Raw genomic sequence first — 144,179 nt, forward strand, 5'->3', positions numbered from 1 at the left:
CCAGGATCGTCACAACCCTGGTCACCTGCTTGTGGATACGGTCGACTTATTAGTGTCTCCCCTAAAATACGGTAGCCATACTTGAATGTAACCCTCCATCCAGGCATGCACAGGCCAGTGCATCATGCACGGTTAATGACCTACCACTACAGATGGAAGGAATTAGCCTTGAGAATAGCTGTGGATCTATCCCTGGTTCAAGACTGACCTCGGCAAGAAAACAGTTCTATATGGACTGCTATTAATATCAAATCTCCCTAGTTCTCATCAAAACACACACACACACACACACACACACCCCTCTATACTGAAAGGGTTGCATTTGAAAAACTCAAAATACAGGTCTTCTCATGTGGACCTATGTAGCTTGTCCTTTTCGTTCCAATCTAATGCTTAGAGAGTTAAACACATGGTTCAAAGCACTGCCATGATTTCTAATGCCTAAGTCAGTACATAGATCACTAGATAGAGCTGAAAAAAAAAAAAAAAAAAAAAAAAAAAAGCTTGAATCAGTTAGTCCCAAACTGCAGGCATTTTCTACTTATTTCCATATATTCCCCAAGTCTGATAAAATATGCATTCTGTCCCCTCACTTTTTTCTTCAGGAGAGCAATCAACAGAGTACAAATAAGCAGGGGTGGGGGAGCAGGGGGCAGGGTGGGAAACGTAAGGAAAGGCCTGAGTCTGGGAATCAGGAATTCATGGTCATGACACTGGGAGACCGGCTTTCCCCAGCCCTACGCTGGAGCCTTCTGCCTTTTTTAGTTTGTTTTTGTTTTTCCCAGATAGGGTTTCTCTCTGCAGCCCTGGCTGTCCTGGAACTCATCCTGCAGACCAGGCTGACCTTGAACTCAGGAATCCATTTGCCTCTGCCTTCCAAATGCTGGGATTAAAGGTATGCGCCACCACCCTTTTGAGCTTTCACAATAGTGTAACTAACCAACCTTGGAATTCGGGGTAAAGCTCATCCAAACTCAGCTTTTACAATGATCTTTTTAGCTTGAGTTTCCTCTGAATGTTGAGGGAAGAGATGTGTAACAGTCATTGTGTATGAGGTATGAAAAGAACTTCCAAGTGTCTCTTTTACACACACGGAATTACAGTCATGCTGTGTTTCAGGAATTAAAAGTGACCAGTGAGAATCTGGCATATTTTATGATCGAAGCTGTCTTCCGAACTAAATATAAGCTTACATTTAATGCCCCTTTTAGGTAAGAAAAATAAGTTCTGTTTTTTTTTTTTTTTTTTTTTTTTTTTAAACAGACTGTGAAGCCAACTTAGTCCATTTGTAGAATTAAGCTCCAAACCTAAATTTGAAAATATCAGATGGAGCCTTTCCCATCATGCACCATGATTTAGGACAGCAAATGGAGAAGAAGTTGAAAGAGTGTTTTGATCTTGAGCAATCCAGAACCAGAAGGGAAACATTTGGGAAACCTCTGTTGCAGAACGCCAATGTTTAAAAACATGGAGATATCTAGAAAAGCAGGCCCAAAGAAATGGCTTTGGAACTTCTTGGAATCTTGTACAGAGGGAGCAATAGAGATGGATTCTTAATAAACTTTCAGGGCTATTTTCTCCAGAATTTTACAAGTGACATGTGAGTACTGGGGCAAATTGTGCAACACTGATGCTGGCGGGTCTTTCTGGGTTTCTAATGGTCACCACAAACCACATACCAGTGCCATGATACAAGCAGAAAAGAGACAAGGAGGCTCAATAGCCAGGTGTGCCACATACTTCAGGCATGCTCAGTGTCAAGGGGCCTACTGAAGGCAGCCCCCCTCAGGATTTCCTGTGACCCACAGGTAGGTGCACACAGGAAACGGAGGTAGGCAGCCCCCAACATGGAGCAGCCGCAGCAGGTGTCGACTTAAACTTGAGTTATTCGGGGAAGACACCCGGTTGCGAGTCAGCGGTCCTCAGTTCCTTGAGGTGGGTCACTGTCACTGTACCCCACATTCCTTTGGGTTTTCCAAGTCCTCTCCCTCAAAGTCTGGCTTCAAACTCTTTTTTTGTTCAATTTCCACCTGCCAAAAGAAAAGACGAAGAAACTGTCAGGACTAAGGGGAAGCGAGAGGAGAAGCACCCCGGAGGTCCCTTGGGATTGCCCGGAATTTCGTGAATGTTCTGGGCATCTGCCACAGAGGAGCACCCACTCCTGAGTATCCCAGGATCCCCATGGAGGTGTGGCATTCCCCTTCTTCATGGTCCATCTGGAAAATTCTCATCCATCCTTTGTCTCACAGATTTGCTCAGATATTACCTTTGCTGCCCACTCAGGAGGGAGACCGAGTTTCCTCTGAGTATATCCGCTGTCCCTGTCTCCACTATTTCATAGGTTCACGGGATAAGGGCAAGATCTAGCTGACTTTATCCAATGGTGTGGGATTCTAGTAGGCAACTGACAATGGTTTAGAGAACCATTTGTAGTTGACCACTTAAGCACCTCCAGTTACTTCATTTTTTTAAAAAATGTCTCTAAACTAATATGTATTGGAACATTTATTGTTCTACTCTATCTCCTGCAAAATACTGTCCAGAAGTTGCTCTTTTGGCTGGAGAGATGGCTCAGTGGTTAAGAGCACTGACTGCTCTTCCTGAGGTCCTGAGTTCAGTCCCCAGCAACCACATGGTGGCTCACAACCATCTGTAATGGGATCCGACGCCCTCTTCTGCTGTGTCTGAAGTCAGCTACAGTGTTCTCACATAAATAAAATAAATAAATCTTCAAAAAGAAAAAAAAAAAAAGAAGTTGCTCTTTGGTTTTTTTTTTTTTTTTTTTTTTCCGGAGCTGGGAACCGAACCCAGGGCCTTGCGCTTCCTAGGTAAGCGCTCTACCACTGAGCTAAATCCCCAACCCCAGAAGTTGCTCTTTGAAAGTAACATGCTTTGGGCTGGAGAGATGGCTCAGTGGTTAAGTGCACTCACTGGATGCTCCTCTGGAGGGCCTGAGTTCAATTCCCAGCACCCACATGGTGGCACGCCACTGTTTGTGCATGCATGTGAGAGAATATCCACACACATTCAATACATAAATAAAATCCTTTTAAAGAGTAACACACCCTGACTACAGCCTCTGGTAAGTTGGGAAGGGACTCACTCCTTTGCACTTAGGGGTTCCATAAGTGCTTCTCATCACTGCACGGAATGTTAAGCCTCTCCCTTTAGAGGCAACAACTGAAGGTAGCTTACAGCCCATGGTTGTGGGGAACTGCTAGTTTTCCCCTGGCCACAAGATGGGGCATTCGTTCTTCTTGGTAGTTAAATAAATAGTTTTCCATGATACAACTAAGAAAATATTTAAAGGAATAATAAATTACATAAATCCGTGGGAATCATTATATGTAGGAAATTATCAAATGACTTTGCGAAACCTTTCGCCAGTGCCTTTCTCTTCCCTCTTCGGAGCTTGATCTACCAAACGTCTACCTCTGCGGGGAATTATCATTTTGGTGTGTTGTTAGCCCTTGCTTTATGGAGATCTGCCTATAATCTTCACAGGCAGGAAAACAGAACTCGAAGTTGGGTTGAGCTACAGGGAGGGATCCTGTCTTCAGACACCCCCGTTTCCCCCCAATAAAAGCAGCTCTCCAGCTTTGACTGCAGACACCTCCCACGTTCCCCATCCCATTGTCACTGTGAAAGGGCTTGGCTTTTAAGTTTGCCCTCTTACTGCCCAGCGCCTCACACCAAAACATTCATGATGTCAGGTATTACATTCTCATCAGCCCCTTAATTTTTTTTTTTTTTTTTTTTTTTTGCCTCTCTTCTTACTCACGAGAGATCATTTCATTAAAGTCAGAGCAGATTCATCCACAGCTGTGAATGTGAAGTGCCTTGATATAAGTTTTTTTTTTTTTTTTCCAGAGCTGGGGACTGAACCCAGGGCCAAGAGCTCTACCACTGAGCTAAATCCCCAACCCGTGCCTTGATATAAGAAACATTTGCTGGAAGGCACGAGGGGAAAGTGTGGGGCTAACAAACGGATGTGGAAACATGGGCCCAAAGCCCTCCTGAGGCTACCTTGTAGCTGTAGTGTGCGGAATAATTGACCCACTTCCTGACATCGGGCTTGTCTTCCACAGAGATGGATCTCACAGCTGCTTTGGAGGCAGACGTCGTGGGCATGCTGAACTCGACGTTTACATGATTGGCAAATCTGGAAGGCACTTCCCGGTCAGAGCCAAGTTCAAGGTGGCAAAAGAAACAGTGTGGGTGGCCAGAAGCTGTAATAGAAAGAAAGCATCCAGAGGTTGAGTTCTCTGAGGAAAAAATTAAAAAGGAAAGGAGGCTAAAGGGCCCCGCTGGTAATAATGGAGGGCTGCCGGCGCTGCACCTGCTCGCTGAGGGTCTAGTGATAAACTTCCCTGGGCGGACATCAGGCTCCGTGTGCCCCGGACCCTTTCATCCAGTGCCTCCTGGTAACCACAGCCTGGAATACCAGCATATTCTAACGGTCTGTGGAGGCTGGACAGATGGCTCAATGGTTAAGAACAATGGCTGGTCTTCCCAGGGGACCTAGTTTCGGTTCTCAGCACCCACAAGGCAGCTCTCAACGAAAAGTGAAAGCAAACAAAAAACAAATGGAAAACAAAACCCACAGTGTTTTTCTGACTGTTTAGGTCCCAGAGCTGTGCAGACAGCAGGAACACTGAGAGAGAGGCTTGACAGTGGAAGAAGGAGCAGCTGAGATTAGATTAGCACTTGGCACCTAATAAAACATCGGTGACAGCCGCCTGGAGCAAACTGCTTTCCTGTAAAAGATGAATTCCCCTAATAGCATTTTATATTTTCCGAGGTGCCTCGGGCATGTTTCTGTGGGTGGGTGACATATGAAAGTGACGGATTTATAGACAGCACACATGAAACCCGGGGACACAGTGCACTGGACCAATGCTCTCATCTGGCTGAGGGTTCTGTGCATAAAGCAAGCCGCCACGGGTCACAGCAAAAAGTCTTACAGCTGGGACTGTGGACCCCTTTGTCTGAGTCATAATTTCATGGTCCCCAAACATGGAGACCAGGTTGCAGGATGGCAGTGCGGAGATGAGACATGCGCGATGACTACAGATAAACCGTGATGTGGCTCTGACCGACGGTGTAACTCTTTCCTGCTCTCCGAGTCAACAATTTCAATTTCCTTTATTGCTCTGGGCAGGGTTTTCCCATCTCGGAGAATCAGGAGACACACACCCTCTCTCCGAGGAAATCACTCCAGAGTGAGGCATTTGTTTTTCACAGATGTAGCACAATTTAATGGTTATTTCTAAAGAATAAGGCTAGGATATTTAACTGAAAAATTTGCACTGACTTTTAGGAAAGGAACCAAAATCTCTCTCTCTCTCTCTCTCTCTCTCTCTCTCTCTCTCTCTCTCTCTCTCTCTCACACACACACACACACACACACTCTCTCTCTCTCACACAAACACACATAATCTCTCATTCACACACACACATCTCTCTCTCTCTCTCTCTCTCTCACACACACATGTCTCTCTGTCTCTGTCTCTGTCTCTCTCTCTCTCTCTCTCTCACACACACACACACACACACAAACTTGATGATATCTCAAAACACGTCTGTTCAATCTATTGTTTTGGGTGCCACGGACTAATCGCAGAGCTCTCGTTTGTCACTGATACTACGACTGTGCTTCACACTTAACAGTATTACCCAGTTTTGTTCTGAATGAGCTAGGTACTAATAACTCTATCTCATAAGTGAGAAAAATTAGGTTTCTCCAACATAGTTAAGTCGATTGCATGGGGTCACACCACCATTAAGCAGCAGCGCCAAGAATAAAATTCAGATCTCACTGACTCCAAACCAGGTCCTACATACATGTGAGCTGCTATGGAATGTGGTCACTACACTGTGGAAGGCCTCTTAACTCAGATAGGGACTTGAACATTTGTTTTTGTTTTTTCTAATTAGCTTTCTCTGACATTTCTGTCTGGAATACTGAGAAGTGGTTTCTCTGTTTAAAAGGCGACTTCCTTCTCTGACTGTATCAGAGCGAACTCACGGGAACTCTGAAAGCCAAATCTTGACCTGAATTCCTAGCCTCAGCTATTTAATGTGTAAGTGTGGTGGACAGGTGGGGCAAAGCCATTTTAAAATTTGAATAATTCAATTCATGGTTATAATAATAAGTACATCTTTAGGTTATTGGGTCTTTCTTGATGAAATTTAGCATTAAAAATCAGATTGATGTTACTACACAGTGGTGTCTCACTCCTTTAATCAAAGCAAGAAATTAACAGCTGGTACATCTTTAATTCCAGCACTTGGGAGGCAGAGACAGGGGCATTTCTGAGTTCGAGACCGGCCTGGTCTATAGAGTTCCAGGATAACCAGGGCTGCACAGAGAAACCCCGTCCCGACCTCCCTGAGGAAATCCTAATAAACTAATAACGAGTGTAATACACAAGCAGCCGTCACTTGGCTTCAGCCACTGAGCACTGTCTGCTGGGAAGCATTAGAGAACTGTTTGCTGTCTCTCTGCCCTCTGCCCATGGTCCGTTTCTTCTGGTGGCAATCCTTTATTCTCTCACCTCTCCAGCACTATCTGCCATCTTGATTGCTCTGGTCACTTGTCAACTTGAGCCAAGTTGCCCACGGACCAAAAATGACTGACACAAAAGTTGTCTCCATGGCTGTACCGAGGAGATGACCATTAGTTTCTGTGACTAGGGCTGTTTCAGAGCTTTCTTTTCTGATGTCTGATGTTTAACCTTTCCTCATTTCAATGACCCACTCATACCGAAGGCCTCTACTCCTACCCATTTAAGGTCAGCCTTGACTAAAATCCTCCTCGCAGTACTTTTGAGTATTTTAAGTCACTTTGATATCATTTGCATACATTGAGAAACTACACATCTGTGTTTCCAGGGTGCACATTATTTGAGGCGTGTACGTATTCCGCTCATGCATAAAGAGGAGCTGTGGTATGAAGAAGAGACCCTTGTGTGTGTTTTTGTGGTGTCAGGTGAGTAATGTCACCTGTCAGATCTTAGCCTCTCCTGAGGTCCCAAGCTTGAAAGCCCAGTCCTATCACACACAGTTCTCTCTTCCCCGTGGCTTTTGTGCCACAGGAGAACTCGGGGCTTCTCGTTTCCACTGTCAAGCGCGATGGGCCCCAGTGACTGAGGCAGCCAGCACATAAGCCCCGGGAGAAGAACCCAGTGCTGAGCAGGGGAGAGAGGAGACAGCCAGCACAGGGCCGAAGACTGTTTTAAAACCCAGCGTAGGAGCGGAGGGTGGCCGCCCCAGCCTCCAGCACAGAGGTCTGATTGTCTCCTCAGCTTGCATTGCCGCACCCAGTGTCTGACACAGAAGGCCGGGTGTTTGCCTTCTCCCCGGCAGCCGCAGTCCCTCTGTCTATCTCACTGAATTCCATTTGAGATATGATAATGCAACCAAATCCACACTTGTAGCATCTTACCCCGAACGCACTATAATAGGTTAGCAGAAGTACCGTAAGAAAGCAGCGGCGGGATTTGCCTCTGACTAGCTAATCCACTTTCCTTAACAGATGGGCACGCTTTATTGCAGACAAGAGAAGTGGTTTAAGGGCTTGTGGGATCACAGGCTCTTTGCGGGCCACTGAGGTCACATCGACGTACTCCAGAAATAAAGCCGTTAGCACGGTCTTGCTTTCTCAGTCAAGAAGTTTTGCTAGTAACTGCCTCCTGGGCTCTCCCAGACACGGTAGGGAAGCCGCTGGCTGTGAGCAGGACAGCTAGGCTGGGAAGTTTGTTTGTTCAAATCAAACACTCTTTATTTTTCTGTCTGCTGGAACTTCAGCCCTTTGGACCCTGGTATCCTGGCTACTTAATCTCTTTTCCATCACGAGTCCCAAAACCAAACTCTGGGTCTAATACACCATGACCAACAGGGGCTCGTTGCGGAAGGCTCAGCTCTCACACAGACTGTGCCTATGCCTGGATGTACACTGACTCTTTCACCTTCATCCAGGGGATTGTCGTTGGAAGGATTCCGCTTCAGAACCCACATGTTCTGGGACCTGGGAGTGAACTGCTTCTGGCACTAATACTAATACTTGCTCCTAGTGCTAATACTTCAATGAGTTCCAGAAGGAAAAACACTTCAACAGAACTTGTTGATGGTTGAACAAGTAAAATGTGAACACAGGGACCTGGATTTGGTGTCAGGTAAAAGAGGCAGGTGTGGGGGGTCTGCAGATAGTCCCGTGGCTGAGGTGGGCTGGAGACAAGGCCCAGAGGCCGAGTGCACTGGCTGCTCCTGCAGGGAACCTGGGTTTTATTCTTACCAACCTCTGTAATTTCAGTTCCGTGGGATCTGAAACCTTCTTCTGGCCTCTAAGGGCAATGCATGCACAGGGTGCACAGACATATATGTGTCCCAAAAGGCCATACATAAAATAGTAAAATAATTAAAACAACAGAATGCACGAACCATTGGTAGGGAAACAAAGACCGGCAGATCACTCAGCAGCCAAGCAAGCTGAACTTGGCAAATGGAGTTCCAGGCCAGTGAGAGAATCTTTCTCCCAAATGGGGTGGCCAGCGCCCTACCAATGGCATCTGATGACAGTCTCCGGCCTCTACACATATGTGCTTACACACACACACTCACACACACACACTCTCACACACACACACACACACACACACACTCACACACACACAGACACACAGACACACACACAGACACACACACACACAGACACACACACACACTCACACACACACACACACACACACACACTCACACACTCACACACACACTCTCACACACACACAGACACACACATTTGCAGACACACACACTCTCTCACACACACACTTACACACTCACACACTCACACACATTTGCACACACACACTCCTCACAGGGCCATAAACACACGCACGTAATACAGAAGCTGCCCTGGACAGCTATTTGGCCACAGAGCTGAGTAGTATAATAAATACTCCTTATGGGAGATGAGAATGGTAAGGCCGGGAAGAGATGACGTATACTAGGTCATCTTGGCTATTACTACACACGGACTTCTCTAGTCCCTTTTCCCCCCTCCCTATCACCACCACTTCTACCATACGACATAACCAAATGCTACACACTGGCCTAGTAGGCGGTGGAAGGTTGACCCCCACCTCAGTCTCAGTGGTTGTTTCCAGAGACGAGGATCCCTACCTACCTGAGTTCTTGTCTGGCAGCCGGTTTATCCTCCACACGATGGAGTTGAAGGCGTGCTCGTACTTGGCTGTTCCCAGAGTTACTCTCATGACCGGCTCCGAGCCAGAGGCGCCAGCGGAGCCAAAACTTGCCCCCCGGTTCACTTTGGCTTTCAAAGACTTTTCCCCTAGAACACTTTCCCTGCGGAAGTTTTTCACCCACTCACTGGGCACTGGGTAGCGGACCATTACGTTCTCACAGGGAACCTGAGTGAGAGGGTCACGGTTAGAAGAGAAGCCGGGAGACATCCTCAGCCAGCTCTGCACCTCCACTTCCGCCCGTTAATGCTCGCTGCTGTCCTGAGGGTGAAGGGCAAGGTCTTCTCGGCAAACACGGTCCTGAACCTCATTAGCTCGAACCGGCAGGCATCCAGAGGGTTGAACAGAATGACCCGGGAACTGTTAAACACGTCCTCATCCACGCACCCGTGGAAACGGCACTGGTGGAGCTTGATCCACTTGGTGGTGGTGGTGGGCATGATGTCCTGCCGGGAGACGATTTCGTTCCCTTTGATGAGGATGTCGTTGAGGCCCAAGCGGCACTCGGCGAGCCCAGAGAGGAAACTCAGTATGTGGATCCGTGTCAAGACGTGGTGCTGTAGGATCTGGTTGTCTCCTTTGCTTACTGTGCCGGAGAACTCATCTCGGATGTCCACTGTAATCTCCTCTTCGAGGTAGTTTAAGCCAACTGTGCTCAAGTCCATCGACTGTACTGGTAAATCCATGAGGCGGTCCTGAACCGCGTGGATGAAGCTCAGGAAGTCGTCGTAGTTGGTGGTGCCCAGTTTAATCACCTGTTCCCTTTCGGCTGCATGTGCCACAGCAGGTTTGGGCTGGTATTTCTTCTTCTCCTTGTAAGTGACCCGGTCTATCCTCAAGCTGTGGATCCTCCCATTCTCATCATAGTTTTGGAGCCGGGGTTCCGACACCTCGTGGCAGATCTCCAGCTTGAATTCCCGGAATGGTTTTTCTAGGCCTTGCTCGTAATACAGCTGCAAGTAACCACTGTCAGTCAGTTTGATGTAGATTGGTCCCCAGTGCCTAGAGGACATGATGTTTTTCTTCTCGGGGATTCTCAGCATCATTGGCCATCCATCCCTGGGCTGAGATAGCGCTGAGGTGGGTGAGGGTGCATCGGGTTCAACCGAGGCTGTGGGGTCGTCATCGGGCAGGGCTGCACTGCCAACGGGATCGGGATCATCAATTTGGAGTTGCTTGAGCTTTTCAATAGCGTCGGGGTGGGACTGGCTTTTGCCTGAATCATCAAAGCTGATGGCATCCTGGTAGATGACAATCAGAGAATCTCTTTGGCTTTTGCCCGCGGTACTGGAAATGGAACTGTTTTGGGAGCGCCGTTCCTGCTCTTCGAAGAAAGCACTGAACGGGTTGATGGGGGAGGGCTGTATGTCCTGGAGCGTCTCATTCAGGAAAGGATTGGTGGCCCTCCAGGGTGGGGCCTCCATGACAGAAGGTGGACGGTTTAAGGAGGAAATGTCCAGCTTCTGAACTTTGGATAAGTTCATCAGTGTGCTCTTGGGACGGTCTCTCTTAAATGACCCAGTTGAGTTGAAAGGTACGTCTGGGCCGGCAGTTGCAGCAGATGGAGCATTTGGCTTCTTTGGAGAGGGGACTGTTGGCGAAGGGCAGCCGACTTCATTGTCTTCAAAGGTGACCCAGCTAGGGAAACGAGCAGTGGTCACCGGTGGGACGGCAGGATGCCCATTCATGGCTGGACTGCCTGCCCACCAACTGATGGTCTCCATTTCTACTTCTTCATCTTCCTGGAGGGAGGAGGAATTGTCTGAAAGGGAAAGGAAAAGACATGAGGAGCTGCCCTGGGGAACCTCGGGGTTACGGGAAATTGAAATGGGGGAGGCAAAGGTTTATCTAGAACCCAGTGAGTTCCCAAGCAGCGTACCGTGTGTCTTGAGTGCATAGAGTTCCTTGTTTGCACACAAGTCTCGTGATTTTGCATGTGGCATGCTGGAGGTGCCACCACATTAAAGGCAGTAAGAGCATGATGGCTTTGTCAAAGCAGACGCACTACCATGTGAACAGATGGTTTCTGCACGTAGCTCTAAGGTGTGTGTTCTCAGTTTACAAACACTGAATGACTCTCCTGTGTGAAATGACTAAACTGATTCTTTAAAGAATAACTATATTCTTAAAAAACAAACCCTATAGTCTATCAGTCATAATACCCTGAGTATTTATCCTTAAAATAATTATGGCCTGTGATCCGTAAGTATGGATGACGACGTGTTGAGCACCCTTAATGTGCGTGTAATAAATTCATTCACATTAACAATTCGGTGACTGTCAGAACATGGCACAAGAATGGAGTCATGCGAGGGAAATTCTGAGTGCTTGGTAAGCAAACTCCAAGAAAACAAGACTCTTCTGACCTCAGTCCCCCAAAACGTGGAAATGTGTATTTGTCCTCCTCTCAGGTGTAGCGGATAGGAGGGAGTTTACTTCAGCTGTTGGTATTCATCGGCGTCTATGGAAAAACACATTTCTGCCATATGCATCTTGTCCTTATGATTATATACTCAGGAGAACTTTACTCATGTGACCTTTCTTAACCCTTGGAGTACATATACACTTGTGAGACTTTAGTCTGCCTCAATTTTAGGCACCATTTTCCCAGGCCCCTCTGCCTTTAGCGCAGTAAACTGGTGATGTCAGTTTACTTAAGCACACAGGGGAATATACCTAGCCGTGACAATGTTTACAAGTTTGTAGTAATATGAGGAAGAGCTCATGATATAATATCTATTTTTTTTCTAAAATTTCCACCTCTGGTTATATATACTTTATAATTTAAGAGGTTATTATAAATAAAATTCTACCCTGACGGGGCCCTAAAGGAAGGAAATAAAGGATTTGGGTTTTAATAAGAGAATGATCCAAACTCGTGTAGCCTTTAAGTCCCTAAGTATATGAAGAGGTGGTGGGAAGGAAGGCGGGCCACAGGCTTTTAGCAAATACTCCTCACTTTACCATCTGGATGAGGAAAGAAGCTTTGATATGGTGTAGCTCTATTTTTCTAGGCGAGTGCGTGTGTGTATGTGTATGTTTGTGTTTGTGTATGTGTGTGTGTGTATGTGTGTGTGCGCACGTGTGATGCCAGTCATTTGGGATCAACTTGAAACAGACACTTGGGTTTTATGACTGTCATGCACATCACATCCAACCGCACTGAACCAGCAAAGCTGCACACGACTGCACACATGATTGCACGTGGAAGGCATGGTTGGTGTGTTATCCATTCTTCCAAGGAATTTGTTCAAACTGATGGCAATTTCCTTAATTGAAAGGGTCATTTTGAAGGCCAGGCATGGTGGCATTTACCTGTAACTCTAGTACAAGGAGGCCAAGGAAGGAGGAGTGCCATACACTTGAAGGAGGACATAAACATCTCCTTCAGATGTGCTTTTGTAGACACAGAATTGGTTTATTTCCTGGGGGAAAGGGAGTCGGGAGGAACAGCTAAGCTTACCCTATGCATTTATGAATCGTTATTGTTTCTAAGGAAGGACAAGGGGAACATAGTGGCTTCCTGTACGATACACTTACTTCTTTGAAGCAGTCTCCCTCGGAGGAGTCGCAATGTGGCTGCTCCCTGTGAGACAGCATCCCCACCCATACAGTCCCTTGCTGGCTCTTGCTGTGGACATCCCTTCTGCCTTGAGCTCGTCCCTACCCACTGGCTAAAGACAAGCTGAGTCCTGTCCCTTTGGAGGGTGGCTTTCTGCCAAAATTGTTTATGTTCTTGCCAGGAGATTCCCTTCTGTTGGAAATCTTGTCCCCAAAATAGTCCTCTTCATCTCCTGAGACAAAAGTTAAAGACGGGGGTGGGGGATGGGGGTGGGGGTGGGTGGGGGGTGTTTGTCTCTATTGAAGATTATTTTCTTATAATAAATTCCTCTTCAAAACCAAGTTATTTAAAGTGCTAGATGTTAGGAACTGAAGCATTAGACTCGGTGTGTAATTTATTTTGGTGCTGAGAACTGAACTCAGGTTCATTCATGCTAGACGCTTTACCACTGGGCTACATCCCCAGTCCCCAGCACGCACGCACACACACACACACACACACACACACACACACACACACACACACACACACAAAATGTTTTTTTTTAAAGTAACTCAAGAATGCTTACATGAATTCACCTGAGAGAATAACAAGACAAGTTTGTCACAATGCAGAGGGGATGTTTAACATGCCAATGTTTAGATAACCGAAAAACTATAAACAATAAACATTTCAACAACAGAAAAACATTCTGTAAACTGCTAGACCCTTAAAATGGAACACCACGTCACCCTTGGAACAATGTTCAATGCAAGTTTATTCACAGGGAAGAAACTATGATGGGCTGTTGAGGGAATAAAGGCCCTATAATCTGAATTAGAACTGCTCATTTTTTTTTTTTTCTCTTTTTCTTTTTTTTGGAGCTGGGGACTGAACCCAGGGCCTTGCGTTTGCTAGGCAAGCGCTCTACCACTGAGCTAAATCCCCAACCCCGAACTGCTCATGTTTTAATTATGTCTTACTAAGCTATTAAACTTCAGGTACATCTTTAATGTGTGTGTGTCTCTCAGTTTTCCATCCATGGATTTAAGAAAATATTAATTCCTACCTGATAGGCCAAGATCGTAACAGTTGGTGGTTGCTCTCCCATTATTAACAGAAGAATATTTTCCCTTAAAAAGTAACTATGTGTCTAAAAACATTAGCTAAGCATTAGCAAGGGTATGGTATTTCATAACACTTTAAAGGCAAACGTGGAGCTCATGGAATAAAAGCAAGGTTAAAAAGAAACAAAAGCCCTCAAAAATAGTGTGATGATGCTTTCACAGAAACTTGGCTGGGGAGATGGCTCACTGAGCAGTGTGTCTGCCACACGAGTGTAGGGACCTGAGTTCAAATTCGGAGAGCCCGAAGTTCAGTAGCATGTGCCTGTAATGCCAGAGGGGGTTGGCAGTAGACTGTGGACCTTTCAGAGGAGACAGTTTTGCTATAGTGTGTGTTGAACAAGCCACAGTTAGTTTTTTCCCAGTCTAAAACAGGCAAAAGCTAGTATATTCTTGGATATGAATTTAACTATCACCCACAATTCCATTTATTAAAAAAAAAAAGTCAGCATTTGGTTTACTTACTCTCCCACTTGCTAGCTCAAACCTGCTTTTGGTATGATATGATTTGAGTGACTGCTAAAGCAGGGCCGCATTTGAAGAGTGATTCCCAATCCGTATAAACTGCAGGAGGATCGCTAAGGTCCAAGAGGTTTCTAATATCTTTACTGACACCATCTGAAGGGAAGCAGTGGATTCTTTCAAGGTTAAGAGTCCACAAGATTAAGTGACCCACTAGTGACCAAGCTGATGGCCTGTGGAGAGGGCAGGGAATTAACGGTCTCTATATTTAGAACTCAGTGGGCATCTTGCTACCCCCAGTTGTTAACCTAACTCATTAGTGTAATTTCTGCCATCATGCAGAAAACCTATTTGCAAGATGTCCACTGGCTTTGCTGGGAGAGATACGAGCCAAGAGTCTCTGCTGCAGGTTTTATTTAATATAACCCTCCTTAAGCTGTGTCTGATAAACACTCAGCACTAAAGTAGCCATATAGCAATCTGAGGTATGGAAAGAGGAGTGGAGGATTTCCTAGAGACAGCAAAACATAACCCTTTCATTTTGCTGAGAAGACCGTGTTTTGGTGGTTTGGTGGTTTGGAGAAAACTGCCCAGGGACTAAAGAGATGGCTCAGAGGTTAAAAGTTCAGTTCCTGCCGGTCACATGGCAACTCACAACCATATTCAACTTCAGTTCCCAGGGTTCTAACACCTCTCCTAGCTGCAGGTCCTGTGGTGCATATACATCTGTGCAGGCAAAATATGTATACACATAAAAATAGATATATCTTTTTTATCTTTATTAACTTGGGTATTTCTTATTTACATTTTGATTGTTATTCCCCTTCCCGGTTTCCGGGCCAACATCCCCCTAACTCCTCTTCCTTCCTTTCTATAAGGGCTTCTCCTCCCCATCCTCCCCCCATTACCACCCTCCCCCCCAAAATAGATATATCTTAAAGAGACAACTGCCTTACCAGTGAGATTAGAAGTCATTTTGCTTTCCATTTTCATCTGTCATTACTCCTTTACTGTTTGGTCTGAAAAATCTGATTAACGTTCTCCATTTGACAATGGCAAGAGTTATGCTTCCATAAACTTAGGGGCTTTGTCCAGTTTGGGAGAAAGACGGTAATTAAACAAAGGCTGACATCTCTTCATACAGAAGTCCCTGGGCAGAAGGTCACCCCAAATGCGTGAGGGTGTAAGGGCAAAAGTTACTCAAATGAACTTCCCAAAGGAGCTTCTAGCTTTATGAAGTACAGGGAGATATTCAACTCCGCGATTCGAATCTTTCTGCCTGTCCTAAGTTCTGTCCAGGACTGAGGATGCTGTCATGCTGGTAAGGATACCTGGACAGACATTTCCTGAAGCAGGAAGCAAATGTATTGATCTGCCACCCAGCGCTTAGTTAGCAGACCATGCATCAACACAAACCTTGGTGTTTACCAGGGACCTTCTTCGAATGGTGGGCACGGCTTTTCTGTCAGTTTCCTTCTCTGCTTATTAAGAGGGCGTCGGCATTTGAAGTCTGCTCAGGAATATTCCCCTTTCTAGCAAGCTGTTAATGTGTATCCTTACATATGGCCAGGGATTGATCTTTTCTCTGGAGTTCCAAACTTTGGCCTCTGTTTGATCATGGAGCACTTTTCCACAATGAGACAATTCAATGAGAAATTTCTGTAGTATTTCGTCTTGTCCTCTAACAAGTAAACTTCAGTCAATCTGGGCATACTAGTTCCCTGCCTTAATATCCATTTTCTTTTCTAAGTTTCTCCCACTGTCTTAGATAAAAGCTCCATTTTCTAGTTCACAGAGCCGTGCCATAACATCTTGCTGTAGCCAGTAGGACCAACTTTAGTTACCCAGTAGGGCGTCACCACCCGGAGTTAGGGATTCTGTAAAAGTGGACCGTGTTTCGTGGCTTGAGAACTTCAGAGAAGTCACTGTAAGAGGCAATGCAGAGTACAGGAGGGAAAGAGGCTCTCCATCTTGACAGACCGAAGACAGTTCTTTGCCTAGAAGCTACCAGGACTGGGGCTCAGGCACACTGTTTCCCGGAAGAGCACTGGTGAATCCCTGGAAGCAGCCAGACTATAGTGCCCGTGCTCTGAATGGAGCAGGTGAATCATTAAAGCTGAATGCTCCCTCCAAACAAGTCTCACTCATGCGCTCACACATCCTCAGACCCTCTCCTCTTTACCGTGTGATGATGAACGTATGCCAGTAACAATGCAGGGCATCTATAGGTGCCAAGTAATGCCTAGATACCCAAGGTAAGTTCCAGGAAGTTAGTAAAGATTAGGGTCGATCAGTATACACTAAGGGAACTGAATCCCGATCTTACATTGTTCAGTGGTATCAGTTTCTAATAGTATCCTCTCTCTCCCATGAGCAGGTAAAATTAAGTTTAGTGTAATCATAAGACAATTATAAATCCTGGGATTGCTCAGCAACTAAAGACACACCACACTATCACCTTTACGACCCGTGAATTACGGTAGTTACATTATAAAAAAGAACGGATGTACAGAGGACTGGGACAACCAAAGCGCTTCGTTCATTACCTCCCTGGTTATGTGAGCAAGTAATAAAAGCCAAGCTACTCCTCAGGGATGATGCCATAGTGACCACATGTCACAGGACCAAGAGCTTGAAGACTGTTATGAGGTCAGAGCCTGTTCCCCAAACCTGAGTGAAATGGAGATTTCAAGTCTCATCAGGGCCTCTGCCCATAACACGGTACTGTCTCATGTACCTCTTAGCCCGCTAATGTCCTATCATCAGTATAAACCCCTAAGAGCTGGTACTTAACCATCCTTTTCATACCTAGTACTTCTTACGTGTGCATGAAAGAGTGCATGCATGTGGAAGATGGGGTCAACCTCAGCTATCACCCATTACCTGTGATCCTCATTATCTTAAAATAGTCTTTCACTGGCCGGGAACTTAACCAAGTAGGCAAGGCTGACTGGAGAGCAAATCCCAGGATCTGACTGTCTCCAGCTCCCTAGCACTGGGGTTACAAGTGTGTACCACCATGCTGGTATCCATCCATCCATCCATCCATCCATCCATCCATCCATCCATCCATCCATCCATCCATCCATCCATCCATCCATCCATCCATCCATCCATCCATCCATCCATCCATCCATCCATCCATCCACCTGTCCATCCGTCCATCCAACCGCCCACCCACCTACTATCGAATGTGAGTTTTGGCAACCATCAGGTCCTCGTGCTTGCCTGGTAAGCACTCCATCACTTGACTTCCTACCCCAGCCTTCACACGTGGTACTTCTATGTATATTTCCATTGTGTAAGCTTTGGTGATGGGGATTTCTGATGCATCAAAGTTAATTCTGTCAATTTGTTTGGGATGTGGTGGAAAGGAGAGTTAATTGCAGCGCTGGGAGCTGCACACATTATCACACATGCTTGTGCACATATGTGTGGGGATGAGAGAACAGACATTCTGAGTCTGGGTAACTTCTACTTACTGACCTTGGAAGCTATAATATAGTTTCCCAAAGGAATTCCAGAAGTCTTGACTGGGGCCCAACATCCTCCATAAGAAGGTTGGCTGTAAGTCCTATATGCTGGAAGGATCTCTACAGATTCAGTCTCCTGTGTTACCCCAAACTCACTTCTCATGTTGGTTTTCGAACAACAATATTGGCAACAACAAAATAACCAAACATCTCTCATGTATGCAGCAGGCCATTTCTTTTCAACTGGATTTGGATGGCATAATTTGTTCATTTGTCTAGCCCTCTTTTACCAAGATCAGAAGAGACAATAATCTTATAGAAAGTGATTGAAAAGAATAATAGGGGCTAGACCAACGGATTCAGTGGTTAAAGAGTACTTTCTGCTCCTGCGGAGAACCTGGCTTTATTTCTTAGCACACACGTGGCATTTCACAACTGCCGTGACTCATCTTAGGGGGTCTGCTGTCTACTTTTGACCTCTGAGAGCATCGGACACACATGTGGTCCACAAACATACACACAGGCAAAACACTCACATAAAATAATAAATTAACCTTAAAAAAAAATTAAACCTGTGAACATATCAAGACCTTAGACAGGGAACAAACCAACCTCTAACAATTCAATGGATTTATTCAGCAGGGGAGGCTTAGGTGTATTTCTAAATCTCTCAAAATTTCTGACCAACTGCATTAAGAAGATCTGAGAAAACAGTGCTAAACTCTTTCCAGATGGTGCACTTGTGTAACACTCTTCCTGACCTGCTACCACACTCACACTTTGTAGCAGATATATACAAGTGTTTCCTGGGTGAGAACAGGTCAAGAGGGAGAGGCTGCCTTAAAGGGGATTTGTATTAATGTCTGACCGAGTTCTTGAGCCCATGCTGGGCTCTACTAACAACTTTGAGCCATCCTAGGAATATTCCTCAGTCCCCCGTAAACATCCGCATCCTCAGTCCCCCGTCCGCATCCTCAGTCCCCCGTAAACTTCCGCATCAACCATTAATGTGGCTAGTTTAAAGAGTTTTACTAAGGACAGTGAAATGAAGAATGGCTGGCCTGGCATGGCCTGGCAGTATGTGCCTTTAATTCCAGCACTCGGGAGGACAGAGGCAGGTGGCTATCTATGAGTTCAAGGCCAGCCTGGTCTACATAGTGAGTTCCAGGACAGTCATGGCCATGTAGACAGAGACTCTGTCTCAAGATACAAAAACAAAGAAATGAAAAAAAAAAAAAAAAAAATGTCTGGCCCGTGGGGCTGGGAAAATGGCATAGTTGGTAAAATACCTGCCAGGCGAGCATGAGGCTCTGAGTTTTCTCTATTAGTCAAACAGAAGGGAGAGGAGAGGGGAGGTTGCTTCTGTTGTTGTCGTTGTAGCTGTGTGTTTTATTTTTGGAGGGAGGCTGCAAGGTGGGGGTGTATGGTGCTAATTCACAAAGAATCAATAAAAAGTTAAAAAAAAACAAAAACAAAAACAAAACACAACAAAACTGAGAAGTTTCTCAGCCGTCCCTGGGACACTGAGGAGAAGTTTCTCAGCCGCCCTGGGACACTGAGGAGAAGTTTCTCAGCCGCCCTGGGACATGGAGGCTGAACTTGGGCTACTTCAGGGTTCTTTTTCCTTCCATCCTTCTCCACCCTTTCCCCATCCCTTCAACTCCACAACACTGTATAGAAGAGGGGAAAGGATAGAAAGGAAAGGGGCAAAATTATCAGTATACTACTTCCTGTTGATCACAGCCATTGAGTTCCCTGGGCAAGTTTGATCTTCACTGTCAGGATATCTAATTTCTTTTTCTTACTACTTCTTCACATGTGACTACTTAACAAACCATGACCAACAGCAACCAACCAACGACCCACCGTGCCTTTCAGGGCCCTAGCATTAATATACTAATGTATACTCTGAAAAGTCCCCAGAGTTCTAAATGTCACACAACACATAAACCGTATGCCACTGGCAAAATCACAGTCCTGCATGAGGGGAGTCCCAGTCAGCTGCATGGACAATCTGAGGCAGCCCCATATCCCGCACCCGGGATTAAAATGAAAGCCCAGTCCTACTTCTGTGGTTTTGTTTTTTTAAAGAAACCAAAGTTCTCACTGCAGACACCAAAAGAGGCCAGGGATTCTTTCTATGTCTACCCATGGTCTGGGTCCATCTGACCATGAGCGCAGTCCTGTGATACTCTCATTAATAACTGACATTATGTACTACAAGTGGAAATTTGAAAAAGTTTGTCCGTATGGGTTCATGTATGTTTGGGGGGCACATTTAATGTTTTCCCAGCACTTGAGACCCTGAGACCTATTGTGTGAGTGACCTTCCAGGGCATGGAAGAGAACGGACAGAACAGCCAGTCAACTGGCAGGCTCCATGAGCAAGTCCTCAGTGGGACCAGCTGAACCTCTCGCACAGTGGGATGCCCAAGCCCTGTCTAGAATGCTGATTTACAGCAGTGTGAGGTGAACAAGTGACCACTTCGGGCCCCTAGATTTGGGGGTATTCTGTGACAAAGCATAAGTGACATTTTCTAAAACCTGAGTGTCCCGCTTTCCTTCTTGTTTTACACATTACTATGTCCTTAGAACAAATTATTATTATTTTTGGTTTAGTTGAGTGGGCTTCTATTCCTTGTCACCCAAGCTCCTCAGCAGCAAAGTCACAGGTAGATGACAAGATGGGGTCTGTGGGGTCTGTGGGGTGTGTGGGTAGATAGGCATTGGTAGATAGAACCCTTCAGACCTGTCTGGCTGCTGGCAAAACCATTTCAGCTCCATTATTCTTCTTAACTGATGCTCACACTGTCCACAAGGTGATGGAACAGTTCTACAACACAGAGACAAGCCTCTAACTCTAAGTAATGAGCTGTCATTGTACCAGAGAGTCTTTCTGGGACAAGAAATTCAACGCCTTTGGCCTGGGTGAACCTAAGCTGAAGTGTGTGTGTGTGTGCGTGTGTGCGTGTGTGTGTGATGTGAAAATACCATATATGTGGTAAACATTAGGTAAGCATTTGGTATTATTTGTTGTTTTGACTGTGAACTTTTGGGAGAAGTCTTGGTGAGAGATCTTTCAGATTAGAGATTTGGCACTGTAGGGCCTTTGGTAAAGCCATAGAACAGAAGATTTGTGTTTAGTCTCAGCTCTGCTAAGAGCTCTTCTGCTAAGTGTAGAATAATTGGAAGGCACACACAGATACAGACATACATACAGACAATGAAGAACACCCAAATCATGCCACTGCTTGTGATGACTGATGTCGCACTGCAGGCGGTGTGTTATAGTAAAGCTGTATATTCCATATACAAACATCCAGAAACACACATGTGGGACATATTCTGCAAGTGGAGTTTTAGTCTGCTTGCTAGGCATGGTGGTGATGTTTCTATAAGCCCACCATTTAGGAAATAGAAGTACCATTATAAGGTCAGCTTCAGCTACAGGCCAAGTTCAAGGCCAGCCTGTGTACTACATGAGATCCTGTCTCAAAAATCAAAATGAAATAAATACTGGATGGAATTTTTTGCGGGACAACATTTAAAAGAACAAGCCATGCAAAGACAGAATAGAAAGGAGCTGCTGGTGGTGTCTAGCAGACACATTGGGTCTACTGAAGAGAGTGGAGGCTAGACCACTCAAATATCAATTCTGGTACATATGTGCAGTATTTGGCCTCCTCAGTGGGATCACGCAGGATATAGAAAAGTAGGATCCTGGGTAAAGGATAAATGATGTGGACGGGCTGGTTTAATGAAGGATATTTGAATCCTGCTGACATTGAAAGGCAGGAGCTTACGTACGCAGAGGTGAGGACATGCAGTCAGGCCGCTGTTTTCCAATCTAAAGCGTCTCGCCCAGCTGTGACGCACTGTGAAATGCTGACTGACTATTGCCTTCTACTCTTTAAAACAGTAGCCGTGTGCTCTACACTGGGGCATTGCTAGGGACCATCTTGACTCTCCTTTGCAGCTAAACGTGCAGTAGCGCACTAGGTGGTATCTGTTGCCTCACCTTTGCACATGTGACAGAGTCAAGCTGAGCCTAACAGCACCTGCAGCTAGGTATTCTGTGAGACCCGGGGCATGGCCTATTATAACCGTGTTCTAGGAATGGGGACACTAAGGCCTCCATGGAGGTTCAGTGATCAGCTAAAGTCACACAAGGAGAGAGGCTAAGATCTGAGACAAGAAGGAATGACATTGCATGTGGCCTCTGTAACCTCGTATACACGGTGTTGGGGCTACAATTTAGTGTCACCAGGACTGGCCAACCTCAAGCCACTTTCTTGCTTTCTTTCATGGGGGAGGATGAAGGGAGATGCTGAGTGCTGGGACGGCAGCTGTGCACCCCCACTTCTGCATCTCTCTTGATTTCCGAGGTCTCAGTCTTCTACTTTAATAGAGAATCTAACTTTTGCACTGCAAAAACTGATACAAGGCCCAAGTGGGACATATGGAAATTCCATTGAAAACCAAAACAGGTTGTTTTGCTCTTTCTTTTAATTAAAGATTTATTTTATATACAGTAGTGTTTTGGTTGCCCATGTGGATGTGCACCACATGCATGCCTTGTACCCACAGAAGCCAGAAGAGGGTATCTGATCTCCTGGAACTAGACCTATAGGCAATTGCGAGCAGAGTCAGTGTTCTTAACCACTGAGCCATCTTTCCAGTGCCTTCTGCCCCCTTGAAACAAGGTGTCATTATGTAGCCCAGGCTAGATTTAAATTGGAGAGTCTCCTTCCTTAGCCCCCTAGTGCTAAAAGAACAGATGTGCATCCATACAGGAAGCTGGACAATCTTTTAGCTTAAGAATATTTCTAGCTGGGCTGGAGAGATGCTCAGTGGTTAAGAGCACTGACTGCTCTTCCAGGGGTCCTGAGTTCAATTCCCAGCAACCACATGGTGGCTCACAACCATCTGTAATAAGATCTGATGCCTTCTTCTGGTATGTCTGAAGATAGCTACAGTGTACTCATATATAATAAATAAATAAATAAATCTTTTAAAAAAAAGAATGTTTGTAGCCTTAATAATCAATACAAGATGATAAGCCAGGAACTGGTGGTGCATGTTTTCAATCCCAGAACTGGGAAGGCAGACGCAAGTGGATCTCTAAGTTTGAGTCTGGCCTGGTCTACAGAGCGAGTCCCAGAATAGCCAGGGCTACACAGAGAACCCTTGTCTTGAAAAACAAAAAACAAAAAACCTAAATGACAAAAAAAAAAAAAAGTTCATTGCAATATATACTAAATATTGAGACCATCTCAATAAATGCAGAAAATGATCTATCTATCCAGGATATTTCATTAAAAAGGAAAAAGTAGTAATGTTATTTGGACAGGACTGTGACTTTGGCCCAATGGTGGGGACATTAGAGCCATGGACAAAACCCCCTGGAACTGCTATCAAGGAAGAGACACTTCCCTTTGGGAAGGAAATGAGCGATAAAGGATTGATGGCTCTCTAGAGAATGAGTTCCTAGTCTACAAAGGCAAAGAGCAGCAGCTGTAAGTAAGAGCTTAATGCCTGTCTCCTGTCTCCATTCTCCATACCACCCAAAGTCCAGTGTGAGAGAGGTGTCCACCTCAGATTCCGAAAGCCTCGACGGCTAAAACCCCATAATCTCAAAGGCAGACTTAGAAAGTCACCACCGGGAAAGTCACTGTGAACTCGGGCAAGCGGAGTTAAGTCCTGATCTACACCTGGTCACAGCACACATCGGCATGCTCGGCCAAGGAGAAGTTAGAGAAAAGCCCACTGCCCTTCGCTGTTGTGAGAGTGTCATCCAGGAAATCAACAGTGACTGCCAGCTTTGAGATTCCCTGCCCAAGCTACAGACTGACAACACTGTGGACTGAGCAGAGGCTGTCGGAACTGAGTGGTTTATGAGAGAGTTGGAGTAGAGAGAACAGCAGACGCCCCCTTAAGTAGCCACTCAGAAGCGTTTGCCTCCCAGCTCACAGCAAGGCTCATCTTAACCAGCGTGTGGTACCCATCTTAAGCCATTCAGAGGGAGCCAGCCTAGTAAGGTAGGAACAAAATAGCACAGCTTTCTCCGTACAGGAGGACTCTTCCTGCGGAGACTCAGGTGCACCTAAGATTTTAATATAGATTGCAGCAGCATTGGTGTGGTGCACCTATGATGGCACAGCAGGCTACCACTGCTGAATACTTAAGTGTTTCTAAGATACGAGCTCAGAATCTGTAAATGAGGTCTACCTGGCTCTTTACTGACCTTGTCAAACAAGAACCAGGAACATGCCCACGATGCCAACACCCATGGTGCCAGCCTCTACCAGGCACATAGTTCTGCATATGTGCGGCTGACAAACTGATGGCAGATGGGCGTTTCCGTGATTGAATCAGCAGAGCAAATACCTCACATGGCTCTGTGAGGTACAGGAGACACAGAAGAGAATGGGACCTTGTACTGTGCCATGAACAGGCCGTGCGTGAGGGCTGGTGCCATTTAGCCAAAGGGCTCCCACTTATAGAAGGGACATCGTTCGGCAATTATAATTAAAATCAGGCACGGCCAGCAATGTCTCTGAGTGAGTGGGAACAAGGAGACATAGGTTATGAGCTGACGGCTTCCGTTGGAGACCTGCTGAGTCAAATGGCTTTTAGCCTGCTTATATGGAATGCTATTCTGAGAGGAGACTTAAATGAGGTGCGAGTGTGAGGTGATATGTACCAAGCAGAGACTGTAGAGAGAAAAAGAAGAAAAGGAAAATGGCAGCTTGCAGAAGAAACACATGCACTTCATTTCCAGACTACAAACAAGTTGAAGGTAAAGGCTGTAGCATTTCATTTTTATGCTGTTTTTATTCATTATTATTAGGATCTAAGATATTGCCTAGCACCCGGCAAATAGGCGCTGGGTCAGGGTCTGGGTTCCTTTGCAGGTGCGTCTGTGAGTAAACGCAGGAAAAGGAAGTCAGTGTGGCGTGCTGGTGTGGGGACAAGCCTCACACCACGGTACAGATAAGCAGAAGTGCCCTTTGCCCCAGTGCTTGAGTCATTGCGCCACCAAAACCAACATACTGTGACAGGTCCATTCACAATGACACGAGGTCATTCCACGGGAAGCCCCAGGAGAGGCTTCAAATCTCAACACGGGGAAGATCTGTCCCAGTTTGTCACTGTTCCCAGTGAGTGGATGAGGTAGCAAGAACTGCTATGGCGCTCGGACTTAACTCATCCTCAGGACCATGAGGAGGGGGTTCGTGGTCTACAGGCAAAGAAAAAAAAAAAGCTTAGGTAACTTGTCTTTGGGCAAAACATTTCTAATCAGTTTCCAAACCATCCTCTTCAGTGACTTGAAGTAGAACATACAGAGAAAGGTGCACAGGGACGCACAGGGACACTAGGACTGTAAGCATTCATATCCCCTGCACTCTGTGAGAAGCAGGAGCTCTTACGCTTCCTTCAGTTAGTGTCCTGATGGGTGAATGCTAACCTACTGACCTACTTCATCAGCTTTATTCAGCGCAGTTAACCTGTAGCAATTGCTCCTTGTGTTAAATTTGCATTTTTCTATTTTTTTTTTTAAAGATTCATTTAGTCTCTGCCTGCCTGCCTGCCTGTCTGTGCGTGTGTGTGTGCGTGCGTGCGTGCGTGCGTGTGTGTGTGTGTGTGAGAGAGAGAGTTTCTGCGCACCACGTGAGTGCAGGTGCCCTTGGAGGAGGTGCATTTTAATTCCCTGGAGTTGGAGTTAGAGGTGGTTGTGAGCCTCCAAACTCGGGTGCTGGGAACCAAACTCAAGTCGTCTTCAAGAGCAGCAAATGGTCTTAGCTGCTGGACAATCTCTCAAGCTCCAAATTCATATTTTTCTTGCTAATGATCTGGAACTTCCCAGTGCTTTCTTATAGAGGCCACTGCTCGTTACTTGACTCATCTCTACTGACGATGATTCGAACCTCACCTTAAGCCCAGCCTGGTTTACAGAGCTCATCCTGTTTTACCTCCCGAGTGCTGGCATCAAGGACCTAGAGCACTGTGCCTGGCTTTTCTGTTTGGAAACATTTTATTAAAACACCAAGCACACGGAAAAGAACAGAAATCCTGTCTATGTTTAAAGCTTGATGCATTTTTGCAAAGACATTAACAGATCCAAGGCCAGAGCATAGCCAGCACCCAGGGCGATTTCACTTTGTCGCCCACCCCCACCCCCGTCCCCATTCCTCCTACCAACTCCCCCTTCTCATAATCACTACGACGACTACTACAGTAGCTCACAAACTCATTTGAGTTCACGAGAGTCATTCAGGCTGTTGCGTGCACTATATGAACGTTTCTATATCGTATTCAAATGCATCAATGTGACAGTTTATCCTCTGGAATGTTTGCAGATATTTGGGCAATTATAGCTGGTGCCCCACTGCACATTCTTGTACATACTTCGGTACCCATGAGGATGCATTATTTGAGTTACTAGACAGGACCGTCCCGTCATCCAGTAAGCAAGGTCACTGCCTCTTAGGCTTCCACCCACAGTGTCTAAGCGCTCTGCTGGTCTTTATCTCTGCTCACACTCGGTACTGCCTGGGGTTCTCACTCTAACTGTGATGGCGCCCGTGCAGTCTGTTCTATAGTAGACTGACTTGCCTTTCGTTGATAGCTGAGGAGGGTTGCATGGCACCTTGGTGCATGTTTACTGGTTATCTGGCTGTCCTCTTTTATGATACACTTCTTAAAATAATATTTATTATGGTGAGAGGGTAGGCTTGTGGGGCAGGCACCCCATGGTATGCATGTGGAGGTCTCTGGGGAGTTGGGTCTCTCCTTTCTTTTCGCAGGATCTGGGGATTGAACTCAGGTCACCAGGCATCCGCGACAAGCCCCTTTTCCTGGTGAGCCGTCTTGCCAGCCCACGGACGTTATCTCTATACGGCTCTTGTTTGTGGTTGGCTAACTTCTTGCAGAAGGTTGTTTATGTTGTGCACGTGAGCAGTTTGTTAGACATGCTTATCGGCAACAGTCCTTCCTACGCGGTGGTTTGCTTTTAATTTTCTTAAAGGCAAATCTTTAAGATTCGTTTGAAGAGACTTTGTTAGAAAGCCTGACTTGCGGCCATTGTCTACATAAGTCACGGCAACGCTCTTTTCCTGAGAACTGGCTCACGACAGTGAAAGTGCATGCTGTTCATTCGTCGAGAGGGTGGCGCTCAGAAGGAACTACCCGAAAGCTGCCAGGGGAACAGAGCTGCTCCGGCTCTTGCCCCTCTCTGAGACTGGCTGTTCCTCAACTCCCCCTTTAACATTTCTCATTGGCCAATGTTTATTTTTGTTGCTTGTAACCAAAGGCGTCAACTGGTTCCTTAACTCACAGTTTCTTCCCTTGATGCTCTCCATGCTCACCCATCACTGTATTTGGCCATATTCCTAAGTGTTGGGATCTGACAGGCAGCAATTTAAGGAAGAAGGGTTTGGCTCACAATCTATGAAGGGCTATGGGTCCTCGACCTTCCTAATGCTGCGACTCGTTAGTACAGCTCCTCATGTTGCCAGGCCTCCAACCAGAACGTTATTTCCGTTGCTACTTCATAACTGTGATTTCACTACCGTTATGAGTTACAATGTATCTGACATGCAGGGCATCTGATATGCAACTCCTGTGAAAGGGTCATTCAAGCCCCAAAGGGGTCATGACCCATAGTTTGAGAACCAGTGATATAGATGACCATGGTGGTTGAGTGTGGTAATCAGGAAGCAGAAAGCTGACAGGAAGTAGTACAGAGTTATAAAACCTGAAAGCTTCTGCCTCGCCATCAGTGACCCATCTCCTTCAGCATGGCTCCTCCCACTTAATGGTTCCACAACCTTCTCAAACAGGTGACGACAGGCTCCGATACACCAACCTGTAGGGGGGCATTCTACATTCAAACCACAATGGTACCCAGCACAGCATGAACAATGACATTGTATGAACAGAAAATTCACCTTCAAGGAATTCAGTCCTCATCCGTCCACGATTATGGCAGGATGAGTTTTAAAAACAGGCTTCTGATATGTCTAGGAGAAATAATAACATGTTCCCCTCGGTAGCCTTTAGGGCACAGAAGAAAGGGGAAATGTAGCTAACACTGATCATCTCCAATACAGTGCGAGCATAACAGAACACTCAGTCCTTAGTGAGCACCAGCAGGGACAGCCCGAAGCTGTGCCCAAGGACCAAGTAAGTCTCCTGTCCTAGGGTGGTTATCATCATAAGCGCTGATTTATTGAAATGGAAGGGCAAACAGTAACTAGGTAGCTCAGAGGAGTTCTAAATATCATCTAGCAGGTGGGGAGGCACACGGCTAAGAAACACTGCTGTAACTGGGGACTCATCTCAGTGAGCGTTCTCTCCGGTCCTCTGGGGCCAGCGCTAAGCAGGGAGACTGACAAAACAGCCCAGTCATGCGTGCCTCTGAAGGCGCCTAAGCTGGTGGACTGGGGAAACACTGGCAGAGGGAGGGGAATAGGAGGCATCTCTTGACTGCATCTCTCTGGAAGTGCTTTCGGAACGCTAGTGTTGTCGTCTTCAGCCCACCCAAGTAGTGGCAAAGCTTCATCTCGGGCATTGAGTGAGTGTGATTTTTTTTTTTTTCAGAACAGTCAGAATTAATGCTGATGAGCGAACATCTGATTTTAAAGGGGCATCACAGTATAGAGTGGAAGTCTGGATCCGACTGTCTTTTGGCTGGCGTCTGACGGCGAAGCTTGGCTTAAATTTCCTAACGTGTCACGAAGGATTAATACTGCATGCCACGGTGAGGTTGATAGATAGGATAACATAGCTCGAGCCATTATGTTTTTGATTTTATTATTGTAAGGAAGAACGATGGCTTCTGTCTACTGAATATAAATTGGTTCAGAAAAGACTTCCGAAATTTATAAGATTTAGCCATGGTTATGATCATTAGTCACCGTCGGGACTGATATTTTCTCTGGATTATGTGCAATCCAGATCAGACCAGAAATTATTTTTAGGCCTGTGAGGCGACAAAGCACAACCACAGCACCCGTGTGAGGACAGGAGGGTGCTTGGTCACAGGGAACCTCTTGGTGTCTGACCGCCTCGGAGCCCAGTATCTCGTGTCCCGTGGAGGGAGCCAGAGAAGCCAGGCAGTTTTTCAGACCAGGAAAAAGAGTAGATGGAGGAAGAAGGCACTCCCAAGGAACGCATGGGCCCAGAAAACTCGATTCTATTTGCATACACAGAGGGGTTGCTGGGAGAGTTGGAACGGGTACCTTTCTCTTCCTGGTAAGCTTTAGTGGGCTGTGTCTTCAAAACTCCAGTCAGCTGTCTGCTGCGCAGTACTGGCCGGGCAGAACAGGCTGACCCGACAGGAGAACCGCTGTGCATGAGCTCCCTGGCGTTTGCTTGCCCTGCTTCGTGGCCCTGGAAATAGACTGTCAAGTGCCCCCTAGACTAAGTAACTGGGTCTCAGTGTCTTTATCGTTAAAACGAGAGGACTCGTATTTACTTCCCAGTACCAGGAAAATCAAATGATCTCAGGAGAAATAGTTATACTGTCTGGTGCATGCCCCTGCTTGAGTGAGATGTTCTTACGGTCATTATTATTGGTTTTAAACAAAGGAGGAAATACCAAATATTAGATCTAAATTATAGTTTGAGAGTTTGCTGAATCTTGATCAATTACTGTATTTTTGAAGGATGTTTCTTTGAATAGTTCTTTAGGCTTTCTTTTCATTTATTTTTATATTATTATGTGTATGGATGTCTTATTTACATGAATATCTGTGTACCAGGTACATATGGTGCCTGTGGAGGCCAGAAGGAGTTGGATCCCCTGGGATTAGAGTTACAGACACTTGTGAGCTATCTTGTAGGTACTGGGACTTGAACCCAGGTCTTCTGGAAGAGTAACCGGTGCTTTTAACTGCTGCTCTGTCTCTAGCTCCACCCCCTTTCTTAAATCTATATAAATTTGGAGCATCACTGAGTTAAGATAATTTTTTGAAAGTTGCGTAGTGGACTATCTAGGCTGTGTGCTCTCAGAGCTGACAGTTCCTCAGACCGGTGCCGTGAAGGATGAAGTTCTACTAAGTAGTAGTGTTACAAGGTCAATCTCTGGGCCATAAAGGAGATCAAGAGTAATTTCGTTTTAATCATGGCTGCATATTCAGAAGGACAACGACTATGGGACTTCCTCAGTGGGAAAAACAGGAACTATTAATTTTCTCATTTACTGACTCTTTTGAAAATAGACAGGAGTTTTCCCATGGACAGTCAGACATAAGTGCCAAAGACAGAGAGTCTAAGCCAAAGGTGGTGTCACCCGAGTATGTTCCACACAGGCCATCATCCTCACAGTTCAGAACAGTGGCTCTGTTAATGATGGGGAAGGTGTAGGGCAGGAGAATGTGTACCTAGGTGCCTAAAACCCTGCTCTTTGGCTACAGAATTCATTTAATATCGTAAACCTTTTACATTTCAAAGTAAGGGAGATGCTTCAGATGATCCTGGAGTGTAGACAGGATGAATTCATATCCATATTTCTAAGACCCATATTCATTTTTTTACTATGAAATGCAACCATGCAAGCCACCAGACAGATTGTTTTAAGAAAGCTTTTTAAAAAATTCGCACAGCTTTGACGAGGCACGAATGATGAACGAGTAATGATAAAAATGAATACATGCTAGCATGTATATACGGTGCTATCCTGCAGTGACTACAAAGCCAGCTGCTTACCCATCATACCTGCTGACTGTCACGGTTTGTCTTTCGCCATCTGTGGCCATGACAGACACACTATCCGTGGACCCTCATGATGACTCATTTAATTCTAACCCATGAACACCTAAGGCTCTGTGGAGTTGCAGATAGACAGGCCAGCACGAATGGCTTCTACCAGCTCACTGTGGCCAACACATAAGAGGTGGCAGCGTCAGCAACGGTGGGGGAGTTTAAGTGACACAGATCCAAGGAGTCTCATTGGCGTCTGGGAGTTTTAAGTTAATTACACTATCATTTACCGTATGCCAGGCTCTCGGGCCACGGGCTTTAGATCCAGCATTGTCAAACCCTCCATTAGTGCTCCTCGTTTGTGGGTTGGAGGACTAGGGTTGGAGAGGGTTCCTGACCATCTGTGCTGTCCGCTCTTTCATGGCAGAGGTGACAGGAAAGCTCCTGCTTCCTTTCCTGTGTCCTCTTTGCAGGTCTGTGATTCACATCCCTTTTTGACAAGCCTGGAAGTCCTCTGAGGTTGGATGCCTGTGAAAGGTCAACCCTGGATCTGCTCTTTCCTCTGAGGTCGGATGCCTGTGAAAGGTCAACCCTGGCTCTGCTCTTTGCCTTTCTAAAGACCAATTCTTCTGAGTGTCAAGTGTCTCTGTGACTGCCAATCATGAAGTCCTCTGGCAACTCTCATCGGCCGTCCTTCCTCATCTGTGCCTGCGTTTGTTTAATGCTTGATCTGAGCTAAAGGGCAAGCACATGAGGACTGGGAGAAGGGAAGAAATTAGCCTAGAACCTAGATTCACTTCCTGGAAGATGGAGTAGAATTCGTATTCTTTTTAACACACTGTATTTCAAACTACAAAAGCAGGATGGCATAATGCAAGAGCAATGTGGCAGAAGAATCTGGGGCCCAGGCTTCCAACACTACATTCCTGCCTCTCCACCTCTGCTCTACTCAGCTCTCCCTGTCTCATTGCTATTTTCCAATACAACCCCGATACCAAAAAATGTCAAACATGAAGAAATATTGGGAATGGCCGAAAGAGAAAAGGTTGTCCTTCAGAAATATGTTAAAAATAAAACAAAACAAACGAACAAAAAAATTAGCTGGTACACCTTTACTCCCAGCACTCTGGAGTGCATTGGAGACCAGGCTGGTCTATAGCGTGAGTTCCAGGGACATACAGGGGAACCCTGTCTCTAAAAACCAAAAAATGAAACCCAAACCAAACAAATCCGACCAACCAACAACCACAAAAACCATTACAGCGTGCCAGTCACCATGCACACCTGCACACACGCACGGGCTGTTAGATATTTGCATCTCCTGACAATTCTATAAGAGACGCTGTTATGAGTTTGAAATATGATGGGCAGGATGGGTGTGGTGGTTAAATGACACAGCTGCTGGCTGTACAGTTAGGAAGTGGTTCAGCTGAGCTGTGAAAGCATTTCCCATGAGAAGAAATGGATCTGCTTCACTACATGCTCTGAATAAGCCCACTAACAGGCCAAAGGCTAGGAAGGCCGGAGAGTGTTTACAGCTGACCGTCTCTGGAACTAGCCAAGGGGCATCAGCTAGGAAAGCACCATGACCTAGCTTAATAACTTTGCTTGCGTGAAGGAAGGAACAGCCAGCCACACTGCTTGGGAAGATATGGGCCTTATGACTTGGCTGCTTGTCAACTCAATTACTTCTTGGTCTTTGGCCAACATGACACCGTACTGCCTCTACCTAAATGAATAAGCTACATGGATGTCTGTAGTGGCTGTGCAGCTAGGTGTAAAGCCACCAGGCACACCTTCCATTCTTGGCTGAAATCCCTTCCTGTCTATAAGGAAGGGAGATCATGTGTTTTGTCTTAGTCACTCTGCTCATCCTGAAGTAGTTCAGAACGTGACTAGAACTTAATCTGTTTAGTGTGGGTGTATGACCAAGCTCATGGACATTTCTGTACCAGTGGGTGTTGGTGAGAAAACGACACCAGCAACAGCCAGCCAGACAACTAACTCTGTCTTTAGACCTCTTTATAGAGAGAGGACTACAAGGGAAACAACCAGTTTTACCTGCCCTAACACTTACCTGGGTTTGATCTTAAAATAAATGGGAATGGCCTGGGCTTCAAGAGCCTAGAGATGTCAGGCTTTTGACTGAACTCTAAAGCTTAGGCAACGCCCCTCGGGTGTTTCCTCTGAACTGGAAGACTCAGGGAGACCAAAGGAGTTGCACCTTCTGAGGTGAGTGAGTCCCTCTAAGCTTCTCTTCCTGAAGGATAATAGTCCATCACTGCTCCAAAGTAAGGGCTCTCCCCCTTCCTTCCAGGTATCCAGGCAAACCTTGGGGCTTAGAATCAAAATGATCCCTTCGGTTTTTTGGTGTTGTTTTGTTTGTTTTCAGGTACAGTGGGTAGGATTAGCTATGATTTCACGAGTCATTCTTCTGTATTTACTGTAGCTGCACAGAGTTACAGAGACTTGCCAACCAAGCCTTTTGAGAACAGAAATACTTTTCTGCTTGTTTCTACCTTTTGGGTTGTCTGATTTTAGATGTGAGCATCCTTCCCTTCAATACTTCCCTTAAGAAGTCTGCTTAGTTGAGGACCCTGCTGAACACAATTACCAAGGCTCAGTCCTGTCTTTCTCCATCTCCCTCCCTCCCTCCGTCCCCTCACCCTCTCCCTACCTTTTCTCTTCTGACACTCTTGTTTGATCGTCCAAGGCCCTGCTTCATAATTTCTGACCCAAAAGCCTTTCGGTCCAGCCAAGGAAAATGAAAACCTGCCTAACGGCCAGATCAGTGATGGGAATCCGCAGGCTGTAGGTCTGAGGTCAAGGAGGAAAAAGACAAAGGAAGCAAAGCCTCACACCCTTGAGTGTGTGGCTAAAGATCCTTGTGGATCTTCCTTCCACACAGCTCGGTGCGCACAGCGATTCACCTCATTTCCGAGTGGCTCTACACAGATAAATGACGGTGAGCACATCCGATGGGGACACTCCTCAGAGTCCCCAGTCACATGAAATTTAAAGACGATCACTACCATCTGCTGTTCTGGAACTCTTTCTAGACCAGGCTGTTCTGGAACTTGAGATCCACCTGCCTCTGCCTCCCAAGTGCTTGGATTAAAGGCATGTGCTACCACCACCTCTGAGGTAGAAATTGCTTCAAGTTTCTCATTATTTATATGATGGAATTAAAATCCCCACATCAACTGTCAACGTCACTACTGGCTAGGACAAGCCAGGGGTTTCCGGCCTGGGGCACATTGCAGAGCCAAGGACAGCAGTTTAAGGGAGACCAGGGGACTCAAGGCTGCCATAATGAGACATGACAACTTACAAAAGATACAAATGTGGACTGCTTTGAAATGGCTTTAGTATAAAAAAACCAATTCAATTACAATTTTTGGTGGGAAGAGGTATTAGACTTAACCCAAGGCCTTGCTTGCTCGTGCTTTGCAATTACCACTAAGCCTCTCCCCTCCCCAACAAGTGCATTTTTAGCAATAATACCCCCTAAACCCAGTACTCTTTCTAAAAAAGGCTCAAGGTGCTGGGTTTTGTTTTGTTTAAAGATTTATTTATCTATTATGTATACAGCATTCTGATTGTATATATGTCTGCAGGCCAGAAGAGGGTACCATATTTCATTACAGATGTTTGTGAGCCACCATGTGGTTGATGGGAATTGAACTCAGGACCTCTGGAAGAGCAGTCAGTGCTCCTAACCCCTGAGCCATCTTTCCAGGCTTTGAAGTGAAAAACTGGGCTGTAAGAATGATAATAATCACACAGTGTAATAAAACCAATTAAGCCAAAACGATTGTTAAAGTCCATACTTTGCCGTTCTTCCAGAAGACCCAGGTTCTATTTCCAGCTCATAACCATCTGTAACTCCAGTCTAAGGGAATCTGATGCCTACTTTAGGCCTCCATGGTACCAGGCCCACATGTAGTATATGGACATATGTAAAAGCAAATCGCAAATATACATAGTAATATTTTGATTAAGGTTTACTAATTTTATTCATTATCCCAGAAAGAACTAAAATTAGCTCCAAAATCCAGAGTGTTCCTTGTCCCCAACAGAGACACCAAGCTGCAGCCCTGAGTAATAAATGGGGTGTTTGGGAAACCAGCCCTGAAGTCTACACCACTCACTGACTGACCTTTCTCCCCAGTGTTCCCATCACAACACCCCCAGCCCATCCAAAAAACCAAAACGAACCTCTCCATTCCTCAATCTTTGTTAGCTCTTTTCAGTAAACAACACAGGCATCGGATTAGTCAGAAAAACAACCCTGGCCCGTTCTGGCTTCTCCAAACTCAACGGCCATCCAGAAGCTTTCCCTATTTCTCTCTGTTAGCAAAAAGAATTAAAGGAAGTTCCCAAATGTGGCCATGGATAGATAGCTGTCAAAAGAAATGCCTCACTTAAGAAAATGGAGGGAAATGTTCCGGTGTGCTATTTATTGATTATAGATTAAGCCTCCGCTCCTTCCCTGCCTTACACCTCTTTAAGGGACAAAGGATTTGAGATGTCCCTCCAATCAGATTAAGATTTCTCCCAACCTGCCCAGGATTCTTGCGAAGAAGTTGCTTCATTGAATTGTCACAGAAAGAAAGCAGCTGTCTCCCAGACAATGAAGTTACTGGCGCTCAAGCATTTGCAGTAGGCAGGGACAAAGCTGGCAGAATTCAACCTGTTGCTATAGTAGCAGGAAGAATGTGATTCAGGCAGCTCTGTGAGATCCAGATCCAAATCCCTCCAGCTCCCAGAGAGAACATTAACCCTTCCCTGCCCCTGTTCAGGGGCAGAAATACTTGGGAAGAACCCTGCTTACCTCAGTGCTGGATGCAGTCCTCTTGGCATCCAATCAAGCCATCCACCCAATGCCCATTGATCTACATGCCCTTATGCAGGTCCTGTGCTTCCATGGAAAACAAGGCAGGCATGGCCTTCGGCATTAAGCATGAAGGAGGAGGTGGATATTAAGTGATTGCTAAAACCACAACACATTATGCAGTGTCAGTAAAGGCATTACCAGAAGACAATCTATGTAAGATAGTCAGAGTATTCATTAGTTAACAGTAGACTGTATGTTCTGGGTGAGGGAAATGACTTGATAACTTGCCAGTGTTAATTTGAAAAAACAACAACACTAGAAATTTCTGCCCCAGTGCTCTCATGCCTCCCACAAATTAGTTTAAATAAGCCATTTAATTAAATCAAGCTTTTGATTTATAAGAGTAGCAAAATTACAGTTAGGAAGTAACAACAAAAAATAATTTTATGGTTGGGAGTCACCACAACACGAACTGTAATAAAGTATCATAGCATTAGGAAAGTTGGGAACCACTGTGTTAGAGAATGATGTCACACAAGTGCTGAACATGAGGCCATGGTCCCTCGTGTATAGTTCCCGGCAGGCAACAGAAATGCCAGATAGTACTTAGAAAATACACAAAGAAGCAGTGACCAGGCTCTTTAAAACAGTTCCCGCACCCCAGTTCATTTCTGTGGTCAAGGTACCAATGAAAAACCTCTGGAAAATACACCTTAGAAATGATCTAAGTCTAATCCAGACTTCTTTCCTTACACAGAGAGTGGAAATCTCAGGTTGTCGGACACGCCTCCTTGATCAACTTCCTCATTTCCCACGGAGCACAGACACAGGAAATTGGAGTTTTCTCAGGAGGCTAAAAGCAAGTAGGTAGTGTTTATCCCATAAGCTATCAGTGAAACAAGACAGCAGCAATCAGACTGCTAAGCAAAAGAGCTGAGAAGAGAGGGGGTTGGGGGACTGCTTGCTGGGCGAGCAAAAGAAGAGGTTTAGTGGAACAAGCCAGCCCTTGGGAGGCTGAGGCAGATCTCTGTGAGTTCAATGTCCTTGGCATCTTAGTTGTGCTGGGCTGCAAGGTAAATCTGACCAGAACACACTGAAGCAAAACCACAGAATGTCACAGGCAAAGCTTATCAACTAGTGGCCTCAACTAAAATCCTCGGGCCAAGGATATGATCTAATAGCCAGCTCAGGGAAGGTCACGATGTAGCTTCAGCTGGCATTGAAACACTGATTTCCTACCTCAACAGGAGGCTCAGGCTACCGTTAGAGAAGGGAAGACGAACTCCCAGGATAGGACACTCATCCACAACACCTGAGTTAGGATCTGGGAGAAGAGCCCAAGAACCAGACTTGATAGAAACTGGTCACTTTTTACCCAGACGTAATAAATGACAAGGAATGTCATAGGACCTGGAGTAATGATGTCACCTGTTGCTACTCTCCTGGAGTTGGAGAAGAGACAGCCAACAGAGTGACCTGCACGCTTATGACATAGAGGACAAGGTGGGTGGAAATGGAGACATTGCGGAGAGATTCCAGCTAATTCTCAGCAGCACTCTTTAGGAAACCTCATCAGGTAGATCCCAATGGAGTCTGATGCTACTTCTGCATGACCAGGCGTAAAAAGATTCGCTCCGAAGGCAGACCTTGTCTGTCTCTTGGCTGCAAAGGGATTCAACAATGGCTCCTTGATCCTTTCCAAAGAAGGAAATGGTGTGGTTTCTATACATGCCCTTTCCCCATAGAAGGTTGAGGAACTAGGCACTATTATCCGCCTCAGGCATACCTTCTATTGATTTTATTTTATTTCTTGAGACAGGGTTTCTCTACGTAGCCCTGGAACTTGTTATGTAGATAAGATTGGCCTCGAACTCACAGGTAGCTGCCTGCCCCAGTACTGGGGTTAAAGGTATGTCTAGCCTGTGGTTATCTGTGGCAACAATTGACATATCCAACCCAGGAGCTCACCTGTAGGGTAAGAGTTAAAATAGTGTTTGCTTTTCCTTAACATGTAATAGAAATAAGAGAGCTCTGAGAATTTACCTCACTATACCATAGATCTAGGGTCCTATTTCCTTCTTAATGCCTAGGACTCATGAGTGCATTCCCATGTTCTCAGCTCCAGCTCCAGGAAATACAAGGGTAAATATTATACAATTCTAGTTATCAATCCGGACCTGTGAGTCCCCCCTCCCCCCAAGTTGGAAACACCAAGTGTTCCTGGCTTAAGTACTGGACAAACTAGAATCATTGCATTTGCAGTAATGACAATCCAGTGGATTGGCAAGACCACACAGTTACTGGCTTTTAACCTTGGCCAATCCAGACTTTTGTGATCTACAGATTCTAAGCCCCATAGACAAATAACTGATGAAACACCCTAACACAAGATACAGGGCATGTTGTTAAAACCATCGCGGTAGTGGTGACACTCAAATTGAGGACACCTCACCCAACACCAACGTAACAGAATGCCATGTGCTGACCAAATCAATTCTATGATGACATATTAGTTGACACAAAATTGTGTGCAGGAACTAGGGCCGGGTAGATAAAATATGTAAGTTAGCTGTGTTACATTACATTAAAAAAAAAAAAATCTAAATTCTAGCTTAAAACAAGAAGCCCTGGGGGCTGGAGAGATGGCTCAGCGGTTAAGAGCACCTGACTGCTCTTCCAGAGGTCATGAGTTCAATTCCCAGCAACCACATGGTGGCTCACAACCATCTATAAAGAGATCTGATGCCCTCTTCTGGTGTATCTGAAGACAGCTACAGTGTACTTATATATAATAAATAAATAAATCTAAAAAAAAAATTAAAAAAAACAAAAAACAAAAAAAACAAGAAGCCCTTGTTATTGGTCATGGGTCTATGCGGGGGATAGGTTTGTCTGCTCTGTCCTGGGTCATTCAAGTGTCTGGACAGCTGGCTAGTACATCACCTGGCAGAAGTGTATCACTGTAAGCCATTCATGGAACATCTATTCCAAGAGAGCAAGCACAAGTGTATGAAGTCTCCCAGGATCTGGACTAAGAAACATGCTTTACTTCCACATTTCAACTGGCCAAATCAAGTAATGAAGCCAAGTCTAGATTGGAAGTCTGGGAAAAACAAACAGCGCCACTTGGCAAAAAGGAGTCACAAAACCATGTTGCAGTGGAATAGATTCAAAGACAATGACTGGATCTATTTTTTTTTTAAATTGCAATCAATTTATTACACGGTATAGGAGAAAAATGTCACTCCAGCCATGTGTGATTCCTAAGCAAGGGTCATCATTTTGACTTTCCTCTAGAAAAGACACAAGGTTCTCAGATTAAAGCTTCATCCTGGGGTGGAGATGGCTCAGTGGTTAAGACCACTTGTTGCTCCTGCAGAGGACCCAGGTTCAGTTCTCAGCACCCACTGTCTGCAACTCTAGCTCTAGGGATCCAACACCTTTTGGCCTCTGAAGTCACTGCATACATATGTTATACATTGATTCAGGCAAAATAGTCATCCGTATAGAATATTCTTTGCTGGGCAGTGGTGGTGCATGCCTTTAATCCTAGCACTCAGGAGGCAGAGGCAGACTGGGTTCTCTGTGAGTTCAAGGCCAGCCTGGTCTAAAAAGTGAGTTCTGGGACAGTCAAGACTATACAGATCTGTCTTGAAAAGAAAAGCCAAGCCCTCCCCCAGACTCCCAGAAGCTTCACTTCTTTCTCTTCTGCCTATGCTTTGCATATGCATGCCCACACCTTAAAGTCTTTAGGACCTCAGCCTTGCAGCAAGCAAGAGCCATCTGGTTGCACCTGAAGATGTACAGGACCTGTATCTGGTCAGGGCAAACCTGCTTCTCCTCGGCGTCTCTTCTTAGCTTGGGATGGAAATATAGATGAAAGACGGCATTGTGGATGAGAGCTACATCCTTGGAGAAGCTTGGCATGAACTTGGAGCCCCAGGGCTTAGGAGGGAATGCTACCTGAAGCAGATGACAGGTAGGAGCTGCAGGCAGCCCGGGGAAGAAGGAAGCTGGAGCTTGCTGTAGACCACAGGCTGATAGTTACTCTACTTTAGCGGAGGGCTGCTACCGCCACTAGCTACCTCCTCACGCTTTCTCTTTGCCCCACGGTCACCACTTAGGCAAAAGCTACCTGGTTACATCTGCAAACTGTTTTTCTTGATCTAGGTCCCGACGTGTATACAGCTGGTAGTTATTACATAGCATCCCCACAAACTAAGGTATGACTTCTGTTTTGTTTTGTTTTGTTTTGCTTTGGAATAATCACCATGACCTTTTGGAGACTGTCACTCGCCATGGCCACTGGAATGCTTTAATACCTACTTGTGAGGTCTGGACAGCATGGGGTGGAAGAAGAAAGAATTCCAGAAACCAGAACATGGCATAATAGAGGAGACAGCTCTACTGGGAAATGCCTGAAGGCTCCTTGGAGGGAATTCTTCAAGTGAGAAGGAGACTACACAACTTTTTCAGAAACAAAGCTGCCTTAGTTGATCGCCCAACTCTGACTTACTAACGTAAGTCTAGTTTTCAACCTGCCGAGTAGGGTCAACCCTTATAAGACAAAGCACCGGGAGTGTAAAACACAAGAGATGGGAAATTCACGTTGAAGAAGCCTCAGAAGAGCCAAATTGAGCAAACACGGCATCCAATTTGTTTCAATACAAAAACCTGGGTCATTAAAACACCAATGAGAAGAGTCCACTACACTCTTCCAAAATGCATTCTGTCCCAGAGTTCCAGTTCTGGAGAAAGACAGGTTTGACAGGGAGTGATATAATTTTACCATAAGGTGAAGTACTCAGTGTGTGAATGCTTACAGAGCCAGAAAGGCTCTCAGTGCCAAGCACTGTCTGGGTTGGCTCGGTAATCATCCATTTGCTCTCTGTCATAATTGGACAGTCACAGATTTAAACTTGTAATTTCCAGGTAAAACCACTCTGCCACTGGGTTTCTCACTTCCGCTTCTCAACCACTTGGCGTCAAAACAAGTGCCGTTCTTGGATCAGAAGATGAAGAGCTGGCTGACTGGGAGGCAGTCAGTCACTCTCAGCTTCTAATTAGCTGAGGGGAAGCCACGCGGATAAGGAAGCAAACATCTGGCATTACCAGTCCAGGAACACCGATAATGACAATGAAGGCAGGCTACCAACTCCTCAGCCGAAGGCACACGGGGCTTCCTACAGACAGGAGGAGGAGCATTTCACCGGGATCCCCTCCCCCTCAACTCTCACAAACCAGCGGGAGACTCAAGTGCTCTCCTGGCCTCATTTGTTTCCTTGTTTTGTTTTTAGCTGTTCATTGCTGCTCAAAAGCCCAGGTATGTACGGCAGAGGCAGCTCCTTGTACAGAATCCCAGGGCCGCCTCCACCGAGATGCCAAAGAATGATGCATTCGAGCGGCACCTGAGCCTGTGCCAGACGTCCACATGTATCACGCAGGGCGCCTCAGCTTAGGGCCATTTCAATCGTGGTTTCTGTTCTGCTTGCCTCTCAGCTCAGCGTCTTCCCACTCTAATGCAATCACGAGATAATTCCTCAGGGCTGGTGAGAGCATATCGTGTCTCAAATGTGCGATGCGATCGAGTTAACTTCACCGGTTGCCTTATTTCGCCTTTAACACACTGTTCTTTTATTTCCCTCTCCCAGGTATTAGCTGAGGCTGGACCAGGAACCGGAGGCAGCAGCTTTATTCCTTCGAATGCCAGGGCATTCTACGGCTCATAACTGCAGCACAGCTAACAATGCACTATTTGATTGCTCTGAATGACTCTCACCCACAGCACTGGGCGAGAGGAGCCCTTGGCCAGAGCTGCACACCAGAAACCTGTTTCCCAGCCTCTTCCATTAGCCCGCCGACCCTTTCCTCAGAGCCCTCAGCATACTGTACAAAGATCTCCCTTCTCTCCCTTAAATATCACGGGAAGCTCACATCAAAACACCAGACCCTTTTCTTCCTGGAATGCTGCCAATTTAATACTTTCAGGCTCACATAAATTTAATTAAACTCACTTATCTTTTAAGCTCCCCCATCCCCCAAACCACCTCTTGTCACCTCTCCACAGTAAAACCTTTCAAAATAGGACTTTCTCTTTGCTTTTCAGCCAAAAATGTCATGCAGGTTTTACTTTAAGGCTATAGCAATCAGATGTGCGCTACAATAAATCAGTCAGTAGGACCCATGCATTAAAATGACCACAAGCCCTTGACACTGTTTTATTTGGTTATTTGGTGAGCAATTGGGGGGGGGGCGTGTGAAGTGAAGGGAAGTGGGCTGGTGGAGGTGAAGTTTGGCATGGAGGTTCTCCCCAAGGCCCAAAGGGTAAGTTATACCAATCAGAAGTCATGAGTGACTTAAGTTTTGCTTTAAGTCAGGCTATCAGGTTACAAGTTCTAATGAATTGCTCCAGAGAAAGACATTTCTTTGTCTCAGGACCACTGAGAACTAGCCAAACAGAACACCTCTCAGAAACTCTCCCACCTCAACACAACCGAACAGGAAAGCCAACACACAGCAAACAGGGTCCACGAAGAGATTCGGTTGCAAGTAGCTCTTACCACAGCGAGCAGAGTGCCCCTGGGAACCCTGGCGCGGGCTCTGGATCCTCCCGTTTGAAGGAGGTGGCGGTGGTGGTGAGGGGTCCTGGTGGTGGGTGCGGGTAGAGGTGTGCTCCGTGCATGCTTCAACAGGACTCCCCGCAGTCTGCCTGCCTGTCTGCCACTCAGTGCTCTTGTCTGGGTGGGAAGGGCCAAGATGAAGGGGGGGAAAGTGCAGGTTACTCACTGGCCTCCCAGGCAGACACACCCAGGAGGAGGGAGAGGCAAGGCGGACTGGGAGATTCTTCTGAGCCACTGCCTGAGAGCGCATTCCGATTCCTTTGTTATTACTTCCTGAACTCTGAGGTAAATCGTCTTGAGACTAGGTGCATAACTGAGGCAAATAACTCCTGGCGATTAGATGGCAAGAACGTAATGCAAAGGTTACATACAAAAGACAGAGGCTTTAGACTGAACCCCCCACGTCGGTTTCTGCTGCTTCTGTTATCAACACTGAATCATCCAGAAAGTGAATGGTTACCCTGGGGCAGAGGCTGGAAGAGTCCGGAGCTAGAGAATCAGATGTACTTCTCAAATAACCTGTAGGCTGGATTTTAAAGAAATGGCTTGCTCAGCTGCCTGTGGACTGTATTTTGTATAAGATGCACATTATGGAGACAGGAGTCTATAAGGGGAGATGCGGGAAATGGATCCACACGGTAACTGTTACTTAGTAGCCTGGTGGAGGGTGCATCCTGAAAGGAAGCCTTTCTCAGATAGATACCCAGAGATACTCCAGGGAAAAGGCCTCTACACTGGCCAGACCCTTCTCTCCTTTAACCCTAAGATGCTCTGAGGATGGAGGTAAGCTGCTTCCTTCCCAGATTGGTACACTGAGATCCTGCTCAGCCAGCCACTGAGTAGAAAGCCCAGATTTTGGACCCAGGTTTGTCAGAATTCAAGACCTCGTAGTGTTCCGGAACACCGCCAGGCACGTCTGTGCTCCATTAAACAAAACCCTCTTTCGCGTTACCTAAGACCAAGACACCTTTCCTCAAATGGTACATAGCTTTTCCGTGACTGATGTCTCATGACATAAAGTCTGTGGGCAAAAGTGAAAGAAGGTTTCTTCATTGTATCTTCTCAAAGCTTTTAATAAGCCAGGGGAGGTGACTCACAGCACTCTGGAAGGCAGGGGATGGCCACCAATGGATGCTTGCTTAGTAAGACCCTATCTCAGGACGTAAACTGGATGGGTGTGGTAATACGAGCAGAGGCAGATATATCTCAAGACCAGCCTGTTCTACATATCGAGGCGGGGCTACAAAGTGAGACCCCGTCTCAAAAACTAAACTAAACTAACTAAACTAAACTAAACTAGTTAAACTAAACTAGAGTAAACTAAAACAAAAACCAAAGATCAGTGAGAAGGGAAGACAGGACAGATGACTCAGTAGTTAAGAGTTCAGGGGTGGGGAAGGGAAGGGGAAGGAAGAGGGGTGGGGGAGGGGGATTTATTTCTGCTGCTCTTGCAGAGAACCCCAATTCAGCTAAAGGGGACCCAACAATCCCTTCAGGACAGCAAGGGCACCTTGCCCACACATGGTATATATTCACACTGACACACACAACTGAACGTAAATCTTGAAAAAAAAAATTGTAAAAAGCAGCCAGGTGAAGCTTTGTCTTTTCCTAGTTTCTGCTTTCATGGTTTTTTCGTCATGCTGGATGACTGCATTAAACTGTAATTGGTAGTCAAATTATTAAATGTGACGTGTGCCAGGTGGTGGCGGCACATGCTTTTAATACCAGCACTTGGGGGCAGAGGCAGCTGGATTTCTGTGAGTTCAAGGCCAGCCTGATCTACAAAGTGCATTCCAGGACAGCTAGGACTAGAAAGAGAAACCTGGCCATGAAAATCCATCCCTCCACCCCTCTCCAAAAGAAATGTTTAAAAAGCTAAAACGCATTGTGAATCTGCAAGCCTGGAGTCCGTGTGTTTAATCCTTTCTCAAGGGACTTTGGCTTTTGCTTTTCTTGATGAGAGGGGATGGTTTGGCGTCAGTAGACACTAATATGGAAGCAGGTTACTGTATTTTTCTCTTCATCTTCAAAATTTATTTTTAAATTTATAAAAAAAAATCCATTGTGGCAACTTTCAAGTGATGTTTAAGAGTATAAGATAAAAAGTGACCTCCCATTCCTCCCCAAACCAGTCCCCGTTCCTCAGAGGAAAGCACCACTAGCAATTTCTTAGGTTTCTGGCCACAATGAATACATTTTTTAAAATAACACACCCCGGCTAAAGTATACCCCTGATGTGCTATTCGGCACATTTCTTTAACTTAATGGTATAGAAGAGTATTGTCCATATCAGCATATTGAACTGTTATTAGCACATCACAGTCAAGAAAACTCAGGGTAGGGAAGGGCTGGGGAGGATGCTCAACGGAAGAGCATCTGCCTGGCATATGCACAGGCCCAGAGTTCGATCCCCAGCAATGGAAGGAGGGAAGTAAAGTAAGGGGAGTCTAAAACGTGGGGTTACTGCCATTAACAGTTCCCTGTGCTCACCTGTCGATCACAACTCCGTAATTCGGGTTCCGGGAGATCGGACACATTTAAAAGTCCGGCCATGTTGGCTTCCCACACCGGTGCTGGTTTAACCTTTACTTGAAGCGTATGTGTAGAACTGGGGAGTCGGGGAGTGGGGGAGAGAACAGGATGAGATGGAACAGGACAGGGATGGACGCTGGTACAGCAGTTCTCAACCTGTGGGTCATTACCCCTTGGGATGATTGAACCACTCATTCACAGGGGTCGCCTAAGACCGTCAGAAAACACAGATATTTACACCACCATTCCTAACAGCAAAATCACAGTTACAAAGTAGCAACAAAAATAACCTTATGGTTGTGGGGTCACCACAACATGAGGAACTGTGTTAAAGGGTTGCAGGATTAGGAAAGGTGAGGACCGGTGCTCTCAGACCTACCTCACATCAAATACAGATGTGCCAGTGGTACGACAATAGTGCAGACCAACACTCCCTGAGCGCTCACCATCTGTCTTTAAAGTTCTTGTTACGTAATGACTCAGCCCTTTTCTGTGAAGCAGAGGCTGGTGTCAGCCCATTTTACAGAAAGCACCCATGGGGTGGGTGTGCCGCTAGCAAGTGGGGAGGGTGCTGGAAATGCTTAAAGTTGCTGTATTAACAAAGAAAACAGTCTCGAAGCTCCTGATCTTGACATGAGTTGTTCTTCAAGTAGAATTGTGAACTTATTTACGAGGACGAACACTATTAAAAGAGTTCTGGTTGAAGATCTTAGCTTGCCTTTCTATAAATTCCAGACTTCATCAACAAAATCTGCTTTGATTTTATTATGATTTTGTTTTATTATTATTATTATTATTATTATTATTATTATTATTATTATTATTATTATTATTACATTTAGAGGTTGGAGAGATGGCTCATTTGTTAAGAGTGAATCTTGGCTGGGTGGTGATAGCATACACCTTTAATCCCAGCATTGGGAGGTAGAGACAGGCAGGTCTCTGTGAATTTGAGGCCAGCCTGGTCTACAGAGTGAGTTCCAGGACGCACAGGGTTTCTCTGTGTCTCAAAAACCAAAAAGAGTGAATCCTACTCTTCCAGGCAACCGTTGTTATTCAGTTCCCAGTATCCGTATCAGGTAGCTCATGACCCGTAACCACCTCCAGGGCAATGTGACACCTCTTCAGGCACCTGCATTCATGTTATATACTCTGCACCAGCCCATAGACACACAGTTAAAAATAAAATAAATAGGGCTGGAGAGATGGCTCAGCGGTTAAGAGCACTGACTGCTCTTCCAGAGGTCCTGAGTTCGATTCCCAGCAACCACATGGTGGCTCACAACCATCTATAATGAGATCTGATGTCCTCTTCTGGTGTGTCTGAAGACAGCTACGGTGTACTCACATACATAAAGTAAGTAAATAAATCTTAAAAAAAAATAAATATTTCTAAATTACATTTTTTTTACTCTGTGTGTATGTGTGTGTGTGGGGGGGGGGAGGAATAATACACATGCATGTCATGGCTCATGTGGAGAAGCCAAAGGACAATTTGTGGGAATCAGTTCCCTCCTTCTACCATGCAGATCCCAGGAATGTAAGTCACATAAAGCCGGGGGGCCGGGGGGGGTGGGGAGTTAGCTCAGTGGTAGAGCGCTTGCCTGGGAAGCGCAAGGCCCTGGGGTTCGGTCCCCAGCTCCGGGAAAAAAAAAAAAAAAAAAAAAGACTGGCGGCCAGGACCTTTACCTGCTGAGCCAACCTGATAAATGATATCTTACAACAAGATTGAGAGTGCCTCAAATAGTCTCTTATTCTTAAAAAATAATTTTCAATGGTTTTCTTTTATAATTTCACACACACACACACACACACACACACACACACACAATGTACTAATGTACTTTGTTATAGTTATTTGTGTATCCTCCATTATCTCCCTCCTACCAAACCTTTCTTATTCCCAACAAGTCCTCTCTTACTTTCATGCTTTGGTGTGTGTGTGTGTGTGTGTGCGTGTGTGTGCATAAACATGCACACATTACACTGAATATAATTAGAGTCACTCAGTACAAGCAAGTAGGGGGTTATTTACTTGGCAAGGGTGACTTACTTGGGGCTACATCACTGTGAATGGTGACTCCCCAGCAACCATTAACTCTGTAGCAGCTCAGGGAGGCGTAGGGCCTCTTGACCCTTCCATCCACCCTGGAATGTTGGCCCAGTCTTGTGCAAGTAACCACTGTTGCTGGGAGCCTGCGGGTGCCTGGGGGTGGGGGTGCACCACTCTTGTCATAGCCAGAAAAACCACATCTCACGGCACTCCTTGCCAATCTCTGGCTCTTACAATCTTTCTGACCTCTCTTCTGGAGTCTCTCCAGAGACTTGGAGCAGCTGATACAGATGTCATGTTTAGACAGCCCCTCTTTACTACTGAAAGAAATGACATAGGTTGCACGCGTCTTTTCTAAGCATACATAGTCTTTTATGCTATCTGAGCAACGAAGCCATTCTAAACTGAGTGTGCATCTGAACCCTTTATCACACAGGAGACTCTAACACACAGTGTGCATCCAAACATAATGTGTCATAAGTGTGGTGCTAGTAGGCAATCAATACAGCTAACTAGTATTGATAATCTTTACTGTCCCCCTCTTACTTTTCTTTTCTTTTTAAATCTTAGACAAGCTTTCTCTATACGTCCTTGCTATCCTGGAGCTCACTCTGTAGCCTAGGAGGGTCTTGAACTCACAGAGATCTCCTTGTCTCTGCTTCCCGAGTGCTGGTATTAAAGAAGCGCGGCACCACGCCCTGCTTACCTATCACAGTTTCAAAGTCAGTTGAGGAACTGACCTTTTTTTTTTTTGACTCATTCTTCCTGACTCATTCTTAGAAACACTGTCCAGGAATAATATGAATCAACACCTTCTTATATTCTCAACGGATACTCTTGTTCCCAATAAAACAAAACAGAGACCTTCAAAGTCAGCTCACTGGGTCTTGTTCCTCCCAGTGCAACCTTCGGAAGTATCTCACGGCTTAAGCCTTAAGCTGTTTGTTGCCTTGCTGTTTCTCTGCACGCCTTGCCAAGCAAGGGAAGCCTGGTAGACAAAGTGACAAATGTCGGACTGAGAGAGGAAGAGCAGTGACTCACGATCCTGTAAGGTGGTCACAGTTGAGTGAACGCTGTATGTTTCACTCGAAGACTGAAGACAGAGAAATTGACCTCTTCTCAATGTCACTTTGAGTCCCATCTTGATAGGAGACTGTGACTTTCAGCGGGGCTGGAGCACACAGGAGCTTCGTTCCCTCTTCCCATGTCCTCTCATGTGAGTTAGAGGAGTCCTCGTGTCTGGGGTTGGGGGGTCATGGCTAATGAGTGTATGTTGTTTCTTTGTCTCAATTATACTGAACCATCACTGATCATTGGAAAAGAGCCCAACCTCAGGAATAGTAACTCAGTTAGTTGTTCACTGAAATAGGTAGCATTAAAAAGATAGAAACAGGGTTGGGGATTTAGCTCAGTGGTAGAGCACTTGAAAGGCCCTGGGTTCGGGTCCTCAGCTCTGAAAAAAAAAAAAAAGAAAAAAAAAAAAAAGATAGAAACGAATCTTTCAGCTGCTCTAGACTCAATGGGAAGGAAGAAACACCGAGAGTCCACTGGTATCAAGAGTATTTGAACCCTGTTACCTATGCCCCAATGAGTCATCATTGGGAGACAGAGATCTGTCTGTCTGATCTGACGCTAAAGGCCTGTGCTGCCACGTCGGCTTCAAATTAGTCTCCAAGAGATTATTTGCAAAATGAATCTTCCTCATTAGATTGTGGAAAATCTCAAACATGTATGAAAGTGGAAGAAAAAGGTAAAACAAACTTCCACATATATCTGCTTAACAATTCAGAAATTGAGGTGTGTTAGGACCCGGCTGGTGCCACGGTTCAGCAGTGTTCCTATGGAAGCCTCGGTCCAGCGGGAACTGGGAGGTCCAGCGGGAACTGGGAGGTGTGGAGTCTTCAGTGGGTGGGGCTTAGTAAAAGGTCTTAAGTTCACTTGAAGAAGACAGTGGGACTCTTACCCTTCTCTTTTTCTTTTTACTTGGTAGCCATGAGGTCTGCAGTTTTACTCTGTCATGGCCTCGGACTAGGATGAACAATTTGGTCATGGAGAATATGGAGGTTTCGAGAAATGTCTTCAAGAGGTTCATGCATTTGAAGACTTGGTCCCCACTGATGCTGGTTTTGGAGGTTAGAGAGCTTTTAGGATGTGGATTCTTTCTGGAGGAAGGACACGATCGGAGGGCGTGCTTTTAGTTTATGGCCTCCCTGTTTTATCTCTCTCTCTCTCTCTCTCTCTCTCTCTCTCTCTCTCTCTCTCTCTCCTCTCTCTCTCCTTCCTTCCTTCCTTCCTTCCTTCCTTCCTTCCTTCCTTCCTTCCTTCCTTCCTTCCTTCCTTGGTGTGGCTGAGATGTGACTTCTCAGCTTCGTGTTTCTGCCTGTTGAATGTAATGTCCCTGGCAGGGATTCTCCCTCTTGAAACGTAAGCCAGCACAAACGTCTTCTTCCTTGAGTTTGCTGTTGGTTGTGATGGTTTTAGCACAGCAACGAAAAGTAAGTAATACAAACAAGAACTTTGGAAAGTGAGCCGAGGTAAATATTTTCTCTTCATACGTGGATAATCTCGGGTATTTTCACTATAGTAACAGAAAACTGACTAGCTCTACAGGAGATTGAACTATATCCTTTAAACAACAAGCTATAATGCCCTAGCCCTCCAGAATGTTAATTGGAAATTGGGACTTTACAGAGATGAGTCATGATGGATTAGAATGGGTCCCCAGAATCTAATCACTGTTTTCCTTGTAAGAAATGCAATGGAGAGATGGGTCAGTGGTTAAGAGCACTGACTGCTCTTCCAGAGGTCCTGAGTTCAAATCCCAGCAACCACATGGTGACTCACAACCATCTGTAATGGGATCTGATGCCCTCTTCTGGTGTGTCTGAAGACAGCTACTTACATATAATTAATAAATAAATAAATAAAATAAATAAATAAGAGAAACGCAATGCAGTATAGGCTAGAAGGCAATATAAAGTGGAGAAAGAGACTGGCGTTATGTTACTACAAGCCGAAGAGTGCTGAGGATGGCCAGAAGTCACTTGATACCCTAAAACCATGTCGGGTTTGGATTTCTGGTCTCTGGAACTGTAAAAGAATAAATCTGTACTGTGTTAAGGCATCTAGTTTGTGTTCATTTGTCCCAGCAGCTCTGGGAAACAAGAGAGCCAGAGACCTCAGATCCAAAGTATAGGATGGGGTGAGGAGTGTGGGTGGAGACCTGAGATGGGAGGACATGAATCAGCTCGAATCTGCCTTACATCAGCAAGGTCCAGGTCTGGCTCTTCAAAGCTGCACAAGTACAAACAAGTCAGGCTGCTTTACCTGAAAGGCAGGTGGGCAGAAGCTGCACAGCCTGTTGGCACAGACGCATCCTGATGAGAACGCTCTCTGTGCAGTCAGGCAGCTTGCCTCTTAGCAGGTGGGGAGGGGGAAGTGTGAGCAGGACTCAGGCATGGTGGGAGGGCGGTCCTGAGGAAACATCGGCCGCTGTTACTGTAGTTGGGGGAGCATCTGTAGCCTAATGAACACAGAGCTGCACTGAACCAAGCTGCTAGGCTACCTAACTGTGGAAAAGGTCAGCAAGTGCTGGCCACTCCTCGGCACTGAGAATTCATTGTCATAATGAAGAGGAGAAGGTGGGTGCCGCCATGACACCTGTTACAGAGCCACTGCCTGTGTATTTAAAACACTAAATAGTGATGGTGGTTGTCTGTGTTCCCTGAACACTCTGCATGGAGCAGACAAGATGACCTCGGCTCTGATCTGTGAAGTGTGTCAGGGCTTGCAAGATTACAAAGCTGTCTGTCTGCTTATCTGTCTGTCTGTCTGTCTCATTCTCTGTCTCTGTTTCTCTCAGTTTTTTAAGACAGGGTTTCTCTGTGTAGCCCTGGATGTCCTGGAACTCAGAGACCCACCTGCCTCTGCCTCTGCTGGTTTTAAAGGCATTCGTAGCCACTCCCCCTCCTCCCAAAGGCTTTTTTTCCTAGCACTGGCTGTTTTGTAGCTCAAGGAGACCCATCTTCATCCTCACACACAGTGAATTCTAACCAGGGGTCAGTAGAAGCGCATTGTTTAGTCAGCATTTGACTGATGGGGTACGGGGTCTACTTCCCAGCACAGCTCCTTCAGAGCAAGGGTTCCTTCCTTTCTCATCACTGTTAGCACTGGCTCCGGGCTCACCAGTACCCCGCGATCAGGTGCCTTTCACGCAGATTTTCATCCTGCCCCTCTGAAAAGTGAGCCATAATGAGCTGTCTAATGATTCCTTGAGGCAGGGAGGGAAGTAGAAAAGGCTGAAAGAGACTTCTCCTCACACTTGGGTACTAATCATTTCCCATTGGTTTCCCTAAATCTGTGTTTTTCAACCTTCCTAATGCTGCAACTCTTTAAGTACAGTTGCTCATGCTGTGGTGACCCCAACCATAAAATTATTTTTGTTGGTACTTCATAACTGTAATTTCGCTACTGCTACAAATCATGTAAGTATATGATATGCAGGATATTTTATATTTGACTCCTGGAAAGGGTCATCCCACCCCTTAGTGTGGCCACTAAGACCACAGGTGAAAGAAACATTTAAGGGAGGCTAAAATATCCAACTATGAGTGAATACAAAGTTGTGTGTGTGTGTGTGTGTGTGTGTGTGTGTGTGTGTGTGTGTGTGTGTGTGTGTGTGTGTGTGTGTGTGTGTGTGTGTGTGCATGCAAGTGTTTGTAAACTACTAGTGTAAAAGTTAGGTCTGGCTCTTCCTCCCAGCCCTATGTTCTCAGAAATAAGACTCAGGCTCAAACTTTATAAATACCTTGGCCATATAGCTAGGTTCTTCTCTAACTAGCTCATAACTTAAAATATCCCATTTATTCTAATCTGCATCCTGTCACATGGCTGGTTACCTGTGCTCAGGTAACATGTGCCTGTCTTGTCACATCTTCCCTGGGGAAATCCTGTGTGTCTTAAACTACCTCAGAATCCTTCCTGCCTACAGGATGTCCCACCTCCTATTTCCTGCCTAGCCTAGGCCATCAACTTCATTACTGACAGGGGCCACATTTATACAGACGTATTTTTCTTTACACGCTAGCCTTTCTTAGTGACTGCTGGGACTGGTAGTAATACTCCGGGTACTTGCCGTTGCAGATTCCAGTCCCATGTATCTTTGGAACTGTGGACATGGATCTCTTGTGTCATATGGTGCTGAGTGAGGTGTGTGTGTGTGTGTGTGTGTGTGTGTGTGTGTGTGTGTTTTATTCCTTTTTTTCCTGCCTTTTAAAGCCAAAGTCCTGTCATATAACCAAGGCTGATTTGGAACTTGATATATAGGCAAAGCTGGCCTCAAATGTGCAATTCTCCTGGCCTCTTGAATTCTGGAATCTCAGGAGTGAGCCGCCATGCCCAGCGGTGCTAACGTCTTTACTCTCGTCTCTTTCTTATCCCGCTTACCCTCTCTCAGCAGTCCTAACCCTGTGTCACTGGGAAACTGCCCAGAGAAGGCAGAGCCAGGGCTGGGGCGGTGTTTGAGTGATGCAGTCTAGCCCCACAGGACCACAGTCACTATTAGGAGAGAGGGGAGAAAGCCACCGAACAGGTGACAAGCACAGACGAGACTCCGAGCCATTCTTCTCTCCACCCTCACACACCACCTACAAGGTAAGCAACGAACTCTGATCTAGGCGCAAAGTCGCTCTACTAAGATGCTCAGTGTACTTAAATCTAGTCATGGGGCAGAGGGAAGAAGGCAGCCATGAGGAAGCTGCATGACTGGGGCTCGCAGCCACATTTCCCCTCCTTTCTATTAAGAAGAGCTAGCTGACGCCAGAGCCATGGAGGCGCACGAACAAAGACTCCCAGAATCCCACACACGCTAGCCTGACTTCTGCCAGCCATGGCATGAGAGGCGAGTGCCCCCACCCCACAACCGTTAAACGGTTTAATGAAGACTTGGTCTCATCTTTGCAGGGAACAAACCCCAGTGAGAGACACTGACTTTTTTATTCTCTAACAAAACAGTAGAGTTTCCCTTAAGGCCAGTAGTCAACATTAAATGGATCACAAATAGTTTTAACTCCTCAGAGTAGGCAACTGGATTTGTCCCAAGTCCATGACCTGGCAAAACAAAAGGATGCTGAGTGCCATCAGTGGGAGGCTTGTGGGAGGAATGGCCTCGGTAGGCTACCGACGCAGACTTGAGGCACATCTTAGGACCTTGAGCTCAGAGAGACGCCTGCCTCTGCCTCCTGTCTGCTGGGATTTAAGGATTTCCCCTTTCTTCTTTAACTCCCATTTTCTGATTATTTTATCAATTCAATGGACAAGTGATAAACTTCACAACAACCACACGCCATTTTTATTTTTCCTGTTCTAATTTTAAAGAATTAAAAAAAAAAATGCCCCTACGGCTCATGGATATATGTTTCATGAGGTCAGGAGAGGCAGTATTCAAGCCAGGCAGTTGCTGGTTAGATGAAGACTAGTTCACACCAATGGTGTATGAACTTGGACTCTTACAGGCACTGACCTGAGTGAGAACTCAAGCTGCCCTTGTACCAGTAGCCAGTCACCCTTTCTCATCCCCCTGGTGATGAGTTCATATGCTATTGCATGGAACTACCTGGTTTCACACAGCTTTCTAACCAGATTCTCTAGTCATATTTTCACCTTTGTCAGGATGTTCTATGTCACTCCAGTCTGAAGGAGAAATCATTGTCATTGTAGGTGACATTCAGATCTATGTCTGAAGAGAAGGTTTGGTTCTAAGTACCTGTTCTGAAACAACTTCCTATCTTCTTGGAAGTGGGCGGTTGGAGGTGTCTTCCCCGGTGTTTCTGTGCCAAAGCCAAGAGGTTCGTCAGTCACGCCGATGTGACACAGAACCTTCATCTCATAAGATTCTTAGTTCGAATGTGAGCCAAGGCTCCAGTGTGTTGGTAGGATCAGGGGGGACTATGACACTGAAAACCCATCTACAGATCCCTGAGCCACCTCCAGGGACCCAGCAATGTGCCACATCCAACACCCCGTTCCTTCCTGCTGGAAGTACTAAGTCTCTGAAGCACCTATAAAGAAGTGAGATATTAGGTGTTTTGTTTTGTTTGTTTGTTTGTTTTGAGACAAGGTTTCTCTGTGTAGCCCTCTGTGGCTGTGACCTGGAACTCGCTCTGTCGTTAGCCCCAGCCTGCAATCAGTGACTCCACACCAACAGCTCTGTCATCACAAACCAATGCTAAATGCACCATTTACAAAGGATCCCCACCATCACAGCCTGCTCTCCTGTTCACTCCCTGTTGCTCTCTGTCTGCTGTTGGTCTGTGTCTCTCTCTCACAGTCCCACTCTGAGATGGCCTTTGTCTCTCCATCGCCAATAACTATGTTGCATGTTGTGATCATACCTTGCTTTGACCAGCCATGTCTGTAGTTCAGGATGGCTTCAAACTCAAGAGAGGTGCCTGCCTCTACCTCCTCAGTGCTGGACTAAAGGTATGTGCCCGCACTGTCGGGCAAAATATTAGTTTTTTGAACAACTGTTCATCTTTTTCTTCTTAAATAATTTTTTCTTTTTCTTTGTTTACTTAAATATGAGGGCACAACTGAAGCCCCCTCACAACAGAAGAAGATGATATGCTAAGTCTACTCTCTGGCCTTGAATTATTGAAATGAGACCCTTGATCAGTTCTAGAATGGTGGCTGAAATCCCCTTCTAATATGGTAGGGGAGGTGACATTCACAGTGCTAGGTCTCAAAGAACCTGTGTACACCATCCATTATCTTTCTCTACGTCCATATATTCTTGATTCTCAGACAAGCATTAGCCATGTTCTTCTCAGACTGTCCAAGTCTCACACATCACATGCGCTCTGTGGCTTCCACCTAAGGAGAAGTGCAAAGTGAGTTGGGTCTGTAGAGAGGTACGCACCTAGAAGCACACAACAGGAACAAACAGCTTCTTATTCCCCTCTCAGGAGGAGAGAGGTTCTAGGGATACAACTGATCTGCTAGTCAACAGTCAAGTGGGAAATGTGCCTCTTTCTACCATTACCAGGAAGGCAGAGGAGGAGTCTATAGGGAGAGAGCACCAGATCATAACTATGGACCTGAAACATTTCATAATATCTTCAACAACTTATTTTTGATTGTGTGCATCTGTGTGCGTCTGTGTGTAGGTATGTGTAAGAGCGTGCACCGGCACACACAGAGCAATTGAAGGATGGGTAGGTACAATGGAGGAGAGAAGAGGCCAACAATAAGTATTGCTGGAAAACCCTGGTTAAATGGAGCAGTGTGGGAATGCTTTCCACGGAACAAGAAATTGCCAAGGAGTGGTTTGAGTGAAGGTCGCCAGGTACAGCATTCTAGACAAAACACACTGAGCAAAAGAGCTGTAAACAGCAAGGATGGTAGACAGGAACACAAGAATACACAGTGCCGTGGGCAACACGATGGGGACGATGTGACTGGCTATGATACAAGTGGGTGCCTTGGGGTCCTAGCATGTATGTGAAGGCATGCTATTGTGGCATACATTTATAGATATGGTCTTTGGCCTGTTTTCTCAGGTAGAATCCATTCTATTTATCCGAATCTACATCTCCCCTGTGGAGAAGGGTGCTGGGAAAATCTTTTGTTCTAATGATGTGGTACTTGAACCCACTTCTTGACATAGACCTTCTAAATTCCTTAGATTCCTCTGAATGGCCAGAGACTCTTTTGTTTTAATGGGTAGACTCCGGAAGATCCTCAGGGTCTGGGCTGGCTGTCAGGAGAACTAAACATGTGTGATCAGAGTTGGACTTTTTGACCTCATCTCCCAGAACTCTGAGGAGGTAAGGACTGAAGATTGGGTTGATAGTCAATAGCCACTGATGTATTCTACAGGCCTACTTAATGAAGCCTCCACAAATACCCCAAAGATAACTGCGCATGAAGAGAGTTCTGGGAGGGGGCGTGCCCACGGAGGGCACAAAAGCTCTGTGCTGTTTCTAATGAATGTTGCACTGTTGGTGTGGACCCTGTGACGGCCACTACTGCTTGACAAGGTTCCCTCATATCAATATGGAGGGTCACAGTTCTCCAGCATCCTTTGCTTTCACCTTTGATGATTTTCACTATGTGCTATGGGAGTCTCCTTATGCTTTTCTCCTTTGGGAGATTTGTATGGGCTTTCATAGGGAGTGTGAATGTGTACAAAATCATTCTAAGAAAAATAGATCTCCACCTCTGTGGAAACACAGTGTGACAACTGTGCCTATTCCTACCCAAGAATCCAAAAATCCCCTTCGTGGCCCCCCTGTTTGCACCAAGAATAGATAAGTTAAAGCTTTATTAACTAAAAGGTTGGTCTAGGAACTCTTAGACTCTTACCCCTGGTCCCAAGGATGAACGCACGCCATTGAGAGAAACAATGGGTCCAGACCCAGAGTCTGAGGCCTTGGCAGTTGAGGGAAATTGTAGGTTAGTGGGGGTCCTGTGTCTGCTCCACCACAGGCTTGGGCCTCTTGGGGAGGCTGGACGCGGGGAAGTTGACCTCGCTTACCCTAAGCTGCTGCTGGGCAGATGTTGGGCTGTGGGAAGCCTCAGGACACCCCTCTGGGGCTCGGGAAGCACAGTTTGAGAGCAGGACACAGCCAGAGCTAGCTCGGGGGCTCGACCTGCAAGGATGCTGGAGCCATCAGGTTCTCAGGCTCCTGGGCATCCAGGCACTGCTGGGATGTTGTGGAAGAGCTGAGATCAGAATGGGGGCCCATGAGGCTGGATCTAGCCAGGGGCGGAGGGGGAAAGAGAGGCGAATCTCCATCTGGTCCCATGGGGGAGAGTCTTTGGATTGATGGCGGTGGGCTTGAGTTTGTTGCCCCTTGGAGCACAGGGAGGCCTTCTCTGTTGCTCCCCATGGCAGATCCCAATGAAAAGAGACAGCCTGTGGTTTTAAGGCGTTTATTGTCATGGCAAAAAGTGGATGAGTAAAACTGTACTCCACTTCTCAGAGTGAGCCTGAGATTAAATGCCTTTTGCAGGGAGGAGTGTCTAGGAAGAAAAGGTGATTGGCTAAGCCTCCAGGCCTTTAGGTACCTCATTATAATGGAGATCTGTCTTGAGCCTATGTGACCTATGGTCACTTCCTCTACCTGTGGAGAGGCTTGGGACATTGCCCTTACGTGACTGATGGCCACAAATCTATGGAGGGCTGTGGGCCAGTGACTGGCCTGGTTTCCTGGAAGTCAGGAGAAACACCTTTCAGGGTCTCTGGGGTTTAAAACCTCCTCAACCGGGAACCAGGGTGCCTTTCACAGTCCCACAGGAAAATGTTCAGTTAATCAGTATAGAATAGCGCCCACGATTGATTCCCTAGGTGTGTGACTTACAGGATGAATGGCCAGATCTGGACTGCCCCTTGAGCAGCAGATTCTGTTGAGCTAGACTGGCTTGATCTTCTGCCATATACAGGGATACACACTGAAGGTATTAGGGTGCGTCATAGTGGTCCCAATAAACACAAGAGCTATCCCGATTTACCCTCAGTCAGTCGGCCTCCTTACCTTGCGCTCTACACTTCCTGATTTACCCTCGGTCAGCCTCTTTATCCCGCCCGGAGCTGGACTCTGGCACTCTGTCATCTCTTCCCTCTGGTTTTTCACCTTTGTAATAAGCTGGCCGACGTCACTCAGTGTTTCCCCAAGTCCTGTGACCAGTTACAGCTAACTAATCAAAATCAAAGTTGGACTCACAGGGATACCTTAGTTCTGCCTCGTCCAGGTGGCACCCTGTCTGTGACTGGCATCTGACGGAAGAGTAATCAGGGGACTGAGCAACAATCCTGGGTCATTATACCATTTCCTGAGCCAGAATGGAGTTAAAACGTGGACCATTCAGGTGTCAGTGTCTGGTGGATATCTGGGTCTTGGTAGCCAGACATCCCCACACATCTCAGCTCTCAGACACAAAGTGTTCCATGCTGAGAATTAAATCGTGTTGTCTGTCATTTACAGGAGCTCTTTTTTTTTTTTTTTTTTTCCAGCACTAAGTCGGGTTTTTTACTTCTCAGAAGTGACTGCTAAAACGAGAGACAGCAAGAAGAGACAGACAGAGCCAGAGAGAGCAAGGCGATGGGAAGAAAGGGCACAGTAAACCACTGGTCTAGTAGGTCTCAGGAAGCAAGTGTTCAAGGTACAGGAGCTCTTAATGAATCTAAGCAGACATCCCATGGGTCCTTGTCAGGGGTGGTATTTGGACTCACACTGAAGGGGAATAGGAAGCCAAGTTCAGTAGCAGTTAGAGGAGGTGTCAGTGCAAAACCAAAGAAGGATGGGTCTGTTCTAAAAACCAACGCCAAAGCAAAACCAACCAAAAAACAAACACCACACTGATTTAAATATGTAAAAATAAATATTAATGAAGTCACTGTGCTGTAATTAACTCACAAACAAAACATCACAGCTGGATCTGGGAGGCCCCTCAGGCACACACTTGCCCAGTCCACACTTGGTACACGTCAGCGAAGTTGTGTAGTTAGAATGGCGGGTCTGAAGCCTCGGAGCTCGCTTTAGGTTGGTTGGTTTGGCTTTTTTTTTTTTTCTTTCTTTCTTCCCTTCCCTTCCTTTCTCTTCCCTTCTCTTCTCTTCCCTTCCTTTCTCTTCCTTTCTCTTCTCTTTCCTTCCCTTCCCTTCCCTTTCTTTCTTTTTCTTTTCTGAAACAGGGCCTCTCTGTGTAGCCCTGGCTACACGGCATACATGTACACACTCCAGGTTAGCATCCACATATGAGGGGGAGAACGTGTCTCTGAGGGTTTTTTTTTTCCTAAGTTTGGGTCAATACATTTCATTTTTCTTTATGTCGTATGTATGTATGTACCATATAAGGATGTACCACATCCTTACCCACTCATTTGTTGGTGGACATCTGGGTTGGCTCCATTTCCTTGTTCCCTTGAATATAGCAGTGATGAGCACGGATAAGGTATGGGATTGTCCGGGCACATGCCTGGGAATAGCTGGGTCATGTGGCAGTTTGACTTTTAATTATTTTGAGAAACCTCCAAACTGATGTCCGCAATCAATGGCTATGTTAATCGGAACTCCCGCCCGCCGTCAGTCAAGGCTCCGAGTCTCTCATATCCTCTCCAGCCTTCTTGCTTTGTTAGAATTCCTGATGATGACTACACTAACTTGGGTAAGGGTGTACGTCAATGTAATTTTAATTTGCATTGGTTTTAAAGCTAGGACTGCTGGATACTTTTCAACGTAGTTATTGGCCATTCCTGTTTCTTCTTTCGAAAATGGTTTATCCTATTAGTTCACTTGGAATTTTGATAGGCATTTTATTAAATCCGAAAAGTGAAAGTAAGGCAGGGAACCCGGAAAGGGAGAGGGAGGGTGAAGAAAGAAAGGAAATCTGAGCTGAGCATAGTGGTTCATGCCTATTACCCCAACACTTGGAAAGCTGAGACAGGAGGATTGCCAGAAGTTTAAGGTCAGTCTGAGTTGCACAGTTTGATTTCATAGTTCCAGGCCAACTTGAGCCCCACAGTGATGTTCTGTTTTGTTTTTGTTTTAAAAGCAATAAATATCTTATTGTTTGAACATGTAAACAAACCTTAATCTTTTAAATATAGACTGTCTACTTGGCAATATTAGGTAATTTGTTTTATTTAATTTAAACAATCGTTACCACCCCTGAGCCTATTTATAGATGAGGCTAGGGAAAGTTAAACCCCAGAGTAAATTACAGCCTCCAGGTTAAGGCGGCCATAGGTTAGGTACAGGAAGTCATGGAGGCTTTATGAGCTCAGGTGGGATGTACAGCTGTGCTGTCCTGGGTTAGCCTGGTATCAACATGCACCAGCAGATGACAGTGTAGATCTCTTGAACATCCTGGTAAGATCCTGGAATGACCTGTTTCGTTTCTTTTGGATTTCCAAGACCGTTGAGCCCAGGCTAGCAGCAGGGAGCAAGCACTTGACTAACAGTCTACCTAGTTTGAAGTTCAAAGTCAAAAAAAGCACAGTCCAATCTAGTCATTTTGCTATTGTTCTTGTTGTCTGTTGTTTTATTTGTTTTGTTTTGTTTTGTAATAATAGACATGACCACACTATAGCCTTGACTGACCTGGAACTTACTATGTAGACCAGGCTGGACTCAGACTTACAGAGATCCTCTGCCTCAAGTGCTGGGACTAAAGGTGTGTATGAGCACACTTGGCTTAGTCTTTTTCTTGTAACTGTGGTTATATTCCAGACGGTCAGGGCTGCTCATTTTAGCCTGTGCAGTGGTGAGGATTTTATTTTTAGCCTTTATAGGTTAAGAGGCAAAATGACAAGGAGCAATGACTTTGGTCCACAAGTGTCACAAACTTATCTTTGTGTACAAGGAAGACAGCAATAGATGTGCTGACAGGTAAGGAGGAGAGCTCACCCAGCCTCAGTGGTAGACAGAGAACCGCAGGCAGCTAAGGAGTCAAGACCAGGGAGAGAAAAACAGTCTTCTCTAGGGAAGAACTTGGCCGTCAGTTATCCAATATCAAATTGATAAGCCTGAAAATGTACTACGTGCACGCAACCTGATATGGACTGAGCAGGCTGAATTTATGTCTCTAGGAGTATGTATGTATATGCATGCATGCATGTGTGCATGTATGTATGTAACAACAAGAAAAATAGGCTATGAATTTGAAAGCAAGCAGGGTGGGGGTAGATACATGGAAGGCTTTGGGGGGGAGAAAAGGAAGGGGGAAATTAAAGCAAATGTATTAAAATCTCAAAAAATTATTTAAAAGCCTTGGGTTTGTTTTTATCTGTCAATATAATGAAACACTACAAGCAAATGGTAGAGCATTCCTCACTGATAGAAAGGATTAGAACAACATTTATTGTGCTCAAAAGAATTACGTTACGTGAAGGAACCAGGCACAGTGGAGAGTCTATCTTTTAAGTCCATTCATACATGATTCAGACACCATGAATTCACAGTGACAGCAAGTAGAGTAGCGGGTGTCTGGGGAAGGGGTTGGGGACAAAGAGAGCAGAAAGGATGACAGTGGGCCTTGGTCCCACTGTGTGTGTGTGTGGGGGGGGTTGCTCATTATCCTGATTATGAAGATGACTTCATGGGTGCTCATGTGTCAAAACACATCAGAGTGCACTTTAAGCTGGGGAAAGACAATAGTCGAAGTTCTTAAAAAAGTCACTTCAATCAAGGGAGATATATAGCACAACTTCAATAACATCTGAGTCAGGTGTGCCATGAAAACCTGTAGTTTCTTTATGGGCACAGAGTTGCATCCTAGACTTTCTAGTAGTAAGAATTGGCTAAGAGTTCTGGCTGGCAGAGCATCTGCCCCCACTATTAGCCTCCACTGGATGCAGGAACAGCCAGAGAAGCCCCCTGAACTCTGGAGCTCAGCCCTGCCTCCAGCCTGCAGTAATGGCACTGTGAACTATATGGAGTCCTCGTGGGAGAAGCCCCATTTGCTGCTATCAGGGTCCCACCCTCATCTTCACAGTTCCTAGCATCCAAAGTCCAAAGGTTACACACAGCAGTGTGGGTTATACTCAGGTAAACAGATCCTGGAAGAGGTCCTGGGGCAGTCTGCATGCAGGATTCTGGAGGCCTGTATATATGAGCCAGGTAGGCATGGGCGCATGAGAAGGCAGTGGGAAATACTGTTAAATATAAATGCATAATCTATGACATATGACAGGTCCATCAGTAGTGAATGATATGTACTGATATATCAATTGATATAATATTCCTAATATCAATATTAATTTGATAGAACAGCACAAATCATTGAAATTTACTATGCCTCAGTTACTTCTTTGGTTTAAAGGAGAGAGATTTTTCTACTTTTCTCACAGGCTACACGAAGAAGGAATAAAAGCTTGCATTTGAGAGCTCCCTGCCCCCTCCCCCAAACTCAGTGATCAGCCTGCCTCTCTTGCCTTGGCTTCCAAGCACTATAAAAATGACAACGTTTCTCACAATACACAGTGCTGATCGTAACCACACTGGTGAACTCTGGTCTGAGCCCCTAAGCCAAGTTTGTGATTTCACATTGATTGAAGGCTGTACCCATGTCAGAAAAGTCGTGTCTCTCAATAGCTTCCGTCCTTTAACATGACCACCACAGTTATGATCTGACAACTCTTCCTTCTAACGGAAGCTGAGAACTGTAGATACATTCTAAATAAATGTACAGATAAAGGATACATTTGGAAAATAGAAATATTATCAACTACTATTCTTATCTAAGTTTCCCCCCTCTTCAAAATTCTGGCCTTGAATACTATTCTTGGGGAAAAAAAAAATCAAACGTTGCTCACCTATGCTCTCACTGACAGAAATGGGGCCTCAAAGTGAATTTGAGTTCTTGCAACTGAGAGTCAGCAATTGTAGCAGCTGGATGGGGTGGGGGACACCTGCTGACTCCCAGAGCTCTAGAAAGCCCTTGGAACTTTTAGACTCTTCTGGGTAATACAATTGCATACACTATGACAAACAGTTCTGCTACAATCCAAATAACACTAGGTAAAACCAAGACACCTTTCTTTTCCTTTTTTGTATATGCGTAAGAATGTTCATGTATGTTCACATATGTGCCAATGCATGTGCACATGTGTGCACGAGTATGGAGGCCTCAGGAACTGTCAACTTCACTTTTTTTTTTTTTTGAGACAAAAGTCTCTTACTGGCTTTGAACTCATCAATTCCTCCATACTAAAGATTTTATCTTCTTGTATGTGGTCCATATCTACATCTCTGTTGTATTATGTTTTCCTCTGAGATTGAAACATTCCATCCTGCAGAGAAGGTCCTGCTTGGTAAACCACTCAAGAAAATCTTCAGGAAGTCCCTGAAACTGACCAGATTCAGTAGGCCCCTCCCTGTCAGCGTAGACAATAAAAGCTGAGTGTCAGGCTCAGATGAGGCAGGCTGAGTTGTAAAGAAGACTCAGAGGAGAAAAGCTGCAAAGACTCTTGAAACCAAACCCTACACACGGAAGAAGCAGAAACTAGTGGAGCTGCCTGGATGAGGTACAGATCCACCAAGGCACCTGGAAAGGACACTTGCCAACATGTTGAGCTGCCTACAGGCTATACAGTGTGCTCTAGGTTCCCAGCGTTCTGAGCTGTCACCCATGCTCGGGTGGGCTTTGGTCATTTCTGCTCCTGAGGTAACCCCTCACCCATACTGTAACCTCAATAGAACACATTGGTTTACTAGGTTAAAATTTGATGGTATCCATACTTTGATCTGCCATGGGCTCTCTATCTGGGGTAAGTTGTTGTGTGTGTGTCACCCTCCCAAGAAAACTTTTATCACACAACAATGTTCATGGTGTGGCCCTAGTCTTTGGTCTAAGGGTGATACTGGCACTGTGGTCTACACTTGGGTCCACAGATCCTGCAAGAGGGGCTGTGCTGTCCACAGAGAGGATTCTGGAAGCTGGAGTACAAGAGACAGCATCTGGAAGGTGGGCATGAGCACTTGTACAGGAGGGGGCAGAACAATGACAAACCAGGGTGTGGGAGTGGTGGGTATGGAGGGCAACCCTGACACGACAAAGTAAACACATGGCACTTGGGGTCCACAAGGCGAGAGCATCATCCTGTCTTAAGGGCGGTAGGTGGGGTGGGGACACAGTCATTATGCCATTGGGAGGCAAAGGCAATGTTTTCACCAGAAATGTAATCTTTCTTAGTCATCAGGACAGATGGGCTAAAGATGGAGAACAAGTCCAATGGTTGAAAGTAAAGATTAACTGGTTGTTTTGAAAGAGCAGAGAAATGAAACAGCCTCCCCGATACTCTGTAGAAGGAGGAGGTCAAGTGTACAGAGGTGGGAAAGGCCCCTTCCATCCCTGCGCCCTTCAGGCAGAGGATCATGATGGGTCTGAACGGACGCAAGTCTCCAGTGATAGACTCAGGTGAACACCCCAGGTGCTAGCTGAGGTGTTGTTTGAGTCCCCCCATGCTGTGGAGGGGACCTGGCTTCTCCCCTTCCCAGCTCTCTCAGGAGAGCTTCTGATCCCAGTTCTGTGGTATGGGTGCCAGTTGGCCGCTAGGTCACAACTCACATGAGGTGAGTCCTCCCTTCAGTCATGTGAACTGAAAGGATAAAAGAAACTCCTGCCCATGTAAGTGACCTGTGGAGCACAATGAGGACAAGCAGCAAGAGGGAACATGGGAGAGGGAGCATGGGAGGTGAGAGAGCACAGGCAAACTAAGAACACACGACACAGGTGTATGAAGAAGCCATAATGTGCCTGGCAGTAGTTCCAGTACTCAGGAGGCAGAGTCAGGTGGAGTTCTCTGTGACTTTGGGGCCAGCCTGGTCTGCAGAGGGGGTTCCAGGACAGCCAGGGCTACACAGAGAAACCCTGTCTCAAAAACAAAAACAAAAAAAGAGATAGAAGGTGGCATAATGTAACTAATTACTTTGCATAGTAACTTAAAGCTTAATTACACATAAAAATGACAGAAAGAAGCCTCCCTCTCCCCCTTTTTAAATAAGGCAGTTTATAAAACCTAGCTAAGGACTCTTGAACTTTCAGAAGCTATGGTTTTCTGCATAAGATAAGCATGAGACTGGGCCCTTCAGTGGTTCCTCATTGGGCTCCGCCTCTCCCTGTATAGGTTGCTGGGGAGACATTTTCTTCTGTAATGACGTTTCTGGTAAGTTGTTCCTGTCTCTGTAAGTAGTCCTTTACTCCGCTCCTATTAGCAATCCTGACAAAACTTGTTGTGTCACCAAAACCCAAACCAAACCAAGAAAAGACATTAAAGTGGAAAGTGGAACAACAAAATGGCGGGGGGGGGGCGGTTAGGACGAGGAGCAGAGTTAGAGGACAGCGGGAGGTACTATGGTCACAGGATATATGAGTATGGGAGTGTCACTCTGAAACCATGGTGCTCTTAACGTATACTGGTAAACTTGTAAAAAATGGGCGAGCTTAGTAGGTAAAGCAGTCTGCTGCCAAGGCTGCCAACATGAATTTGATCCCAGGAACCCAAAGACAGTTCCCTGACTTCCACATTGTGCAATGGCATACAAAATAAAAATATATATCTATATAATCAAAGGTGACTTAAAAAATTCTTTTGAGCTGGGTGTAGTGGCCTTGTAGCACTTGGGAGGTAGAGGTAGGTGGATTTTGGTGAGCTTGAGACTAGCCTAGTCTACAGAGCAAGTTCCAGGACAGCCAGAGCTATTACCCAGAGAAACCCTGTTTCAAAAACAAAACAAAACAACAAACAAAAAATCTTTTGAAAGAGGGAGATTTTTTTTTCTAAATAAATGTAGCCTTTTCTACAATGTTAATTTCTTTTTAAAGTCTACTCACCACGTCTTGCCTTTAGAATATGAAGAATTCATAAGTGTATGTACGGTGGCTGGAGCAATGGCTCAGTGGTTCAGAGTACAGGCTGTAGTAGACCCAAGTTCAATTCCCAGTATTCCCACCTAAACCTCCAGTTTCAGAGGATCTGATACCCTCTTCTGGTCTCTAAAGTCACCAGGGCACACACATGGTACACATAAATACATGTACGGAGAGCACTCATACACATACAATAAAAATGAAACTAAAATTTAAAGGATATTATATTGCTATCACCAGAGAAATGACTTCTCATGTCCTGGGAATTTTATGTTCCTCGTTGCAACCCTCAGAACACATCTACAAGCTCAACCTTATGTTATTATGTCTTCCACTCTATAAGTGAGGTAGCTAATGGTCACCGAGGTTAAACGATATGCAGGGAACGGTGGAGCTGGTGTGGAACCATGTTTGTCCAGGCGATGGCACCATATATACTTCCTGCTATAAATAAGCAACGATATATAAATATGTCAGAAAAAAAGTTGGGAATGGACACATCTTTTCTTACACAGGACAGATTTGCAAAACTGGCTTCCCCAAAGCAAAGAGGCCAACTTGGAACAACTACATCAACCCATCTACCCAACAGAAAAATGACAGTAACTCGCAGGAACCTGTAGTACGCCTCAGTCAAGGTTACCATTATCATCAGTGTTGGATACATCCTATCAATCCCTTCTATATTTATCTCCACCTGGCCTGAATCTGCTATACAGCCCAGGCTGTCTTTAAACTCGTGCCTCAAACACCCCAATGCTAGAATTACAAGCATGCTCAACGGTACTGGACAATTACTGTCCTTTTCCATGAACAACGTAACTGGGATACCCGCTGTGCATGCGGAACACTTCGCTGTTTGCATTTCATACAGGGTAGGTATCTGGGCTGTGATTCTTTTTGTTAATATAAACAGCGCTGCCTGCTGCGGTGGTTCATTCCCTTAATCTCAGCACTTGGGAGGCAGAGGCAGGTGGATCTCAGAGTACCGGGCCAGCCTGGTCTACGTAGTGAGTTCCAGGACATCGAGAGCTACCTAATGATACTTTATCTTAGGAAAAAAACTAAGTCAATCAGTTAAGCCGTGTTCTACTGCACCCCCAAACACATGCCTCATTCTTTACTTGGGATAAACTAACAAAGGGCATGGTTACCCTGGAATGGATCGGTAGAATACCCCGAAAGGACGTCTCAGTGTCCTTGCCTGCAAGTCCTCATCTCTCCTCTCCCAACAGCTACATGTTTTCTGTCACTTAGGCTTTACCCAGACACTGGACATAGTTATTTAACCTGTTCACTTGATGGGGAGCAACCCTCTCTTCCCGTTGCTTTGCATTTTCTCCTGTGAAACTGAGTTTCAAATTAGCAGGTAAGCCAGTGAGTCAGGCATGATATATTGTCCCCACAGAAAAGTACCAAACCATTCTGTAGGCAAGCAGGTAGAAATGTTAATTAATGGAGGGGTGTGATAGTCTGAACGTAATTGCCCCCGACATAAGCCCATAGGGAATGACACTATTAGGAGGTGTGGTCTTGCTAGAGTAGGTGTGGCCTTGCTGGAGTGGGTGTGGCCTTGCTGGAGTGGGTGTGGCCTTGCTGGAGCAGGTGTGGCCTTGCTGGAGTGGGTGTGGCCTTGCTGGAGGAACTGTGTCACTGCGTAGGGTGGGCGTCCAGGTCTCTAATGCTCACGCTGTGCCCTGTGTGGCACGCAATCTCCTGCTGCCTGTGGATCAAGATGTAGAACTGTCAGTTCCTTCTCCAGCACCACATCTGCCTGCATGCTGCCATGCTTTTTGCTGTGATGAAATGGACTGAACCTCTGACCTATAAGCCAGCCCCAATTAAATGTCTTCCTTTATAGGAATCACCTCGTGTCTCTTGACAGCAGTAAAATCTGAACTAAGACAAGGAGCTTATTAGGCACAGGCGTCCCTTTTCTCCTTGCTGCTTCTGTGAGAAGTTGGCTATGTATGAAGCATCAGACCCAGGATCCAGTTTCTATATCAAGTGACCTTGCTTATGAAGGCTGTAGAAATACTATATGTGATGGGTTTAGAATTTTAATTTATTCTTCAACAGGGATGGATGAGGGCTTCTAAGTTGTATTTACATAGTGTTATGAGCTGAACTGTATCCCCAGCCCAGATTTATATGTTGAAGTCACTCCAAAATGTGACTGTATTTGGAGAAAGCTCTTTAAAGGGGTGGTTAGGTTTAAATGAAGTTATTTTGTGACCCCCTAGTTCAATGTGATTATATTTAGAGGCCATTACATTAGTTATTTTGCTGTTGCTGTGACAAAACGCAATGACCAAGGAAATCTACAGAAGGAAAATTTTATTATGGCCAATGGTATGAGTTCACCATGGTAGGGCAGAGGCACAGTAGAAGCTGGAAGCTGACAGCTCAACAGCAGGCACCAAGCAGAGGAGTGAGCCGAGAACGAGGCCATGCTTTAAACAAGGATTTACTTATTCATGTATTTTATGTAAACGCGTATTCTGTCTTCTTGTGCACCAAAAGAGAGAATCAGATCCCATTACTGGTGGTTGTGAGCCACCATGTAGTTGTTGGGAATTGAACTCAGGACCTCTGGAAGAACAGGGACATGCTCTAAACTGCTGACCCATCTCTCCAGCCCTGCAATGCTTCGAACTTTGAAAGGTGTCCCCCGTGGCACACTTCATCCAGCAAGGCTGTACCTCCTAAACCTCACACAGTAGCACACATTGGGGACTGTCAGGGTTTCCATTGTGAAGAGACATCATAACCATGGTAACTCAGAAAGCAAGCTGTAATTATCGGAGAAACTACTTAACATGTCAGATGCTATCCATCTCAGGTATATTTGGTCTCTTATTAGAAAAGTATACCTACATTTAAAGAAACAGCAAATAATTCAGAATTATAACCAGAAGAACTAATTTCTAAAGATTTTCTATTCATATGTATATGTCTTTGTGAGTGTATATCGTGTGTGTAGGTGTTCACTGAGACTAGGAAAAGACATCAGGTCCCTGGTGCTGGAGTTATAAATGACTGCAAGCCTCCTGATATGGGTGCTGACAAGGGAACTTAAGTCCTCCAGTGCTCGTAATCACTGAGCCACCTCTCCCACCCCAGGAGAACTAACTTCCATGCTTCTCGCTTTTCTTCATTGACTCCCGTACGTGGGAACAAGGCATTTTGAAGTTAGCATTCCTTTAGTTCCTCAGGCTGGAGGCAGCAGTCTAATGCTGGCAGCCAACTAGAAAGGGAGTGCCTCTGTGAAAACATCTGTGGACAGCTTCTTAGTTCCTGGAATATGACAGGAAGATGATGTCCAAGCAAAGAGCCCTCCTTTGCCCAAGGCGGGGACAGCTCTGCACTCATGACATGGAACAAAACACGGAGAACTTGCCTCGAGTGGCTTATGGAGTCCCACTCTGGGGCCAGCTCTGACACATGTGCTGTATCAAGCAAGCCCATTTCATGTAACATGCACACACGCACACATACGCACGTGTACACACTAAAGAGTAAAAGAAGCCACAGTCTATAGACCATGCTTTTCACAGATTATTTTGTCTTAATCAGTAGGAGTTTGTCACGTGTGTATTTGGAGGGGAGATTATTCAGGGTTAAGAACAAGAACAGACACAGAAATGGTGTTTCTGAAACATAATGGGGGAACCAGTTTGAAGTCCTGCCCCTCTGAAGTTCTTTGGACTCTTTAGTTTTCTCTGACGCAGTCCAGCCCTGGCCCAGGCCACTGTGTATCTTGTCGGGATCCTGTCCGCATGGCTGCTGGAACCCTCTCTCTCCCCCTCATCTGCACTACTCTCTGTACCTGCTCACGCCATTCATTCCCCGGGTTCAAACCTTCACTGGATGCTTCTCTTAGATGTTGTTGTTTGTTTGTTTTTCAAGATAGGTTTCTTTGTGTAGCTCTGGTTGTCCTAGGACTTTCACCGTACAGACCAGTCTGGCCTCAAACTCAAACACGTGCCTCTTGAGTGCTGAAATTAAAGGCGGGCACCACCATCGCCTGGCTACGTCAAACTTTTCCTTATGGAAGGCTCTGTAATCGATCACTCCTTCCCACAGCTCATCCCTAACACCAGGCCTTCACAGCGTTCCAGGCAGGACTGGTGAGCAGAGGAGAGAGGAGGGGTAAATCCCAGTGCTTCCCTTTTTAGTTGTGGGACCATGTGACCAAACCCTTTTAGGTATTATTTCTGTATTTATGACATGGGACAGTAGTATGGAATCTTTAATTAATTAATTAATATCCCACATGCTGCCTTTTCTCTCTCTCACAGAGTCTCTCCCCCATCCCCTTTGCCTTGGGTATGCCCCCTACTCTGGCCCATCAAGTCTCTGCAAGATTAGGCACATCATCTCCCGCTGAGGCAGGACAAAGCAGCCCTCTGCTACATAGGTCTAGGGTCTAGCTAATGTACACTCTTTGGTTGGTGGCTCAGTCTCTGAAAGCTCCCAGGGGTCCAGGTTAGTTGCCATCCCCTTCAGGGCCTTTAATCCTTCCCCTAACTCCAAAGGGGTCCCCTGACCTCTGTCCAATGCTTGGCTGTGGGTATCTGCGTATGTGTAACATGACCTTTTAAGACTGTGAAGACAGGTTAAGACGTGTATAGAGTGTGCAGCACATTCCTCCCCAGCACATAACAGATGCTCTATAGGTAGAAATAATCTGAGGTCATATGTATGTAAAAATCTCCTTAATGACAAGGAAAAATTCTTTCTTTGTAGGAAAATAAATCTAATAGTCTTCTTTGTTTGCCATGACTGTAAGAACCGTGTGTAAGTATCCGTGCTCTGAGAAACTCTAGAGTTTCAAACAAAGCAGCCTTTGGGAGGTGCATATGGGAGGGAAGGGTATTTTCTTAACATCCATTAAAACACAAAGTGTACAACTAATGAATACATCTAGACTGCAGAAACAGAAGTCAGGCTAAATCTGTGTTTTCTCATGAATAAGAAAACATGTAATTTGATTAAAAAACTACTCCGCTATCCCTCTGTTAAGAGAAAGGGAACTATCGTTCAGAAGATTATAATCATCAGGTAGGAGAAACGGCTCGGCAGGTAAAGTGCTGGCTACCAAACCTGAGAGCTCAATCTGTACATGGTGTAAGGAAAGGGGCAGCTTCCGCAAGCTGTGCTTTGATCGTGCGCATGTGCACACACACACACACACACACACACACACAACACACACACCACACCACACACAGACAACACACACACACACACACACACACCACACACACACTTTTGACGCATGTGCACACACACACACACACACACACACACACACACACACACACACACACACACACACAGACACAGACAACACACACACACACACACACACACACACACACACACACACACACACCACACACATACAACACACACATACAACACACCACACACTACAACACACACATACACGTGCCAAGGAGAAGAAACAGCAAACAAAAGGACTTCACCAACGTCAGTCCACAACTCCTTATCTGGCATAAACACTTGTTTCTGAGAAAGAAAAACAAAAGGACGGCATGTGGGGGAGAGGCCTCCCCCTCTGGCAGAACTCTGCACTCAGCTAAACGCAGATGAACCACCACCATCTGGTCTACATTTGTTTTACAGTCCGTGCAGTTTACATACAAGGGAGGCAGAGCAAATGCACTTTTACACCCTTTGGGTCTAGAACTCAAAACAACAACCCTTTACACAGAAAAAGTCCAAGAGGTTTAGCAGTACGAGAGACAGAGCAAAGCCAGCTTCATGAAGTTAACCCACCAGCAAGTTCATCAGACATCTCTTTCCCTGTTCTGTCAAGTTCATTAGACATCTCTTTCCCCGTTCTGTCTTTTCTTCCAACACTTTAGCGCTGATACATAATTCTGAGTAAAACTTTAATTCATGTGTTTCGGGTTGCCGTACTTTGACATCTGATCAGGCATGGAGGATAACTCGATGGAAAACTGAATATGTGTGTGTGTATATAAGCACACACGTATGTTCACATATGTATACATATGTATTACAAACATATGTTTCAGAACCTTTCAAAGTCTTTAATACACAGCACATCATGGATCTGCAGCAGTGCTGGCAGGACATGACAGAACCAAGTGTTCCCAGCATCCTGCCTTATCTGAAGTTGCTACATGGAACACAGGTTGGGAAACACTGGACTCAAAATGTGAATGACGTACAGGGATCAGGGCGGTGATAACTCTTGCCTCCATTAACTGCTGTTTGAGTCCGTCACCCCTCAGTTTGTCCAGAGTTGTGCATTCTGATCTCACATGACAATCTGCACTTTTCCTGTAAGCAGACACCAGAGTCTAATCCTACCGCTTAAAGCGGCTTGTAACTCCTACAAACATTTATTCTTCCTTGCTTACAATACAGATCAAGGGAAGGGGCTTGCTCCCGTTCCCTCCATCCTCTGGCTGTTTACAAGCGGGTGTAAAGGCAGTGGCATTCTCTGGTGAAGATGACAGGTGTGCCTTTCTTCTCTAGGCAAAGGAGACCTTGGGGACAGGGATGACAGAGGACAGGATGTCTTTGAGGCTGCACTTATTCCCAGTTCTTCTGTCATTTGTGCTGGGATGGGATCTCTAGAGAGAATGTTGCCTCTACTCTCCAGCACCCCACCCCCCATACAGCCAACTCCAGGGGATTTGTTTGTGTTCCTCCTCTAGTTATCCCTGCGGCTGGTGAGGAACTGAGGAGAGAGTGTAGGCTGATCATAGGATTCTTCCCTCCACAATTACAAATCACACTGCCTTGTGAGACTGCCAAATCCCTGCAGAACTCCTACCCAGACGACAGGGCGGGGACTGTGACTCGGGTCCCTGCGGTCTTCCACCAGGCAGGCTGTGCCTAAGTGCCAGGATCCATGTTTACCCAAAGGGACAACAGATGGAGCACCTGTGCTGGCTGGCGTCCTCACCCTGCTCACCCAGGGAGGCTGCAGGAGCTTGCCTAGAGTTAGCTGTCGCCTGAGCACTGCTTTCACTGCATCCTCTCCAAACGAGCGCTTCCCTGTGTACCATCGGCTTCCTCCTAGGACCCTGACAAAGCAACTGAGGAGGGGATTTTTCGAGACTGTGAACTCTAATGACGTTACTGAGAAAAGGAAGATGTTAGAAATTATAAAAGTCGGAGACAGATGTGGGTCAGTGGTAGAGCAGTTGCCTGGTATGTGCAAGGCTCTGGGTTCGAGCAAAAATAATAGTAATTGATAAGTTAATGTTGGGATTCAGACCAAGAACCAAGAACCCTGTATGTTTTCTTCAGTAAAGGGCCCAATTCGTACTTCTCCAGGGCCATGAGACCTCTTTGGCAGGGAAAGAAATTTATCCCTGGTATCACGTCTTCCGAGTCAGGCATGATGTAAATTGTTCTTACAATTGTCTTACGAGGTAAGGTATTATTTCTATTTGTCAGATGATAAAATTGAACCATAAAGATAGGTACAAGTCTCGGGCTGGAGATGCGCCTGGCGTAGCTCAGGAAGAGAACACTTGAGGAACATGCACATGGCCTTCCACTTGATCTCCACACACACTCTCCTTTCCCCTCCTACCCCATTATTTGAATATTAAAAACCGTTCCCTTTAGCCCCTTGTGAGTATTCCCTTGCTCCCCAGCAAGTGATGATTGGGGATTGAGGAATTGAGTCACTAGGGGGAGGTCTTGACATTTACCAGGCCCTGCTTCCTGTCTGCTCCCTGTTGCATCACGATGTGAGGCAGTGAGGAGTCCTGCCACAGTCACACTCTCTGGACACCATGAGGACACCTGCTCCCGTGCCTGGCCTCCTGGGATGGGCTACGTCCTCTCAAACTACAAGGCTTAATAGAGTTCTCCATCCTTAAGTTGTTTATGTCAGGTATTTGGCCACAGTCACGAGACAGATAAGAGCACATGCACAAACACATGTCTATGTGCATATATATATACATATACGTGTATGGCATATAAGGATTGCTGAAGGGCATGGGGCTGGTACGGCAGACCTGGGATTTGACTGTGGGATCTGAGAATCCATTAACAGTACAGGGAGTGTGTGTCTCCTCTCTGTGAAGGCTTGGGAAGGGAGTAGAAGGCTCTGAGAGGTGCCGAGGAAGCCGAGCCTCTCTCCCCAAGAGTCCCAGCTGCTGCCTCCCGTCCGTGAGACTGTCCCACAGCGAAAATGGAGTTGTGGGCATTTAACAGACACATAAGCCAGAGCCTAAAGCAAACTGAGGGAATGTCGATGCAAACAAAACACTCTTAAGAACTGTGGCTGGCAAAGATAGATTCCTTGGCGAACAATACTGGGGGGCAATTCAATCAAATTCCAAAGCTAATCCTGTCTAAACCTTTGACTCTCGGTGCAGGGTCACTCTTAATGCTTGCAGAATCTAACAGTATCCTTCATGACAGGAAATGTTATCTAAACATCAAAAAAAAAAAAAAAGATACAGCTTCAAGCTTCACAATATTTTTGAAAAGGAAAACAAAATACGGTTGACACGGGGGAGGGGTTGTCATTTTCAGAGGAAAGCAATCCTTTGGTCAAACAGTACAAACACCAAGTACATGCGTCTTCCCAATACCATTCCACACAGCCCAGGATGCAGTGCCTGTTGATGGACCCATCTTCCACCCGCAGTGAAGGCCAGAACCCCATCGTGTGACGATTGCAACGTTTAACAAATGAAACCACGAGACAATACAGGGTAGGGCACAGTGAACACGCGATGCTACAGGCACTGGGCTGCAAAATCTGCACCATTCTAGAAGCTGTGGCTGAACCTGGATTCTCATTCTGCTTCACAAAACAATTACTTACTCTCTCTTGAAATCCACCTTCCTCTTACTGAGGAGGATCAATGTGTGGGTGGCTGGATGAAAGATTCAGCCTTGTGAATACATTACACTTGGATTAGCAGTGACTAGAGGAGAAAATACACTAACAGCTAAACGATACTTGTACTGAACAGTCAGAAAGCAACATTTTATCTTTTTTTTTTTTTGGAGCTGGGGACCGAACCCAGGGCCTTGTGGTTGCTAGGCAAGCGCTCTACCACTGAGCCAAATCCCCAACCCCAGAAAGCAACATTTTATAATGCTCCATCAAATGTCTGCCCAATGTGAGCATCGGTCAGGCAACCATGCAGTTTGTTTATACGTCACTTCCTACCCTGATACAATTGCGAACCACTGGAGATGCTAGTTTTTGAACTGGACAACCACGTATGTACTCATCTTGCAAACAAAGCTGGCGCGGGGGAGGGGGGTGGTTGTGGGGCTGAGTGTGCCAAAGGAGATGTGCACAGTGCTCTGACTTGGAACTCGGGCTTACCAGTGGAGTCGGTCCCAGAAGCCCTGCGGCTTGCCCGTTCCTCAGCGTTGATGAGCTGCAGGTCTGTGTATGATGGAGCAACACTAGGGCTGCTGGTGTCCTCAGAATGGGTGGTCCAACTGCTCTCCGACGTCAAAGGGCATCTTCTCAAAGAGTCCAAGGAAGGGCATGTCCAGCAGGGCATGGTCAAGGTGAGGGCTGAGAACAGATGAAAAAAAAATCCATGAGGATATAATGTAAATTGTTGTCTTTTGCCTACAGTTAGCTATCACTCAGGTCCTGGGCAACGGTAGCCGCCATAAAAGGCGAGGAAAGGCCTGGGATGAGGACAGAAAACATGGATTGGCTAAGGTCTCAGGGGGAGTTACTATCAAAAACATACCAAGGGGCTGGAGAGATGGATCAGTTGGTATGGTGGTTTGACTGAGGATGGTCCCCATAGGCCATGTGCTTCAATGCTTGGTCCCTAGTTGGTAGAAGGAACTATTGGGGAAGAATTAGGAGGTGTGGCCTTGTTGGAATGAGTGTGACCTTGTTGGAGGAGGTATGTCCTTGAGAGGAGTGAGCTTTGAGGTTGAAAAAGGTCAGGCCGGGGCCCCCAGAATCAAATCAATCAATCAATCAATCTCTCTCTCTCTCTCTCTCTCTCTCTCTCTCTCTCTCTCTCTGTCTGCACTTGTACGTGAGATGTGAGCTCTCAGCTACTTCCCACCACAATGATCATAGGCAAACTCTGAACCCGTAAGCAAGCCCCCAGTTAAATGCTGTCTTTTATGAGAGTTGCCTTGGTCCTAGTAGAACAGTGACTCAAACAGTGGGTAAAGTCCTTGCTGTTGACTCGTGGGAACCTGGGTTTGCTCCTAAGCACCTGCATAGTAAAAAGGGGGGGGGGGTTGTGTGTGCTTGTCATAGTGGCACAGTGGAGGCAGAGATAGGGCGTAGCTGGCTACTCTGTGCAAGACGTCTCCACTTGGTCCAAGCCTGACAATAACCAGACATTCTGCACACTGCTACACCCACAACGAGACTTAGTGGGGCAGCTGGTTCACAGCGAACACAAGGAAAACACCTTCTATGGGGAAATAAATGCACAGGCCGTGGCATCATCTCCTTGACTCAGAACACTAATTGGCTTCTCAAAAAAGCAGAGTGCTTTTGTTTTTTGTTTTTCCTTTCAGGTCATTGACAAATGCTTTAGCGTGTGATCCGCTGGTACTGGGAGGGAGTGGTTTCCTCCAGAGGGGCTAACCAGCACAGAGGTTAAGAAACCTGCAAGTCCCACAATGATACTGCTATTAATAAAAAGATCAGCTTCCTTAAACAATAAAAATCCCAGCAAGATCATACAGTCAGTTATCCTGGCTGAAGCGCCAAAGGTAGAGTTTGGCTAGGAGACAGAATGGGAAAGTTGAGATCTCAGAAGGAGTGGATGGCAATACTTGTGACGGTATAGAAATAAAACAGTAGAGAATCTGTGTTCTCTATTCTCACGGGCAAGTCTGAAGCGTCTAGGTCTTTGCACTGAGGGCTCATAGCTCTTTTCTTTCAAACTATTCTCCCTTTGCAGATCACTCATGAGCTATCCTTTCCACAAATGAGAAGGCCCTTTACTCTATTTATTTATGTATGTTGAACTGTATGTGACTGGCTGCATCGCTGACCTTTGTCTGTTTTGCTCACCTCCTAGAACGCTTCCTGGCATAAGGTAGGCTCTCATTACTTGTGGGTCATGTCAGAAGAACCACCACAAACCACTGCCCAACAATCTGCAGCAAACAGAGACTGTCAAAAAAACCATGGCCTCTACACAGAGAAAAAAGGGACACGTGAAAAAGTAACAGACATAGAAAGCAAGGAAGACGAGCCTGTAAATATCGTTCGAGGGCTGCCATTCCCTAGGTTAGGATCAGGTATTGTCACTACTATGGGAATTAGCTCTTGGATAAAGTGTATGGACACTATCTAATGCTCAACATAGAGCTATGAGGAAAGTAAAGAATTCCTGAGGTAAAGTGAAATCTGGAAACGAGAAATGTAAACAAAGCTTAGCTGAATTTCATACCCTGGGGACTGCTGAACCCTGAGACCCTCTGCTGAGTCCGAGTCTATATGGCTCGTGTGAAGAAGATAGAGAAGAATGAACGTATGGTCAACCCAATGGACAACCTAGCAGGTATTGGGTGCATGCGTATACAGGAATTCCCCAGGAATACCTTCACTTTCAGTTGGGGACAGAAAGACTAATATCTACTGTAGATTTGGGTCCAACGGTCAGGGAAAAATCGTGTGTGGATCTAAAAAACCTCTAGCCTAGATTTCAGTTGAAATATTCCCAGGTAGCCTCACATACCTGGGAAAAGGCAGGTATATACTAACCCTTTCTGGAAGAAACTGCCCAAATCTCAGGCAGAATGTCCCGAGAGGATGGTAGAAACATAACACTAAGAAACAAAATGTAGCAAACCGCAGTATTGTGACTAAGAGCAAACGAGATGTTGGAAGGGGTGAGAAATAGAGTGAGACCTGCAAGGAAGTCAGACGGTAGGTGTGGGAAGCAGGGAACACAGCTAGGTGCAGTACTTAAGGAAATAAGAAGTTGGAAATATGAGAAAAAAATGTAGTAATAAAAAAATGGCCAAATGGATTTCTAATTGAAGGCAGAGCATGAAGGGGCAAAGAGATAAGGTGAAAGATACTGAAGAGAAGTCACTGCCATGGTGGGCAGGAACATGTTCTCACCCGTAGAACTGGGTTCTTAAGGACCAGAGGGAATAGGAGGAAGGCGATAATATTGGAGCCACAGATGACAGGGGATTTCCCAGAATCTGTGAATTTTTTTTTCCCGATTAGAACTCCCCAGGAATGTCAAGCAGAGTCCAGAATTGTGTAAGACTGAAGATCACTTTCAAAAGGGCTCCACACCTCCTCAGCATGCAGAGAACATGTCAGTCTGCTGATACAGAATACAGAATACGCACAGGATAGGATTTCATTGAGGGTGTTCTGATTTCCCTTCCATTGCTGTGATGAAACACTCTGACCAAAAGCAATTAGGGGAGGAAAGGGTTTATTTCCATTTCTAAGCTATCACCTAGGGAAGTCAGGGAAAGAAGTTAAGTGGGAACTTGAAGCCATGAGGGATGCTGCTGGCTGTTTGGCTCTCAAGTTTACCCTAAGCTAGCTCTTTATATAGCCCAGGCTCACTTGACCAGTAAATAACACTGCTCACAATGGGATGGACCCTCCAATATCAATTAACAATTAAGAAAAGCCTCCACAGACATGCCCACAGGTCAATTTCTCTAGCCAATTGATCTAGTCCTCATTTGAGACTCCCTCCTCAGGTGACTCTAGCTGTGTAAAGTGCATGGTTTAAGGTAAGTAGGGCATGGAGAAATGCCCTCACTGAGCAAAGGGAAAAATAGAGGATGCGTATGCTTTATAACTACACCAAGAACCTGCCAGACCAGCAGCCACAAGTTGTAACTTGAAGCAACTTTTAGAAATGTCAAAAATTTGTTATACAGATCAGAATACTGATCATAGTGTGATTTAGTATTCAAATAAACTAGTTGCTTAGGTAACCAGTGCCTGGTTTTCTAAACGTGATAAAAGACCTTTGAAACTTTAGAAATAGAAATATACTTCTAAATGTTGATCAAATGAACAGTCCAAACATTAGAAAACTGGGCACAACAGAGCATACCTACAGTCCTGGTACCCAGGAGGGAGAGGCAGGAGGGCTCATGCCAAGCCTTAGCTACAAAGGAAGACTCTTTTTCAAAATAACTAAAAAGAAATAAGCATTACTAGCAGAAAAGGTAGAATTTCTCAAGATTAAAAAAAACAAAAATCGAACAAACAAACAAACAAACAAAAACGAAACAAAAACTCCAAGCTATTTAAAAAAAAGAGCTGTCATAATAAAACAAAACCAACCAACCAAGCAACCTATGGCATGGCAGAAAGATACACACACACACACACACACACACACACACACACTAGCTACCAAAGATTAAAAAAAAAATATATAAGTAACACTCTTTGAGAAGACTAATTGTGATAAAAAAAAATTATCAAGAAAAGAGTACAAATAACATTGAGAATAAAAACTGGGGTGGTGTGGGCTAAGGATTAGCATGGTTGGTAGAAGATTTGCTTATGATATATGCGTGAAGCTCTACATTTGCTCCCCAGAGCCATGTAGAACGAGCATGGCGGCTCATACCTAGAATCCCAGCATCCTGACCGAGGTGATTGGAAGTACACGTTCGTCTTTAGCTATACAGTAAATTTAAAGCCAGTCTGAGGTACCATCTAGGACCTCCTTAAAACAAAGGCACAAAACAGAAACCAATCCAACGAACAATCAAAAACAACCAGCCATCATAGAGAACAAGATGGTACAAGACCCGTAATACCACCTTGAGAAGTCAGTAAGGGGAAATAATGACTATCCACACATAATACATGTGGAAACAGATAAGATTGGAGAAGTCCTGAGACTTGTAGCTTTTAAACACGATTCATGAAAAAGAAAATTAAAGGTTCGATTTGTCTAATAACTGTGAAATGAAATGAACCAGTACTTAGAGTATTTCCATAAGCAATGTTTCTGGCTAGGTATATTTGCTGAAAAGGTCAAACCTTGATGGGAAAAAAAGAAAAGAAATGTCTGTCTTCGGTAATTATTCCAGAGTGTAGAAGGAAGGCCTTCTCAGCAGCTTGGTGCCTTACACTAAAACGTCACAATACAGACCCAATATAAACCCAATTCAATAAGAATTACAGGCTAATTTTAATTGTGACCATGGATTTAAGATCCCAACATTATGTCAGAGGCTCTTAGGAAGGAAGCATTACAACACACTGGACTATCCCTCCTCAGCAAACTTGGCTGAATACGGTGTTTCTCAACCTCTTTTCATGAATTGTTCTCCTAAGAAGTCTTTGGTTAGAATTTTTTCCCCTATAGTCTCTCCGTTCTTCCTCCCTCCCCCCTCCTTCCTTGACATATTCTCTCCATCTCTCTTCTCTTTTAAAATGTATTTACTTTTATGTATTAGAGTGTTTCGTCTACATGTATGCTTGTGTACCCTGTGTGTGTCTGGGCCCACAGGCCAGAAAGGGCATTGGATCCCCTGGGACCTGGAGTTACAGACAGTTACGGACTTCCATGTGGGCGATGGGAATCGAACCTGGGTCCTTACAGAGACTAACTAGCCAGTGCTTTTAACCACCGAGCCACCTCTTCAGTCCTGCTTACTGTCACTTTTTAAAGAAAGGGGTAAGTTAATTTACCTGTGTGTTTATGTCCATGTGTACGTGGAGGTTCCAAAAGAGGCAGAAGATGGCAGCAGCTCCTTTAGAGCTGGAGTTGTAGATGCTTATGAACCTCCTGATGTTGGTGCTGGGACCTCAGCTCCAGTCCTCTGATAGAGTAGTGGGTCCTCCTAGCCACCGAGCCATCTTCCCAGCCCTTACAGAGTCACACTCATATTTTTAAAGATTTATTTATTTCATGTATAAGTACACTGTCACTGTCTTCAGACACACCAGAAGAGGGCATCAGATCTCATTACAGATGGTTGTGAGCCACCATGTGGTTGCTGGGAATTGAACTCAGGACCTCTGGAAGAACAGTCAGTGCTCTTAACCGCTGAACCATCTCTTCAGCCCCAGCCACACTCTTTCTTGGATTACCTTTTCTGGTAGAATATCACAATAAAGGAGTACATGTTGGTAGAACCCAATAAACTAATTCACATTGGCCTAGTCTTACATATGTGCATATCTAGTTCTACAGAGTTAGCAATGTGAAAAGTGGTATCTCTACACCCATGGGAAATATATCAATTTCATCTCTAGAAAGATCTGCTATGGTATCCTTCAATGACACCACCTCCATATTCTGATGACCCCTCTATATTCTGTTCTTTATCTCCTGGCAACCAGTTTTTATTTCCAGTTTTGCTCTGTCAAGAATGGTATGTAGATGGAATCATAAAGTGCGTAACTTTTAACTCACAGACCATATGAAACCCAAGGAGAAAGAAGAGCACACTGAAGTGCGGATGCTACAGTACTATTAAGCAGGGGGAAGAGAATAATCTCTGGGAAGTAGAGAGAGAGGGATCTAGGAGGGAGAGAGGAGGGGAAGGGATAAAAAGGGGTCAGTTCAAATATGAGAAGATATGGGGGAGAAGAACAGAGGGTCAGGAATTTGAATGTAGGCGTGTCGCAGTGGGAGAGGGTGAACTGGGGGTAGCTACTAGAAAGTCCCAGATACCAGGGACCAAAAAGGTTCCCAGATCCCAACAGGGAGGACTTTAGCCACAATACCCAACAAAGGGGAGCTAGAACCTGGAGATACCATATCCAGTGGATAGACATGGCCTCCAGTTGAGGTATGGGGCCACCCACTCCTCAAAAATATTAATCTAGAATTTCTCCTGTCAAAAGGAAACGCAGGGACAAAGACTGGAGCAGACATTGAAGGAAAGGCCATCCAGAGACTGCCCTACCTAGGGATCCATCCTATCTGCAGACGCCAAACTCAGACACTATTGCTGATGCCAAGAAGTGCTTGCTTACTGACAGGAGCCCAGTATAGCTGCCCCCAGAGAGGCTTTGCCACAGCTGGACCAATACAGATGCACACAGCCAGACATTGGACTGAGTGCAGGGACCCCAATGGGGAAGTTAGAACAAGGACTGTAGGAGCTGAAGATGTCTGTAACCCCACAGGAAGAACAACAATAACAACTAACCAGAACCCCCAGAGCTCCCCGGGACTAAACCACCAACCAAACAGTACCCATCGAGGGACCCATGGCTCCAGCCGCATATGTTGCAGAGGATGGCATTGTCTGGCATCACTGGGAAGGGAGCTCCTTGGTCCTGTGGAGGCTCAATGACCCAGGATAGGGGAACACTAGACCACTGAAGCAGGAGTGGGTGGGCGGGTGGGGAAGCACCTTCACAGAGTCAGAAGGAAAGGAGGAGGTGAGAGGGGGCTGGTGGAGGGGAAACTGGGAAGGGGGATAACATTTGAAATGTAAATAAATAAAATAACCAATAAAAAAATATAGAGTAAATGGGGAAAAAACAGAATTGGTTTTTATTAGCCCACATAATGCCTCTGAGATACAACTGAGTTATTGTAGATGTTAATAATCCATTCCTTGTTATTGATTAGTGATATGCTGTGGCATGGGAAATACCACAGTTTAACCACCCAAATATATCAAACATAGCCATCCATCAAATGGCTTAGCTAAGCCATTTCGGTTCTGAGTATTATAACAAAGCTCTTGTGAACGTTTATAATGAGTTTCTATGAAAAGAAACTTCTACTGTACAAAGTAGACTTTGAGTTGTTGTTGTTGTTGTTGTTGTTGTTGGACCGCATTGGTGACTGCATGTCTAGTTTTATATGAAAGGATCAAGCTGTTGGCTGAAGTGACTATAGCATTTAATTACTCCACTGCTAACCCAGAGAGAGGGTCTTTAGCCATGCTACCTAACCTATGACCTTCCAGGTATTCTGTCTCCACCGTGTATCCCACCTTAGAGCACTGGCATTGCAGAAGTGACCTATGGAATGCAGGTTCATGTGGGATTCAAACTGAGGTGAGCTCCTCGCATTTGTACGGCAAGTGCTTTATCCACTGAGGCATTCCCCGAGCCAATAGTCTTTTTAAAAAAATTAGTAGTGATAGCGGCGTTTAATTTGCATCTCCTGAACGGCTCATAATACTGAATATCTTTTCATTTAGTTAGTTACCATTTCTATAGATGTGTATTTGCAAATTTGCTTATAGCTTTGCCTGTTTGTAAAGTCAACTGTTTATTGTTGATTTTTTCAGAATTCTGGTTCATTTTTTAAAGTTTATTTTATTTTATGTGTATGTGCTGCTTGCACATATGTAGTCAAATCCCCTGGAACTTGAGTTACAGATGGTTGTGAGCCATCATGTGGTTACTGGGGATCAAATCTGGGTTCTCTGGAAAAGCACCTCTCTGGCCCCTTGCTTTCCTGTGTGTGTGTGTGTGTGTGTGTGTGTGTGTGTGTGTGTGTGTGTGTGTGTGAGTGTGTGTGTGTGTGTGCTCCCATGCTATGGCACATATGCACAGGGAAGTCAGAGGACAACTTTCAACAGTCAGTTGGACATTTTGGGATCCAGTGATTAAACCTGGGCTGTCCTGTTTGGTTGTAATCAAAACAATGTTAAGAAAACAGGGTATTTATGTGCACAAAATGAGATCAAACTTGTACTTCGTATTGTATAGAGGAAAGCAGCTCTAGGTGAATGGAACATGGGGCTGTAAAAAGGTTACCCAGCAAGCAGAGAAGACAACATTCAGATGCACTTAATACTATGAAGTAGATAAGATTAGCTTTTTAACCAAGTGCAGCAAACACTCAGCATAAAATAAAGGGAGCAAATACAACAAAGACCATGCATAATGTAGAAGGAAATATCTACCCATTGGACTCACCAGGGATTTCTAGAAACCTTCCAGAAAGAAAAATTAGAGACAAGCTAAAATAACTAAAGTAAGCATTTTAGGAAATTACACACACACACACACACACACACACACACACACACACACACACTCACTGCACACAAAAAAGGAAAAAGATAAACTCAACTTCGTTTCTAATCTAGAAAATGCCGATTAAAACCACATCAGAAACCCTGACGGAGCTGCTCTGGGTGGTGGGTGCCTATAAAGCCAGCTGGTGTCTGTTATCCCATCAGTCTGGAGAGGAAAACATCTTATAATGCAGCCATTTCCCTCCTACGTTCTTATAAAAGAGAACCACTTGCACATGTTTGCCAGGCTGTAGATTATGAACACATAGAAAGTCATGGAGAAGGCCCAGGGGACGTAGCGCAGCTGCTGGACTACTTGCCTAGCACTTGGAAAGCCTGCATCTGCAGCACTAGCTCCAGTCCCTAGCAGCACCCACACCTAGTGTGGTGGTTCTTAACACCTCAGATCACCATGCTCAGATCAAAAAACATTTCAAGTCAGCCACCCCAGCTGCCAAGGACCAGCCTTGGCATGGAGGTGGTTCTGAAGAAGGGATGTTTGGAAGCGTTGTAAACAAACAACCAGAAATCAAATTGTGGGTCCAAGCTGGTGGCCTAGGTTCTGCTGAGATGGCTTTCCAGATTGTGCTTCTCTCCCTTTCCTGAGAGAGAGAGAGAGAGAGAGAGAGAGAGGAGAGAGAGAGAGAGAGAGAGAGAGAGAGAGAGAGAGAGAGAGAGAGAGAGAGAGAGAGAGAGAGAGAGAGAGAGAGACAGAGAGAGAGAGACAGAGAGAGAGAGACAGAGAGAGAGAGAGAGACAGAGAGAGAGACAGAGAGAGAGAGAGAGAGAGAGAGACAGAGAGAGAGAGACAGACAGAGAGAGAGAGACAGAGAGAGAGACAGGGAGAGACAGAGAGAGAGAGAGAGACAGAGAGAGAGCATGTTCTGCTCCACCCTAGACAGCATTTTCTTGCTATTGTAAAAACTCTCTGGTTGAGCCAGCTCTTGAGAAGATTAGTTTGACTCCATGACAGGCTTCAAATTGGCAGTTCAGGACTGGGGAAGTCCAGGCACCAGAAGCTACCCCACCAAATGGCCTGAGGCAAAGACAATGGTTCAGCAGCAGTTTCCAGCCCCACACCCCAGGTAATGGAATGTCTATAGAGGTGGACCCATCAGGTTAACACAGAGGTAACCTACCCCTGGAATCCCCTAACGTGCTTTAAGTCAGGCCTGTGAGCTCACTTGGTTGTCTCTCTATTCTGGTAGTGGGAGACCCCAGCACACTGGACTTCTGCAGAATAAAACACTCTTTGCATTTACATACTATTTGAGTCCGGGTTATCATTTTTTGGCGAATCATGAACCCTTACATTCTCTCTGCTAGTAAAAGTTCTAAAAGCTATCTGGTTAGCTCATGGGTTTTCTGACAAAGTCAGAGAACTGCTATAAAAAAAAAATTTTTTATTGGACCTTCCAACCAAGTCAGAAATCCTGTCAGAAAAATTATTGAAGAGCTGTTTTTGCTGTCTAGAGATCTCCAGACAGCTCTGTTCTCACTAGAAAAATTCTAAAGAAGAGTCACTATGGCTTTCTGTTAGCCCATCTCAGGCAGACCGAAAGCCCAGTTTCTTATTTACACATTAATTCAGTTATTTATTATAGGTTCGCTTTTGATTTTCTTATGAATCAGCATCCCAGGACTCCAGCCCTTTGAATCTTAGGAGACAGCAAGCAGACTTTTTTCCCCCTAACATTGCAAAAGAATTCAGAGATCTGTTTGCTTTTGTTAAAACCATAAGCTAGTTGGCTGAGACTCTCCCCTAAAATTACCATTTCTACCACACCTGGGCCTGGACTTACTGTGTCCCAGGCTGACCTTGAACTGAGGAACCTGCCTGCCCTTGTATCTGCCTTTGTTCCTTTAGGTTCATGAAGCCCCTCATATAATTCATATTGCATCCTTATTTCTTGCACAGTTGAGAAATTATATATTTTCAAGCTCATGTATTTAGAGCCCTTTCCCAGAGCCTTAAGGGCCAACTTGAAGATCCCAGTGTTTACCATTTTACTGAGACATAGCCACACCCTTGACTCCTGGACTCTAATTATCATGGAGTCAGGGAGGTCATTCCTCAGAAGGGAAGAGTCCTCCACTGCTCAGCTTGGTTCCAGAAAATGAGTACATTACTACACAAACAAGCCTTACACCCACAGCAGCCAATGACACTTGTGGAGGCTCACACAGGGCCCTGACCCAGGGCCAAGAACCATGTCACTCTGTCTCTACCAGGACCATGCTGGGCTCAGCACCCACCCAATTGAGCCACCCTGCTGCCTGGCACCATGTACGCAGTCTGATCCAAAACTTCAGAGCAGTGAATCTCTCAGCCGTCAGAGAGCAGTTCCCTCGCAGTGGAGGCCAAGCCACACAGAAGCTCTAGTTAGCTAAGTTGCTGAGAATAAGAGACTGCAGAGTGTTTGGCCCTTAAACAGAATGTATCTATCATACTTCTACCCCTAAGACTCGGGGATTTTGGAGGAAGAAGGGATGAGTAACTTCGAGGAAAAGGTTTTCTGGGCACTGATGAGACAGGTTGACTCCATGACAGGCTTTAAATGGGCAGTTCAGGAGATTAGGCCTAAACACCCAGGCTTCAGGCAGCCAGTCAGAAACTGCCCTGCTACCAGAAAACTGCCCCACCACTTGGCCTAAAGCCAAGTGGGTCAGAGGTTTCCAGCCAACCCCCATGTCCCAGTAATGGAATCTCCTTAGAGATAGAGGAAGACAAAACCCACCTACCCTGGGATTCCTCAGTAACAGTTTCCAGCCACCGTGCCCTGGTAATGATTCTGGAATACCTAGAGATAAGAGTAAAAAACAAAGCCCACCTACCCCTGGAATCCCCTAATTTGCTTTAAATCAGGCCTGCAAGCTCACTTGGTTGCCTCTCTATCTTGGTAATGGGAGACCCCAACATGCTGGATTTCTGCAGAATAAACACTTTGCATTTACATACTATTTAAGTACAGGGTATCATTTTTTTGTTGACTCATGAGCCCTTACAGGCCCAGCAGGGTGAATACACAGGAACTCACAGAGACTATGAGTGAATACAAGCTCAGTCCAGACGAAAGCCCAGCATGAAGGGGAAGAAAGATCTGGGGATAAAAGCTCACCACCAGCAGGGGAGGAAGTTACTGGCATTTATTTGATGGCTACTGGAGGAGGAGGAGGAGGAGGAGGAGGAGGAAAAGGAAGAGGAGGAGGTAGAGGAGGAAGAGGAGGAGGAGGAGGAAGAGGAGGAGGAGGAGGAGATGATGATGATGAATACTCAAAATCGAGTGGGTAGGGAGGTGAGGGTGGATCTGGAAGGGGTGGAGGAAGTAGGATGAATAGGACCAAAATACACTGCATGAACTTCTCAAAGAATTCATAAGGATATTGTTTTTTAAAAAATTCAACATCATCCTTGGCCACATAACGGACTTGAGACCCACTTATATAAGATCAGTGTCTCAAAGCAAAGATAAAAAACAGAAAGAAAAAAAAGAGAATGTTCACAGAAGCGCTTTGCTAAAAGCTGGCAGTAGAGAGGACTCGTGTCCATCAGTAGCCTGATGAATGACCTGCTGTGTAATGCCATAATCACAGCAGAAAGCACAGCAAGAGACACAGAAGAGATCGGCTCCAGGGAAGAGGGAGGCGGGTCTCGCACATACTATGTTAAAGTCACAAAACACTAACTCCAGCATTATTCCATTTTTGCAAAGTTCAGAACCAGACTAAATTAAATCACATTCTCCTTGATGGATGTGTCGGTTGGAAAGCCGTCCAAAGAAGGTATAAGGATGAGTAATGCAGTTGTTACCACGAGGCTTGGGGGCGGGAAGCAGCTCAGGGAGGGGCTGTGGTGGAGGAGGCTGCGGCTAGCAGGGAATCACAGGCCTCTGGGATGTTGGTAACACTCTGCTTATTAAAGGGGTGACACTTGTGCTGTTCTTTATACTTTAATGTACTTAAAAAGCCATCTGCTTGTGTTTATTCAACTGTAAATGAGACTTACTAAACCCACATATCAAGAACGCTGATTTCAGTACTTATCTTTACCTTTATAAGTGAAAACACCCATATTTCCTTTGAAAGATAAATTAAGAATAGCCTGGCCTGTGGGGGAGGGCAGGCCCTTGTAGCTCACACACGGTTCCCATTTGGTCCTGTACCCTCTATTCATTCACCAGCTTCAGAATCTGGGATGGTCTATTTTACCCAGGTTGTTAGCTGAATGTCCTGAGGCCAGGGGCTTAGCTGAAATGAAAAGAATGCCCTGTGCTGAGCTACATGGCTCTTCTCCCAGGGCCAGACCTTTGATGCCCGAGCCAGCCAGAACTGAGCGGGCTGCCATGATGATGCTTCTCAGACACATCCGCGCAGCGAAGAATAAAAGAAAAGAAAGACCGGACTCTGCCCCTGCTCTTTCCCAAGGCTGAGAACAAGGGCCCCGAATCCAGATGCCCCATTCACAGCATGGGCCAGCCTTGCAGCCTGGGGAAAGTGGATTAATTCATCTGTGGCTTCCACTTCCTCACTTGTAAAATGGAGCCAAAAAGAATAAACCCCTCACTGGGGTATCATGTCACCGACACACAACGGAAGTACTTGAAACAGATTAAAGGTCAGGAGCTGTCATCCAGTATATCTGTGTGCTACAGTCTAGTTGAAATCTCCATCAGATCTTTAACCTTATGTGCCTCAAACTGAATTACTGCTCTCCCTCCCAGACACCTCCGTCATCCTTTAAGCTGCCCGGGATAAAACTCATGTCGTCCTCAATTCATTTCCTTTTTGGTTCATCATCAATTCTGTCAAGGCCTACTTTCAAAAGCTATGGAATCTGGCTCGTTCTAGCTCTCTCCATGCTGACCCAGCCACCACATGCTTGTCTAGATCAGTTTGGGGGATGCGTTGACAGCCTCTCTAGTATGTCCAGCCACACCCTTCTCAGCTGCCACACTAGGGCAGGCCACAGAGGTTTTATTTTAATTAGCATATATTAGCTATACAGTATAATGGGTTTCATTATAACATCTCAAACTTGTACATAATACGTTCAGATTATATTCGCCCTCTCTCCTCCTCGTTCCCCTCCCACACAGGCTACTCCCCCCACCCTTTTTTTTTTTTTATTTTAGTTGTATTTGATAATGTCCCAGTTTAATTCACAATCCTGACATACATCCATATAAATTTGAGGTCCCTTTTCTGAAAATACACTAAAATTACTCATGCTTGCCTGTAACTTTGTAAAATGTTGATGAGAGAACACTTACAAACACACACCGCTATTTAAGCACACTTTAAAGAAGCAAAGTGGCTCGAATAGGAGCAAAGCTCAAAGAAGCTACATAAAAACCATGTAAGACGGGAGGTGTTAACTTTACTAATCTGCTGCTCCCATCTGCTATTATTTGTTTATCTTTCAGACAGGGTGTCACTGTACAGCCCAGGACAGCCTGCTGGAGTTCCAGGCCCATCATCACATCCCGGTCCTCCTCTCTCAAACACCCGAATCCCCTCAGTGTGCCTGGGTTTAAACTCTCCCCGTGTTAAGTGGAAGGCTGCCGTGGATGGATGGAGATATTGTCACAATAAGAGTCCAGAATAGAGAGTGTAAGGCAAGCAAACAGCGCACTGGGTGCTGGCCATGCTCACACTCCAGTTAGACCAGACTACCCAGGCTCGCTGGGCTCGGAAGCTGACCTGGACCTTGTAGGTCATTCTTACTTTATTGGGTTTTCTTTTGTTCCATAGCTGCTTGTTCCGCTGTTTTGTAATTATGGCAAGGTCAGAGATTTAGCTAAGAATACTTAGCCACACCTCAAACTGTCTGACTCAAATGTTTTTATCCTTCTGAACACATGCCTGCTTCCCACCTACTTAGACTAAGTCAGCTGAAGGGAGAGGTGGGGTGTGGGGCTAAGGACTGCCTTGGGCGCAGCGCTGATGAGTGAGTTGCTCGATGGTGATGGTTAGGACTGGCTAGTGAGTCTTCTCCAGGAAGGCCTTGCAGCACCTACGGCATTGCTGACACACCAGCTCCAAGTCAGAGCCATTGCCATGACAGGGATCTTCAGTAATGAGCTGTGTCTGTGGATCATGGCTCCAAGTAGCCCAATTTTAGCTTTGCAGTTTTTAACTTGATCACTTTTTCTACTCAAATCTCAGATTGCTTTCATCCATACACGGTGTATAATCGACTGGCAAACTCTTCCCTCGTAAACTGTCTTACCTTATGGCTGTCCTAATGCCATGATTTCTCAGGCAGCTCACAGCTCTTAAGTCTGGGGGCCACTGCTCCAGTCGGAAACAGTGCTGCTGTCCTTGGCCCAATTATCTGAAAACTTTTCATCAGTAACCAATTTTCTGAACACTGCTTCTGCAATGGGTGACCGGCAAATGTTACCGAGACACACGAACAACACTGACTTGGACCCAACCTCTGCCATGTTTCAGTGCAGACCCTGGTGCCCAGAGCTAATTCCCTTCTTTTCAACTAATTCCATCTGGTAAATTCCGTGACCTCTCTCCCCCACCTCCTATGTGTGCATAGCTCTATGCGTTTTATTAGCTGTTTAGGTGTATGGCTGAGGGCTTGTTTACAGGAACACGGCTACCTTACCAGTGGCTCGCCCACCACTGAAGAAAATGCCTCTCCCTTCCCCAGCAGTAGTGATATATATCCCCGTAGAGGGGTGGGGCCTCCCCCTCTATTGAAGACAAAGTGCAGAGGAACCCAAGGTTATGTAAATCTTACACGGAGAGCCTCGGTATTTTATAGCTACCTATTGGCTCATGCCTCTTCTCAAAACCCTTCAATGGCTTCCATCTCACCCACAGGAAGTCCAAACCCTCCTCATGCTGTCCACAGATCTACACGCCTGAAGCTCTGCTTCTCCTGCCTGGCTGTTCTCTCTTCTCTCTCATCGGTCCTGCTTCTGTCACGGCTCAGCTACCCCGGCAGCATATTGCTTCTTACAAGGCCAACTCCGACATTTCAGCAGCACCTACCCCTTTGCTTCCCTGAACTCCTCACTCACGATTCCTTCTCCAAACCAGCTCTCTGGCCTCCAAAGCTGCACAGCTTCCCTCTCGCATGCCTTTCTTTTGCCTCATCTCCGGCTCCTTCCAACTTAAAACATGACTTAACACACTCTCTACCCGTTCATCCTTCCTGGCGTGGGTGTGGTCCCTTAGCAGAACTCAGGCTCCAAGGGGCAAGAACACTGGCTGTACCTTGAATAGTGACTTGCAGATGAAAGCTGAAAGTGGCGCTGGTTAAATATTAATTAATTTATAAGCTGTCAGCTAATACACTTGATACAGTTGATGCAGTATTTGCCTTCTCCGTTGGGGGTCCTGGGTGGATTAAAAGGTTAAATATTGGCCTATGTTTTGATATTGTGTCCTTTATTTGTACCTTACATCTAAGCACAAGGGCTACATGTGACTTTTTTTTCAATGCTGAGAATTCAGCCATGGATATAAAATAGATACAAATGCCTTCCTCATTGGTGACTTTCCTGCTACTTCAAAATGGCACCTGTCCCCATCACTGGTTCAGGGGAGCTTCTGTTCATTCCCAGAAAGCCCCCCCTCATTGTTTTAGGGTTTTATTGCTATGAAGGGACACCATGACCACGCCATCTCTTGCAAAGCAAAAACATTTCATTAGGGCTGGCTTACAATTTCAGAGATTCAGTGCATTATCACCATGGTGGGAAGCATGGCATCCTGCAGGCAGGCTTGGTGCTGGAGAATCAGCTGAGAGCTCTGCATCTGGATCTGAAGGCAGCCAGGAGAGACTGTGTGTCACACTGAACACAGCACACCTCAGAGTCTATCCCCACAGTGACACACTTCCTCTAACAAAGCCACACCTCCTAATAGTTCCTTCCCATGGGCCAATTACATTCAAACCAGCACACCCCATCAGTAACGGATTGTTTAACTGTTAGGTAAGCACAACCAAGGGAGAGCAGGGACTCTGTGTCCAGCTGTCTCATGATGGTGTTCCCAACATCTAAATATGTTGTACGTGAATGCACTAGCATAATGATGCAGGCCCAGGTAGTTTATTCTGTTTTGTGTTGCACGGATGGCAAGACAGGCCACAAATTCTGCTCGATGAGCTAACATAGTCTCTGGAAGAGGCTACTGGGATGTTAATATTTTAATGTTTAAAGAGATAGGAAAAATCACCTTTAGAAAGGTTTCCCCTGCTAGGCAAGATGGCATATGTTAAGTAGTTGTGTGAATGCTCGAGTGAGTGAGCACTCACACATGCTCACACACACACACACACACACACACACACACACACACACACACACACACACATACACACACTGGGTTGGGGGTGGTTGGGGAACAGTGGGACTGGAGGAACTGGCCTGGCACTAGAGTAGGTCAAGGTGTATCCAAACCCCAGAAATCCTGTCCTGAGATTGGTAGGAGTAGTATTGCTGCCCCTGCCCTGGGCCTATGTTGGGGGGTACATGAACCCCTGCACCCTTACCTTTGTCCCCAGAGGAGGTCAGATAGTCTGGTAGTCAGATTAAACTGCCTCTCCCCTTATAAGGTCATGTCTGGCAGCACCTGGAATTCATCCTTATGCAAATGAGGCATCCCCAGTACCCTGGCCCTCACTCCAAAAACTCCTACCTACCCCCCAAAGGTTTAAGCAACCTTTGTTCCCCCTATTAAATGAGCTGTCTCACTGAAGTTGTCTCCCGTGAGTCTGTTCTCTTCCCTGTCACCGCCACCCGAGGTCTGTTTCACTCCCGGCCCTTCCCCCTGCCTCACTTCCCCTCTCAGGATCCACTGTGGTGATTACTATGGGTACACACACAAACACACACACACAGACACACACACACACACCCCTCAGGTATATGGCAATGCTGGAAAATGATGAAACAATGATAATCAGGGCATGAGGACAATTGGCATAATTTCCTTGACTACTTTGTTGAAGAAGAAGAAAAAAGAGAAGGAAGTAGAGGAGGGGGGGAAGGATGGAGAAGGAAAACAATGACAACTACAGTGGGGATGGTGATGGTGATGGTGGTGGTGATGGTGGTGGTGGTAACAATGACAACAGTGACCTCTGACTTCACTAAGGAAACCATCTCTGTGGTCTACCTAAAGACTCATTAGCTCCGGGGTTGGGGATTTGGCTCAGTGGTAGAGTGCTTGCCTAGGAAGCGCAAGGCCCTGGGTTGGGTCCCCAGCTCCAAAAAAAAAAGAAAAAAAAAAAAAAAAAAAAGACTCATTAGCCCCATTGCTGGAGTCATTCACACAGTCCACAGTAGGTTTCATACATGCTGCCCCTCTCGTCTTTGTTCAGTAAACAAAAAGGTACTAAGTAAGCTTCTGAGTGCACATAGCACATTCTAGGATAGAGAATAAATTAGTTCTTTAGAATAAATGAAGTTCTTCATTCTATTGGGTAGAGAGACAAAAAGAGAGAACATTAAACCAGTCCTCTCTTGAGAAGCCGGCTACCCATGCTTCATGTGTATATTGTCCCTTTCCTAAGCACCACTCTTAATGTCTTTGCTATATCAAAGCTGTTTACAAGGCTTCGGGGGTAGCTCTGTGGTAGGATATTTGCCTAGCATGCACATAGCTCTGGGTTCAATCCCAGCACCACATAAAGTGGATACCTGTAATCTCAGCATTGGGGAAGCAGAGGCAGGAGGATCAGGAGTTGAAGACCATCTTCAACTACATAGTGAGACTGATGCTAGCCTGGGCTGAATGTGTCCTGTCAGGAAACTAAGCAGAGCAGAGAGGAGCAGCTGATTCTTAACAACCACAACTTGGCTTCATCAAGAAACCAACTAAATACAAAGAAAGTGAAGGGATAAATATATGACCACATTCAGTTGGTGAATTTCCCAGGAAAAGCTAACTTGAGGGTAGGGTGTGGAGTGCTCTCAGTCTCCCTGAGGAGGCCTCACTTACATAGAATTTTGAGTGAAATGTTGGAGGAAGAGCCTCTGGGCAGAGGAAAGAGCACAGAGAACAGAGTCTAAAACAGCAAGGGTGGCTAAGTGGTGACAGGCCAGAACCCACTCTGATGAAATGTATGTCCTCTGGAAAGGTCATCAATTACATCTAGAAGCAAAGAACAATTCAAGGTACTAAGAAAATAAGACTGCCTCTGTTGAGGGGGAAATACATATGCATGTCTGCGTTTTCACCCCTACCCACCACCCACCCCCAGTAGCCAGAATGAACCACTGGGCTGGTCTTCAAGATGAAATCTCTCTTGCCTCTTTCTTATATGGCTGACATCATCTCTCATCCCCCTCCCCCCAAACAAACGGTTCTTTCTCTGGCCCCAAGTAATTAGCTTCCCCAGACACAATGGGAGGGCCTCAGCCCAAGCTTCTAGGGAGGACATGTGAAGGATAAGGGAATATTAGTGTTTCTCTTGGGCTGTGGAAATGTTCCGGAAATGAAAGGGTTTTGAGAGATGTTTTTAATTATGCATATCCTGCAGTATCTGCATAATGGGTTCAATTCAGCCCTGATTCCGGCAGAACTGCCATGCCCGTGGACGAAGGTCAGCACGCAGGATGGTGAGGGGGCAGGAAGTCTGTGCTAATAACTGTGCCTTCATATCCTTCCTAAAAATTTGAGGGTGAACTGTGCTCTTTTAGTCAATCTGTCAGCATTTTCAATCACAGCACGGATGTGCACTTTGCACATGGGCAAAATTGATTTTGGCTCGTGAAGAACCTTTATGAAGACGGTAGGCGATAGGTAAAGCTGACTGCTTTGCGTGGAGCTTTAAAGCCAAGTGAAACCTCATTAAGTCAGTCAAACTTTTGGTAGCTACAAAAAGTTGGGAACGAGCTCAGTGTGAACAAATCAACCGTGTTTTTTGTTCTATTGTCAAAAACTTTCTCCTTAAAGAAACACTAGTAAGACTCAAATTTAAACAGCTTGTCTAGAAGTTTCTTTGCTCATTTGTTTTACCCCTTGGCTCTACTCAAGGCATAGGAGAATGTCTGAGGAGCAAGCTTAAGGCTCAGGAAACTAGTTTTCAGTTAAATTCTTTTTAAGTTTCATTCTATTTTATTTACTATATGTCTGTAAGCATGTACATGTTCCTAGTGCCCATGTCGGAAGAGGACATTAGACACTCTGGAATTAGACATACAGATGACTGTAAGCCACTATGTGGGTGCTAGGAATTGAACCCTGGTCCTCTGGAAGAACAATCAGTGTTCTTAAATGCTAAGCCATCTCTCCAGCACATATAACAGTATATAGAACAGGACATACAGAAACTGAGGTGTGAACAGTGTTCTGTGACAAAGAAGCCTTTGAGTATTTGGCATCTAAAGTTCTGATATCAAACATTTATCAAGATGGCCCATCTCTGAAGAGTCTCATTAAGTCAGAGAGGAACCCTATATCTGTCCTCCAACACATCCAGGGGTCATCATGGGGTGAAGTCCAGGGGAATCATCTTGTTGGTCTCTCCCTTCTACAACCCCCAGATCTCACATCCCAAGAGTTGAATGCCAGCTCTCTCCCTTTCATCTCTGTACGGTAATAAAAGGGCCTCCTTTTTCATTTGTATTTGTTTAGTGCAGTGTTGGGGACAGAGCCTCAGGCCATGCACATGCTCCCCAAGCTCCATCGTGTTTCTCCAGAGGAAATAATGTGTCTCGTTTTTCTGGGCCAGCCACAAGGGGATTTTATTCCCTTCAGCTCCTGCCCTAGTTAGCACTCTAAGAGGAGGGCCTTCCATTGATGGATTTAAGCATTTCAGGAGCAGTACCCACATTGGGTGCTGCCCCTAGCTGTCCAGTCACTGTTGGCATGCTTCGGTGAACAATAAAATAAGTGACCGGGTAGTTGAGGTGAGCCAACAACTCCCTTGCTTCTCTAAACTCCCCAGGGCGAGGCTCTTTCCATTTTAATGTTGTAAAAATAAAAGATCTACCATTAGGGACTGTCTCTTTGTCCCTAACTCCACTGTGCCCACAGCCGCCTTGCATTTTAATTGGGGCAATCAGAACATTCCTTTTCCAGGCTGGCGGCCAAAGCCCCTTGGCTTCTCTTAGGTGGAGATCTTCATTTATTTTCTTCTCTCTCCTCTGCCAAAAAGACTTCAAAGAATCTGGGGAAGGAAAGGAGGTTCCCAGATAGCATTTTCCCTTGGTGTGTCTGCCCTCCCTTGCTTTCCCAGCTCCTCTTGGCAAGCCAGAATCTTTAGATATTAAGCAGCTAGCTAGAATAGGCTTCACTTCTCTTGTAGAAAGGACCGCTAGGGACAACTCTATCAGGACTGCTTCCTTCTCTCAAATTACCAAATTCTTACCAAATTCTCTTAGGCCAAGACACATAACTCAATGACCACAATTAAGTGCGGTGGCACAAATACCAATAGACACATTTTCCCCTTGACTCAGAGACATCTTATTCTAGAGTCTTGGGGATTTAGTGTCATCAAATAAGACATGGGGAATAAAGTAAGTACGTATTAATGATCTGACTGCAAAGTAGGCTGAAACAAAACAGCCAACATTACTTTCCCCTTGCCATGGTTGAACTTCACCACCTGCATGATGAGGCAGATTTGCATGATACATATTTCACCAGAGACCCCAACATTTTTATGTTTAATATACATATCAAACATTGCTCTTCTTCCAACCCCTGTGCATAAATATTTTGCCTGTGTGTATATTTGTGCAACACTTGCATGCAGAGAACGTCAGGGTCAGAAGAGGACATTGGATTCTCCTAGAACTGGAGTTACAAACAGTTGTGAGCCACCCCACCCCCACCCGTGGGTGCTAGGAATTGAACTCAGGTCCTCTGGAAGAGCAGTCAGTGCTCTCATTCGCTGAGCCATCTCTCTAGCCCCTCTGTTTCATTTATATATTTCCTAGTCTGAAAAAAAAAATCTTGTTGGTCAGTGAGATGGCTTAGCAGGTAAAAGCAGTTGTCATGAAAGCTTAATGACCAGGGTTCAATACCCATAGTTCACAGGGGAAGAAGAGAAGGAGCTCTTCTTCTGAAAGATGTTCCTTAACCTCTACGCATGGGCTGTTTATTGCACTTGTGTGCCCTCCCCACAAATAATGATGATGACGATGATGATGACGATGATGACGACAATAAAGAATACAAGTATTAGAATTTTTTCCTGGGATCTAGAGCTGAATTATGAGATTCAGAATCTGAATAATTAGAACTAATTACTTGAGCAAAAGTATTTTTAGGTAGATAAGTGAGAAACAGAGAAAATATTTCTACGCTGCCAAGTGACCCTGAAAATCAATGAGATAGCCATTGATTTTCCGGACCCTGATGACCTACCTGTGACCTACTCTCTAAGTAGTCACCACTGGTCCCAAGCAAACAGAGCAAGAACTCTGGAGATGCCCCAACAGGTACTGATAACTGACAAGGGAGAGTGCTTTGAATTTTGTTGAATACTTCACAAGCCATAGCAGCTGGGTCTTGGCTATAAAATGAAGCTCTCAGACAACAGCAAACGATCTCTCCCAACACCCACCGTTTCCCTTACCTCCTCAGAAACAAGTCCAAGTTCTTAGCTACCATGAACTGTAAAACATTAACAAAGACAACAAGAAAGAGACATGAAGTAGTTGGAAGACGTGCATGGAAACACATGGTTGATTATCAACGGGAAAGGGCAGGAGAAATCACTGGGGCACAAGCTGCGTCCCTACCAGAAGACTCAGAGGAAGCTGAGTGGCTTTCTGTTAAGTTCTGATCACGACGCTGTGTCTTTGGATGCCCACACCTAGCAGAACTGCAGGGAGGGCGTGCTCAGTGAATAAGTGATGGTGGCTTGTGCCATTACTGATCTCCCTGGCCCATCCTGACTCATTCTCAGCCTTATGCAAACGTTTATACTTTAGGAATATGAAGTTTAGTGGATGAACTTCCTGTGGTTGCTGTAATAAATTATCACAAAATCAGTAGCTTACAATAATGGTAATTTATTTTCACATGGTCATAGAGGCTGGAGATCAGAAGTCAGAAACACTATGTTTTAGTGTTAGCAGGACCGCTATCCCTCCGAAGGCTCTTCCTTGCCCCCTCTGGCTTCTGGTGGATGCTGGCAGTCCTCGGCTGGGTTTTTATCGCACTGCCTCTAGGGCAGCAACATCATGCCCTCTGCTCCATCTTCTCCACTCTGTTCAGTGTGGGCAAAGCCTTCCTCACCTAAGGATGCAGTGGCTGTATTTAGGGCCCTCGACCTCCTCCTCTTGAAATCTTTAAGTGAGTTACATCTGCTGGAGTTCCTTCTCCGGATAAGATAGCATTTGCAGGTTAAAGGTAGTAAAACCTGTCGCCCTTGGGTGCTGCTAGTTAGCCTAGAGATCATAAAATTCAGTGTGACCAAAATCATGGAGCAGACGGCAGTGAGTGCAAGAAGTGTCACCATGCCTCCGGCACTGTGAAGGAGCTCGCGGTACTAATACAGGCTGTGCCTGCGTGATGCCTGCAGGTGCATGCACGGTATTGTTAACACGACAATCGATCCACATGCTTGCCATTTAAGCTGAGCTCCCCACCAGCTTCCAGGACACCTGTGTAACCTGTGGACCGTCTCTGTTATCCACCCTGAGTGGACGGAGGCCCACTTGCTCTTACTGAGCACCACCTGCCTTCCTTCTTGTTAGATGCAGTCCGAGGGAGGAAGCCCAAGGGCAGTACGCCCACGTGGTAGAGGATGGTTTGTGTGATAAGAACGAGCCCTGCAGCCTTTTATTTAGTGTGTCCTCTCACAGGTCAAGTGGGATACTGGCAGGTTTAGAGTTTGGCTGTTTTTCTTTTTTGAGACAGAGTTTCTCTGTGTAGCCCTGGCTGTCCTAAAAACCCACTCTGTAGACCAAACTAGCCTTGAACTCAGAGATCCGCCTGCCTCTGCCTCCCAAGTGCTGGGATTAATGTGTGTGCCGCTGCCGCCGCCACTTGGCAAAAGGTGCTATTTTTAATTTTGGGGTGACCTTGAACTGCTGGCTTTCTGCATCTTCAAATGACTTTTGTAAAAGGAAGTGGTGAAGAGTTGAGGCAAGGGGACCCATCTGTCATGTGAACAGTTTTCAGTAGTTAGCGGCTAAAGGTTAGGTCAGAACAAGATGTGAAAGAATCCGGATGCTTCGATTCTTATCTGTGATCTGTTCGTCCTACCCACCCATTACCTGCCAGCCCTTACTTTCCCTCGCCTCGGGTGAGCTACAGGGAAGAGGAAGAGTGAGGCAACACCACAGCTCAGCTCTGGCTGCTCCAAGGTCTCCAGGCCAGCGCGCCAGGTGTTAAGGCTTTCTTCAGTCACTTCTTAGCCTATAGCCTCGAGGAAATTCTCAACCCCTACCTGCCCCAGTGTCCTCACAGAAACATGGACGAATACCCATACCTTCCTTAGATGATAACATAAAGATAACATACGTATATCAGATGATATAGTGAGAGCACAGAGAGTACAGACCAGCCAGGCCTAGCCAGGCAGTGGTGGTTTGAATAGGAACGGCCTGCACAGATTCTCTGTGAATGCTTGGCCCATAGGGAGTGGTACTATTAGAAGGTGTGGCCTTGTTGTAAGAAGCAGGCTTTAAGGTCTCCCAGTCTCAAGCTAATCCAGTGACACAGACCCCTTCGCCTGCCTTTACCAAGATGTAGAACTCTCCATCCCTTCTCTAGCACCATGTCTGCCTGGACACTGCCATGCTCCCACCATGGTGATAATGGACTAAACCTCTGAAGCTGTAAACCAGCCCCATTTAAATGTTTTCTTTTATAAGAATTGCCTTAGTTGTGGTGTCTCTTCACAACAGCAAAACCCTAACTAAGACAATGTCTTTAATCCCAGCACTCTGGAGTAAGAGGTAGGCCAGCCTGCTCTACAGACCTAGTTCCAGGACATTGAGGGATATACAGAAAAACCACACTAAACAACCCAACAAAACCCAGCCTGGCTTGGTGGTACCCATCTATAATCTCACTATTTTGAAGTTGGAGGCAGGAGGACCAGAAGGTCAAGGCTAGTAAGCCTGAGGTACATAGGGAGTTAAAGGCTAGCCTGGGCTACATGAGACCCTTTCTACAACACTAAATAATAACAATAACCACAGTTTTATACAGATTCATGTGATTGGCTTTTCTGTCCTTGCTTCCATAATGATACTGTGGTTCGGGTAACTTATAAAGCATATAAACTTAATCCTTGGGGGTTGGGATGCTGGGAAGGCCAGGATGAGGACACCAGGTTAGGACTTGGTGAGGGTGCAGAGGGCAGCTATGTCATTACATGGCGGAAAGTTAAACACTGTAATAGGAGGAGGCACCTGCTCCCTCAAGTCTCTTTTATAAGGGTAGGGATCCCGTTCACAAAGGTTCCACTCAAGGTGAACTAGTCACCTCCCACAGACCCCAAAATACCAACACACTGGTGGTTAGATTTCACCATGAATCCTGGAGAGACAAAACACTCGAACCACAGCACCTGTGTTCCCTAATTTTCCTGCCATGTAGAATGGAGAGCCCGGTGTCAGATGATCAGTAAGGGTCACCTCCCTCTCTCCAGCCAGACTGAAACAGTCTGGATCTGTCACATCATCACACTGCTTTGAGTGTTACGGCTCAATTATCAACAAATCACCGAAAAATCTGATGATTAAATATTACAAAGTACATCCGAATGTGTGAGGTATGTTATCTAAACAAATGAAAATGTGTTATATGGCAGAATTGTATCCTATATATTCTTTTAAAACTCAACTTGATTTTATTTTATGCGCATGTGTCTTGTGAACCACATGCACGCATTGCCTAAGGAAGCTAGGGAAAGGCATTAGATTCCCCTGGAACTTGAGTTGCAGGCTGATGCGAGCTGTTGATGTAGGTGCTGGGATTCAAACCCAGGTCCTCTGGTCTTCCAAGAAGAGAATTATTTTTAGAGATGGTCTGCATTAGCTAGTTCTCTGTTGCTGTAATAAACACGACCATCAAGGGCAACTTAGGGAGGAAAGCTTATTTTGGTCTATTCCCGCTTACAGTCCCAGAGGGGTAGAATCCATAATGGTGGTGATGGCAGGTTAGCAGAGGCAGAGCCGGAAACCAAGAGATCACACTTCCATCCTCGTGAAGGAAGTAGAGAGAACAAACTGGAGGTGGATGAGGCTATGAACTCTCAGAGCCACCCTGACCCCTATGTACTTCCTCCTGCAAGGCTCTGGCTCCTAAGGGCTCCACCCCAAACGGCACCACCAAACTTGCAAGGCCAAGTTTCCTGAGCCTGTTGGGGACAGCTTTAGTTCAAACCACCACGGTTCTTACCACGCTGCCTACCTTTGCCTCAAAGTCCAGAGCACAAGTGATCATTCAGTTTCAAGTAGTTGGGACTAGAAGCACGCTCAGGACATGGAGAGCTATGTATGGGTAATTCTACCACACCAAGCCTTTAAATTTTTTGTTGTTGTTGTTGTTTGTTTTGGGTTCTTTTTTTTTTTTTTTTTTTTTGGACAGGGTCTTACTAAATTTCTCCAAGCTTTACAGCTAGGCCTGACTTCAGATCATAGTTTAAAAAAAAAAAAACCTACCAAATTATTTAACCCTTCAACAGAAAAACACACCAAGCCTACCTTTCTGACTCTGTAGAAGAGAGGACAACATCCTCCACTTCCGTACATACGATATCTTCCTAAATCCCAGGACCTGAGGATTTATTACCTTACATGGCAAAGGGATTCAGCAGATATGGTTATGTGAACGTGAGTGTGGTGGTTTGAGTAAGAATGGCCCTCATAGATTTAGATGCTTGGTCGTTAGGGAGTGGCACCACTGGACAGGGATTTGGAGGTGTGACCCAGGAGTGTGTCAGTGGGGGTGGAATTTGGGGTTTCAGTTTTTCAAGCCAGGCCCAGGGTCTCTCTTTCTACTTCCTACTGACTGCCAATCTGAGTGTAGAACTCTCAGCTACCTCTGCAGCACCATATCTACCTGTGCACTGCCATGCTTCCTCTCACGACAATAATGACCTGAAGACAGTCTCAGCTAAATGTGGTCCTCTGTAAGAGTTGCTGTGGTATGGCGTCTCTTCACAGCAATAGAACACTGGCTGAGACATTAAGATAGAGATACTGTTCATATATGCCCAGTGTAACCTCAGGAGTCTTTAACAATGGAAGAGGGGCAGCACCAGGAAGATGTCACTTCAGAACAATGGCACAGAACAGTGCTATAGTTCTGGTGTTGGAGACAGAGGAAGAGATCCCAGGTCAAAGAATGTGGATGGCTAGAGGGCCAGGAAATGGATTCTTGCCTAGAATCTCGAAAATGGAACACCATTCAGAATTACGGAAAGGCAGGATCACAGGTGATCAGCACACATTATTTAAGCCACCAAGTGTGTGGTACTGTGTTACAGCTGCGAGTAAAGGGCCAATAGCATCCCAGGCTTATCCAGCCTTTGGTGTGCTGGAGCACAGTAAATGGTCACGTCACCAGGTGAACGAGCTTCACATGAAAAGCTTCCGGTAATTAGACTGCAGCAAAACAGGAGCTCTACTTTTTATGACAATCTCCTCCTCTGAGGATTCTGAGTCCAAAGGTCTCGAGTATAAATCTGTCTTTGAATATCATCCTGAGTGAGGTAACCCAAGCACAGAAAAACACACAGAAAAACACTCATTGATAAGTGGATATTAGCCCAAATGCTCGAATTATCCTAAATGCACAGAACACATGAAACTCAAGAAGGATGACCAAAATGCGGATGCTTCACTCATTCTTTAAAAGGGGAACAAGAATACCCTTGGGAGGGAATAGGGAGGCAAAGTTTAGAACAGAGACTGAAGGAACGCCCATTCAGAGCCTGCCCCACATGTGGCCCATACATATACAGCCACCAAACTAGAGAAGATGGATGAAGCAAAGAAGTGCAGGCCGACAGGAACCGGATGTAGATCTCTCCTGAGAGACACAGCCAGAATACGGCAAATACAGAGGCGTATGCCAGCAGCAAACCATTGAACTGAGAACAGGACCCCCGTTGAAGGAATCAGAGAAAGAACTGGAAGAGCTTGAAGGAGCTCGAGACCCCTTATGAACAACAATGCCAAGCAACCAGAGCTTCCAGGGACTAAGCCACTACCTAAAGACTATACATGGACTGACCCTGGCTCCAACCTCATAGGTAGCAATGAATATCCTAGTAAGAGCACCAGTGGAAGGGGAAGCCCTGGGTCCTGCTAAGACTGAACCCCAGTGAACTAGACTGTTGGGGGAGGCGGTAATGGGGGGAGGATGGGGAGGGGAACACCCATAAGGAAGGGGAGGGGGAGGGGTTAGAGAGATGTTGGCCTGGAAACCGGGAAAGGGAATAATTGAAATGTAAATAAGGAATACCCAATTTAATAAAGATGGGGGAAAAAAAAGAATTGAGATCTTACTTACTCTACGTAAGTTGGACACTTCTACAGGAAAAAAAGGACACTAAAAAGAAAATTGCTTCTTCGCCTTTTGGCTAAGGTCAAGTGTAAAATATATGATACAGAAGATGATAAACGTAAAATGTTGGTTTAATTTGTTCTTTTATTGCTGAACATCACATTCTGACAATTATAAAATCAAATTAAAGCCTTAAAAAAAATCTGTCTTTGTTTAGAGATGGCGAGTGGGTCACACTAGAGAACCGTCCACGTCTATGTGTCTAGAACTTACAGTACAGGAACTGACTAAATGTAATTCTAATTCCTAATAGAGCAAATGTATAAGTATTCATGCAGCCAAAAAGATAGCCAGGGCCGGGGTCAAAACTCTGCTAATGACCAAGAAAGAGCACACATGCTGTTTTATGTGCTTATTTCAAGCAAAACCCTGTCGTAAAGTTAAAAGGGGTGGGAGGGAGGTCATTGCTCTCTTCTTCGTGTTTCCAGGATCAGGAGCTCAGAAAAAAATTGAACCCCAGAAGTCTCACAGACCTCTATGGAAAGGGCATTCCAGAGCCTGTACCAAACCAGAACCCCCTCAACTTCCTTCCCAGCTCACCTGTTTCCTTGTGCGGTGGTGAGGTGTTGCTCCAGGGTGTGTCATCTTCAAACTGGACCCAGTTGCTGATGGCTGAGGCCAGGTCAGGTGTGGGCTGCACAGGGCTCCCCGGAGGGGAGGCTGCTTCAGAGATGAGGCCCATCTTTTCAGAGGAGTCATCCTGCTCAGAGTGTGAAAGGTCCTGCGAGCCTTCGTCCACTGCATGATTCTCCCCAGAGGAGCTCTCAGACCGGTCTGAGGAAGATGACAATCCTGGGAAGTGCTCTTCAGTGCCCCCTACGGCAGATACCAAACACTACCATTACCCAAGGAAGGATGCCTATGAGGATGTCTTCCCAGGGGAAAGGATGTATATCTTCCTCATTGGAAGATAAAATGGCTGTGCCAATCCATCTCCATGCTAAAGAGCTGTGTCCCTAAGAACATTCAAAGCCTGTAATCTCATTTGTTTCCAGTCACTATCCAAGGCGACTGAGGAAAAAAAAATCCCCATTATTGTATTTACTTATGTGCATACGAGTGTATATGGTGTGTATCTATGTTATGTGTTCAAGGGCGGGAAAGGGGGCATGGAGGCCATCAGTTGTTTTCCTTCATTGTTCTCTACTTTTGGGGGTGATGTAGTCAGTGTCTATGCATGAGGAGGTACACTAGCCAGTGCATACTGTGTGCACTCGTAGAGGCTGGATGTCAATACTGAGATGCTGTTCTCAATTACCCTCCACCTCACTTTGAGCTAGGGTCTTCCCCTGAACCTGGAGCTCATCTGTTTGACAGGACTGGCTGGTCAGTGAGCCCAGGGACCTGCCGGTCTCTACCTCCACACTCTCCATGCTGGGGCAGCAGCCGTGTGCTGTTGCCTACTTTATGTGGGTGCTGGAGCCCAGATTCAGGTTATAATGCTCGCACAGCTGGTACTTTATCAGCTAAGCTATCTCCTCAGCCCGTGCCCATTATATTTAATCTCAGTATCTATGCCAGGCTTGAGAGCCACACATACAAATGGCAGCAGAGGTCAAGCAGGAAATATTCCTGAGCTGAGTGGGACAAATGAGAAGCAGTATGGAATAGTGGGGTGGGGTCTATGGCAGAACAGTAGAGTTTCCTTCTGCACCAAAATAAATAAAATAAAATAAAATATAAAATTTCAAACTCTGGACAAACTAGTTCTCTGTAGGCACTAGGTACAAAACTCTTCCCAGATCTTCCCAAGGTCTCTACTCACTCAACTCATGTTCTTCTCTCTCTCATGTTCTCTCTCTCTCTCTCTCTCTCTCTCTCTACACACATACCAAAAAAAAATAAAATAAAAAAAAAACCAGCCACTAAAAAACAACCAATAATCAATCAACAACAAAACCCAAAACAAAATTCAAATATATCCCCCCAAAAAACCCCACCTAAACAAAAACAGAAAAACAAAAACAAACAAAAGCGATGAAAATGAAAACAAGCAAAAATGAAAATCAGCAAGACAAAGCAAAACAAAACCCAAAGGTTTGGGGTTGGGGATTTAGCTCAGTGGTAGAGCGCTTGCCTAGGAAGCGCAAGGCCCTGGGTTCGGTCCCCAGCTCCGGAAAAAAAGAACCAAAAAAAAAAAAAACAAAACCCAAAGGTTTGTGATGTCTGTACGTGTGTGTGAGCAGGTACACGAATGTGCAGAGGTCAGGAGAGGTCACTTAACTCTCTTGCTCTGTCCCACTTTGCTTTGTCCCTGGAAAACAAGGCCTCTCACCAGATCTGGGATCAGACTGGTGGCCATTCTGCTGCAGCAATCTTCTTACTTAACGCCCTCCACAGCACTGGGGTGAGAGGTGCGCGCAGCCGTACCAAGCTTGTTGCACAGGTCCTGGCAACTTGAACTTAGGCCAAAGGTTGCACAGCAAGTAGTACATTTACTAAGTTATTTTCCCAGCAGCCAAGATATGTTCGCAGTATGTACATCTCTGTACCAGGCACTTTCAGCACTTCTCGATTCAGATTGGCCACATTTAAGGCTATCCACGTGGATACCACGCGGGGCTGTGACCGATTGACTGCCACTTTCCATCTGTGTGGACGAAGCTGAGAGCCCAACTGACATGGTGCTGCAAATACCCCTGCATCTCTCTTCGCCTTCCTCCCTGAGCATCGCTCTCCTAAAGGGCAATACGGTCACGTCTACTGTGATCCAAGAAGACAAAGCTGAGCTCTTTGCATGGACCACACACTCCACTGGCATTTTACATCTGAGGACAGATGCTTACAAAGGCTCCTGAGGCAGGCCTGTGATCATTTTTCTTACATAGACAATGCAGCAATTCTGAGACAAATCATTCTGGAGGCTAGGCACGGTGTACCTGGCTGTAAACCCAGCAGTCACAAGGCAGAGGTAAGAGGACCAATATGGAGTCAAGGCCAGCCTAGTCTACATAGTGAGTTCTAGGACAGCCGAGATTATAGTGTAAAAATATGCTTAGAACAGAAAGCCAGCCAGGTGTGGTGGCACATGCTGTTAGTCCCAGAATCTGGGAGGCAGAGGCAGGTGGATCTCTGAGTTTAAGGCTAGCTTTGTCTACCGAGCAAATTCCAGGACAACCAGGACTACACAGAAGAAGCCCTGTCTTGAAAAACAAAAAAACAGAATGGAGCAGAACAAAACAAGATACCAAGAGAAGTGCTAGGCAGATATGGGTAAAAGTGCTTGCTCTGGAAGCATAAGGACCTGAGTTCAAATCCTCAGTGCCCACAGAAAAACCAGGCATGGCCACACATACCTATAACTCCAGCACTAAGTAGGAACAAGCAGTTCCTAGGGAGCTTACTGGTCAACCAGCCTAGCTTAGAACAACGGACTTCTGTTTTGTTGGTAGATCCTGTCTCAAAACAACAACCCAGAGAATGATGACACGTGATGTTCTTCCTGTTCTAGCCTCCTTGTAGATGGGCATGGCATGTGCAGATGCCACACACCTGCCACCTCATCCCACACACAAATTGCTCACCCAAGGGCATACCACTCATCGTGATGATGACAAGGTTAGAGTTTTGCAGTTTGACTCAGAATCTGTCTGTCACTTTTAACAATTACACTTTAACACTTGAAAAAAATCCACAGGACTGGTGGGGGTAACCACAAAAAAGACCAACGGTAAAACAATATGTGACTAGAAGTTATGTCCCTTGGTAGAAATAAGCATGTGGCCTTCGTGTTCCCAGGGTTTTGGTGATGCCTCAGGCTGAGAAGACGCCCTCCTCTGACTACCGAATGAAAGAATTCATGTATACCTGTGGTAAGGGACCACATGACTTTTTCTTTTCTCCTTTATTATTCCCACCTGTGAATGACCAAGAAGCAGACTTACCCTCTAAAGGGGTGGGGAACAATGGCTCTTCACTGAAGGAGACCCACTCTGACTGGTGGGTGGCAATGACATGGTCCAGGGTCGTCATGCTAAGAGGGTTCTGTTCATCTTCACGCTGCTGACCTCAAGTGGACCCCAGAAAGATGTCTGGGGTAAACAGGGCAGCACAGGGGGCTTGGGCTACAGTATGCCACAGATGTCTTGTGAATGGCAGCACTCAGGAAGGAGATAAGACCGGTCCTCCTCGGTTAATCTGCCAAGATCTGTTTAAATATGAAAAGAAATGGAAATTGGTAAACAATGCATTATACTGAATCCACACAGGTTTGCGCTTTGAACTCCATGATGAGGCTTCGGACAGTTTCCAACATGCCGGGACTTGTGCAACTTTTCTACCAACCGCTCTCATTTAACACCAAGATCCCCGGATAAGGATTTAGAACAGACCACCAATTAACCACTCAGATTTTAGCAATTAGAGTCCCCAATTTCCGCACTCTGTTTCAGAAACGCTGTCATCTACGATGGGAGGCTAACGGACCTTATTAAGTATTAAAACTTGCTCAGAGTGCTTTCACCATTTTTACACAGATGGAGAAATAAAAGCTCCTTTCCGTGAAACCAAAGTGCTTTCTTGCCTCGGGCAAGTAACTTTTCCAGAGTCTGATTTGAATCTCTGGCTGACCCAGCAGCTCCCAGATGGCGTCTTTAACCATGATTAACCAATCAAGAAAAAAAAAAGCAAAACAACGAAGGAGTCAGCTTTTGTTCATTTATGTAAGAGGCTGGGGAATGTTTGCTTTACTGGAAGAAAAAACGAGTTAGATACAATTCAATTCAGGTCAGTTTGAATTAGTATATAAATGTCAACTCTTTACTTGCACGGCAATCATGTTCTGTGGATGTTCAATATTATTTAATTGGCTTACGATTTTCTCCATGTCTTTTTACACCTCGAACCTAGCTCTTGATCTTATGACGGATGAGTGAGGATTAATGCGAAGTTGATGTGCTTTTGCAGATGACCAAAAACCTGTCTTCAGCACTACCGTTCTTGCTAAGTGAATACTCAGATTTCTAGAATTATGTAACTCAGTTTCCATAGTAACAATAATGGTTAAACTTTGCTCTAAGTTTTTATCTTCAGTGAACAATTTACCTTGAGAAAAAAAAATCAGTATAGAAAACACTTAATAGTTTTGTCTTGTTTGGTGGGAAAAAGTTTTTTTTTAATACGTCTTAAAGCAACTGCATATATAAAATTCATAATTATCAGAAACCTATTTTTGTACCGTCCTTCACTTAAGCTGTTGGTGTGCTGGTCTGTTGTTTGGTTGGTTGGTTTTTTGTTTTTGGAGACAGTCTCATAGATCTGAGGCCATATCTGCTACATGGAAAAATGTATCTTCCCGCATCCGCCTCCTGAATGCTGACACAATAGGTGCGTACAGTAGTACGCGTGGGTTAAATCAGCGGTTCTCAGCCCGTGGGTCTCAACCTGGCACTTTTACAGGGGTCACATATCAGCTATCCTGCGGTCAAATTTTTACATTAAGATTCATCACAGCAGCAAAATCACAGTCATGAAGCAGCAATGAGAGTAATGTTATGGTTGGGGTCACCGCCACATGAGGAACGGGGTTAAAAGGTCACGGCATTAGGAAGGCTGGGAACTACTGGCTTTAAGTTGTACTGTGGGTCAAACCCGGGACTTCCTGCAAGGAAGGTGAGCACTGGACGCACAGAGTTACTTTAACAGCCCTCATCTTCCATATGACTAGGTTGGGTGGCAAAAATAGTTCTTTGACAGATTAAAAAAAAAATCTGAATAGAGAGAAATTAGGCGATCTAATTCAATGCTAAAATACCCCCCTAGCATTTCTAAAATGCTTCTTCTAGGATTCTAAGGAGAAAAACTTCATGGTGTCATGTCAAACTGACTCTTGTTTTCCATGATAGTGTTCTATATGAAGATGGATCGAAGAGAAGTCATGACGAACGGGTACTCTGGAAAAGTCATGCTGTGGGCAACAGATCCACTCCCTGAGCCAAGGTCCTCTGATGCCCAAACACTGTAATCTTCCAGTTATAGCCACTTAAGTACTGCAGAGTAGATGTACACTGTCGGACAACTGCATAGTTTACGAATATCAACTGCAGTGAACTAACTGTATTGACACTTCCTGAGAAATTCCCCCAGTGGACGTCTGCCAGAACACCCAAGGTGCACACAGGATGGAATGTCCAGAAGTCTCTGCTCCAAGGCCCTCCCCCGAGATCCTTACCAGCCACGGGACTGGACGTGTGCGAACAGCCTGGAAAATGTTGCTGTCCTAAACCAGATCTTACCTCAAGTAATTCAGCCACAAACGCAAGGACTGCTTCCCATGGCTGGCTGCCTGCGAGCTTTCTTTAGTTCCGTCAACGTTAATGCCAGTGTCACTCAATGTGGTAATGGCTGTGAGCCAAGCTAAGGCAGCAAAACTGAAGAGTGGGATTCGGCTTCTCAGAAACAGCAGCTGGGTGTGAGGCCGCGCCCCCGCTGGGCCTCTCTCTCGGAAAGAAAGCCGCAATGCAAGGCATGTGCTGACACATGCCTCGTCACAGCTCCACGGGGAAAACATCCTGCTTACCCCACAGTGGTGAGCCCAGCCAAATCCAGGGAAAAGTGGGGTTGGGGGATGGACAGGGAGAAGGAAAGAAAATGTGAAGGGGGCAGGAAACCTTAAGAACAGGTAGGCTCTTCAGGATCAATAGCTCCTAGGGGTGTGTGTGTGTGTGTGTGTGTGTGTGTGTACACCTCACCGTGTGAGTTCCAGGTATCGAACATAGGTCGTCAATACTGGTGGCAAGTACTTAACTGCTGATCCTTCTCATGACCCAGTGAATACATGACTGGCGTCCTAGTTCGGGTTATTATTGCTGAGAAACCATGACCAAAGCAACTTGTGAGGGAAGGGTTTATTTCAGCTTACACTCCAGGTAACTTTCCATCGCTGAGGGAAGTAAGGGCAGGAACTGGAGGCAGAAATTGATGCAGAGACCATGGAACGGTGTTACTTCGTACTGGCTTGCTTCCCATGGCTTGTTCATCCTGCTTCTTATAGAACCCAGAATCGCCTGCCCAGAGGGACCCTACCCATGACGGGCTGGGCCCTCCACCATGATCCCTAGTTTAAAAAGTGCCTATCGGCCAATCTTAAGGAGGCATTTTCTGGATTGGGGTTCCCTTCTCTCAGCTGACTCTAGCCTATGTCGAGTTGAGATAGAATTAACCAGCACAAGTGCTCGAACTCAAAGTTCAACCTCTTTAAGTCTCAGTCTATGTCTGTACACCAGGAATAGCAAAAGTCACTTCACCACTCAAAGGACTCGGTGGGACCGTGAGCGGCAAGTGTTCAGTAGTGGGCACAATCAGCCCTCTGAAGTGTGAGACAGGAAGGCGGCAGCTGCTGGGCAGCGAGGGGTAGACTGCTGGCTTGGCACGCATGAGGCCCTGGGCTCGATACTATCACTGCATAAACCTGTAATCTCAGCACTCAGGTGGTGGAGGTGGGAGGAACAGAAGTTCGAGGCCACCCTTAGCTACAGTTTGAGACCAGCCTAGGGTTACATGAGACTCTGTCTCAGAAACAAAACAGTGACAGCAATAGCAGGTGACTTCACAGAGCGATTACCCCATGCCAGGCGCCATTCCAAACCCTACGTGTCACCCACTGTCATCACAGCTGCTGTTCAGTGTCTCACCTGATGTGCTACAGCTCTTTTAGAAGTCTTTGGATTGAATAGAGATCTATAAAGCTGTCCCATTTCTGCCATTGACGCATCCATCCTCTCTCCAGTGATTTCCCCTTTCACTCGTGATTAGAGCAGGTCTCTCAGGTGCTAAGGAGAGCTAAGCCCTTGGCCACAGGGGGCTCAGGGGCCAGTTCTGAAACTTGCTCTTTGGGGGTAGACAAATGCATATTCTGCCTGAGAAACCAAACCATCGCTCAGCAGAAATACACAAAAGAAGAGGCCCCAAGGAACTCTCTATTCTCCCTTAGCTTTTTCATCAGCTAAACAAAGGCTGACAGAAAACGTATTGCCGGGAACCTCCCAGCATATCCCTGTGAAGTGCACTCTAGGTACATGTTGTGAGAAGCCCTACGCTCGCAACTCAAAACCCACAGAGGAACCCAGTAATTGTGAAGCTCAGTTCAGGCTGGAATTAGTTCCTCGGTAAAAAAAACCTCATGCCACTTTTAGCCTGTGAATCATGAAATGAGGCTTGCAGTCGCCACAGATGAGTGGTGACTCACAGTCAGCAGCAGGAGCGACGTGGAGACAACAGAAATCCCACGGAAGACTGTGGGTTGCTATTATAAGGACACCTCTTCTCTCTGTCAGCATCACTTAGGCCTTATGTGGTGGGGAAGGAGCGTGCACCCGTCTGACAGCAGAGGCATCAGAAGGAGACGGTCCTAGGCCAGTCCCTCATACTCACGCGCTCCGTGCTTCTGGAAATGTGCCAGCTGTTCTTGGAGATAGCAACCCGCAAGCAGTCATAACTTAGCGGAGGGAGACAAGACAGAAGAGTAAACACAAGTGTGGGATAACTGCCTGCGGAAGGTCACACAGGGGTGCTGTGACTGTCAGCCATGGAGACATCTCTGAGAGATGGAAACGCAAAGGCCTGGGGCAGGCTGTGTAGATAGGAAGGAAGCCCTGGGCTCCGGGACACTAATGGGTGAGAGTAAGACTGCTCTGCGGAGCCAGGTGGCGGTGGCTCACGCCTTTAATGCCAGTGCTTGGGAGGCAGAGGCAGGCCAATCTGAGTTCAAGGCCAGCCTGGTCTAAGAGTGAGTTCCAGGACAGCCAGGGCTACTCAGAAAAACCGTGTCTCAAAAAAACCAAACCAAACCAAAGACTGTCCTAGAGAAAGAGGATCAGTGTGAAAGTAAGTGCTTGGTAAGGGCTATCCCTGGAGAGTCAGGCAAGAATTGAGGTTTGTATTGGAAAAGTGGAAGAGAAGGACGAAGGGACCTTAGAAGCTAAGGGGAAGGTCGCATGGAAAATGAAAAGGTGCTAAAGGTTTAGGGCTGGATGGTGACTCAAGTACACGCTTTTGAGAGATTACCATTGCTCACCACCTTCAGCAGCAGCTGGATGGTGAGTTATCAGTTACAACAGTTCTGGTGTGCCCTACGGTCAAGGGGCTGACACCACCAGGAACTGGAACTAGTACTAGGCATACTGCGCTGAGTACAAAGACTGCATGGACACGCGGGAGACCAACACCGTCTTTACATGACTTATAGTCAGCTTCAGAGATCTAACAGTCACCTCTGTTCCCATCCTATCGGATGACCTGTCCTGCAGAAGTACAGGGGTCCAGTAAGGGTCCTAGGGCTCATCTGTACCTTCAACTAGAAGAGGATGCCCTGAGCATAAGACAAAGACATAGTCCCCTTTGGGACTGAGACGTAGCAGTGACACGGCTAGCCTGCAGTGTGCTTATCTGAGAGGGGCAGGAGTGGTGTCCGGGGCAGTGAATGACTCTGAAGAACCTCTTAGAGCAGCTCTCCCTGCTTTCACGGCGTCAGTCCTCACTACTCCTTCTCTAGTTACTAGTCCTTTACTGTCTCCCTCTGCTTGGCCTCCTCTTGTGGCCTATTGTACAACCTATTATGCTAGACTCCAAAACCCTGCAAATGGCTGTGCCACAGTTCTCCTTAAAACCTTAACTGCTACTCACAAAATAAAGTGAGAAGGAGAAATTCACAAAGGCTCCCTGAGAGCAGGGGCTGCACAGCCCGCCTGCTGCTAGCTCTTAGCATTGCACACAACACGGAGTGGAGTGCCTGTCAGGAGCTCGGCACACACTGCAGCTCCAGGGCACGTGAGCTTCCAGTCTATCCTCATCTGTTTAGCCCCACGTGAACTCCCTCTTCCAGACAAACTGGATTATTTCCTACTAAAGGCTGTTTCTGTGAATGCCTTTGTTCTATTTGGTCATTTGTTCATATATTTATCTACTTAATAAACCCAAGATCTTCCCGTTGGGATATATTTCCCCTACACTGTTATTTAATGGGCTCCTCTTATAATCTCAGCTCCTTCCTTATCATGGGTTTAATTCAACCAGCATTAAGTCAGTGGTTCTTAACCTTCCCAGTGCTGCCACCCTTTAATGAGCATCTCATGCTGTGGTGACCCATGCAATAACATTATCTTCCTTGCTTCTTCATAACTGCAGTTTTGCTACTGTTATGAAACGTGATGTAAACATCTGTGTTTCCTGATGGTCTTAAGTGACCCCTGTGGAAGGGTCATTCAATCCCCAAAGGGGTCTCGACCCTCAGGTTCAGAAGTACTGCTCTAAGCAGTGGCCATTCGATCCAAAGGAAGAGGAGATGATCCTTTTTGCTATGAGATGTTTATAATAGGAATGTTTATTTTGCTGTTATTGTTGTTTATTTTGTTTTGTCCCACCCAATACCCCAAATCTCCATTTAGTGAAAGAAAAAGAAAATAGTTTCTGTCCCTCTGTCAGCAGGCATTGGGATCTTGAGAGGGCGCTCAATGGTAGTGGACTTTGAAGGATGCATAGCAGCTTGCAAGCAATGGGAATCTGGTACACCCAGTGGTAGTAGCATCTGGATTCGGTAGTGACAGAACCAAATATGGCGTCCTAATCAGAACCACCGCGTTACCCTGGCTCTGGTCACTGCCGGCTGTCTTGTGATTCTTAACCTATTTTCCAAGCCAAGTTTGGCAGCTGACAATCCAGTGACTTCTCCAACACCTTCCATAAACTCATTTCCTTCTTACATCAGGCAGACTTGGGTTCTGTTGCTTCATTTAAGAACACAGTGTACCCATCCCCAGCTTCCACAACCCATCCCCTGCTGTTCCGTATGCTGATGCTATTGCAACCTATATTCATTCACCCAGAGATAATGAAAGCGACTGCTCTTAGCTGCCAAGCTGGCCTGAGAGCTTCCGAAGGAAAGGGATATATCTTTCAGGTTGTCTCCGACATTAAAAATAGATTTTTTATTCCCTAACATACTATACCCTGATAATGGTCCCCACTCCCCTTTATCCTTCCCAGATCCTCTCTACTTCCCCTCCCATTGATGTCTGTCCCTTTCTGTCTCTCATTTAGAAAACAGACAGACTTCTAGGTAATAATAATAATAATAGTAATAATGATAATAATAATAATAACAATAATAATAATAATAATAATAATTACAATAAAATAGAACAAATACTAACACATCGGAATAGGGCAAAACAAACAAAAGGAAAGGAGCCCAAGAGAAGCACAAGACACAGAGACCTACTTATTCACACACTGAGGACTCCCGTGATAGCACTAACTGAAGGCTGTAATATATACTCAAAGGCCCCTCAGTATTGACCACTAGTGGTCTTTGTGACCTTGGTTCTTACAGCATCTTTAGGAAGCTCTGTATGGTTTCAGTCAGTGGACATGCATTCCAGTCCTACCAAAGGTTCTCTGAGCTCCCTCTGACAGGCCTGGGCTTCCCTCACCCCCCCCCCCCATACACTCCTTGTCTCCTGCTGACTTCGGGGGCAACTTCTAAATGTTTGTGTATTGGAATCTTGATGTCCTCAGAGCAGTTCTGGGGAGGTAGAGCCTTTAAACAGTGGAGCCTTGTAGAAGATAAATTAGGTCATCTAAGCTCTGCTGACATCTCATGAGGGCGAGTTGTTGTGAACTACAGCTGCCTCACACTGCTTCCCAGTCAGCTTGTCCATTCAGGATGTTGACCCCACGCGGTTTCAACCTTCCAAGCACTAGATAAACCTCTTCTTTATGCACTATCTTGCTTCAGGTATTTTGTTATAGCAACAGCAAAGGCACGCTGTATCCTGCAGAGTCTGCTGAAAAAGCTCTGACCTTGAGCTCTATTTCCTTAGTGCGGCAGGAGTGCTGTGATCAGCTTAAATTCCGGGCAGGCGGTCACCTCCCTGGGACAGAGCCAGCAGAGGTGAGCCTTGGTGGTGGAGTTCACCTCCCACGTTTTCCTGACCCCTGGGAGGAAATCTTGTGTTACATCTTGAGCACTGCCTGAAAACGGTTGTCATCTTTGTGGTTAATTACTGCTGAAGGGCCCGTTTGCTGCCAGTTATAGCCAGAATTGAGAGCGCTTCCCTAAAATACACCTCCTGGCTGCGTCCCACTTTTTCTTTTTTTTTTTTAAGACGCCGGCTCAGATTATCTAAAGGTAATTTGCTATTACTTCCTATCTAGTCTGGAAAAATACACCTTATACTTGGAAATTAATTCAAAGTTTTCCTGACCTTTTAGAAGTCGTGAGGAGAAAAAAGGGGCTCAGATAGCTCACTTGCGATTCCCTCCAGAGATGAGGCAATGTTTTCTCTTCAAATTACCTGACTACATGATTTTTTTTCCCTTCGAGATGCTTTGCAGCTGTGCTATCCAACAATACCTGGGCGGCACATTCAGAGCCAAAGATCAAAGTCACACTTGCCTCGGAAAACAGTTAGGCTCTGCCTCTGGTCTCTGGCTCATGCCTGAGTCAGTGGCCCTGAGAGACAAGCATCCCAGGTCCCAGTGCGGCACAGAGCTCTGTGGCCTCATAAGGTCTGCAGAGCACACTCTACAGTCCCGTAATGGCTTACTCCACCTTGGAAAGTTTACCTCAGCTTAACCGATTTCATACTTCTAGAACAAAAGTGCTAACATTTGGCTGTCTGAAGATAAGTAGTTGGTGTGGGTAACTTGCTTCTGTCTATGTCTTAAAGCCGATGATCCCTCGCTATGGATAGCCCAACACAATGCGGTCTGGGATTCTATAGGAAGCTTCCGAGTCCCTCCTGGTGGTCATATGTCCCACGTAGGAGTCTAGGCAAGTTCCATGATACAAATAGCCTCATGGATTATGTCAATTTCTTACTGCTATTTTGGGAGTTTTCTTTTGTTGAGGATCTCACTCAAGGCCTTCTATATCTGTCAATTGGCCTCTATTTCAGACCTAAATTTATTTGTACAGTCACCCTGAGATAATTAAAACACACATTCCTCTCAGTTGCTATACAAAGGAATTGGTTTGGTTGTGGGTGAATTCAAGGTTACAACAGAACTAGGAGAGTACCACAAGTCGCTACGCTAGGCACTCTGTACTACACCATATCCAGGCTTGGGGAAAACAGGTACAACACTATTAATATTTAAACATCCACTTCCTCACCGCCCAGATCTGACGATGGTCTCACTATCGATTTAGGCCAGGCACATTCCTATTCTTATGTTTGTGGCCTCCTTGGACTGGTGGGGTAGCTATCTCCCCACCAATCAGACTTAAAGGGAGGAGACATGGTGAGTTATATAATTCTGGCAAGTCTTTTTTTATCTCTGTTTTGTTCTTCTGGAGAAGAAGGCAGATGTAGCCCAGGTAACTATAACCCTTTTCATTTTGACTCTTCCTTTGGGCATATGGCAAAGTAGAGTTATCATATGAAGAAGAGACTATGAGGACTGTAACCATTAGCCCTAACGTCATCAAGCCACTGTCCCGGTATCCACAATCACTCACCTATTTATTGCTCTGTGAGAAAATATTTATTCTTGTTTATACTATTATAACTAGATTTTCTGATATATACAGATAAATGAGTGCTATGCTAACTGATTTTTTTTTAAGGGAAAAATAAATATCGGAGAACAGAGTGCTAAGATCCCAACACCCTGGTTTCGGTCTGGTGGTTGTTTCTCCTGCGCTCACTGCCTGGCGAAATGGATGTTATAGATACAATTAAGTTGACTATTTGATGGACCCTAAGAAGGGGAGGCTGTGCCAGTGAGCCCATCCTAACCGAGGAGCCCTTAAACAGGGACCACAATCACAGAACCACAAGAACCGAATTCTGTCACAGGTCAAAATCTGAGGGGCTCCTGAGGTCTGGTGAGCACACTGCCAGTCACTGGGTGGGTCAAAATCTGAGGGGCTCCTGAGTTCTGGCGAGCACACTGCCAGTCACCTCTGGGTTACACCCGTGGGTCCAGCTCAGCAGAGAAGCCACGCAGCTAAGCCGAGGTGGGGCCTCAAGAACTATGGGGTGGTGAGCAGAGGCTCTCTCCGTCGCTGCTGAGTGATTTCTTGCATGTCATCAGAAAATGATGATGCAAATCGGTGAAACTACTGGTTTTCAGGTAGTTAAAAGAAAAAAATTACAAGGTTTTTTTTTTTTTAAAATAGGACAAAGCTCTAAATAAAATCAACCACTGTTGCAACCACAGAATATAGGAAATCAAAGAAAAAGTTTTTTTTTTTGTTTGTTTTTTTTTGTTTTTTTTTTTTTTTTTTTTTTTTTTTTTTTTTTTCCGAGCTGGGGACCGAACCCAGGGCCTTGTGCTTGCTAGGCAAAAGTGCTCTACCACTGAGCTAAATCCCCAATCCTTTTGTGTTTTTTTTGTTTGTTTGTTTGTTTTTTTTTTTGTTTTTAATGCACAAAATTATGCCTGCAGCATTGGGAACATATTTGAGGGATAGCCTCTGTCCAAAAGATTAAAAATTTCTTTTCTGCCTCGCTTTTCAAGCTCACGGGGACATTAGCTAGCCTTTTTGGGGCCATGGTGCAAAGCCATCATTTTTAGTATGAAAAGTTAAGAAACAGTTTGAGCGGACATCGGGAGGCCAGAGAACCATCCATGGTTTCCTGGAGCTCAAATGGTCGACTCCTGCCAAGGGTCCTTCCTGCCAGTGAGGAATGCTAAATAGGTTTTTGGCTCAGGCTGAAGTGGGATGAAGGGAGAGTTGAACAGACAGGAAAAGTAGAGTCAGAGGTGGCGCCATGGCAAACACTCATGGGATTCTGCATGAAAACCAAGTGAGTGACAGAGCCATTAACTAACATTGGGAGGAAAGCCAAGGTTTGTTAAATAAATAAGCTTCTCTTATTTTTCTCTTTCCCTTCCTTTGCCTCCCTCTCTCATTTTTTTTTTTAACCTTTTTTCTTTTTTATAAACAAATATGTCCCAGACTTGCCCCATCTTCCTGCCTCAGCATCCCAAGTGCTGGGCATTTTAATGCATCTCACCACACTCAGCTAAGTACTTCTTTTAAAATATGTTACCCTTACATATGTTACAGATGTTTATTATATCTGAGAGAGGTGCTCAGAGCCCAGAGCTGGAGAATCAAATCGGGAAGAGCCACCATCCTACCCAGGGCATCAGGTCATCAAGAGGGAGGTTGTAGCAAAAAGGAATGGCCCATGCTTTTCCATGCCCAGTGTCATTGCGATGTAGCACGATGGGGGCTGCATCCAAGCCACAGGAACCGGATTCCAGAGATCCCGAAAGGGTGAGGATATGCCCTGGTTGTGAACTGCTGTGGTGCTGTGCCCTTCAATGACAGGGTATCCAAGAGCCAAACAGCCTAGGCTTTCTACATCTGGGAAACAAGAGTTTCAAATGGAACTCTTCGCGGAGAAATTCCCTGACACATGTACGTGCTGCCAAAGAATAAAAACAGGAGGGAAAAGCCTCACTGGTGACTGCCACTGAGAGATGAGCAGATGCCAGGCAAGTCGTGGCAAGAGCAGGGATCTCTTAGAAACATGGACGGTTTCAAAATTCGGAATAGTGATTAAATCCTTTGATGCAGGAGGATGCCTGGTGGACTGCTTTCTGAAAAAAGCAAGTTCTGTGCACTGTACTTCTTGAGGGGCTTTGTCTCTGGCAATAATCCAGGTGCTGCTGACTCTTCCTGGGGCCATGGGCTCTTCTCTATGGCTGTCAGAGGCAGAGGTCCAGAGGTCCAGCTCTGTGGCTGCTGATTCTAACGCCTGTCTCCCAACCACCGGTCATCATCGGTGGCTCACTTCTGCCATGCTGAAGATGAGGGATGTTGTTACCTGTGTTCTTCTCGTCAACCTTGAAAGAGGGTACTGTAGTAATCAATGCCGGCATTTGACAGGTGACAAGGTTGAAGCCAGAGAGGTCAGATGGCTCACTCTAGTTCAAGTTTTGTGAGGATTCCGACCCCAGACCCCTTTGACTTCTGAGGCAAATCACAAACTTATCTACGTAGGCATCATGGTAGATTCTGAGACTTGCCAAACACGGACACCAAGGTAGACGCTGGAGATGAATGAATAACTAATACTCTGGGAACGCCATTATCCAACGGCTTCCTTCCAGGAAGGGCATCCAGTACCACAGTGGAAGGAAAGTCGTCAGATACTCTCTGTAACTTTAAATGCACGTCCCGGTACCATTTGCAGGGAGAGTTAAATAAGTATCTTTTCTTCTAAACTAACTAACACATATAGTTACTGTGTGCCCAGCAAAATTATGCAACGTTATGGGTTCTAGGTACAGGCATAAATATTCAAGGTTTTAATTTGGAGAAATGGAAAGGGACGGAAAAACGATTCATACTTCTAATCCTGTCTTAAGATCTTTACATTTTTAATACCCCGAGGGTCTCAGAGAAGCAAAGCACAAAGAAAGAAGCAAAGCTCTCTTCAGCATCATTGAGAAGCTTTGAGTTTGATGATGATGTGGCTGCTGTAGGGGGGGTGACCTCGGGTCTCTGGACTCAGGAATGCAGGAGGGGGTCATGGAAGACTCTATCTGACCTATGAACTCAGGAGAAGGCAAAGAATGAAGGAAAATTCAGAGCGCAGGCCCTTCGGGCTGGCCAGCCACGTTCTTCCTTGTGAGGTGCATTAGGGAGTGTCTCCTGGGACCTCTAAGCCCGTCTCCTTGGACAGTGCTGGGAACCGTTCCTCAAAGATTCCCGTGAGATGAAAATAGATGCTGTACCTAAGACTCTTAGCAAAGTGAAGAACAAAAGCTCGACTAACTAACGGCATTGATCATCTCTGACGTTTCCATTAATCTAGGGTGAGTAGGAGTTAGCTTGGCACAGAGAGAGAGGGAGGGAGAGAAAGAGAGAGAGAGGGGGGAGAGAGAGAGAGAGAGAGAGAGAGAGAGAGAGAGAGAGAGAGAGAGAGCGAGAGAGCGCAAACCCGATGAGTCTTGTTGCAATGACATTTCAGGAAGTGAAAGTTGAAGAAAAAGGGAGACCTAAGAAATTGGGGGTGGGGTGGGGGGAAGTCATGGTGAGAGTTTCCGCTTCATACAGGAAACAGCTGGCCAGTGTGGTCTGAGGCTCTGGATATTAGTGTTGGATGTGAAGCAGTGTTGCCAGCAGCCACACAGGGAGACACTGCCCTACATAACCACCAGAAGCCATCAGAAGCCCTCAGAGTTAACCTTTTCCCTCAGGGACCTCCACACAAGTAAACCTACAGGCAAAAAGAATTCTTGATCAAACCAAATAGAAATAAATAGGAGAGGATATACCATCCCAAGACTTTCCTGCTGGCTCTTAAGGTGGTCAATCTTCCTTCCTTTTCTTCCTTCCTTCCTTCCTTCCTTCCTTCCTTCCTTCCTTCCTTCCGTAAGTCAAGGTCTTCCTGTGCAGTCTGAGCTATTAGGGGAAAAGGCACTGGCCACCACACCCAGCAAGAGGATCGATCTTAAATGTCGTCACAACAGTTAATATGTGCTCTGGTGGCTTTCTACGTTACAGGTCTCAAAGGATGTAATTTATAACAAGGTTTTTACCGATAAAGCGGAGTTTAAAATGTAGTGAGGTTTGGAAGTTTAAAACTGTGGCTTCCTTTTTCTCAAAGGCTCTCCTTTGCAGATCAGTCGTGAGGTGTCTTGTGAGGACCATGTTTAGATTTCTGCCTGAGAGGAGTGATAACAGGGTGATGCTGGAAATGACACACATTCTGGCCCTAAGTAAGCATTGCTGCTCTCTTTAACTTTCTTGTCTGAGAGGTCTCTGGAAAAATCACACTGAAGGCAATGTGGGTTGCAGAGGTTACACTGACTTTTTGTTTGTTTGGTTTCTTTTTTGTTTTTGTTTTTTGTTTTTTTGTTTTTGGCTCCGTCGACAGAGAAGACAACCTAGATCTCGGGGTCAGGGGCATCTTTCCTTTCTCGTGTCCCTTAATACGTCCCATTTTTCTATCTTGTCTCAGAGGGTCACCACACTGGATAATTCTGAGGCTCCGTTCGCACGGACACCTACGTGAGCAGTGACCGTGGAGTGTGAAGTCCACAGCCTGTGCAGCTGAGGGGACAACGTGTTACGGGATGAGCCCAGCTGTGCCACGGCTGCTGAGTCCAACTCATGCCGCCTTAGTCGATTGGGGGCATCGATGTGACCGCAGATCTCGCCAACCTCTATGCAGCGTGCTCACCACACCCAATGACGTGTAGTTATGACCTGAGAGTGTGGTGCTATCCTGACTGAACATGGACTCTGCAATTTAGAAGCTCCCTTCAACATCTCAATACCGAGATAAACAAGGGCTGGAAGAAAACACCTGCAGCCACACATCTCAAGGTTGTCCGGATCTACAGTGAAGTTAGCCCAGTGTGGCCTTGCCTAGAAAACACACACACACACACCACACACACACACACAGTCTTCTTTCTCATGGATACAGGATGAATTGAAAAGCTATTTCCCCATCCTCTCTTCTTTGTAGAAACAGAACTTCTCTAGGTTGATGTGTGCTCCCCCGTTCCCTGACATCTGCCTCCAGCACCACAGTGCGCATCGCCAACACATCATCCTTTGTAGCATAACCATGAGCAGTAGCATCCAGGTCCACAACAGGAAACGTCTCTATCTGAATGCTACCCTGGAGATATGTGGTCACGAAGCCCTGAACAGCACACACTGCTTCCGATCCAGACATCCACGTGTTAGAAAAAGCAGAGAAATGCTAACTGTTAGAAGAATACCTTGACCTAGCAAGACGATGAAAAGCAGAGAAAATGCCCACAGCCAGGGAATCCTTAGGTCATTCCTTATTCAACAGAATAAAGGGAAGAGCAACAGGAAAGGGCAATTAAGCTTGGTGATTAGGGGACCATTAATGCCAGTAGCAGCTGAATAGAGGGCAGAGAAAGGCCCTGAACACCTAAGGAAACCAGGGGTGAAGGTGGGAAATGAGTTTTATCTGGCACATGCTGAGATTCGTGGGTTTAAAAGAAAAGGGTGCATAAAAGCAGTTTTTGGTTTTTTTTTTCAGCTGTGGTAATTGTTGTCTCCGACCCTTACTGCCTCAGCCTGTTAACCTAGGCCTAGTCCTGGAAGCTTCTAGCCTCTGTACGATCTAATCTGGGCCTAGAATGTTTTCAGCGTCTGAGACTTGCTGCTGAATAAGCTCACCCTTCCTAGATCTTCCTGAACTCTGGCTGGCTGGCTCAACTCAGCCGTTCTGGCTCAAACTCCTCTTCAAGCTGACTGATTCAATTTGGCTTCTCTCTCTCAGCCTCTCCTGAATTGCTCTGCTTGGCCTCATACTAACTTTGACAATCTGTTCTAATCTCCTAGCTCCTTCTCAGTCTCGGGCTTGTTTTCTCTTATCTGTGTTTAGCTTGTTTTCTCACTTTGTCTGACACTCAATGAGACATCACCTTCAAACATGGGTGCTTCCTTCTACAAACTAACTTTGCTTTCATGTTTGGGATTAAAGGTGTGTGCTAAGGGCTGAGCCACGGAGAAACTAGAAACATTTTATTTTCAGTAAATTAAACACAATCTCAGGGTTCATGGTATGATCAAATAGCCTGCAACAAAGGTGGTTTCAGAAAATATGGAGGAAGTGGGGGGTAAAAGATCATCCTGGACAGACAATACATGAGTCCAAGCTAGCAGGCTATCACTACAGGAAGTAAAGAGACAGAAACTATCTGACCCCTGGAGCAGTCCTACACATGGGAGGGGAGACTCAGAAAAAACAAACAAACAAACAAACAAACAAAAAAACCCAACAGACCTGAAGTGACAGATGGGAGAAATCAAGGGAAAAGGAAGAAAAGGAAAAAAAAAAAAAAGAATCGTTCAAAGGTTCATGGAGGCCAGAGAGAATTTTCCAGTGAAGGCAGGCAGAGTTTCCAGTGAACATCACTGAGAAAGATAATGGGGCTGGATGGTCATTAGTGACTCCTGAGAGGCCGGCTAGAGCATCCACTCCATGAGGAGCGGAGGGCGCTTTGCCACCAGTGCACGTCACGCTGAAGGCAGGCAGCCAGGTCTGTGGAAGAGGAAACTGAGCCGGAAGCTCGATTACAAAAAGTTAAAAATAACTATAATTTAAAGACTCTTTTAAATTAAGTTAATTAATTTATTCATTGATTTATTGTGCACATTTGGAGACCAGAAGACAGCCTGTGGGAGTCAGTTCTCTCCTTCCGCCAAGGGCGAGCCAGGGACCAAACTTAGGCCATCGGACTTGGTGGGAAGCACCTTTACCCACTGAGCCATTTTGCCAGCCTTAAAGCTTAATGCTTCTTAATACGTCCCATAAATGAGCAGGAATCACCAGATACACGGTTGATCCTGATTGGGTGTCTCCAAAGGGGAAACAGTTCTCCATTTACCTGGATGGAACGAACTGGAACCCACCTGAGGTGAGGACCAAGGCGTGATTTACCTCCTGGGGTCCTCTCAGCCACAGCGAAAAATACGAACTTTTCTGCTCCACCCCCAAGGTGTATTAATTTAAGGATAATATTAGCCTTTTTGTAAAGATTATGAAAGTACCCTAAAGAGGGGAAATAGACTTTAAAAAGCTAGCAAGTCAGCACTGTTTGCTAGTAACCCTGCCTGCTTCCAAAAAAAAAAAAAAAAAAAAAAAACCAAAACAACAACAACAACAAAGGCCACTCTTTAAGCAAGACTAAAACTAGGTCTGTGACTTTCCCTGGGAGGAAAAAAATCCCAGACCAAGAATATTCCTGTTGAAATCCCAATAAAACCTTTAATGACTCCAAAATCTTACCTTGAAGTTGTGTTTATTCCCCAAGCACAAGGATTAACACCTTCATTCACACATACTTGAAAACAAATAGACCTAACAACTAAAGGATGGTTTTTAAGTACTGATGGCGCCATCCATATGCATTATATTATAACACAATCTCCACATGAACCCTGTGCGACACAGAGCAATCGTTAACATTGACTTTTCTTGCTAAGGAACCTGAGGCTTGGGCAGGCCAAGTTTTGCACGTTCACACAAGTAGATGGAGACGCTAAGAGATACTAAACGTCCAATTAGTTAAAATTATCATAATTATCCACGTTGTGGCTATGTAGTATTCCTCTGGATTAGTGACCTTTAAGGTTATATATATATCTGAGTTTCTAAATTTACTTATTTTTTATTTTGTGTACATCGGCGGTGTTTGGCCTGCATGCGTGTCTGTGTGAAGGTGTCAGGTCCCCTGGAAGTGGAGTTAGGGACAGTTGTGAACGGCCACACGAGTGCTAGGAATTGAACCCAAGTTGTCTGGAAGAGCAGTCAGTGCTCTTAACTACAAAGCCATTTCTCGAGCCCCGTTTTTGATTTTTTTTTTTTAATCGGAAAGATTTTTTTAAAAATAGGAAACCCAAGGAGAGACTATTAGTCTGAACAACAACCAGTTTACGGGCTCCAAATTTGATACGTCTTTTTCTATTAATAAGCCTCTGTGTCCAGTTCCCCTAAATAAGAGAGACCACAATCCCTCCGTGCTGCATAGCCAAGAGCAAACAGGAAACTCATGACGAAAGCCTAAGACTGTAGGATCTGTGACCCGGAGGCCTGGATTACCATCCCAGTCTCTCTTCTTGGCCCTTCCCTGGTCTGGGGTTCTCAGGGAAGTGTGGCAATTGTGAATGAGTATTAGGTTAGAGCACAAGGTCAAGCTTCGATGCTGGGGCTTTATGACAACCCCAGAGAAGTTCATACAATGTAGGACCCAGGGCCAAGAGGCAGGGTAATACCAGATATGGAGGGACTGACCTGGCCCTGGCTTCAGAGCCTCGGCCTGCTGCCTGGTGATCTCAGACACTGTTAGGGATTTCTGCCTCTAGAAGTCTGATGTATGGGGGTGAGGAGGTGCTTAGAGGCAGGCTGTGTCTGGTGGCTGCTACCTGGTTTTGTTCCCTTTGGGGTGCATCTCCATGTGCAGGGTGTATCTCTTGGCTCCTGTAACAGCACATGGGGGACTAAGATCAGTGTGGTACTTTGTCTGAACCCAGACGTAGACCCCAGCATCAGCCTCGGACAGCGGCAGGGCTCACACCAGCACACTTGATCACCACAGAAGAGAAATGAGGCTGAGGACTGCTAAGGTACATAAGAGGCCTATATAAGAAGCTTAAATGTAGATAAGACCCTATATTAGTATACACTCCCACAGATTCAGAAGACGGGGGATGACCCAGCGGCTGTCTTAGGCCTTTGGTTATCGTGGAACTTCTTTGGGTTAATAGAATTCTGCCATAGCGCATCACCCATTCATTTATTCACTAATCCAATCATTTTATAAGCGTTCATTTAACATTCCCTGCTGCTTGGCACAGCTAGTGAAATCCTATGGCTCAAGCTGACTAAAATCTATCCTCTTTAAAGAGACAGGAAGACAGACAAACAGGATATAATATGATTAGCGCCACACCGGGAGGATCCACTACCAGCATGCAGAAGAATGACACGCAGTTCCAACTGGCCAGCTTAGAACAAGTGAGGAGAAAGGATACTTAGCCATGGGTCTAAAATATAAATGGACATTAGCCAGGGTCATGGGACACAGGTGAGAGAGGGGGACATTCTCAGATGGCAGCGTGGTCTCTGTAAGAACCAACCATGAGAATACAGTGTACCATTTTACTTAGTCATGCTCACGGCCATGCTAACATGCAAAATGACTTCACTACCCAGAAAAATATATGCAACAGGAATCCCTAAATCTCGTGTGCATCTGTGGACATCCCTTTGCCTAACTCCGCACTTGCACGTGGTGACCATAAAAGCTGAGTGTGGAGTGGGGAGATGAAGCAGAATCTGGAGATACAGGCAAGCCATGGTATGAGGGAAGGCTGAGCTTCAGAGGTGAGGCTGGAGTTCAAAGGTTTTGTGAGCTATGAGGGATGGGGTAAAGGGTGGGTGATGGACACACAGATGGCGTAGGATATTTGTTTTGGACATGGCTTGGAAAGTCGAATTCCAGTAGTTTTTTTTTTAAGGTCCCCCTCAAAACAGCAGCATTAAAATGCTAAGTGCTCAAGGAATGACCATGAATGTAAGCATGCTGTCCTCTGACACTCGGACAATTTCATTTGGAAAAGCAAGGAGCCAGAAGGGACACAGGAGGACGAGACACTGGGCAGACCAAGAAGGGGGGTGAAGACAGGGCACTGCAGGGGCAAGAGCCTGAAATAGAAACAACAAATGCTAATTAAACAAGTGAGCAAAGAACAGTAACTCAACCATCTAGAAAGATCACTCGGGAAGAAAGTGAGGAATCTAGACACGAGGGGAGAGGTTAAGCAGGAATTACTACGATCAGATTAGCAAGATGGAGGAAGAGGATGGTTTATATAGGGTGTGACATCAGGACACTGAGGTGAAGTATGTTGAGCCTCATTAGAAGGAAGAAGTCATTGTGGGGTACGCAGATGAAGGAGACCCTTGGAAGGGACCAAGTTGTCTTTGCCAAAACAAGGGCTTCAGGAGGAAGAGTGACTGAGGGGAGAGGGATGTGGTAAGTGCAGAGTTAGACGCAATGAGTTTGACGGGCCTTTGTGGTAATCGCTGGGCTGTTCCTAGAGTCTGTTAAGCCAGTCAGTCTGGAGAAGCAAGAGGTTTGGACTGGGAGACACACAGTGAATAGCAGTAGGAGAAATAAGAACTAAGGTTGAGGCCTGGGGAAGGCTAACAATTATGGTTGGGCCTGATAAGCAGCCACTTGGAAGTCTGCTTCTGTCATCATCCTGAAGGGGTAGAAGCCAGAGGAAGCCAGGCAAAAGAGATATGTGTTACTCCATTGGGGTCAGTTGTTCAGCAATGTAGAGACAAGGAGGCTCAAGCACAGGAGAGGAAAGAAGGCCAGAGGGTGCTGAGGGTAGCGCTCGCAGCAGTGGTGTCAGTTTCAGGTGTCCATCTTGCTAGTTCTGAAGAAATCAACCCCATTTTTCTTACCTATAGCATGGACTTTCTGTTGGTATACCCAAGGGTTTCACACAGCTATACTTATTTATTTCTTTCTCTCTCTCTCTCTCTCTCTCTCTCTCTCTCTCTCTCTCTCTCTCTCTCTCTCTCTCTCTCTCTCTCTCTCTCTCTCTCTCTTTTTCTTTCAAGACAGGGTTTCCCTGTGTAGCCCCGGCTCTCTTTGACTAGCTCTACAGACCAGGCCAGACTCAAACTCAGAGATCCATCTGCTACTGCCTCGCTAGTGCTGGGGTTAACAGCAAGAGCCACAAATGGCCTGGGTTACAGCTATACTCTGATGTTCTGCATTAGGAAGACTTCTCCGGGGTGGGCCACAGGTGAGATGCATGGTTCCAACCTACCCCTGAGACTAGCTCTTGTACTTTTGTTACATGTTGGGGCTCTCTGAATCTCTTCAGTTAAGAAAAAGCACACATCCATACGGTATCATCTGTGGTTTAAGGTGCTTTATGGACAGCCAGCCTAAAGTGCAACTGACAATCCCCTTAGGACCTCTGACTAAAGACTCAGTCCCAGAACAACTAACTCTAACCCTAACCCTAACCCTAACCCTAACCCTAACCCTAACCCTAACCCTAACCCTAACCCTAACCCTAACCCTAACCCTAACCCTAACCCAGCTCCACTCAGCTTCAGGCTGTTCAAAACAAGACAGAATCATTCCAGAGCTGCAGAAGGAAGCTAGACACAGTGGCTTCCACTGACCCTGAGCTGATAATTCCTTATTTCCATTTTCAGCAATGTAGAGAGGTTCTGCTTCCCTTTTCTGAGAATCCTGACACAGGCAAACAACCAAAACAAGCCAGCCAGCCAGCATGGGACACGGACACACACACACACACACACACACACACACACACAACCACACAACCAGACTACAGCAGGGGGCCTCAAAGTTGCAGCTGTGGAGGGGCCCCAGCCTGATTGTGACCTTATCCTTGTACACAGGTCATGTACTAGACCACTCACACACAAGATATGTCCCAAGTCCAAGTGCTTACTGGAAGCAGGGCTGTGTGGGTTTCTCCCATTGCCAGGACAGATGAACCCAGACACCCTGGTGGGCTTGGCACGGCTGTTGTGTCCACAGGGCAGGCTGGTGGGTTGGGCTTCATTACAGCAGGCTCCTGGGTTCTGAGATCTAAAATTCACCAACATCCTTCCCTTTTCGAAAGCGATTAAGTTCGGGGCATGAGGACGTGAGAAGAAAATTCTCAGGTTGTAAAATGTGAGCAGCTGACTGTGTTTAAATGGTCACTGCTCTCCTACTCCAACATCTCCAGTTCATTCCTGCTTTCAGATTCATTTGTGGAAATTTCTATTTTTCTTATAGTAAAAAAAAAATATATATATATATATTCCCACTAAAGAAAACCTAGGAAATTACTACAAACACACCCACAGTTTACTTCTAAACTCTAGAGTTGTGTGATTTATGTTTATATAATTGTTTGCATGCATTTCAACTTCCTGGGGACATGGCTATTGTTCGAGGGGAGGCGTTCCCGGTGGGGGCAGAGGAGCCTGTCACCACAGACAAATGGGACAGGATCCTCTGACCTTGTGACTCCCTGTGCTAGCACCTTAGTGGCTGAGAATTATTTAGTCTGTTTTTTTTTTCTCCCAAGTTGGTGGAAATTTCCCACTGCTTATGCCTACCCTCTTTACTTCCCCAAATTGGAAGACCCAGAAAGAAAAGCTTCGCCCCCACCCCGGAAGTTCTTTCCTATGAGTTTTCCTGCTTTGGTGTTTCTAGTGTTTTCTTTTCAGCCCTGGTGTTACCCACAGCCATCTGGAAACCGTTTCTCAAAACACTCCGGTATCGATTTAGAGCAAACCACGCCGCGCCGTGGCGATGTACTTGGTCCTGCCACCGCGAATGGTATTTCTCTGGGTAGACAGCTCACTAACAGTGACTCTTGCAAAACAGAAAAACCGCAAATTCAAAGGATGTAAACCAGAACTGCAAACACAGCAGAGGTCTACTTAGAGAATGAGAGGCAGGAGGAGAGAGCTGCAGTTTCCACGTGTGAACATCTCAGAGGCAGGGGAGACGGCTCAGCGGGTAACGAGCTCACACTGCGAGAGCAAGGGATGGAGTTTGCAACCCCAGCACCTGTGCGAAAGGGTGCCATGTGGGCATGGAGCCCACCCTCAACCCAGCAGAGGAGGGAGAGGTAGTGGCTTGGGGATGGGAGGGGACAGTGAGAAACAAGCTAGCTACACCAGTCAAATCAGTCAGCTCTGGGCTCAAATAAGACACCACAAGGTGAAGGGTGATTGAAGAGGTCTCCTGAGGTCTTCATACATGCACGGCTATATGTACCCACACACACACAAGTGCCTGCACACATGTGAGCACACACACACACACACACACACACACACACACACAAAATAGTAATAAAAAAGACTTTAAAGAATAGATTCAGAATGACAACCACACACTTGAATTTACAACAGAGGACAAGATGAGCTCGTGTGTTAGAAGGCAGCGAGGATCTTCTTTCTTAGCTTAGAGTGGCAAAGAACAAGCATGAGGCCAGTGTCACAGACAGAGATGACCCACCCCCTTCACCCCCTTTTAAATGTCTGCATTTTTCTCTGAATGCCTCCGCATCTGTGATTCGTGTTGTTGCACCCCGGGCCAGCCTTGGTCACTAGATGTGGTGTTTCAATGACGGAGACATGCGACGACTGACAAGTGTGAGCAGAGGACTGCACTATCTCCTTGTCCTCCCTTCTCCATCTGTGATTCTCAGTCCAGGGAGAACCGAAAGGGCTCTAAGGGCATGTGAACCACCAGTGTTCCTTCCTCTAATGTAGTGGCATGACATGAGCGTTGACAGCGACAGCTGAGGGAACCACTTCAGAGCATTAGTGCTGCACTCACAGAGCCCTCCCGCCTCAGGGACAGGCTGCTACTGCCAGTTACCAGCTGACAGGGACAGAGACTCAGTCTTAGAGACTGGGTGAGGAGGACACAAGGCTGCTGAGGGACCGAATGGTAACTGATGCCAGCTCACAGATTTTAGAGTCTGTGGATGAAAGCCCTCACCAGACAGCTCGAATGATACAAATAACTCAGTGCAATGCCAGCCTCCAGCGCCAGCCTCCAAGTGCATTTCTTCGATTGGAAAGGGGAGGGAAAGAACAAACTAGGGATGGAGAGGCAGACTGACTTTTCTAAAAGTCAGAACTCAGATGACCCTGGTTCACACCCAGAACTCTCTCCTTGATTACTTTCGCTTTCTCCCAGAATTAGGTTCTGGGCTAGTTACTCTTCTATTGCTCTGAAGAGACACCATGACCAAGCAACTTATAAGAGAAAGCATTTCACTGGGGGCTTGCTTACGACTTCAGAATGTTAGTCTATTATCATTATAGCAGGGAGAGTGTGGTGGCAGGCAGGCAGGCAGGCAAGGCAGGCACTGGAGCAGTAGCTGAGAGCTACATCCTGAGCTACAGGAAGCAGGCAGAGAGAGAGAGAGAGAGAGAGAGAGAGAGACAGACAGACAGACAGACACTGAGACTGACTGACTGGTGTGGGCTTTTGAAACCTCAAATCCCACTCCCAGTGACATACTTCCTCCAACAAGGCCACACCTACTGCAGCAAGGCCACACCTCCTAATCCTTCTCAAACAGTTCCACTCTCTGGTACCTAAGCATTCAAATTTATGAGCCTAAGGGGTGAGGAGCCATTCTCATTCAGTCCACCGTGGGTCCCATCACCAAGCCTAAGACCCTCATATACATGCCTCCAGATTTGGATCTCAACTGATTCCACCCAATGACCAATTCATGTCAATGTCTAACAGCCTTTCAAACTCAACATCCAAACTTGGCCAATGACTCACCCTCCTGTAGCCCAAGATGCTTTCCCATCCAGGATGACAGAATAGGGGCCTGAAGAGAAGGCTTGGTGGTTAAGTAATCTGTATCCCCAGCACTCATGTAAAGAAACCAAAGACACAGCAGCACACACGTGTAACCCCAGTGCTGAGGTGCAGAGCCGGAGAGATCCTGGAGGCTCTCTAGCCAGCTACTCTACCTAAGATAGCAAACTTCAGATTCAATTCAAGACCCTGCCTCACAAAATAAGGTGGATAAGACTATTTAGACAGAATGACCAGGCTTGATGGGGACAAGAAGGAGGAGTAGTCCACACAGTTGGGAAGAAAGGAATGGGAGGGTGGAGAGGGAGTTAATAGGTTCAAAATAAATCGTATAAATTGAAATTAATAAAAAATATTTTAAAGAATAAGGTAAAGCAATTCTAACGTTCAGTTCTGGTCTCCACAGATGCCCACATGGGTGAACATATACGCACACATGCACATGAGTTTATGGGCATGTGAACACACACACACAGAGACAGACAAACACACACAGACACACACACACACACACACACACACACACACACACACACACACACACACACACACACACACACACACACATGGGTGGAGAACAGGAGGAGGCAGCATTCTTTCCAGAAGCCCAAGGCAAGTCCTTGGCTTCTCTTTTCCTCTTATACTACTTCTCTCGTGCTCGTTTTATGCCTGCGACTCACTCCTGGAGACTTTACAGACGCAGCCATGTGAGCTGTACCTATTACGGTGCCGTCCAGAAACATTCGCCTTCTGATTTATTTTCTCTGCTATTTGATAAATCCTTCCTATTTCCCAAACATCAGTCTTAAAGTGCTTTATAACTCTAAATTAAATAACTTACGCTAACTCATAGTAAGTGTAGGCAGTTCTAGAATTATTCCTTTACAAAGATAAGGAATAGGAGACATACAGAGGTTTAATAACTTGTTGAACCTCATAATTCAAACGTGAGCAGACTGGCTAGAGGCTTTTTAACCATCTCGCCATATTCCAATCATGCAATATACTTTTCCCACTGGTAAGTTCTCCTCTTATATGTAGAGACACATATGCAATAAATTAATTGACTCTTTTAACCTGGCTTTCTTACAGCCAGGACCCACCTCTGCAAAGGGCCCAGCTCGATAGGTGCACATGCTGTATCCTGTTCACAAGAAAAATGCAACCAGAAGACGGAGGATCCAAACCCCTTATCCTGTGATCACAGCTGAGACCATCCAAGCCACCCAGATTAGAGGCTAATATGTGACATTAAATGACTCTGATTCTTTGGAACTGTATGCTCAGGCATGAAGAACTTAGAACCCACCAACAACAGGGCCCTGAGTGTGTTAGGTGGCACAGATAGAGAGAGGAGTCAGCAAACACTATGCCACCCACTCGTGCCAAAGAGACTGACAGGTGAGTGACTGTCAGACAGGCTACATTTGCTCAAATAGGTTGCCCCATTCTCATATGCTTCCTTTATAAAGTTGAGTTTATAAATAAAAACTCCCAGGAAGAGGAGATAGGAAAAGAGAGAGAGAGAGAGAGAGAGAGAGAGAGAGAGAGAGAGAGAGAAAGAGAAAGAGAGAGAGAGAGAGGTGCCTCAATGACACTGCTCACTGTGTGAACTGATAGTGCAAAAATGAGGGCAGCTCTCTCCCACTTGGTTGTCCACGGTGTGCAAGCAGTGTGCACACGGCCCACTGATGCTTTCCACTGCTTTCCCTTTTGTTTCCAGACACCAGTGACTTAGTGGTGACTGAGAGCACAGCTTCCAAACCTAAGGGATTAAAGGAAGTGGGTTCAAAGTCCAGGTCCACTCCAAATGCAGACAAATTTTAACCTCAGACCCTGCCTCAGATGCAAAATGAGATATTCACTGCCTGGAGTTGCAAAACAGAAAAACTCAATGGGCAAGGGTTTCTGACGGGACCTTGACCATTTCAATAACAATGTAAGTTTTCCACACACTTCAGCTGTTCAACATCTGAAGTGAGAAAATGCAGACACAAGAAAAAATAATTCGGTTTGGCAAGAGTGGAGAAATAAAGTGAGCTGCGGTTCCGACAACTTTGGGCACATAAAAACACTTAATATGTACAACACCCATCATTTCATCCACTGCCTTACTAGATTCAGTCTAGCCACTTAATCATGGCATTCTAGGTCTTCTCTTCCAAAAGTGTCCATCAAGAAAGACGCACAGGCGTATTCAATTTCTTAAGCAAAAGAGGAAGTGGACCTGTTTAGAAATGGTTCTTTGGAGCACCTCCCATTGCCAATTTCTAACAGAGGTAATCTGTTAGAAATTGGCAATTCAGCTCACAGGTTAGCAGTGGCAGCTCCAGTCACTCGAAAACATTTCACGGACACACCTCCAGCAGTCCAGTTTGGTAGAGCAAACACAGCAGGCACACAGATAGCGGGGCCTCAGCCTCAGCCTCAGCACAAATCAGCAGGAGGGATCAGGAAGAGTGACAGGAGAGGTTCTCAGCAGTGTCTCTCTCAGGGAAGCAAAGATCAGCAAAGACAAGAGACCAACAAGCATTGAACAGCTAGTTCTATAAGCAAATGTAGCTTAGCCTCCATCACTGTCCGTGGAGTCCTTTTTATACTCCCTCCTGAAATCATGTCCTCCCATGGGTCTTGCCTCAGCATATATGTCTCGGCTGACATCGTTCTGCCAATCAGCCTGATTCCACAGAAAGTTTTTGGTGCTTCTCTCTTTATGGAGTCTCAACAAATCCAGCTCAATTATGCAATGCAAGGCAGACCAATACATGCATGCTGCTAGCAAAGAATCCTTCATCCTGTGTCCTTTCACGTGCTTGCTTTCTCCCGTGTCTGCTTCAGTGAAACATTACTTCAGGAATCTTCCTTAGCCTTCACCTGTGCCCACTTCAGGAAATCCCCAGCAAAACACCATCCAACACAACTGACTCTCCGAAGAACCAGTAAGTCTCCACTTCGTGAAGAAATCCCTCAGTGGATAAAATTGGTTGTCACGCAAGCATGAGACCCTGAGTTCAAATCCCCAGCACCCAAGTAAAAGCCTGATATATAGCGCAAGCATTTACTATAATCTCAGCAGGAGGTGAGACAAGGAGGAAAATCCCTGGAAGCTTGAAGACCGGCTAGTCTGGTATATGCAGGAAAAAACAAAAACAAACAAACAAAAAACCAAATAAACAAACCCAAGAGACCCTGTTTTAAAAAGGTGAAAGGTGAGGACTGGCATCTGAGGTTACCCTTTGACCCTCACACTAATGTGGTGAAGAGGGGGAGGAGGAGGTAGAGGAGAAGGAAGGAGAGTGAGAAAAAAGGGAGAAGGGAAAGAAAGAGTAGGGAAGAAGGAGCAGTAGCAGCAAGAGCAACCAGCTACCTTCAAAGGGCAGGCAATGGAGGACAGTATCAAGCTGGTAATGGTTTGGCACCTCGCTCCCAAATTCAAACAGATTGGAAGCAGCGACAGACCCACTACTACCCTGGCTGACATTTGTTCGAAAGAATTCAATGCCCTTTTATTCACATAGTACATTTGCACGTTCTTTCAATAAGTGTGATGGTTTCCAGCCTGAAAGAGAAGGGTGTAATTATCTAAATTTAAAACTAACGAGGAGCGTTAGGTACTAGCAGTTGAAGATCTGCGTGGTACAGAACTCGAGCTGGAGAAATCCTAGCTAGATGGCGGGGCTCTAACTCCTTAGTGTCACCATCCTCATGCAGATCTGGGAAGCAACGTAATCCACACCAGCTGACAGGAAAGGTGGGATCGGTTAACACGGACGTGTCCAGGGATCCCTGCATGACTTTGAACCACCCAATTGACCTTTAAACCATTTTAGAAGGAGAGAGAGAGAGAGAGAGAGACCGGTTGCCTGCCAGATGACAGAGTTTATGGTAGGGTTAGACTTTATTTATAAAGAGGTCTGACATCCTTCGCTCCAGAGTGCTTTCCTATTAATAAAACAGGCATGTTAAGAAGGTCACATCAGAGTCCTGTGCTGTTTGCCTGATAATGAATTATAATCATTGGTTAGAAGGTTGTGCAAATTTCTACGTGCATGAGCATTCATATTAGATAGTCGGAGGGCAACTGAACAAGGAAGCACCCACACCATCTCCTCAGCTTTCTGTCCACTCTCTCATCCCACATGAAGCAGTCTTGTCAGGGAGCCTGAAGTGAGTCACCAATGCAGAACCACAGTCCACGGTGGTTCATTCCCTACAAAACCAGTGCTCTTGCCTCATGACTTGCTCTACACTCCTCCCACAGTACCTGCTTTTTTGCAGACCCACACAGTTCCTGCTCTGAACTCCTGGCCCTCAGTACCCTCTTAGTCATTTCCCTACTTACTGTTTGTGGTCTCGCCATTAACTGATATTAATTTATGTAAATACTATATATACTCCTTTACTCTCAGAATAGAGGCTGTGTGAGATGACACAGAGTCCCTGTAACTCCTTCCTCAGACTTTTGTACCCAGAAGGATTGTTGATACCATCCTGGGAGTCACTTTCCAAAGGCTATACTGGACCATCACAAACATCGAAATCATTGACCACCATCTTCCCATCAGTGAAGCCACTGGAGGTCACCAGTCCAGGTTAGTAAGGGGCCAGCAGGTGCGCAGGATGGACAAAACATGCAAGGCCTTGAGTTTTCAATACCGCCCTCTTGTTATCAGTTTGCTTATCCTGTAACCTGTTGTCTGTCTATAGAACTTAGACTAGTATTTTTATGTTAGTTATGACCCTTCAGAAAGACAGCAATGGTACTGCAAATCTTTTTCCCACAACTGTCCAATATCCGCACATAAGGACAGTGTTCTAGGTATCTGAGGTTTTGACATATTTGACACATGATATTTCAGATATGCCAGATGAACGTTCTCCAATGGGAGAGTGGCACTTTCTCAGTCTGCTCGACATCTTAGTCCTTCCTGTCTAGAGTCTCTTGTGGTCCGCTCTTAAGACCAGGGTTCTGGTTTATGGCACCTTTTGAAACTTCAAAGTTTCTGGGAGACTAAGGTGCAGGGCAATGCTCAAATGCCTCGTAAAGTCACCAAGGGAAGGGCACTTTGAAGCCGGGTGTGTTGGAGGAGAGGAAATTACTTGTTTTTCAGAATTATCTGGAGAGAGAAACAGATGGCCTCAGGCCTACAGAACAAGAATTCTGGTTCCAAACCTTCCTACTTACCTTGGGAGAGACCCAGAACCCAGAGATTTGCCTGTTTCAGAAACATACCTGCTAAGTGTGATTATCTGCCCAATGTTTCTTATTTTATATAAACAATATGCGCTGTTTCTAGAATTTTCTACCCATATCCCGTTGAGCCATCACGTGCTCATCTTACCTGGAGACAGGTCTTCTAAGCCACTATCCAGCATTCAAAACTTTGAAGCTAAATATATGTCACGTGTTCACATGCTGTATATTAGGGTGGGCAGATAATAGCTATCTGGCTCCTACAGAGAGGTCACCCCTTGTTTATGTCTAAAACCAAGGAGGAGGAGGAGGAGGAGGAGGGAGAGGAGGAGGAGGAGAAGGAAGAGGAGGAGGAGAAAAAGAAAGAACGAAAGAACGAAAGAAAGAAAAGAAAAGAATCCTGTTTCATTTCCTGCACAAAGCAACATGTTCTCTCTTTAACAACCATTTTTCAAACACTCTGTCACTGCGAGAGCAATGAGTCAGAGCGGAGAGGATTGTTGTGACTTGCCCCTCCTATTGCAACAAGCCAAAGAGTTTTGGCCTGGCTGATCTTGGATTCTCAGAGGATTATTTATCTTGGGGTAGAGATGGGCTGCAATTTGCAAATGACCGCACCGTGCAGATGTTTGGTCCCAAGGACTAAACCGAATGAGACGAGAAATCTCTTGGTCTGACTCTGCTAAGATTCAGCCAAAGGTCCGCCCAGTGGGCCAGCTCCAGAGGAGGTTAGGCTGGAAGGACAAAAGAGTACGAGGGACTAAGATTTGGATGTGTGGACAGGCCAGGGAGAGAGAAGGCTGGAGCCAGATGAAAGGGTGTGTGCTCAATGACAGGATGGAGACGCTGGACAGAATTACAAGGGGGTGGGACAAAGCAACCCTTGTATGCTTCTACAAGCTCCAAATTGGAGCTGCTTTGCATTTTCTCCTTAGGAGAATTGCACATGACATTTAATGAAAGCCTGGGCGGGGTGGCACACACCTGTAACTCTAGAACTTAGGAGGCTGAGGCAGGAGGATTGCGTAGAGTTCTAGGCCAGGCAGAGCTACAAAATAAGGTTCTGTTTAAAAAAAAAAAAAAGTCAAAATAGCAAGCAATGAATAAGAATTGGAGGGTTAGTCACTCCCACACCCTGATGCTCAAGGAGGCCTAGGGCAGAGTGCTAGAGGCTTTCATAAGCCCTCCCTTTCAGCTCTTCCCAGGAGACCCATCTTAATGTCTGCCTTTCCTGCTTTTCATTGTGAGGTCTCTGGGCCAGCAGCACCAGCATCCTCAGAACACCAGGCAGAAAAGCTTACTCTCAGGCCTGACCCTGCTTTGACTGATTCAGAAACTCTGGGGTGGGGCTGCGGGCGGAGTCAGAAATTTCTGTTGACTGGCGCCTTCTAAGGGACTTTGATGAAGTTTGGGAACTACCTTATTAGATGTTTGTTCGTTTTTGATGCTACTATAAGATAAAGATGTCAAGGTAAGAGAGCACATGCATTGTGGGAAGACTCGTGAAAAACACAAGCTGCTCCAGGATCAGTTGAAGAGACTTTCCTATTCCTGGCATTTCGAGACACGTGAAAGGGACGTAAGGCTACTGGGTTGATCAGGATCTTGCCACCTCTTGCTTTGAATTTCACCAATTCCAAACCTCTCTCCGTAGTGCTACCAGAGGTTTGTGCTTGTCCTGAAAATCTGACCTTGTTAAACCTCAGCTTAACTTCACTGGGAGCCAGGGAGATGACGCAGGAGGTAAGAGCGCCTGCTCCACACCCCGGGGGTCTGAGTTCTTTAGTGTCCGGCACCCATGTAAAAGGTTTCATAGACTGGTGTGAAGGACAGAGACTGGAGAGTTGTAGGGTCTTGCTGACCACCAGCCTAGTTCCAGGTACAATGAGCCACCGTGTCTCAAGAGAATGGGGAGATGGTAGAACAGGGTACCCCAAATCTTCCTCTGGTTTCTATGTGCACACACAGCAAACAACACACACACATATGCATACATACACACAGAGACACCTGACACAGACACTCTCAAAGAACACACACACACACACAGAGAGAGAGAGAGAGAGAGAGAGAGAGAGAGAGAGAGAGAGATGTATATACACACAGACACACAGATACAGACATACACCTCTGCTCTCAGTAGCTACATCCTACCTATAAGATAAAGGCCCAAGTGCCTGGTCCACAAACCCAAGTCCTTCATAATCTGCCTCCGGGTAACTTCCCTGACCTCGTTTTCTTTCAGTTTCCGATCCCCGCAACTGTATCTTCCTATCTCCAGGAAGCTTATACCGTCTGTGACATCACACTTGGCCATGTCACTGACCTTGGTCAGCAGTGTGGAGCTGTAGGGCTAGGCACCAGTCGTCACTTCCCGGCCGATGCTAAACGCGATAGTGCTGTCCCATCGCATGCCTTTCTCTGCCATAAGTGAGGTCAGTATGGTCCTTGAGGGAGGCTGACTTGTTTTGTTAAGTGATGTGGGACCCACCCAGACACACAGCATCAGTGAAGCAAGAAGTTTGGGCGACTGCAGAACCATGGGATTTGGGGTTTCTTGTTATTTAGCCCAAGTGGGCTCCAGCAACACTTGTGATTTTCCGTGCCTTCTCCTGTCTCTTCCACCTTGCTCTCGATAACCCTACTTCAGCTTCTCATTCTAGCAACCACCCAAGTGGTCAACTCTCAAAATGGCCTTTGTCTTTACTGTGAGACCCTCCTAGATGCCGCAGACAAGTAACTGTGTCCAGAGGACTGTGCTACGGGTTTCTTGTTATTTTTTTTTTTTAAGCATACTGTCTCTTCACTATTTAATAAAATCAGTATCACTCACGTGGAGCCTAGCTCAGAGAATCAAAGCAGGGTGCCCAGGTTTCCTAGTCATAGTTAGAGCCCAGCTCTCACCAGGTGAGAGTCCACCTTTGAGTTTAGCAATGTGCCCTGTGCCACATACTTCTGTCCCTCCTCGGCCATAGTTCCCAGATCTTCCCTCTCTGCTGGAAAGGAAAAGTCCACAGAGCAACAGCTGAAAAGCCACACTGATCTCACACTTGGAAGATCTGCAGCGAGAAATGCATCTCGGACACTGAGAAGGCGCTCACCCTCTGTGTGGGTATTTTGATCCTAAGCAGACGAGGCTCTGGCAAGCACAGGAAAACGGGGATAGTTTGTCTGACCTTTCACTTAGAGGTCCATGCCACAGGAGTGGAGTGGGATAACAAGACAGGCAGATGTCCACTGAGAACACAGACACAGGTTTTTAGGGTTGGTTCAAGAGGTGAAGGCTCACAACTCTGACCCATGATACATGTGATATCTCGGGTTTAGAAACACAGATAAACATGTAGTCACCCATCTCTGTGATTCTCAGATTAAACAGCAAAGGGGGAGGGAAGATACAAGGCAAAGGACTTAACTAGACCACCTGAAACAGACATTCCATCAACTGCAGGAAGTTAGAAACACAAATTTTATTTTTTTTTTCAGCTGGTGGCCTTTTGTTATAAGGCCGGGAATTGTGCATGTGTGTTTCTGCTCCCCCTTACCTTAAAAAATTACAAGCCACAAAATGCTAAAAATAATTCTCTCACCACTCCAATTACCTAAAGACAGACAGACAGACAGACACACACACACACAGAGAGAGAGAGAGAGAGAGAGAGAGAATTCAACAAAAGTACCATAATATTCTTTTCACGAAACATCACAAGGTTACAAAGCATTGATTACTATTTGAAATTCATTTCTCTTTTCCATCTGCTCCCCCACAGTATATATTTATTACCTTTACACGATACTATCAATAACAGTAACATTTTTTCCCCCTTGGAGAGTAGAAAAACTGTTAAATACTCCAAATGGCTGCGAGGCCAGTTTGGACAGGTCTGATTTACTCTTTAAACAATCACCCTCTTCACAATAGTAAGAGCCAGCATTTTTTGAATGCTTGGGGCTATGCTTGATATTGTTCAGACAGTGGCTCATACAATCTTCCATACAACGAGTGCAATCGGAATGGTCACTTTATAAATAAGGAGAGCAAACAGCACAGGAAGCATGAAGGAGACAGGGAGCAAGAGCAATGCAGAGGCAGGGGCAGTAGCTGCACAAAACCATAGTTAATGATTCACTTACAGCCCTCAGGCAGCTCCTTTCAGCAGAGTCTACGGGAACACACACACACACACACACACACACACACACACACACACACACACACACACACACACTTTCAACTCTTCTCTCTTCATCCCAGGAAGGGGCCTGCGTCCAACAAATCCGCCACCCCCCCACCCCACCCCAGCCCCATCTTCAACTATCCATCCCAACGAGAGGCGGTGTCCAGCAAATTGCTTGGCAACGCGTTCAGGAAACTCCATCCAAGGCCCGGGGTCCAGGCGGCCCCTGGGCGCTGTCCAGCGGGCAAAGAGCCTGAGAGGCCAGGCTGGGGTCCCGACTCAGAACACCCCGAAGCTGGGGCGCAACGCCAAGGCCGGGATTTCGAGCGGGGGTGGGGCGAGGCACCATCTCCAAGGACACCTGTTGTCGCCTCCCCGCTCAGGACAACGAAGTCGCCCTGGCCGACTTGGATCTCTGCGGAGAAGGCACCGGCTGGCAAGAAGTGCTGCATAAGTGTGGGGGTTACGGGGGTCTCTCCACAAACACCCCGAGGAGGCCGCCTCGCCTCATCCCCCACTTCCCAGATGGGGCCCCTTCGGTTTGGTGGTGCGGTGGCGCTCCGCGTTGGCTCGGTACGCGGTGCTGGGAGATGCACGGCGCTAGGACCTCGCGGCCGGCGCCCCCCACCGTCCACCTGCGGCGCCTAGGTCGCTCCGGGCCGCGGGTCGTACTCACCAGCATCGAGATGAGCAGAGTCCCGGAGTCCGCACTGAGGTCCGCACCACCACCAGCTCCCCAGCCTGACCCTGTCCCACCGCCGCTCGCGTGGAGCTCCGTCTGGGCCGCCGAACCTCCACTCCTCGCTCGCGACTCTGGGCTTGCTGGGCGCCCGACGGCTCAGGGCGCAGCTCTCGCCGTTCCTGATTGGGCGCAGCTTGTGCAAGAGCCGCCCTCTGATTGGACAAGAGGAATGGGATGGGTGGAGCCATTCCCAGACCCAAGCTGCCCTGGCCTTGGTTCTCACCGCACCTATAGGGCCAGGAGAACCTTGAAATCTGTTTCAGCGCCCTGTGCACCCATTGGGGTGGGCCAAGCAAGCCCCCGGGGCAAGCAACAGTGTTTCAGGGGTGTCAGGGACTGGGGATCATTGCCGAGTCCTAACTACTCCCCCTGTGAGCTGGTGTTTATGAACCTCTACCCTGTAGGGACTAGTGCTCCTTTGGCCTCTCTCGTGCAAGCCACTTTGAGTTCACATTTATTTTCCCATACTTTTTAGTATAGGAAGCGTAGGGCTTAGGAAGACGCCTGTAAACAGTAGGTGACAAATAGTGTGTATGAACTCAGATTGAACTCTGTATGGTCTCTACGTACCAGAGCTCACACAAGGGAGATAATTTGTCAGAGAGCCCACTACCATCAGTATATTAAGGACATTGTACTGGCAAGGAAAAGAACAAGATGAGCTGATGTCACCGACAAAGAACTTAATACCTAGCTGGAGAGATGAAGCTGATTCATAACCTAATAATTACCCTAATATTAACATGGTGTATATTATTTGGCAGGCATTATTCCAAGAACTTTACATTCACTTTTAAAATCCAGAAATTCAGGAAAAGCATGCCGTAAAGACAGCCTTGGGGATAGAACATAGATGTTCTAAAGATGCCAAAATTGCATCTAAAAGACCAGCACGGCTCCAATTCCTGTGGGGGAGAAGAGGGACAGTAACAGTTCCCATCATCCATCTCTTCCCCCCATAGTTCTTTAACCCTCTCCACGTCCCCACCCACCTGTTCCGGATCTCTTAAAAACAAAAACAAGCGGTGTAAATCCCACACGCCACCCTTAAATCACCTGCTCCACCACCCTTGATAGTAGGCAGTGGAGAAAAACAGCTCCATTTTCTGTCGTTTATATTAATGAGCCAGTAAATAGCACACCGTATGTGACCGAGTTCTATAAGCATTCTCTCTTGGCTCACAGAACCCTTAAGTGTGGTTGGGAGAAGAATGCTTAAAAAATATATCAGTTGGGAATCCAGCTTGACCCACTCTAAACTGTTTTCATCTATCCCAGAGTAAGAGACACAGTCCACAGGATAAAATTATGTCCATTTTCTGTCATTTATAGTAACAAACGAAGCATGGATTTCTTTATAGGAAAGGGGGCAGATTGGGCTCGGGTTGAGCCTTACGTGGTTGAAATGCAGAGTACAACAGGAGGTGAGGTGAAGAAAGTCCTTTCACGGCCTCCCTCTTCAGGCATCAGAGGCACATGGCACCCAGTAACCTGTGAGTCCTGGCTGATTGCTTTCCATGGCTCTGGCTTTTGCCAAAGCAGAAGCCCCATTTGACTTGCTCTTAAGCTCACTCCAGAAAAGAGAAGCTCACTCATTCCTGCCAGAGTTGGAGGCTGACCCAAGATGACGTGTCAAACGACTCAATTCTGGCTGCTTTGAGCTAACCTCAGCCCACAAATGACCAGGTTTTGAAAGAATGAAGACCATGGAGTCTACTCTTCTTTATGGGTGAGGTCACTTATACATAGTTCTATAACTTGCCTCATCTAGAAAAAATGCTTTACTTAGTTCTGACTTTCTTCTCTCCCTACTAGTCCTTGGCACTGAAGTCTGAACCAAACGTCCATTCCTGTGTGAGGCCTACACCAAGTCTCCCAGGCACAAAGAAACAGTTGTTCTGTCTATGGGTTACAAGTCTTCTAGACACTCTCTAAACATGCACTCGACTACAATTTCTAGCAGGCTAATAAGTGCTATCCTATCCTACATTCCAGCAGGGTACCCTCCAATTCCTGAATAAATGGCTATTGACTTAAAATTAGCATCCATTCAATCCAATTGTAAACAAGTAATTCCTGTCTGTTGGACACTGTTGAGTAAAGAGAAAAATGGTATCTTTATTGTATGAACACAGGTGAGGTGAGGTCGGAGAGCTGGTTTACAAAAAGGTGTCAGTTTCTCAATAAACTGAGCTCAAAGTTGCAATACAGCCCGGTAACTACTTCTATTATCAAGAAAACTGGCTGGGCGTGGTGGCGTATGGCTTTGAATCCCACCACTCCAGAGGCAGAGGCAGATAGACTGTTAGAGACCAGCCTGCATAGCAAGTTCCAGGCCAGCCAGAGCTACACTTGGACTCGTGTAAATACATATCTTCACACATATTTCAAATATATTCACATCTATTTTTCATATACATATATATATATAACCGAAAGCATGCTTCTGCATAAAAATTTGTCCTAGAATATTCGTAGTACTGCTATCCATCATAGCTGAAAAGTATGAAGTCATCAACTGTTCATAAATATCATAACAAATACTGGGTGTCATAGAGTAGTATCATTTAGCAAATCAGTACAAACGAAGAACCAATATTTGTTACAGTGTGGCTGGATCTTGAAAATGTTATGCTAAGTGAAAGAAGAAGCCTGAAGCCAACGGTGACACAGTGTAGCGTTCCATCTCTATGAGACACTAGGCTAGGCAGATCTGTAGGGACATTATATGCAGCTCATCTGTGGGAGACGGGGAAATGAGGAGTAGTCGCTTAATGGCGACCAGGCATCCTTTGGGGTAAAACACCTTGTAAATAGGGAATGAACGTCTGCTGACTTGTGAAAAACAAACCTGTCATTATTACACAGCACACGTTCTGAGAGTGAAGCAAATGCTCTGAGGAAAACGTTAATTAAATCCTACGATGAACTATCTGAAGTATCCTTCTCCACGGGGAGAGACTTTGATAGGCCTGTGAAAGGAAGCTAAATGTAATACAACTTACGGAAGCCTGGCGTTTCTACCTCTATCAGCCAGGGAAGAACTTAACTTCTTAGATCCATGTTGACTCATAGGATGGGCTATGAAAATGGGATATTCCTTGTCTTTTTGTCTTCTTCATGTATATGTTATTTTGAGACGGATTATCACATAGTTTAGGCTGACCTTGAACTCACTGTGTAGATAAGGATGGCCTTGAAGTCCTGATCCCCCTCAAGCTTCACCTCATAAGTGTTGGAATTATACCGTCACATTCCACCACAACCAGCAAAACACTTTTTATTTGAGCTATTTCATAAGGCAGCAATTAGCTGTGTGGCTATCAAACTTGAAATGTGGTTAATTATGACTTGAAATATTGCGTTTTGTTTGTCTGCTTTTCCAAGACAAGGTTTCTCTGTGTAGTTCCAGCTGTCCTGGAGCCCAATCTATAGATCAGGCTGGCCTCGAACTCATAGAGTTCAGCTTGCCTCTGCTTCCCGAGTATTGGGATTATTGGAATACCGTGTTTTAAGTTGTACTGAAATATGCATAGCTATATGTACCTAATGACTACCAATATGTCATTCAAACCTGAGCTGGTTTGGAGAATTAAAACATTTTAGACATGTGTTGTGGTGCATGCCTTTAATCCCAGCACTAGGGAGCCAGAGGCAGGTGAGTTCCTATAAGTTTGAAGTCAGTCCAGGCTACATAGTGAGTTCTAGGTCAGCCAGAGCTACATGTCAAGAATGTCAACAACTGTACAAAC

At 45.8% G+C, this 144,179-nt stretch overlaps 1 protein-coding gene and 1 pseudogene across 1 annotated transcript; both read right to left on the minus strand.

Moving 5' to 3' along the window:
* Window positions 1-1,265: 1,265 nt before the first annotated feature.
* Ston2 (stonin 2) lies at window positions 1,266-106,603 on the minus strand. Its single transcript, XM_032908231.1, is given in 9 exon segments — window positions 1,266-2,030; window positions 4,027-4,229; window positions 9,188-9,502; window positions 9,505-11,025; window positions 41,966-42,142; window positions 74,347-74,544; window positions 95,762-95,770; window positions 103,002-103,277; window positions 106,346-106,603. Coding segments are annotated over 9 exon segments (2,871 nt in total). The 5' UTR covers window positions 106,434-106,603; the 3' UTR covers window positions 1,266-1,946.
* Window positions 88,542-89,398, minus strand: LOC116905334 (annotated as a pseudogene).
* Window positions 106,604-144,179: the final 37,576 nt, after the last annotated feature.

This window comes from Rattus rattus, chromosome 7, assembly GCF_011064425.1.
Source record: "Rattus rattus isolate New Zealand chromosome 7, Rrattus_CSIRO_v1, whole genome shotgun sequence".
Lineage (NCBI taxonomy): Eukaryota > Metazoa > Chordata > Mammalia > Rodentia > Muridae > Rattus > Rattus rattus.